Source organism: Gavia stellata, chromosome Z (genome assembly GCF_030936135.1).
Source record: "Gavia stellata isolate bGavSte3 chromosome Z, bGavSte3.hap2, whole genome shotgun sequence".
NCBI classification, from domain to species: domain Eukaryota; kingdom Metazoa; phylum Chordata; class Aves; order Gaviiformes; family Gaviidae; genus Gavia; species Gavia stellata.
Window position 1 is genome coordinate 86196880 of NC_082637.1, and position 144179 is coordinate 86341058.

Genomic DNA, 144179 nt, shown 5'->3' on the forward strand with positions numbered 1-144179 from the left:
AGAAAAGTTATGTGGTATTATTTAATTTTGAATAAGTGGTCCTCAGTGTCAAGAATTTTGTCATCATTACTTAGCAAGCGTGGTTAAAGATTTTGAATATGCATGGCTTGGCCGATAAAGTCTTAAGCCAAATATGGTTTAAAAGTTTTATTAAAGATACATAAAACCAATTTCTATGATTGAAAATGCAAAGCATTAATAAAATATTTAAAGGTAAACATCTTTATTACCTTTCTCTTCTAGCTACAGGGTATTTTTTTTTGGTTGTTTTTTTTCAGTGGTTTCTTTTGGAGGAGAAACCTCCCATTTGACAGCCTTTTGGATGATATTAAGAGATGGCAATAGCTATCCTTAATAAGTAAAAAGTAGTTGAGATTGGCTGGGGTTGCTGATACTTTTATTGATCTCTGACTATTTCTCCAAGGGAAAAATATGGTATGCACGTAAAAATGAAAAGAACTGCAAAACCGGAAGATACAGCTTTGGTTTTGCATGTTGATTTTTGTTTCCAACCATGTTCCTTTAGAAAGGCAAAGGAAGTATATATGTTTTTTATTATGTGTTTAAAAGATAGGACATATTTGGACAGGTTCTAGGCTTTTAGCCACCTTTTCAGTTTCAGGATCACCATAAGTGTTGCAGAAGAACAGCTCAAGTGGATTTTAATTACAAAGCAAAAAAAGAAAAGAAGTGATGTGGGGAAGGGGAGAGGTAGATAATGTGACAGCAGAAACACAAGTCTCACTGTCCAGGTGAATTTCAGGACTTAGTCATGGCCCATGGAGTTAACAGGTCACCTGGGTCTTCTTTCTGACTTATCACAGGTAAGTTTTCAGGATCTCAGTGCTAAAGGAAAAGAGATGCTGTGGTGGTTCCCATGTGATAGCTGTTATTTCAGTGTGGGTCCTCTTTTTAGTTTCCTGTCTTCTTAGTTCTAGTAAGGGATAACTAGTTCCCATATTAGATTATCTTTAATTTTTGGCAAATGTGTATTGGTCTTTTTCTTTGCATCTTCTTCAGCTCATCAGCCATGAGTTCTGGATGTTTGTGGGTAGGTGGGGGTTATTTTTAAGTTTTATAATTTTGTTGACTTTCTTACAAAACGTTAATGTTTGGGGGTTTTTTAGGTTTTGTGTATTCTTTTTTCACTTCTGTAGGACAGGGTGGATTGGACTACCATTTTTGTTGTATCTAGGAAAGGTTAAGATAATGGTACACAGTGGTGCTCTGATGGGATCCCGTACTGTGGAATTGCTCCTGATGTGTGGCTGGATCAAAAGCTTACCTGTACTCTGCTGCAAACACAATAGGTCTGATGCTTCTGCAGACAAAGTCACTCAAAGCTAAGTGGGAATCCGGCTGCAGGCTCAGAGGAATTGCACTGATAGTTCACATCCCATTGCTATTTACTTCAGTGCTCTGCAGTGTCTATACCGTGATATAATTAGGTGAAAACCTACCAAATGAAGCAAAAAGAGGCCCTTAAAAAGGGTGAAAACACAAGTAAGCAGGTCATGTTGGAGCAGTCCATTCAGCCTGTTTATTGTCGTTCAGTGTCAACTGAACTACAGGGGACTAACAAGGGCAAGAAGATGACTAGATGAACTGTGTGAGGGAGGAAAGCTTGACTTCCAGCACCCTATGCATAAAGCATAGACCTGCTTGTACAACAGGCCCTGAAGAAATGAGAGGAGGCAATGAGATATGATAAGGGTACTGATGATTTAATTTGTGTTTCCTCAGTTGAGCAGGAAGAACCAAATTTCAACTATTGGAATGATGATTTTCTTCAGGAAAATACGGCAAAGAGGCATTTCAGTGTTATTTACCCCTTGATTAGCTCTACAGTCTTATTCACTCTGTGCTTTCATGTCTAATGACTAGTTTGCATTAATGTGAAAAGAGTTGAATCCCCCCTTTCCAGAGTAACTGAGCCGAAGAAATAGTTCATATCCAGACATGGTGGAACACATCTGGGTAGAAGTCTCTTATTATCACAAAGGAAACTAAATGTGTAGTACAGCATCAATACTTTATTCATCAAAGGAAACTGATTTCAGTCGGAACTGGTGACCTGAGTATTGTGTGACAGAATGGTATTTTACTGCTAGTGTATTTCAGTGTCATTACACCACTGATTGCTGTATACTGCATTTTGCCTCCTTTTCTTAATAGTTGCTACCTCTTAGTTGCTCTAACTACAATTGGGAAGCTATCTCTGTGGTAGTGGCTCAACATTGGCTGTGCATCTGTACGTTGACACTTCATTTATAAGAAACAATGCAAGATAATAGATTATTTGAATTCAGGGATTTAGGGATTGTGTTCTGCTCAACACACTCAATACATAAGTTAGGAATTGAAGTTATTTTCAAATCACTAACTGCTTGCTTGTTTTTTCTTCTTTAGCTGCATAAATAAAAATCTGTCACAAGAATTTGATAACATGATCTCTGTAACACAAACTATCACAGAGGAATATCTATTTTTCCTGCACAACTAAAACCAAATAATCTTCATGTTAAACATTTCTGTGATTAATATGATAATATTTGTTGGCAGAAAGGAGAAAGAGGATGTTCTGGAGCATAAAGTAATGAAATTATCTTCGAGAGTGTTATTAAGGGAGACAATTCATGAGATGTTCCTTAGGCCTTTCAATCTACCTACCTAATAATGTCTAGGACAGCATAGGAAAAGTATAATGTTGGAACAGTTATTGTTTACTTGGAAGGTTAAAGTTCAGGAGTGGGAGTCAAGGAGAGAAAAGGAGGCACACAGGAGCAGCAAACAGAATAGAAGGTGAGCCTGGTCTTCTGACACTTCTGGCTGCTGCAGGAAGAATCTAATTGCAGTATTGCCACAAAACCAATTGAAAATAAATGTGGAAATGTAACTGGCCTTTGAAATAAACCTGACAGTTCCCTGATGGGAAAGCTAAGCAGAAGATCGTCTTGAAGAACTGCAAAAGACTGCCCTGGCCTTAACTCTAAAGCCTTTAGGAAGAGAAGAACAGACAGTGAAAAAAGATGGGACAAAATTGTATCAGAAAGGCTAGACCTAGTAGATGTAAAAACACTGCTTGTATTTTATCTGAGGGTGGAGAGAATGTCCTCTTTATACCTGTTCCCTTATTAATTTTGTTCAGACATCTAGCTCAATCTCAGCTACCATTGTGCATGTAATGTAGGTTTCCAAGGCAGGAATTCTTTCTGTAGTCATTAGCTATTTCAGACCTTAGTCTGAAATCTCTGGGTGTCTGTCTTCTGCTTCTTGATAACTGCCTAAAAGTAGTCCATATGTGAGACTGGACTTACATATACAAATATATACACACACATATATATATACATAAATGGCTGCACTGAGCAGCTCTGAGAAGTAGCTGGTTTAAGATCAGGTACAGGGATAAGAACGCCCATTTCTGATCTATGGCAGCAGGTAGAACAATCCTGGGGTTTTTTTAGTGCACTTTCATCTGAAATGGGATGAACCTGTCTTAGAAAATAAAGTTAGTACTTGACGAGTCAATGGTAACTTGACCATCTTTACTATGCTGACTGGTATTTCTCTGACACAGTAGGGATCCAGTCCACACTTTATATACTGTCACTCATCCTATCCCAAATAGAGAACTTCAAGTTTCTCTGCCTTTTTTTTCCTTACATATATATGTAGAGTCAGAGAGAGAGAAATGGTATGAGACTGTCACTGTAGAGAAAAACACAGTAACTTTGTCAGTGGCCAGAGAAATGTCATTGTCAAGTGACAAAGGCATACATCAAAATAAAAAATGTAGCGTTTTGCTCATTACCTGGTGGGTAGCATGCATGCTTCTTTGTTAAGTTCCTCATGCTATAGTGTACTGGGCAATTTCTCAGCACCCTGTTGAGCACAAACAATCCTGCTTAAAACAATAAGCCTGGTCAGCACCTGTTATCCTCCACCCTGTCCCAGCTGCTTTATGATTTATGTGAAACAAAGAAAGAAGGAAAATAGGTTGAATCAGTGACTTGGGAAACCAAAGACAAGTCCAGTCTAAATATGAATAAAAGCATCAGGCTAAGTCTAATTCCCAGAAGTGAAAGATACTCACTTGTTTCAATTATAGCCTATTAATAGCATGTGCAAGGTGATAAAAACCACAATTGTTTCTAACTTTATTTTCTTCTCTTCCTGACTGGTTATTCCAAGCTTTCCATTAAATTGGTAATGCTCAGTCTCAAGGATTGATGATTTTCTTACTTAACATAATCTGAAATACTTCAACAGCATTTTTTTTTAATTATGCCTATTTGTTGTCCTCTTTCAGCGATTAGGTAGTTGACATACAGCATCAGATTTTCTGTGAGCTGGATGATATGTGATATCAGAGGAATCCCATGTTTGCTCAGTTTATCAGCAACGACCAGCAACACAAATGGATAAATAATTCATAGATCTCCTTCTTAGTCAAAGAAATAATATGAAAATTTGATTGCAATACAAAATAGATATAGCAGATAGGTTCTACCAGATACAATTGTAAATACCTCATTCAAATATTAACAAATTAATATTTGCTTATTAGCTGTCTTCATCTCAGGCTCCATCTCTATTTCCTCTAAGACTGAAATCTACCTGGACACACAATCTGATAAAATTTGCACTTTCAGGCCCTCTTAGAAGTCAAAATGCTTTTCTCACTGATGAACAGGAGAGGCCTTGAAAGGTCACAGACAAGATCCTTGTTAACAAACCTAACCTTTAGCCCCCTAGAAAGAGAATTACGGCTTTCAACTTTTTTGTTGTTTGTTTCTTCTCTTTTAAACTGAGCAAGGTTAACTCTTTTTTTAACTTCCTTTCATTGTGCAGTTAGCCATGAAAAGATAAATTATTATGAAAGAAACAGGCATCAGGGCGCCAGACCTGCCAAGGACCTGTGGTAGAAGACTGCAAAGAATATCCTGTTACCTTCCATAACACGACTTGGCTAGGGCAGTGAAGTAGTATAAACACTTTCCGTGTTCACGAGAATTCGCATCCAACCGTAAGTGTACGTGAATTCAAATGCTGCGCCCAGGTCTGGCACTGGCACTGGCACAGGAGGAATTGCAGTGGAGTGGCCTTTCATTCCTTACCAGACTATACTCACAGCTCATCTTTGTACCACGTTTCTGGACTGAAACTGTCTCTGCGGACAAGAGGAATAAACATTTTTAGATCATCCTGGGGATGATTCCCTTGCTGCAGGTGGTCGTACTGACTGACATTGTCCCTACACTTCTCCAGCCTCAGAGATATAGTGGCAAGGACCTTTGGTCTCCTTCATCAGAGGGAAATCAATGTCCTGTAATGATCACTGCGCAATTGCTCTTATATGCAGCTACCAAATAGGGATGACCTTCAAGCGATGCAGAAGGCCTCCTGTGCCCCTGGAAGCCTATGAGCACCCTTCCCCAGTGAGGTCCAAGACCTTTGCTGAGGAAGGCTGGTGTCGGAGATATGTGTTAGGAGACTCATGAGCAGACCCTGAAGGCAGAGAGATGTAAAAACTCGGAAAAAAGACTATTTCACATCCAGACAGTTCTTCTTTCTTTAGTACTGCCTTCTTTTACATTGCCAGCTGAGGTAGAAAATATTGAAGAGTGTGTGATCCTTTCTCCTTATCTCTAGCCATCATTGCTTGTTTATGCTTTGTTACTCAACCTCTGCAACATTGCAAGCACTCTCTAGTGTATGTTCTCACTCTCAGTCTTTCTTTTTTCTTTCTTCTTCAGAACAGTAACACTTTCAGAGCATGGGCAGATGTTAAGTTGCAGCAGATGTCGCAGTAAGAAAAGTCCTCAGAAGCATAGTCATTGAAAACGTAGGTATTATATTCTTCTTCCATACCAACAAATGTGGCTGGAGAGCTACATGGCTCCAAGAGCTAGGAACAGGCCTCTTCCACTAAGTCTGCTGTCTTGAACTCACAGGTGGACTGAATGGGCTGGTAGGGTAGGAAGAGCTGGTCTCTTTAAACTGCACATAAGCTTTTTACAAACTACTTCTGTCCACTTTCTTTCCTTATTTAGAGGAAACATTCAATAATTTTTTTTCAAATTTCTTTTGGTTTTTTGGAGGCAAAGTTATGTTGAATAGCATAGAGCTAGGAAAGCTATATTTAATATTTGAATTTTGGACGCTCTGCAGCATTTGGATATAGGCCAACTTCCTGCAAATAATGGGATCTGGGGCTTTTGCGGAAGGGGGAATAGCCAACATCCTTATGGATTAATATGGTGCCCAATGGATTTCTTTGCTCATTGTATGATGAAGTCTATGGATTTCAAAAATAAAATGAATCCTAAGAAAAATCCAAGCAAGGTTACTATGAATTATTCTCAACACTGCACATAACCAAATGACTATTGTACAGAGCTGGAAGTGTGTGGCTGAGTATTCTTTCTAGTCTTAATACTGAGGCCTGTTGCTTAAATCAGTCTGAATTATCTGTTTATCTGTTTGGGTATCCCAATAAAATCCTTTTAGCCTGATTTGTCTACTAAAAAAAAAATTATCTGAGAAAGGCAACTAAAAACCCTAAATTGCCTGTAAACAGTATTTTCTCATCAGTCTGAATTTCTGCGCATATAGTTTTCCTACTTATCTATATAGAAGAAACTTCCAACTAACTCTGTGATTCAGCAGCAATGTGGTTTATACATGTGGGCAAGCCAGAGCCTTTGTCCCTTAATGACCCTATCATGTTGTTGCCTCCTTTTGCTCACACCTCTTTTTTCTTTTCTTTTTTTTTTTATTTTAAGAAACATGGAATTTTCAAAACCATAGAGAGGACATGGATTATCTGAGATGGGAGTAATAGTAGATTGACTCATTTTTGAGAAAATTTTCAGGAGTACAGTTTACCTGTGGTGTAGATTTTTACACATAAAAGTATATGTATATTTTCTTCCTCCATTTATTTTTTGTCTTCTGTTGTGCTTAGTTTCCACTTTATGTTCTTTCCCATTTACAACCCACTAATATAGCTGCTACCCAGGCTGAAGGGCTATGAGGACTCCAGTGACCTTCCTTCGTGCTCTTATCAGCAGCATTTAAAAGACCCAAATGCTATTTTTGCGGATTTGGTCCTCATATAACTGTACTCCTGGCTCTGTTATATCTGTTCGTAGGGAAAAATTTATTGTAAAATTGTATACTGTATAACTTGTATAATATGAAATAAACTTCCCATTATCCAAGAGCAGTGAAACAAGTGTGCTATTGTCTATAGGTGTTTATAAAAGCTGAAGTATTATGTGATTTACTATTTTTTTTAAATGTATAGTTGAGAACACAAGGAGCTGATGAAAAACTTGTACTTCAGTAACTTATAAGATGCTGGTCAGGAAATACCTGCGATCATATGTTGTAAGAGATAGCTACAGCAGGCACAAGGAGATTTGAATCATTTGAGCTATAAACCGTGTACATAAAATTCATCCTCTTCATGTTTTTATGTTTTTCTGTATTCATTGTAGAATAAAACCAAATTATATTGCTTTTACAAGTCAGATGAAGATATTCTACTTTGTAGACATTTTGGCCTATTTCTGCCTGGTGATGTTTGCCTTTATATCTCATTCCTATTGCTCCGGTAGTTAATCCCATAAAATCAATAGCTTCTTGTGCGTAAAATATAAACACCATCAAGATGTTCCGAGGTATTTCTTATAAAAAAAAGAACTATACTTGTGGAGTTGGGAAAGGATTAAGGACAAAGATTGTATGCGGTGAATAGGAAAAGCCCCCGCCCCCCACCTCATTCATGGTTAGTCCTTGTTCCTGCCCTATAATATAAATAAAACTCTCCTTAAAACTTTAAAGTATGTGATTGTGAGAATTGACCTGTAACTATTTTGACAATTAACAGCTATCCACTGGAATATTCATGATGGAAAACTTGCACAGTCATTTTATGATTTTTGAGCCATGCTCTTTGGCTGGTATCTTGAAATGAGCCAAATACATGGTATTTCATGTTATGATCTTCATCATTGCTATGTTTGCGTTACTAAAAATCTTTGCACAGATGGGCAGAGGCAGTGCTGTCAGAAAATTTTCAGTTGCAAATTCTCTGCTAAATCCAAGCTTTTTCTCCCTCCAATTGTTTAAAAATAAAACAAAACAAAATGCATAATATGCCTAGTTCTGGTTATCTTTTATGCTAACTTACAGCAAAAATATATTGCCTAACTTTCTATTTCTCTTTATTCCTCCAGAAGAAAGACTATTATGAAGAATGGGGATTACTTGGTTTATTTCATATTAATGCTTTCCTGGTTTTAGCCATTATTTTTCCTTCCCATTTTTTTTCCCCCCACTGTTAGCTGTTTTCTAGTATGATTTTACATTACCAGGAATAGAGGAACTGAATGATATCAAATAAGATCAAAGTCCTTTATCCTTCACCTCATCTAAAAGGCAATCTGAATCTACCTTGAATTTTTGAAGACTTTAACTAACTCTTTTCTATCCCTCACGTTCGTCAGGAAAATCTGATGCTTCTCATATTGGCAAATAAAGAAATGGGAAATTCGCAGTCTGCTACATTGGAAAAGAGCGGTCGTAGTTTATCTCTTAATAGTGTATGCACATGGAGCAAGTTTCCCTCCTTTTTCACTTCTTGTCCATTTGTATTAAGGCTGTAATAGTGTAAATCATATCATGTATGCAAATACATACGCAGAATTTGTTCTGTTGTGCAATCATTTTCACTCTATGAAAATGTTCAGATCCACTTTTTTGTGAATTTGGAATAACTGTGTAACTAGAATTATGTAGTATGAAATATGGTACGCCTGGCCATTATTCACGATATACTACGGGCTAATCCCCCGTTTAAACAGATTCATTCATCCAGTATGGGAGGAGAAGTAATAGCATATGACCCTGGTGACTTCTGATGGTCTATGAATTCAAAATAATTAGCTCATATGCATCCTAGAATATGAAATACATTTGAAGAAATAATATCTTCAGTTTTCCTGCATGAGAAATATATTTGTAGAAATGGCTCTTCTCCCTTTTCATTCAGGTTGTTGAGTCGTAGTCTCTACTTGACCTCTATCTGCTCCTGAAACAAAGCCCTCAACTTCTGTTCCCTGAATAGTTCAAAAACACCTCGGTGTTATTGTGTAGATCAATCAGTAGATTTAACTAAGAAGATCTTGTAGGAACAATACTATTTAAAATAAAGCCATGATGCAAGATTATCACTGCAGTGAAAGAGTAGACCCATTGCCTGCTCAGGGATTTTCCTCTGCAAAAGACAGCATGTGAATGAGGTATCAGGGAACGTACCTGGAATCAACTGAAAGGTGCCAGGGCTTTTTCTGTCCCTGGGGTGGATCAGAGTCCAGAGATGACAGGCAAATTACATCAACTTTTACTTTCTTGCTCTCTGGGAATGAAATCTCTGGACATATTTTTCTGATAGAAATCTCTTCGTAATATTTTGAGATGTTTATTTAATTCACTCGTTACTAGTCAGGCTACTAATTTTGTCTGCAGCTTTATCTGTAGCAAACTGTATGTTATATATACATATATATATATATGCAAACACACACCTGCATACACATATGCACACATATATTTATAGGCATATATATACACATATTTATATGTCTATTGTGCAAACACATTATGTATAGTTAGGTATAAATATAGCTACAAACAACATTAGTATATATAAATATGTGTAAGCTGTCATTAAATCTGATTAAGAGTTCTTACTTGCAGAAAGAGTATGTATGAAATGGTTTTTATGTTGCTTTTTTGAAGGCTTGCTGCTAATGCATTGGTATTTGGTGCTCACATATTTTAATATGCGGCATGCCTGAATGACAGATGATTATCTGACAAAGGAAATCTGGTGTTAAACAAAATGAGCTAGTACTACATTTAAAAACCCTAACTCTAACAGAACAACAGTTAAGTATATGTATTGTGTTTTAAAAATTTAATAGCTGCCTATTGCCAGTATTGTCTTTGTCCATGTTGACAACAAAAGGATAAATACAGTGCATACAGTAGGTCCCTCTGGTTATACCATGAACATGACACATGTCATCCTATGATAAATTGGCTCTGTGTCTGTTCAATTTCAAATCCAAAGCTCTGGAGGCAGAGGTGTTAGGAAGCAGGCATAATTCTGGCGAGCAGAGGCCTCAGATGCACAAAATTAGTGTGCATGGAACAGATAAGAGCAAGCGAGAGGGAGACTGAGAGGAAGTTTGCACAGGTTTGTCAACTTCCTGCGGTTTAGGTAGTATTGGCAGATGTTAGGTGTAAAAAAAACATCTGTAAGCATGATAATGAATGTTACCAGAATTTGAAGTGACAACTGTATCGAGCACAAATGCTGTCTTGTTTCTTCATTTGCATACCAATTAAATAAAAGACCCAAATATTAGGTTCCAGAATTTGTTTGACAAATAATCTGTGGGGCTTACTCAGTACATCTGGGTCAGACATGTTGGCTGTGTGACAGATGCAGTGTCAAAAGAAGATTTTAACATGGAAAAAATGTATTCAGATTGTTACTAAGTACTGTACTTAAAGCAGAGATTAGAAAAGGGTCTAGTTCAGAAATTGCTTTAAACATAGTGGTATCTACCCCTCTCTAGGCATTTTATTGTGCATTACTGTCAAGTCTGGTATGTAAGACATCTTCCTCACCAACCACTAAAGAAAGGAGTGGGCAAAAATAGTGCTGTTCTGTACCATTACATTGTGCAGCTATCTTATTCCCTGGGTAAATACATATGTTTTGTGGGACTACTCAAAGAGTAAGAGGGACTACTTGATGTGAGTAAGGATGGCAGAATCAAGCATTACATGCTTAAGCATTTATGCAAAATTTTACATTTTTCATGCTGCTCTGAAATATTTACTAAGTAGTTCATGTCTGGTGAAGGTTCAGGTCAGTTCCTGTTTTAGTAAAACAAGTTGTCTTGACCCTGATTTTAAACCAAACTTGAGTGAAAGCAGGATAGCTGTTCTCCTGGCCAAATGTTACTCTGATAAACTGAACCTATATGCCTTGCTAATATATAAGTCTTTTCAACAACTTCCGGGATATGCCGCCCACTTGGCATTTCAGTTTGCACTCTTCCATAGAATCATGGAATCATAGAATCATTTAGGCTGGAAAAGACCTTTAAGATCATCAAGTCCAACCCTTAACCTACCACTGCTAAGTCCACCACTAAACCATGTCCCTGAGCGCCTCATCCACATGTCTTTTAAGTACCTCCAGGGATGGGGACTCCACGACCTCCCTGGGCAGCCTGTTCCAGGGTCTGACAACCCTTTCAGTGAAGAAATGCTTCCTAATACCCAATCTAAACCTCCCCTGGCACAAATTGAGGCCATTTCCTCTTGTTCTGCCGCTAGTCACTTGGGAAAAGAGACCAACACCCACCTCCCCACAACCCCCTTTCAGGTAGTTGTAGAGAGCGATGAGGTCTCCCCTCAGCCTCCTCTTCTCCAGACTGAACACCCCCAGCTCCCTCAGCCGCTCCTCACAAGACTTGTGCTCCAGACCCCTCACCAGCTCCGTCGCCCTTCTCTGGACACGCTCCAGCACCTCAGTGTCCTTCTTGGAGTGAGGGGCCCAACACTGAACACAGCATTCGAGGTGTGGCCTCACCAGAGCCGAGTACAGGGGCACGATCCCCTCCCTGCTCCCGCTGGCCACACCATTTCTGATACGGGCCAGGATGCCGTTGGCCTTCTTGGCCACCTGGGCACACTGCTGGCTCACATTCAGCCGGCTGTCGACCAACACCCCCAGGTCCTTTTCTGCGGGGCAGCTTTCCAGCCACTCCTCCCCAAGCCTGGAGCGCTGCATGGGGTTGTTGTGACCCAAGTGCAGGACCCGGCACTCGGCCTTGTTGAACCTCATACAGTTGGCCTCAGCCCATCGATCCAGCCTGTCCAGATCCCTCTGCAGAGCCTTCCTGCCCTCCAGCAGATCAACACTCCCACCCAACTTGGTGTCGTCTGCAAACTTCCTGAAGGAGCACTTGGTCCCCTTAGTCAGATGATTGATAAAGATATTAGACAGAACCCCAGTACTGAGCCCTGGGGGACTCCGCTTGTGACTGGCCACCAACTGGATTTAACTCCACTCACCACAACCCTTTGGGCCCGGCCATCCAGTCAGTTTTTTACCCAGTGAAAAGTGTACCCGTCCAAGCCACGAGCAGCCAGTTTCTCCAGCAGAATGCTGTGGGAAATGGTGTCAAAGGCTTTACTAAAGTCTAAGTAAACAATATCCACAGCCTTTTCCTCATCCACTAAGCGGATCACTTTGTCATAGAAGGAGATCAGGTTAGTCAGGCAGGACCTGCCTTTCATGAACCCGTGCTGACTGGGTCTGATCACCTGGTTGTCCTGTACATGCCACGTGATGGCACTCAGGATGATCTGCTCCATAATCTTCCCCAGCACCGAGGTCAGCCTGACAGACCTGTAGTTCCCCAGATCTTCCCTCTTGCCCTTCTTGAAGATGGGTGTCACATTCACTAACCTCCAGCCCACTGGGACCTCCCCAGTTAGCCAGGACTGCTGGTAGATGATTAAAAGTGGCTTGGTGAGCACTTCCGCCAGTTGCCTCAGTACCTTTGGGTGGATCCCGTCTGGCCCTATAGACCTGTGTGTGTCTCAGTGGTGTAGCAGGTTGCTAACCGTTTCCCCTTGGATTGTGGGGGCTTCATTCTGCTCCCTGTCCCTGTCTTCCAGCTCAGGGGTCTGGATACCCAGAGAACAACGGGTCTTACTATTAAAGGCTGAGGCAAAGAAGGCCTTTCCTCATCTTTTGTCACGATGTTTGTCTTCTTTGTCCAAGAAGCCTTTTCCTCATCCTTTGTCATGGTGTTTCCCACCCTGCATCCAATAAAGGATGGAGAGTCTCCTTAGCCCTCCTTTTGTTGCTAATGTATTTATAGAAACACTTTTAATTGTCCTTTATGGCTGTCGCCAGGTTAATTTCTAGTTGGGCTTTGGCCGTTCTAATTTTCTCCCTGCATAACCTCACAACATCCTTTTAGTCCTCCTGTGTTGCCTGCCCCTTTTTCCAAAGGTCATAAACTTTCCTTTTTCTCCTGCGTTCCGTCCAAAATTCTCTCTTCAGCCAGGCCGGCCTTCTCCCCCAACAGCTCGTCTTCCAGCACATGGGGATGGCCTGCTCCTGCACCTTTAAGACTTCCTTCTTGAAAAGCGTCCAGCCTTCCTCCACTCCTTTGCCCTTCAGGACTGCCTCCCAAGGGACTCTGTCCACCAGGCTCCTAAACAGGTCAAAGTCTGCCCTCCAGAATTCCAAGGTGGCAGTTCTGCTGACCACCCTCCTTATTTCTCCAGGAATCGAAAACTCTATCATTTCACGATCGTTGTGCCCAAGACAGCCTCCAACCATCACATCACCCACAAGTCCTTCTTTGTTTGCAAACAATAAGTCCAGCCTTCCCTAGTTGGCTTGCTCACCAGCTGTGTCAGGAAGTTTTCTTCCACACACTCCAGGAACCTCCGGGACTGTTTCTTCTCTGCTGTGTTGTGTTTCCAGCCGACATCTGGTAAGTTGAAGTCCCCCATGACAAGGGCTAGTGATGGTGAGACTTCTCCCAGTTGCTTGTAGAATATTTCAACTGCCTCTTCATCCTGGTTTGGTGGTCTATAACAGACTCCCACCATGATATCTGCCTTGTTGGCTTTCGCCCTGATTCTTACGCATAAATACTCAACCGTATCATCACCATCGTCAAGCTCTAGACAGTCAAAGCACTCCCTAACATACAGGGCTCCCCCACCACCTCTCTTTCCTTGCCTATGCCTTCTGAAGAGTGTATAGCCATTCAGTGGAGCAGTGCAGTCATGTGAATTGTCCCAACACGTTTCCATGATGGCAACTATATCATAGTTTTCCAGCTGCACAATGGCTTCCAGCTCCTGCTGTTTGTTGCCCGTGCTGTGTGCATTGCTGTAGATGCACTTCAGTTTGGCTATTGATCCCACCACCTTTTTGAGGGAGGAAACCTTAATTCCTACATGACCACTCCCAGGCACTTCCGTGGTTTCTACAGAAAAGGTGCCCAGCTGGCAACTAAGCACCACACAGCCGCGCGCTCGCTCACTCCCCAGAGCTGGGATGGAGGAGAGAATCGGAAGAGTGAGACTGAGAAAACTCGTGGGTTGATATAAAGACAGTTTAATAGGTAAAGCAAAAGCCGTGCACGCAAGCAAAGTAAAATAAGGAATTCATTCAGTACTCCCCATGGGCAGGCAGGTGTTCAGCCATCTCCAGGAGAGCAGGGCTCCTCATGCATAACGGTTACTTGGGAAGACAAACGCCATCACTCCGAATGTCCCCCCCTTCCTTCTTCTTCCCCCTAGTTTATATACTGAGCATGACACCCTATGCTATGGGATATCCCTTTGGTCAGTCGGGGTCAGCTGTCCCAGCTGTGTCCCCTCCCAACTTCCCGTGCACCCCCAGCCCACTCACTGGTGGGGTGGCGTGAGAAGCAGAAAAGGCCTTGCCTCTGTGTGAGCCCTGCTCAGCAGTAACCAAAACATCCCTGCTTTATCACCACTGTTTTCAGCACAAATCCAAAACACAGCCCCATACTAGCTACTATGAAGAAAATTAACTCTACCCCAGCCAAAACCAGGACTTCTTGTTGCAACTTCATCACTGCCTATCTGAAAAATCAGTGATGGACAGTAAACTGAGGGCTGTACCAGGGCAGGAAGCTTTTGCTTCACATCTTTAACTCAGGCCCCAGGGAGGTAGCAGACTTCCCTAAGTAAAGGGTGTGGTCGATTAGGCCCTCTGTTCCCCCCAGAGGAGAGTCGCCTATGACAATGACCTGTCTTTTCTTCTTTATGGAAGCAGTTTTGATGCAGGGCATAGACCGACTTAACCTCAGCGACACCTCCAACCTAGATGAACCATTGTCCTCGCCATTGTTCAGTTCCACTTGCAGAGCCTTGTACCTATTAATGCAAGGGCACCTGGGAAGGTGGGGTAGTCACAGAGGAGACACGCCTCCTGCGCCGGGCAGGGACTTGTCACCATTGCCCCCTATCCCTTAAGTCTCTGTGTTCATCCAGGCAGAGAGAGAATAGGAATACAGTGCTACAGCACCCTTCCTGCGTGCCATGCCACGCGAACTGCCATGCCACGCCCTTGCTGATGCCCCACGCCCTGTTTGCCCACCCAAATCACAGTGGTCCTGGTCGCTAGTGCTCCCTAAAGGCTTCTTTTATACGTGGCGGGGGGCTTGGCCATCGTGGCTCTTGGCCCAGGCCTTGCCAACTGCTGTCACGCAACCTGTGGGTCCTGGCGGCTCTCTCGGCTACCCCTGAGGTGACCCCAGTTCAGGAAACCCACACTGCATTTCTCAGCAGTGGACACTGGATTTCACTTTCCACTGAGCTAAAGTAATTTCCTGTAATTTTTTATGAAATTCATCTCTTCTTACCAATCTTCCCAAGTTTCTAAATATTTGAGGGCCCTAAGATGCTTTTCATAATATTAAACCACTAAACAGTGAGCATCTATGTCAGTGTTTGGAGATGCATATGATTAAGACTTGTATAGGCATGGACCCTAGCAAAGTACCTTGAAAAATTCCCATTGAAACACCAGCTGTGTGTACACTGTTGTACAGAAAGGCTCTCAAACCAGGAAAAATTATCTGTCTTTCTATTGCCTGCTTGCATAAGAACCATTGGGTTGATGTAGTACAATCCTGCTGATATTCTGAGGAACAGGATCATGGTATGTGTGGCACTTCAGGGGTTAGCATGCAATAACACAGACTTAAAATCAATAAAAAAATTTGAGAGATAAAATTTTGTTAAATAAAATTTTGTTAAATAAAATTTTGTTAAATATAAGTTATGTATGAATAAATTTAGTATAGCTCTTTTTTTCCCCATTTGTTCCTTGTTTTTTATCAAGGAAATGAATTTACACAGGGTAAATGTAGTATTTAAACATTTAAAATTTAAATGAAGAAAATCCTCTTGAATGCACCTGTACATACTAGATATGTCTGAGTACATTTGGTGTAAGAAAGTAGGCCATGAAATTATGTGTTTAAAGAAGTTAAACTACTCACTCACATAGAACTAAAGTTTTCTAACCTCTTCTGTAAATGGTGAACTGCTTGTGAAAATCCACACAAACAGAACCCAAACCATTAACAATGCATAAAAGCGCAGTGTTCTAAATTTTAGAGTTTGGGAATTGTGGGAAGTGGAATTCTGACTTACGAAAAAGTAAGAATGGAAAAAAAAGTGCTTTATACACCAAAATGGTGAATTTTATAGCATAAAAAATCTTGAAAAATAAAGTGAATAAAACCAGAGCACTGTAGGTTATGCTGCTATGTGGAAGCAAAAAGACACATAGTTAGTTTTGAACCAGCAAGTGTTTCATACTGCAACCAAGGGATGCATTTTATAAGATGAAATTGAGCAAAGGAAAATTTAGTCTTATTACCAGAAAAATGTATCTAATAGTAAGATCTATTAGAATTGTGGAATACTCTCTAGAGAAAAGTGATGGAAGCCCCATAGTTTGAGTCTTTGAAAACCAGCCCAGGGAAAGGTTTTCTTGCTGGGAAATAACTTTTTATTGGCTGTAGAAGGCATGATGTCACTTAACGGAAAATTTCTGCCTCTGACATCTTGTACTCTGATTTATTATTAGCACACTTGTATAGTGTTTCATAGAGATCTGAAAAAAAAGAAAGGATGTTGATGTCCCTATACTTTTCATGACACAACAAAAGTAAACAAATTCTGAAATGCTCTGTTGTGTCTCAGTATCATTGCAAAGTGGTTTTGCATGTCCATGCAGTTTCAATAGACCGAGATTACTTTATGCCTTCATTATCTTTAATTTTTTTGTTTTTTTTTTAATTCTTCTTGGGTTTTTGTTTATATGGTTGTTGATTTTCAACATCATGAAGTCAAATATGAGCTGAGAGGAATACTTGCATAGGAGGCAGTAGAAGAACTCTATTAATATTTATTCAAGCTTTAAAAGAAAGTTTCTCATACAGTAAGTTGTGTTTCTTATTCACCTTTTAGGTAAATGCACATAACATAATTATTCATTTAAACACCAAATGTGTCATTGGTTATTAGCAAAAACCGATAAATGTTAAGTTTGCATGCTTTGGTATTCACAGTAAAGAGCATACATTTCTCCAATAGAATTTCAAAATACACCTGGATCAATAATAATAAAGTACAACTTCTCATTAGTTTTTCAAGTGATTCCTGTGAAATAACTTGCTGGATATTCATCCATTTCTGCTGTAAGCATGTCCTTAATCTCTACTGAGAGTCATAGAATGTTTCTATGGAGCAGCAGATCTGAACTACCAAGGAAACCACAGGTTCCTCACAGGGAGATAACATGAAACACAAATATGAATACGATTTGTTATTCCTCAACTTTTCCTGGTGAAAGTATTTTCTTTATTCTCTACAGTTGTTACATAAACTCTTTTATGAGGTTAAGTTCAGTTCCATCTTACCTATACTGTCAAGAACAAAGCTAATAATTACCATGTTCCAATCATCAACAATGATCTGACAACTATTAAGTTGCAATATGAAATGTTAAATACAAGGCACTAATACTTACTAAGACATTTCTAGGCCCCAATTAACTCAGAATTTATCTTAAACAGATGTATGAGAGTGAATAAATACCACTGACGGTGGTGCATAAAGGAACAGAGGACTGGCTGATAAGAAGTCTGCATTTATCTAGTTTCATTATCAGTATGAAGATAAAGTTGCTTTTCATGACTAAAATCTGTTTATTTAAAGTGAGTCAAAGATTTGCCTTTCAGTCATAAACAATGCCCAGGTTTCAGCTGTTATTTTTGTGAAAATGAGTTTGAAAAATTTCCCTTTGGTGGAAAAGATTTTTACATTTATTTTTATATTTAACTTACTGTTCATTATTCCAGTGTTAAAATTTAGAGTTTGTCCAAGAAAATATAGTATGTCAATAGCTTTGTTCTCATGCGTGTTTCATGATTGATCCTCTATTGAAACCTTCTCACTTGAAGATCTTATGAGATCTTGTATGACTGGAAGCATGGTGGTGGCAGTCATCAGCTGTGTTTCAGTTCATCTTCAGATTTGCTGGATAACTGTACGAAGGTCATTCAGATGTCTACATAGCATGGATTCCCTGGAGTCTGAAAAGATTTTAAATTTATGTTTTAGCAAAACTTTATCTCTTTTCTGCATTTCCTTTGTTTCTTGTTTTCCCTTTCGTCTTCAAAATGAATTGCGCAATTAATGTCAACACAGAGCAGAGTTTAGAGATTCATTTTACCGTTAAGAAATACAAATTTCTTAATCCTGGTTTGAAGGTGAATCACGCAATTAGTATGTTGTAGAAAATCATCTATGCACTAAAAACACTCCACAATTATGAAAGGATTTTATTTCTTTTTTGAGCTTAGTCTGAATTTATTTTTGTGGATAATACCAAATATAAAATTATTTTCTTCTCATATACAATTTGTTTATATTACATGGATACTGTCCCTGATTGATTGACCATTGCAATGCAAATGTGTCTGGGTTGACTCCGTAAATGTTGACCTTCCTGTCAATGGAGCTGGCCAGTCTCCCTCCTGTCTGATGGAGGGAAGGAGAAAGACGGGAAAAGGTGAATCTGTGCAGCATAGAAAAAGGTGAATGGAGAAAGAAACAACACATTTCATCTCTGGAGTTGGAAATTTGCTAAAGCCTACAATATGATTATGTTTAGTCAGATTTTTTTTTAAAATGCCTGCTATGTCAGTGTACTTAGCAATTTTTGGAATAAAATTTCTGGGTACTTTTTAAACTACTTCGAGGAATTACAGAATATGAAGATGCCTGGTCTGTTTGAAAACAATTTGAGAAAAGTCCACTGCTAGCAAAAGGCTTTGAGGTCCAGAGGAGGCTGCTCTCAAGAAATTGCTAGAAACTGCACCACTTTTGGTGAAATGACGGCTCTCAAAGTGGAGCTGCATTTCACGACGTAGGTAGGAATTTACTGCACAGACAATTTGGAGGAGTATGAAGCCGTGGCTTGATTTTATCCTGTCTCAGCTATCTAGACAATATAAGAAAATTGTAATTTCTATATGGTATCAGATAGCTCCTGCTGTGCTGAGTCAGAAGACTCTGCTATGCAACCATATGTGTGGGATTCTGTCTTCAATCTGTTCACTTTTTGCGCTGGATTACACCATGATAATCCGAAAGCTGCTATACAGTTTATAACAGAAAAATCAGTAGCCAGTATCGCTAACGGGGATGACAAAATTGAGACTGAAGAAAATGAAGATGTGACTCAGGTGCTGAAAGGAAAAGCTTACGAGGAAACTCTGTGCATGGAGAGCTGCTGGCAAAAGATCTTACACGATACTCAGGCCCTGTGAAGTGTGAACAATATAGAGCCTGATTTGGCAACGTGCTTCACATAGTCTGGTCTTCCATAGGCAAGAGCCTTCCTGGCATGGCTGAGTTATAATGCTGTTAGACTTGCACATCTTGTGGATATCTGTGCAATGTACCATCAAATTTTCAGCGTAGCTGCATTGAGGTTATGGTGTAGAATATATTACTTTCTGTAACAGGAAGAAACTTGTCCACTTGAAATATTTTCAGTAGCTCAGTTTGCTTTGCAGTTCCAAGTACTTCTTGCAGTGTGTGTTCATATTTTAGGCATTTAGTTTTTCATTCTTTAATGAAGATCTCATAGGTAACCTGATGAAACATCCTGTGCCATCACTGAAAAGATTCCTTTTGGCATCAGGTAGTGTAAATCTCGGCTCAAAAACACTTTAGGCTTTACCCTCGTATACATCAATACAATTTAACACCTTTCTAATTAATAGTTCCGTGATCACAGTAGGATGCATGGTTGTATCTCTTTTCACTTTGAAAGGTCCTGTCATATTGCTAAAGCATCAGGAATTAACCTTACTGAAAATAAGGACCATTCTCCAATCTCTAAAATACTGAGGCATTTACCTATCCTATATATTCTAGTAAAATGTTCATAGTTTATCACTTTATGAATAATGAGTGTTTGTAAATTGCAGTCTGGCTTTGATTTTTTTTTTTAAGTCTTCCAATAGCTTTATTTTGACCTTTGTGCATGTATCTTCCTGGCATGTATTGAAATTTATGCACTATGATAATACTTACTGTTAAATGCATTTATGAATCTCTTCTTGATCATTGTCTTAAGTTTTCAGACACCAGTCTTGATCTTTTAAGATGCTGAACATCCCACTAAAAGCCACTGTATTACCAGACTCCGAAATCTGTGAACTTCTAAATCTTTATTTAAAAGACTAACAATAGGTACTCAGCTTTGGAAAACTTGGTCCAACTCAAATACTAAGAAGAAAGTTGTTAAAAGAGTGTTGAGATGAACTCTGCTCATGAACACGCTGGACAATTTTTCTCTCTTGACTCTCAAATTCTTGAAGTCATTTTGTAATATTGCAAATAAACAATACATATAGAAATTGCAAAAAATATATTCTCCAAATATTCTCTATCCAGTATCAGACTTTTTTCACCTAAATATTTTAGAATCTCATAATCCCAATATAAAAGGATTAGCCATAATCCAACTGTGCGCATTATACTTGAAAACAGAGATAATAAAGTCAGGTTTTGTTATTGTGCAGTGTTTAAAATAAAGCTCACCTTATCACCTCCAATGCTATATCTTAGTAAACATTTAGGATTGTTGCAACGGAGATCTGAGAAGTGAGGAAAAAACAGAAAGTTAGCTGTTTGTGGCTGGTTTGAGATCGGACTGGATACATAACCTTGAAAAACATTTTAGAAAAAGCAAATACTCTATCATATCATCAGTGCAACATGAAGTAGACAAAATTTAGTTAATAGATCAGTATGATAATGAACAAATGTTTCTCTAACGTTTTTTGTGTTTTCAGAACAAAAAATGTGTCCTTCAGTAGCACAACATCTTTGAACTGGTTTCATGACTGAAGGAAACTTGTAGCAGGGTTAAAGAAGAGTATATGGCAACTGAGTTTATATTTTAGTTAAATAGTTAAGTCACTAACTAATTCTCTTTCCATTTGCTATTTTCATGATTATAAAAATTGGATCTAGCTGATCGTGTCTTCTTAGTGGTCCTGTAATAACCCGTGATCTATTACAAGATGCTTTATTTTGGTGCCAGTTTTAGAAATCTTCTCTTTCATAATATTTGACTGAATTGAAAAAGGCTTTTTTAACATCTTTCTAAAAACACTTAGAAGCATAAGGAGGAGAGTTAGATAAAAGGTGATAGCAATGTTAACTGATTAAGGGTAGCCTTAGTGAAGCTGAAAGCTCATCAGCATACACTGAAATGTTTATTTATTAGGTACTGTTTCTGTAGACATTGACAGAGAATGAACTACCATTAGTACTAGATTCTGAGAAACAAATACCCTTTCCCAGCCAGTTTATGATGTCAGGCTGTATGTATGTATTTTATTTTATTTTATTTTATTTTATTTTATTTTATTTTATTTTATTTTATTTTATTTTATTTTGTTTTGTTTTATTTTATTTTATTTTATTTTATTTTATTTTATTTTATTTTATTTTATTTTATTTTATTTTATTTTATTTTTACGTATTTATTTTTGCTAAGACTATTGGACCCCACATGCCTCCCTTGGACATACTTTCTTAAGGGATGGAAAAGAGCCATTTATCACACTTGTTTTGTTTTTCTTTTTATGGGAAAGTATTCACATCACTGAACAATACTTCCAAAAGTAAAATGGGTAAGAAAGTGTTGTCTGTCTTCTAAGCTGACAGGTGGTGGGAATGCAGGAGTGAAGGCTTGCAGGTCTTGAGATACCATGGCCATCCATGATACGTGCAAGATACCATGACCAACCACGTTGATCTAGGATTTTTGCCCAGCCGTCATTTGTTTTGACCTTTGCCACAGAGAGACAGAGCAGGACAAGGTAATTAGTGCAAGCATATATGCACTGGATTTGAATTCAGATGCTTCTATTCCCTGTAGTACTGTGGAGATGGATCATGACACAGATAGCTTCAGTCCTGTTGGTGCTTTCCCCTCCCACCAGGACAAGAAGTTTTCATGCAGATCGATGGATTATGATGTCTGTAGGGATGATATAATGAAAACACTCTTTTCCTCTTCTCTGTTCACTGATTTTTTTCACTATCTTTCTCTGCTTTTCTCTATTCAACAAATCGTGATAAGAGCAGCAGGAACAACAGAAAAAGCCCCGGGTTTCTTGGTTGTTCCCGTGTATAACACATTTTCTATTTGCCATCAAAGAAGTTTGCAATCAACTCATAAACAAAACAACCCCAATACTATTGCACAGATTTAACTGAGTTCTTTAATAATAGATGGAACTTAAGCTAACTGAGCAATGTCCTTTTACTCTGAAATCATTCTTAGTTAATTATCCCCTTGACTTCTCTTATTTCTCTTAGCAGTAATTTCTAATTTTACTGTGATCTTTTATTCACCCATAACCTTTGAACAATATTTCCAGGGTACTTTTTTATTCAGATAATTTCAGCTGATTTCTCTTCAGTGACCTCAAAAAGTACAATGAGCAGCAGCCAGAATCTCTTCTCATGCTCTCTCTTTTAATAAAGCTCTTCTCTTCTTTAGCCTCTTTAATCTTCTTTTAAATATCATTTATTTATATGTTCAAAAACACCTGTATGAAAAAGAAGTGTACTCTTTCACAGCTTGGCAAGGGGAAAAGCACAGAATTGAAAACAAAATTTGCTCTAGGATCCAGAATGAGAAAGAGATGGGAACAGATCACAGAAATCCTCATAACCACCCCTCTTCAGCTGCGGGACAACTGTGAAACATGCAGAATTGGAAGCCAGTACTGAGCTGCCATTCTCCATAACCTTCTTTGGTAGGTCTGGAAGATAACATGAAATCCATATGTTTTGGGTTTGCTGGTTGATTTAGTTTTGGGTTTTTTTACGGATGGGGTGAATCTAGAACATAGTAATATAAATGTATAAATATCCACACTCTTTCTCAGAATCAAGAGAATGATACATTGCAAAGAAATTAAATAAGTATAGATAGGTATGATAAAAGATAAGGGGAATGTCACTGCTGTTGACATTGTCTGAATTCTGTGCAGCTATATGTTTGTGGATATGCCAGAACTGGATCAAGTAGCACCTTTTTTCCTTTAAAAGTTCATCTGCTGGCAGGATACAAGTTCTGAGAAATGCAGTCTTTAAGTCTGCTGGGTTGAACTCTACCATTTACAAAAAACAATGCTACCCTTCATACCAGTTAAAGCCATTTAGAATATTCTTCAGCTATAACCTACAAAGAAAACAGCAAAGCATATTGTTAAGGATTTTTCAGTGATATTATTCTTTTAAAATTTGATATTTGCCTTTAACACTCAGCGACCCTAACAAACAGCTGTGATCCTAATATCTAACTTTAGTACCATTTTATATTGAGGACTGTGATATTGTAACCCAGGGGAGAAGGATGAAAGGACTGTACCACGTGGTAATTTCTGAAGTGAGAATCCTTTTCCAACCCTTAGCTAAAGATACTTAAAAAAAAATACAGGAACTTGAATGTGAAGGAGTTAATGTGAGTTTAGGATGACTGGTGAAACTTCTGAAGAGATGTAGATTTATTGGATTTATGTATGTGTATCTGTGTGTGTGTGGATGTGCATGCAAATGACTCTTCCACTGTATATGCACCACATGAATATGTGACTTGTGAATATCTGCCTTCAAATACCCTTCTCTAATGTAGTCTACTGTAACTCAAGCAAAGAAATTTACATGAGTAAATTGTGGAAAGCCCATGTAACTCTATGAATAAAGCTGATTAATTATGTTTAAATTTCTATAATCTGTTAAAAGGGTCAGCCCCCAAATTAGAAGAGTTTTCTATATTCCTATTATAAAACATAGACACCATGCCTGAGCTAAATTAAATTTTTAAGCAGCCTCAGGAAAGAAAAAAAGATTTAAATTGCTGCCACAGGGAAATTTAAACCTGCCACATAAAATAGAAAAGTGATCATCAACAGCCTGTGAAACAGAGCTTCTGATTCTATTTCCAATTTGCCACTTTTTTCCCCATAATTTTCTTTAATCTTTGTTTTGAACATAAAATTCTACTGAGAGTGATAATACTATTTAGCAAATGCTCCTGTGGTACAAATGCAGTAGTGTAATCATGTAATTTTTTTTTAACAGTGCTTTAAACTTGGGAATATATTTTTTACTGTATTTCACCACTTTCAAGTGGTCTGCTACCAGTATGTAATCAAATAAAAATAATACCACATTTACTTTATTTTTAGTTAAAATTGGGATATGTGAATACCCATGTTATGTTTTTAAATATTAAAACCTAAAATTATATTGGTAAAGAAAAATAACAGTAGAACAATACAGCAATTAAAAATCCATATGTCCATAAGCATTTTTCGCTTAATAGCTGATGTATCTAACCTGGAGATTATTTCTTGCCATTGACAGAGTCTAACAAAGTAAACACTACGTCCATTCAGTAATCTACCCTTGGTTTACTCTCAAATATAGTCTATATTATGAGGTCTGAGAATTTCACTACAACCAATTCTTTTTTCAATGTGTAGGCAAAAAGACCATGTAAGCGTAGCTGAAGAAAGTGTAGGTCTTATAGACTGCAACAACCATTGTACAATATCTTTTAAATACCTTTTTCCAGCAGAGGTCTTAAATCACAGTTCTACCTTGAATACGAGAAATAGGTAAATTTAATCCTATTTGTTCTCCTTATGAAACTATAACTGTATTATCACAATTACTTAATAAATGTTATGAATGCACTGACATTTTTTAGTTTTTAAAGAGAGCTAGGATCTTCTGTTTTCAGACTGACATTTCAATTATAATTTTTGTTTTAAATGGAGCAAAAGATGACAGATTGTACAAATAATAACAAATAAAAAGAATAACTAAAAAGCATGGTTTCTAAATTAATCTTCTGCAATGGTTTTGGTATTTTCTTCCATGAAAATGTTCACAGAATTAAACCTTTTACAAGATATTCTAGGAAAAGACTCCAGGAAAATATTCATTGAAAAAAATACATAGAATTTTTTTTTTTTTTTTTTTTTTTGCCAGTTTTGTTCAAATACATAGGTTTTGGAAGGTTTGGGAGCGCTAACTTGTAAGGTGTTCTTTATGACATAGAATAGTTATTTTGGTTAGATAACTAAAAGTTTTGACAAAGTATCTTCGATAGATAATGGGAAAAAAATTTAATGGATAGTAACAAATGACCAATATTTGTTAACCAGTATATCAGGTAAACTGTTAACCTGAATTTCCAGTGAATTTCCAATTGCCTGAATGATAATTTATTTTAAGATTAATGAAATTGTTCAGATTTAATATTTTCCAAAATTTATCATATGTCTAAATACGCACAAATGGGATGCAGATGCAGTGGCTTCACAGTAGAGTGAAATAGCCATTTTATTTATTATGTTTTCAAATCAGTTTCTTAATTATTTAGAAAGGTCTACTCAATATAAAATTAGGGTATTGTGTTAAATGTTACAGTGCACGATGGCATATTTACAACATCAAAACTCAAGAAATCATAGTTTGAAATATGTCTTTGGGTCCCTAAAGTCATTTAAATGCTTTGAGAAGGAGTGATAGAGTTCGTGACTGACCTTTTGTGTTAAGTAATCCATTGATTGTATGTAAAAAAGAGGCAGGAAGAATCTTCTCTAAGAATTTAATGTAAGAATATTAAGTAGCTTTTGCAAGACTTTTATACTATAGTCTATATGCTTTCTCATTTTGGGGAAGACCATGGACTCTGCTCGGCCTTTTCTTGCTCTTTCTATTATTATGCTTTTAAAACTAAAATATTAGAACTAGGACTGCTGGAAATTATTAAAGTCTCAAAACATATGGTTTTCTATAATGTAACAGTTTTGCACCACATTGAACCTGTGAAGATTTCATTTATCTTACTCTTTCCATACAAGTTACAGAATGGCTCAAAACCTTTTAACGATGCTGTAGAGATTTAAGTGTAAATGCTAAACAGAATCCTAAATGTTATAGGATTGGCCTATAGTTTAATTCAGATTTTCCTGTGATGCTAGTCTGAATATACTCTAATTGAAAAATTCCTAACATCTGAAGGATGGATTCTTGAGATAAAATAATTGTCAGATTTCATTCTTTTTTTCATAATGATGCAAATCTGCTAGGATGGACTATATTATACCTTCCTAAGGTATATGTAATATTGTGGGTGTCATATAACTGGTAATTCTATTTATATGATATTCACTCATTAAACATAAAAAGCTGTACACATATTCTCAAATCCAGAAAATTTGCAATGATACATATAAAGCAGAAAATCTAGTAACTGAGTCTCTCATATATTAACTGCTTAGGACTACTATGTTTTCTTTTTGCCCTTTGATAAGACTATTTTACCAACTTCTTTGCTTTTTTCACACCTATTAAGAAGTTGTGACCAACCCTATCTAAATGTGCTAAAAACATGTTTGTTTGACGTTGTGTGGAGGGGACCTGTATGCAAGTTTTCTAAAAATTAACAAAATTTTTATTTTAGCTGTCTTGCTTATGAAGTTTTCCCCTGTTTTGATAAAATAAAGGGATTCTTCTCATCCTGAGGTTTTATATTTGAGAAATTTAGATGTCTGTTACACCTGTTGTCTTTCAGCCTTTTTTTCCAGTTTTGAGATTAACCTATAATCTTTGTATTTGAGATCAGTCAAGTTTGTTTAATAAGGAAAAAATGTTTAATTGCTGATTCTAAAGCACTTCAAATTTTCCTCAGCAATTATTATAAATATCTTTTGACTGAATAATGACTGAAACTCTAGTAACATCAATGCATAATGTGGGATGGAAACCTTCTGAATCCATCTTCTGCTTTGATACACTCTTGTGGAGTCCTCTGATGTGTAAATGTAATATTTAATATTTTTATTAAATATTAAAAAGCGTAGATTTGGATGGCATTTCATTAGGCATTTTAAACCTGCATTAAAAGGATTATTTGTAACCCAAAGCACTTACATTTTTTCAGGATGTAATTTAGCCAAAGCCAACTTCATACTCAACCTAAGCTGTAGGACAGTGTTGAACAAGGTTGGTCACAAGCAAGAAGTCGGAGTTTTCTGGAGAAAAGTGGGAGCACAGTCAGCTCTGAGTGTTTGGGAAATCTGGACACACTGGGGATGGGCACGTGCTAATGGTGCTGTGGCAGTGTCCATCTGGAGATGGTTTGTGATCTAACCACGGTTGATGTTCTGCACCTGAGCAGAACAGGTTATCATCCTTGTTAATCCCACAGAGAACACTCAGGTCATGGGGGTTGTAAGGCTTCATGGTACTTTTTACCTATCACTTTTGACATTCTTAGAAGATTATGGGAAAATGGGTCTTTGAGACTGATGGTTGTTGGGGAAGATTTCAATTTTCGTAAGACTTTTTAGTTGTAGACCTAGTATACTTCAGTAACAAAGTCCCTCATTAAAGAGATCTGTGTGCTTGTGCACCAGAGACTATAGGGTGTTTGTTCCATATACTTTTTCTTGTTCTTTTGCAATTATATTTTCATTTCAAAATATTTACATCAGAATGGTTCTCTTTTATACGACCTCTTCATCAACTGTCTCTGGACAAACAGGGATCCTTTCCAATCTAGAACAATGGAAAAGGTATTATGGTTTTAATCAGTCTGAAATAATGATCTCTGGGGATTATGGAAGTATTTTTATGACAGTGCTGCATGTTTAAAAACCTTATTTCCCACTATAAATGGTTATATCAGTTTCTGTGGACTCAGCATGGTATGAGCTTTTATTTTACCTTTCCTATCCCTGTATTTAGCTGCAAGAATTGGTGATTCTGACATCAGTTTCTAATTAGGCTGGCATTCACTTCCCTCTCTTCCCTTTTTTGCCAAAATGTCAGCAGATGGTGACCCATGTTTCGCTGATGTGTTCCTGGAATTTCATAATACTAATTATAGGCTGAAGTTTGAGTTTGTATCCTTATATAGGCCGTTTTCAACTCAGCCATTGGTTTATGGTTTCCATGGGATCGTGGAAAGTAACATGATGTAACTTGCACTTTACTGCAGACTGCTTAATGCAGTACATTATTAGATAAACCTTGATTAAGAAAAGTTTGATGTGATCATTAGCTATAGAATCTTCTAGTGAAACTGCCACATGAAAGTTAAAGCAATAATCAATCACTTTCCTTTTTTTTTTTAACATGTCTTGTAAGTGGGTCATAAGGCTGGGGAGAACCCTCTGAAATCATCCAGGCAACTCAGGTCTCCAGAGAGAGCCAGTTGCCCTTGTAATTTCTGGTACAGGCTTGTCTAAACTTTCTGCAAGATCTTTGTAACCTCCTAATTTATTCTGATGTTTACCATGGTTAATGTACCCTGCCTGCAGTGCAAGCCTGTGACTTCTTATCCTATTTACTTGGAGAACAGTGTTTCTTTTCCCTCCCTAGAAATGGTTCATGAATTTGAAAACAGTTGTCATGTGGCCTTTCACTTTCACCCTCTTTAAATGAACCAGTTCCTATTCATTATATATTTCTTGATAGGCTATATTTTCTACACCCCTGCTATTTTTCATTCATGTTTTCTGGACTTCATGTAAGTAGTTAATTTCTTCTAGAAATACTCTGTAATCGACCCAAAGCCTTGCCTGGCAGAACAGAAAAAAGAAAATTTTTTCAGATACCCTATGTGTTTTTCTACTGTTCATAAACTCCAGGTCAGCACCACGCTTTTTGCAAATGGAAAACATTTTTTTAAGATTTATTATGATTCACAAAAAGGCTCTAATCCTTTCTTGCTGAATATTTTGTCTACCAACTGCTTCCCAGGTTATATAGCTGTTTTTTTTTTTTCTGCCTGGCTGTAACATCTTGCACTTGCTCTTATTGAAAATGAACATACTTTTTCAGACTGTCTCCAGTTTGTGAAGATAATTTTGAACTATAAAATCATCTTGAAAGAAGCTACTAACCCTTGCCAGTCTAGTGTAATCTGCAGATTTATTATATAAACCTTTTATTTCATTACATAAGTATTCTTAATATTACATAGTGCATTTGTATCATCCTTCCTTTGTGACAGTTAACTAGCAAAAATTCTCTAAGCACAGTTCTTGGTTTATGTTCACACTGTGGTATTTGGATCTAGACCTTTATGAAAGTTCATTTCCTATTAAAAATTAGCTCTGATAATATAATGTTTATTGTCTACTTCATGACAAGTTCATTCTTCCTGCATTTCAAAGACAGTCTCTCTTTCTTCACTTGGTCAATGTTTGAGTGTATGTGCCAAGCATGAGCACATTCCTGTCTCAGATCTTTAAATTTTAGATCTGTAAAGTAAATATCTTTTGTATATGTTTTCAAATTTTTTTCTTTCAACACTTTAAGGATGATCTTTGTCCTTCATTCCTCAGCAAGAATCTTTTAGTTGCTTTAAAACAAAAACCCTGTATAATACCAAGAATTCTCAAAACAAGTAAAAAATATACTGTCTTAGCAATTGTCTACTGATAGCTTTAATTATTTTCTACAAGGCTTCATCACTAGTAGCGTGTTTGGCAATCACAGTTCACATTTTTCTGAAACTGATCAATTTTAAAAAACTAATTTTAACATGTACAGCTGTTAAACAGATTATCTGGATATTAACCACGCTTTTGGTAAATATTCTGCAGTGTATATACAAATATCATATGTCTCTCAGATTTGTATCCCATTTTCAACTGAAAGATTTAAAGATGAAAGAAACCCCGGTGTTTCTGTGCGAACTATTTGTTAGGGTTCTTTCAGCGATCATAACCTATAATTTGTGATCATTTTAAGCTAACATAGGCATGCCATAACTAATGGTGCAAAACATGTTACTCCTTTGGGCTATGGCTCCAGCCTACTTTATTTTAAAATGGGTTAACATATAACTTTTATTACATTTTGTCACATACAGAATGACAGCCTCATATTCTTGTGAGATAATTGCACGCTATACCTTCCTTGTGAGTCATCTGTGGAAATCTGGTTAAACGTGTATTATCAGTGTACCTAACACTCAGACGTCTTTAATGCCTTCCATTTCCCCTCATCATTAAGATTTGCATCTCACGGCTTTTGGATGTGACAGTGTGCTCATACTCCCAGGGTCGTTACCAGTCCAAGCGGCTGGAATCAGCACTTAGACATAATCTTGACATAAATTATTATCCTAAGGAAATGTTGTACTTTGTATTTACTAAGGCAAACATATTAAGGATGGCCACAAACTTATTGAGATCTATTTGTATACTCAGTGGTAAATTCCCCTCAGCTTTGTTTTTTTTTTCTCTTGCATAGTATTTACATTACTGCTTGTTTAGCTCTGGGATAGAAACTTCGCTTCTTTCCACACTGCTCAAAAATTCTTGTCGTATTCTTACACTGTTTTTTTCCATAGCAGAATCTCATCTAGACATTTGTGTTCCTTACACTATTCAAAACTCATTGTATTTACTTGTGAAATATCTTGAGTGTTGAACAGAAACCAGACAATCATCTCCAGAATGACTTTCAAGAAGAGTACAGGTTGAACATAAATGCGTATTCAGATTTTTGTAAGACCTGTGAGAACTGTGCCATCATATCAAATATAGAAAACGTGCCAATATCTCTCACATCAAAATTCTGCACTTTTCAGGTAGAGTTAAGTGTTTCTTTTACACAATAAAAAAGACCCTGCCTCTGTTAGTCCTTCTGCTTTTAATAGGATAACCAGGCTAGGATATCTATTACCTTCTGGATACTAGTAATAGGAATTATTCTAAAGGCAAGAATTAGTGGGAAATTTATATCTTTTGGCTATATCTTGTGCTCAGATGAGAATTTCTCTACCCTTTGCAAATATTTTCAAATTTTGCCTCTTTTGTTCAGGCTCTTTGGTGCTCTAAAAAATATTTTCTTTGAGATCTGGGATTTGAGATTAGTCCGATATTCACAGAATCACAGAATAGCTGAGTCTGGAAGGAACCTTGGGAGCTCATCTACTCCAAGCCCCCAGGTCTGAGAGGGTCAGCTAGAGCAGGTTGCTCAGGGCTGTGTGTATTTGGGTTTTGAATATCTCCAAAGATGGAGACTTCGCAGCCTCTCCGAGCAACCTGTTCCAGTATTTGATCAAGCTTATGGTAATATTTTTTTTTCTTTTGTTTAAATGAAGTTTTCTCTATTGTGCCCATTGCCTCTTATCCTTTTGCTGGGCACCACTGGGAAGAGTCCGGGCCTGTCTTTTTTATTCCACTATCAGGTTTTTATACACATAGGTAACATACCCCTGAGCCTCTTCTTCTCCAAGCTGAACAGTCCCAGCTCTCTCAGCCTCTCCTTCTATGTCAGATGCTCCAATGACCTAATCATCTTTGCTGGACTCTCTCCAACACACCCATGTCTCTCTTGTACTAAGGAGTCCAGAACTGAACACAGTACTCCAGCTGTGCATCTCCGTGCTGAGTAGAAGGCAAGCATCTCCTCCCTCCCCTTGCTGGTGATGGTTTTCCTCATTTCCTAGTTCAACCACAGGATGCTGTTGGCCGCCTTTGCCGTGAGGGCACAACGCTGGCTCCTGTTCAACTTCGTGTCCACCAGAAACCCCAGATCCTTTTCCGCAAAGCTGCTTTCTAGCTGGTCAGTTGCCAGCATGTATTGCTGCATGGGGTTGTTCCTCCCCAGCTGGCGACTTGGCATTTGCCTTTGTTGAACTTTATGAAATTCCTGTCAGCCAATTTCTCCAGATTGTTGAAACTTTCCTCTAAACTAGCGCACTGTTGCCAGCCTCTTTATTCACATTATGTGGTCCGTAACAAAACTTAGTAAAAAAAGTGAAAAGTCATAATGCATTTTATTGGAGTTCTTGCAGTTTTTTCCAGTGCCATGTATTGCCTTTATGATGTTTTCTGTTATAGAAAGTGCAGGTCCGTGATGTTGGAGGGGAACAAATTTAAGGCTCTCTGGTTCTTATCATAGGAAATTCTTGCATAAGGACTATGTGTACCGTATATAGTATAATTCTTTTAGTTATTTGAATTTCACTTCTTAACAGTCTTACATTGGTTAGCTTTACTTTGTAACCACGTGAGAGTCTTAGTTACTTTCAAAGATGTGTTTATTATTCTGAGCTATCTGTTCTTTTCTGAGGCTAGGATGTTCCCTGGGCCCTTTCTAAGTCTTGAAATTCAATTCTCAAGAAAATATTTTTCTGTATTACTAACACTTTATGCAGGCCTGTTACCTTTACTGTGCCCCTCTTCAGCATCATAATAGACTGAAAAACACCTAAGCAGGATATGAAGAAACATACATTTACTGAAATAGTCTTAATATATAATTTGGAAAGTAAACAAATGAAAGCCAGAGGAGTTTTAGACTGGATATTAGGAAAGATTTCTTTCCTGAGAGAGTGGTGAAGCACTGGAAGAGGCTGCCCAGGGAGGTGGTGGAGTCACCATCCCTGGAGGTGTTCAAGGAACGTGTGGACGTGGCACTGTGGGACATGGTTTAGTGGGCATGGTGGGGTTGGGTTGATGGTTGGACTTGATTATCTTACAGGTCTTTTCCAACTTTAGTGATTCTGTGATTCTATGATGGGAATAAAAACAATATTATATTTTCCCTGCAAAACCTGCAGAGAATGTTGCTGTCTTAAGAAGAGAACTGCAAGATATTTTAGTTCATTTCAGTGAACGCTGTGATCAGTATTATTAGTAAGAAAGAAGCAAAGATAGTTGGTAAGTGAAATTATATGCTTTTTAGATTTCAGTCACTAAACTCAGAGAACTAGCCATTAGATATGTAATCAGGGGCCAAAGGGACAAATCATGCTCTTAACCATCTCACACCAAAAAAACCCCCAACCCATTTAAAAAATACTGTAATTTCTGAGGAATAATTAAGCTAAACTAAATTTGTGCACAAACATGAAAGTCAGGGATTTAAAAAAATCCAAATCCTTTGTTCTGTAATGTAACTTAACAAAACTATTTGGGGACAGCACCTGTTTCAGAACTGAGCTCCTAATATCCTCTGAACTTTTCGCCAAGAAGAAGGTGAATATTCCCTTGGGATTAGAACCACAATGAATAAGAATACAAGCACCCATCAGCATGCCCATTAAATATACAATTACACTGGGGTAGTAGACCATTGTAGCCTTTCAAGGATGATGATGTCTTTGACTTTCCTGAGTCTTTGCTATACTTTTGCAATTTACTTTCTAGAATTTCATCCTTTTTTCCTTTATTTTTATTTTTAAATATCCTACTAACTCTCTCTCTCTCACTTCCAACTTCCACCTTTTTTTGTTCTGTTATTTGATAGGGTTTTTATAAAATGGGGTGAATATGTGCAGATTTTCTCCTTTGCCTTATTAGTTGGGGAGAATGTATCAGAAGAATTCATGAAGTCCTGTGTTGTTTCATAAGAACCTATTCTCTTAGTTGAGATGATTTCTTAGGTGTATTGCCTGACACTTAATGTTAAGGATGTGTATGGCCTCACCCATTCAAGAATATGCTACAAAATTGTCCTCAAAACACACCTATGACAATACCTCTCTGCTCAGGAAGGAATTTCATTAGGGAATGAGGCTAAATTTTGACAATGAGGTTGTGATGGGTGCTTCTCGCATCCTTTTAATTGTCTTCAACATGATGTCTAGCAGGGGCAGCCTCAGGGCTGCCACCATTGCACTGGGATTGCAGCCAGCCCTTCTTTCCCTGCTGCACGCAACTGCTTTGTGTTGCCTGAACTCTTCTCCTTCCCTGTTTTTAACAATTCCTCAAGAATGCCAGACATACTTTGCCCACAGCAACTGAAAACTATCCTGTGAGACCTCCTATCTTCTTCAATTGCTGATTTGTACTGGTTACAACAGGACAGTTATAACAATGTGCATTTTTGAAATTGCCTCCGAAATAGTGACAGTAGAGAGATGGTTTTGGCAACGTTTATACTAGCACAAGTAAAACCTAGCTTAAAAACTAGGCTTGTAGCACTATGACAGATTTCTACTTATTTTGCTAAGTATAAAAACTGAGAAAAATAAATCAACTTCCCAACAGGTTTGGTAAAATATTTATTTCAGAAGCCTTTTATGTTTAAATATATATAATTCCTATAGAGATCTTTGAGATGTAGCACAGTGACGAATTTTTCAACTCTTCTATCATTAATTCCACCAGGCTGTATATTATTATTTTAAAAATATATACAGAATCAAAGCTGTCTGTTAAACCATGTGAAATGATATGGTGGTTTGACCCCTTAACTGAAGCAATTGGTTTATTTCACAATACCACGTGCTACAGTAACCACCGATTTTAATTTTTATTGGTGGTTTCTGCACAGATATCAAAAAAATCTTATAGTCCCATGGGAGATAGTACATTTTTTTTCTGCAGGAGATCCCTTCAAATCCATGTGTGAAAGAGAGAAGCACTACTGGCTTTATTCTCCCTTTTTTTTGGATAAACATCAGAATTATGTGGTCTTCAGCAGTGCCAATTCTCAGTGTTTTCTAAGAGCTAAATAGATTCAAAAATCAAAGAAACTTTCAAATATAGCTTTTGGAAATTGATAAATGTTTTAGCATTATAAATTTCACAGAAAAGAGAGAAAAAACAGAACTAAATATGTATTAATGGATTTTCTCAGTTCTGGGAATACCCTCTTAAGATTTCTGTTGTAAAGTATTAAATACAATGGAAGTCTCTTTAAAGACATTGATCTTTGAACTTGTGCATCAGAATTAATTTATTTCATCTGATTTTCCCCTTTAAACAGAATTGGCTTGGAAAACTCTGGTGCTTGAGGTTTGGTTGCAGTTGCTTTCATAGAAAATACAATTGATACATCAAATTCAACCTTCACTTCTGTAATTTTTTCTGTTGGCTTTTGATTTTTGGTGTTATGGGAAGTGACTGGTTTAGTTGGTTAAGGCTTCTCACAGGTTACTTAAAATGTTTTCAGATATGTACACTAATTTTTTTTTATTTATTTTTTTTAATTTATTTTTTATTTATTTTATTTTATTTATTTATTTGACTTAGGCACGTAAAATACATTAACCAATTCATTTAGCTTTTAAAAATACGAGGAAATATTGTTTTGGTGACAAGGTGTAGTATAATTATGTGGGATTTTTGTTTCATCTGCTGGATCCCACACGGTTTTCCTGGGTTACGCTTTGTTTACCTTTGTCAGCCAGAGCTGTCCTCTTTATTTTCCATTTGGGCAGAGTGAAGTATCATCATTTATGCTTCTGGTAACCTATGGCTATGTAAGATCTCATAACACAGAACAATGCAAGATGCAAGACCAGATAGGTTTTAAAGGGGATTGTCTATAAACCCTTGTACTTCACCAGATCTGTGCTGTCATCTCTTGGTATCCGTGACTGGTCTCATTTTGCAGCCTGTCAATGTTCCTGCTCAGTCATCCTGAGCCATGCATTAGCTCAGAGGTATCTAAATCCCCAACGACCACAGATGGATGTCTGGACAATACGACGAGGCACCTGAGCTGTTCCCTTCTGTAGACTCTTCTCTGTGCCTTCTGATATTTTCCCAAGCAAATGCAGATCAACCTTACCACTAATGAGGAGAAGTGCTATTTTCTTCCATCAATGCCTACAACACTGTAAGTGATCTTTTGTAGAGTTTTTATGCAATGATAAGTATTACTGTAAGACCTATGGAAAAAAATGTCCTTTATCAAATATTTATTTATTAGCTATAAATGTTCAGAGAGAATAAAGACATCTTTGCTTCTTTATTTCTGCAGATCTAATTTTGCAGAGTGCTAAAAATGACCATTCCATTGGAAAATAATGAATTCACTTATATTTGCAGAATTTTAATATATATAGCATGCATTATCGGTAATACATAGTTTGACCCATTCTGACCTATTTTTGTGCCCTGTATTCACCTGGGAAGCTTTGTCTTGAATATGGCTATTATAATAAAGATTTACACTTAGCATATCTGCACTAGAAGTTGATACTGTATTAACCATCTTGTGTGGAAGTGAATACTGCTTGAGTGAACAGGTATAAATAGGAACATGTGTCAACTCAAAGCTTCATGACAGATGCATTTAGATATAACACATGCTACATCATAAAGTAACATCTTAGCCAGAAAACTTGAAAAGACATGGTTTTCTAAAGAATGCAAAGATGAAAGACAATGTTTTCCAGGGAGAGATGCCTTTATATTTTCTTCTGAAAGCTCCAGGCCTTCAGAAAGTGTTTTAATAGGTATTTGTTATTTGAATCTATGTGGATAATTGCCAGGTCAAACTTCTTTCTAATTTTCTTCTCTTTATTCAGTCTGTGCTTCAGGGCCAGCATGATGCTGACTTTTTCTTCCTTGGATGCTCTGAGTGATGAGACAGACCATGCTGGAGGAGGGAGAGGACCCATAATCCGTTGCTCAGGTTGGAAATGCAGTTTATTCTTGGATACACCTTTCAGAAGTAAACACCATACTGAACTGATCTCACTTTCCCAGCTCACACGACCACTTATGCTGTCTTCTTCCTCACAATAGAGCAGCACTCAGCACAAGCCATGAAAACAATGGAAACTTTCTTCTTTAGTTTTGGAAAGAAAAAATTATTTTTGTTTGTTTTCTATTAAGTATTCAGGAAGCACTATTCCCTTGAGGAGCGAAACTTTATGAACAGGAATGGAACATTGAGGCTAGGTCAGCAATTACAAAATCTCAACCTAAACCCCATATTTTTTCATTTTGATACAAGCTGTGTTTCCCACAACTCAGTTTAGGGAATTGAAATTGACTGAGTTGTGTTGTTCTCAGTCTGCTAAACTGGGACATTAACGTACAGCTACAGCTAGGGGAAAGGGTTAGATTACTTAACACGTTAACTAACGTCAGTTTGATCTTGATTTCCTCTTACACAGATAAAGTGTGAACAAATAAAGTTATTCAACGTATTTCATTTTATAAGTAAATTGAAGTATATTGATGACATATAATCTTAATCACTCTTACTTAGGAACATTAAAACCAATTCATTGATGTCTTTTATTCTGAATTTGACTCTTGCATAGAGAATATTCTCATTGACCTCAGAATCAGAAACACACTTGTGTAACAAATGCAAAACAATGTCTTTTTCCACCAGAATTAATCTTCATGAATCTTATGTATCTACAATAAGAATGTTACTGAAGCCCTGACAGCCATTAAAAAATAGATCAGTGACAATACTGGAAACAAAAGACTCATCTCAAGAAGACAATTCATGCAAACCCCAACCAAGACTTTGGAAGGCTGGAAACTGCAAATCATCCAAATGCAACCCAAGGAGCAACTGTGGCCAGCAAAGACACTGAGCTGTAGAGGAGGGCTGGGGGACCGAGAAGTCACTCTGATCCCTGGGGTCAGGGATGGTGAGGCAGGCTTGCTGGGTGAGATTTAAGCTCTCTCAGACTAAGCTGGTCCTTCACCTCCTGTGGGACTGATTGCTGGCTGCAAGCGGTACACAGCTTTTTTTGGTCATTCTTAGAATTTTGGTCTGAAACCGAGCAATAATGATGGAAGAGCAACGAAGTGCTGTTAGTGGAAACTGCAGAGTTACCAGAAAGCGGTTTAAGAAAATGTTACACTTAAATATAAAGACAAAGGTCAAACAAAAGAGATGCCTTACCCTGTATAATGTACATCATGTTGCTCAGATCCCTAAGCTGGGTATGGCGTAAGTCCGTGGGGAGTCAGTAAGTGTGTGTATGTGACTTATTACTCTGACATGACACTATTATGTCTTAGTTTTTAGCATTTTTAAAGAGTAGGTAATAGTTATGAGAAATGAGGAACTTGGAATTAAGTACTGCAGTTATACACAGAAGGATAATTTGGTTTTGATAAATTGTCCCGAGCCTGTTAACTAATAATACAATTTTTTTAAGTAGCATCTTACCAGTACAAAAAAGAGGTAGTATCATTATTAATGTCTAAACTATAGTGTGTTTCACACAGGATTATAGTAAAGGTCAGACCATGTTTCGTTGAATTAAAAGCTATTCTGAGCTATAGCATTCCTAATCAACTCAGACCTAAAGGTGCATAGCTCAATTATAATGAGGCACAATGAATTTAAATAAACTGTGCAACACTGTGTAGTGATTTATAAATGTACTGTGATATCCTTTTAACTCATTAGCAATGAATGATACCACTATATGTATTCTCCAGTATTTTCTGCTGTGTAATTATTTTTTGCTCACAATGCTTCTTAGAGAAGACACCTTTTGTTGTTCCTTTATAATATGTAGGCCGCTAAATGCAACAGGAGCTATCTTGATAAACACAGCAAAAGAAAAACAAAACAAACCGCAACCCTGCAGTGGTTAGTAGAGCAAAGTATTAACTGGTTTTAATTTGGAAATCTGTGATTACAAGTCTATACTATTTGGCATACAGCTACTGCCAGACCCTGGCAGGATGGTTCCCAGGCTTTCTCATAGGAGTGCAAACGCTTTTACCTGGGAAGAGTATATAGGCAATAGTTAATGGAAACGGAATTTCCTGCATCTGGGACACAGCCACTAGAAAAATGGGTTGCAAAAATCTTTTGGTGGGAAAAGACAGCATGAAAAGACCATAATAAATGTAGTTTGCAATATATTGTGCCATATGTGGCATAAAAGAACATGGCCATTACAGTTTGGGAATTTTAGTTTGTAGGAAGGGCAAAATAATTTGTGAAATAGTGTTCTAAAAACCATCTAAATGTTATACAGCTGTTTGAGAAAGTTGATAAAATGGTGTTAAATAATAATTTATTGACTAATAATTAATTGATAATTTATATAATTTGGTTCTTATTTGCCAGTATGGAGAACATTAAGAAAGGAACTTCTGTAGGTTCTGGGTTCTTAGGCTCAAATTTTCAAAAGTGTTGTGCCCCTCAAATCCACACCAGAGCACCTAGACTGTGGCCAGTATTCTGAAATACTAAACCTGTGTTAACTCCCAGGTTTGGATGTTTTATTAGCATTAGATGTGTATGTAAGATGAAGAATAGTGGCACACAACTATCTGAAAACACAACTAAGTGATTGATTTTCCTCCATTATTCCCAGCAATTTAAAAAATAGTTTTGCCTCTCTGTGCAACGATGTACAAGCTTTGTGAGCCATCCCTTGAGTGGATGCTTGTAGAATTTTATTTATGCAGTTGGTAGAATCATAATTTACACATTTAGTCTATTAATGATGTTTGTTCTTGGAAATCTTGCCCTTGACATGCTTAGTTTATAGAAAAGTGTGTGTATATATATATGTGCGTGTGTCAGTGACGTTTGGATTGGAGTCAGTTGTCAGTCCAGCCACACGCGCACACACACACGCTTTTCTGGACTCTTGATGCATCTCAACCAAGATTTGTCAAGCACACACTATAGTTTTAACAATCAGAGATGTAACTTTAGGTGCATAGTTAATTTCAGTTGTATTCAGTAAATGAAGTCTCATAGTGAGGTGAGATCAGATGGCTGGGCTTTCATGCTTCCTCCCCCTTTTAAAAATAGAACAGGAAAAAAAAAACCCAAAAAATTGCTTTTATTTTCTTTTTTTCTGTCATTGAAAATGTTGCTTAACAGATACAGAAATACTACACATTAGCGAGTTTGGCAACAGCCTGATTATCTCTAATGGAAATAACCTTACTTACAAAAAACTAAGGATCCCAAATCCTCCCACTTAACTTGTGTACTTTTCTTCTAAAAGCTGAGAGGCAAAGGTGCTGCTGGTTCAAACTCAAGTCAGCAGGGCTAGAAACAACCAGAAACACTACCCAACACTGCATGAAAATGTAGAAAATTAGACTTCCTAATGAATTACTTCAACTTTCTAAGACCCAAGGAAGGTTGTTACCTATCAGGCACTTTTCTCCCTTGGCCATGACTCCATCCACATGCATAAATATCTGTAAATGACCTTTCCAAAAGACCTTCTATTTGTTGATTAAAAAAGTGTATTGGCACACTGATCTCATCTTACTTACAAAGGTGACTAGCAGTACTTACAATGTAAAGCTTTTTGCAGTGAGAATCAAAAATTGTCATTCTTATATATGAATCGAAGCTACTCACATTTCTTGTATATCCTTGATCTTATGGTTTTTCTGTTTGCCTGCTCTACTTTTCAGCTGATGCCTGATGTGGGATTAGCACCCTTAACAACACACCATCATCACTTTTGAACTGTGGGGACAGTAAAGCCAAAGCTTCACTTGTTCATTTTTTTTTTTCCTCTTTTTATTTTTTTTTTTTTCTAAAGGAAGGGAGGAGGGATAAATCTGGCTTGACTGCATGGTAATAATTCCATCTACCCACTCTTGCATTAAGTGATTATCCCACTGGAAGTCAGTGATCTGCTTTGAAGTCCTCAGCTTCAAAAGAGTCACCACATGAAGCCTATTCATATAAGCAGGGGTTCCTCTAAATAGGAAAACATCCTCTGCATCTCACTCTTAATTTTTGCAGTTGATGAAATGCCTTTCAGCATCAATAGGATTTTAAGATTACCATAATTTCTTCTCAGATGCACAACTAGAAGGGCAAGGGCTTGGAGGCCTGACTTTGGAGGTTGGATTCCCTTTAATAATCAGGATGAAACAATTGGAGGATGATTTTGATTACCTGCTGTCAAAGTATTCCCCAGATTTCTTCAGTGCAGGAGTACTCCTGCTATCAAGTCAATACATTTTCCAGACAACGAAATATCAAAGAATATTTTTGCACATTTAAGAGATGATACATTATAAACCTGGAGAGAGAAGGCAAAATGGGAAGAATGCTGATTTCATAGGTATAGATATCTTAGCAACCCCTACCAAAGGGCCTGCTCTGCACTCTTGAAGATCCCGTGTTTAAGTCAGAAAGAAAATTGCACAAAGCTTTTATAAATATAGTTAAGCATTCTGCAGCATGTCCTATAAAAAGATACTTGAGGTTACTCATTCAAAAATGCACTCACAGTAATGTCTGTGACTAACACAAATAAAGGCTAATTACACTTATTTTAAGGTAATGTCCCAGATGCATACTTAAAGCTGCAGCCCTGTCCTTATGTTCATGGTTGTCCATGAATTATATAACATATTTCTGCGAATAAGCAAGCAAACAGATATGTGAAAGCATTTCTTCACTGTGTTTAATTTTATCCAAAACATCAAATCGTAGCCACGCAGAGGAACACAGTGCTACAAAGATCATTTTAGGTCATCATTTCCATTACTCCGATTCTGCAGGTATAAAACTCTCACTTTAATCAAACTCCAACAGATGTGTATTAATTTTTGCGTACTCTAATTTGACTCATGGTCTTGTAAAATACCTGGGAGGAAGATCTGCAGGGAATGATGTTCTTCCTCAGATTTACATGAAGGTGTTAGAAATGATCAAGTTGCTAGTGATGCTGTCTTTGCTTACAGAGAGGTACGAGCTCATGGAGACCAGATAACATCTTCCTGTGGGGCTCTGGGGAAAAAAAAAAAAAAAAAAATACATTTTTCCCTGAATCACAGAATCACAGAATCACTAAGGTTGGAAAAGACCTGTAAGATCATCAAGTCCAACCATAAAAAAAAAAAACAAAAACAAAAAACCAAAACAAACAAAAAAAAACCAACCCCAAAAAAACCCAAACCACCCACAAACCACAAAACACACCACAACCCACACCAAAACAACCCACCCACACCACACAGCACCATGCCCATCAAGCCACATCCCACAATGCCATATCTACACGCTCCTTGAATACCTCCAGAGAGGGTGACTCCACTACCTCCCTGGGCAGCCTCTTCCAGTGCTTCAATACTCTCTCAGGAAAGAAATGTTTCCTAATATTCAGCCTAAACCTCCCCTGGCGCAACTTGAGGCCATTTCCTCTAGTCCTGCAGATAGTCACTTGGGAGAAGAGACCAACACCCTCCTCACCACAACCCCCTTTCAGGTAGTTGCAGAGAGCGATGAGGTCTCCCCTCAGCCTCCTCTTCTCCAGACTGAACACCCCCAGCTCCCTCAGCCGCTCCTCATCAGACCTGTGCTCCAGACCCCTCACCAGCTCCGTCGCCCTTCTCTGGACACGCTCCAGCACCTCAATGTCCTTCTTGGAGTGAGGGGCCCAAAACTGAACACAGTATTCGAGGTGCGGCCTCACCAGTGCCGAGTACAGAGGCATGATCCCCTCCCTACTCCCGCTGGCCACACTAATTCTGATACAAGCCAGGATGGCGTTGGCCTTCTTGGCCACCTGGGCACACTGCCGGCTCATCTTCAGCCGGCTGTCGACCAGCACCCCCAGGTCCTTTTCTGCGGGGCAGCTTTCCAGCCACTCGTCCCCAAGCCTGTAGCGTTGCCTGGGGTTGTTGTGGCCGAAGTGTAGAACCCGGCACTTGGCCTTATTGAACTTCATCCGGTTGGCCTCAGCCCATGGATCCAGCCTGTCCAGATCCCTCTGCAGAGCCTTCCGACCCTCCAGCAGATCAACACTCCCGCCCAACTTGGTGTCGTCTGCAAACTTGCTGAGGGTGCACTCGATCCCCTCGTCCAGATCATCAATAAAGACATTAAACAAGACCGGTCCCAAAACTGAGCCCTGGGGGACTCCGCTTGTGACCGGCCGCCAACTGGATTTCACCCCATTCACCACAACTCTCTGGGCTCGGCCATCCAGCCAGTTTTTTACCCAGCGAAGAGTGCACCTGTCTAAACCACGGGCCACCAGCTTCTCCAGGAGAATACTGTGGGGAACAGTGTCAAAGGATTTGCTGAAGTCCAGGTAGACAACATCCACAGCCTTCCCCTCATCCACCAGGCGGGTCACCTGGTCATAGAAGGAGATCAGGTTGGTCAAGCAGGACCTGCCCTTCATGAACCCGTGCTGGCTGGGCACGGGTGCTGCTTTCTGTTTACCTTTTCTCCATTTCATTTCCTTTCCTTTTCTCTTAGTCTTTCCTCCACAAATCTAATTTCTCAGGATTGTGTTCTGTATTATAGATATTTGTTCTCACATAAATCTCTAATGTTTGATCTAGGCCATATCTGCATAATGTAGCATTCAATGGCTTACTTTTCTACTTTCCTGAGTGGAAAAGTGGAATAACATCTCCTCCTGTGAGGTGACTTGTTGGCCTCTCGTCCTAGTGGACAGGGGGGTGTGTGGGAGGGTATAAACAAGGTAATTACTGGTTCCTGCTAATAAATAGTATATTTAATGCATAAAGTTCCAATTTCATGCTAAATCAGCGTTGCAAAGAGAGTTAGGAAAAGGTGTCATTGACTGAGGATAAAGAGAAGGATCTGGAGGTCCTGCTGCCTGGTGTGAATGAGGAGACAAGCCCCTTCCCCTATTTAATCATCACCACAGGAGGGATGACGTGAGTTATGAAGTTATGAAGAGGTGGGGAACCTGAGGCAGTACATTACATGGGAATGAATACAAAAAAAGTTATGTAGTAGTTACTGTTACATTGTTCCCAGAAGACCTGAATTAATAAAATTGTGGTTTGATTAAGCCACATAGATTATATCCTGTCCTTTTTTCCTCTTGCATCCAGAATGAAAGATTGACTGCATGGGGAAACCCTGACACTGCTGCTTCCATCCACAGACATGAGTACAACTTCCCCTAAACAAATAATCTTTTTTTCCTTCTCACATGCAGCAATTTTTCAGCCATAGCTGTTCTGCCCCTTTTCTTTACATAGAAGGAGAAGGCTTCTTTGACACACTCTTCTTTCTCTCTCATCATTTGCATCAATGAGCAGGATTTCAGCTTCATATATATGTAAACATTTCCTCCCTTGGTGCTGGAAAATGAAAAATTAGATGTGGTGAGAAATAAAGAGTCTATGTCTGCATTAAAAATAGTACACTACTTCCTCCCCCCATACATGTACAAAACTGTACATCCAGTTGCAGGTGCAACCACAAAAGGAAACTTTGGGAGAAGTGTAAATTGTGTGTGCACTTTTGGTTGATATGCAGATTTGCATATTCTATGTTTGCAGCTTAGACACGAATTTTTAAAAGTGATCCTAGAAAGATTACGAGACAAGAAAGAATTTTGACAAGCGTGGCATCTGTGTACAAGTGTGTGTGTACGCATCTATCTATGCATCTATCTATTCCCTATGTAATGCATACTGAATATTTTAAAAATGTTATGAAAAAGAAACCTGAATTCCTTGAACGATAGTTGTTTACAAGAGTACCTCGACATCCTACTTTCTTTGTTGCTTTCTAGGTTGCATCATATATCATTTGGTTCTACATGCTTCTTTCTCTTGGTATTTCTTTTTATGCTGTCAGATCCTGCCATGTCCATTCAAATCTAAAATTGTCTGAAACTATCTAAGTAACAACAAATCTGCTGTGTGAATAAAATCTTTATGGCGAGCTGCTAGGTTTCCAAGGCACATGCATAATAGAAATTCAGTATCACTTCATTTGAGTACAGGCACTGCTAGCTGCATATCATGGAGTCCCACAAATTGTCCTATGAAAAGAAAGATTATGACAGAAAGACAGCCTTATGTATAAGAGTCTACTAAATGTATTCCACAGCCAGCTGTGTGAATCACCTTGGGGAAAAATGCATATGAATGCACATGTATATTAGAGAGGCTTCTAACAATGATCTCATTCTGTACCAACTCTGAAATACTTTTAAAAAATATGACAGTTTAGCTGAATTATCTGGAGAAGACATTTGGAAAGGCTGCCTGAACATGACTTGTGTTAATTCCAGAGCTCACTGAAACATAGCAGTTTTGGTTAACAGGGGTTCCTGAGAACATAATTTTTGTGCCTCAGTTAAAGTGCGCTTGCAGACCCTAATTTTTCTTTGGAATCTGAGTTTGTAAAGTATCTTTGAATGGACCTGAAAATGCTGAAGCATATTAAATCTTTGGAGAATGTGAGTATAATTTGGGAAATGACATGAAATCCAAAATCAAATGAATTAAATTAAGTTCAATATTTTATTATAAAGATTCCATAATGTATTTCTTCCTATTCTAACTTTATTGTTATTTTTAACAGAATACAGAAAATATGCTAAACTCCATTAGTCCTCCATAATAATAGTATCAACTGCTCCTACTCCCTCAATTGTCTCTTCATGCGCACCCATAAAGTCAAATAAAAGCAGGATTGCATTGCAAGCAGACTCAACCATGTTCTGTTAATATAGTTAATATATTAACTAGTAGCAGGGGAAAATGTGGCAGCACATACTTTACCATGGGCCACATGAGCCTACTGCAGACCTTAGACATGTTCTTGCATTGCTGATCCATTCTGAAATCCGTGTTACCCCATCCTCACTGTTATTGACTACCTATGTACAGCTAGTATGAGTGTGGAGTCTTTTTTTTGGAGCACTGGTACAAGTCAAGTCCACTTATTTCTATATAATAGTAAATTATATTACATACAGTTATATGTTCTGCACATATCATATTCATATACTGGTGTATGTATATTTACTTAGCTGTGTCTAAACATCAGGCAGAAAACTTCAATGTAAAATTCCCCAAAGGTGAAGCATAGCTCTATAACCTAAATCTTAAATGTAAATGAAAATAATAAATTGAGATTTTATACCTTCATTACTACTGAAATGCTTTTGGTTTAAGTCCTTGGGACTTTCTTTGTACTTTCTCCCATAATTGAAAACTTGTCAAAAATTAATATACTCAATATGATTATTACTCCAGAAGTTCGGTATTGACAAACAAACAATAAATATGTACTGTAAGTAAAAACATTTGAAATAGAGGCCACCCGTCTAATGAACTGCATAATTGTAACCCTACTTCTCCCCAGGAGATTAAATTACATTCAAAGATTGTAATGACAGTAAGGAAAAGACAAACAACTTAAAAAAACTCAAGTAGAAGGAGCATCTTAATAAAGTATCACAATGTCCTTCAATGGCTGACTGAGGACTGATCTGATCTGACATTCCTGAAGAATGTCTCTTCTGAGCCAGGTGGACTCAAGCAGAAATCACAAGGAAAAAGTAAACAATGTTGTTGACTTTGTCAAGCAATGGCTGAGGCGGTAGAGTGGGCACTTTCATCTAGGAGAACTCTTTCTGTTCTTTAACATTCAGTTTCAAAAACTTTAAAATCTTGAAATGCAGGATTATAAAGACAGGTGTTCAACAAAAAAGTAGTGTCCCTAAATAATGTTTCCAGTGGGGATCAACATGAAATATCAGCATGGATGAAAGCCAGAAAAAGTGTCTCTTCTTGCCTGCATGAAGCCTCTAACATAATTTAATCTGTGAACATTATGGATTATGTTTTTTAAATTCATTCAGGAAGGCAACACTGCAGTACTGGAAAACAATTTAGTGAAGCTGGGTTATTTTTGGTGGGTTTTTTATTCTAATACCACTGGACCTTTGTTAAGGTTTAAATCTTAGTACACTTTGGGAGTCTAAATGGTTGTTGGGTTAATATCCCCTGTGCAGCAGGCAGGAAAACACCCAACATTTTGCACAAAAGCAAAATATCTGCAAACAGAGTCTTTAGGCCAGGTAATTATCTGGGCCTGGTTGAACTTCTGTGGAATTCAAAACAATGAGAGCACCTTACAAAAGCAGTGCACTTGCTTAAGTGCACAAATACAGATTTAATAACCTTCTTTTAACTATCCATTTAAAGATGAGCCAGTGATCTTACAATCTAATAAAATATAATCACATTTTGTTCAAAATTCAAAATTCTAAGTGATTTTTTTTTTCTTTAAGCAAGATTTCAATGCCTTGAGAAGAATATTACTGGTCTAACAGAATTTATTAACAGTAGAAACCTTACACCTTCAAGTGCCCTTTAAAGGTGAAGAGTAGTACTTCTAAGCTTTTTTTTTCTTTTTTCTTATGTGTTTCCAGTTTTATCCCCATCCTTCATGGGTCTTGAGCTAAAAAAATCATGAGGAGCTTTGTGAAGCTGGGGATCCAGCTTCACCTTCCAGTTCCCTTTCATGCAGACTGAATTCTACCCTTGCATTGAGGTTCACTTGCCTCCGTTTTGAAGACTAAAGAGGAGCATATTTGGTGCTTAGACTTTGCACAGTAAAAAGAATTTCATCCATAAGTAGTTCTATTGTCAGTGGGAGAACTCACTTCAGCAAAACAAACAGGATTTGGCTCTTTTATTTCTGTGAAGTCTTATTTCTTAAGCACTGCTTAAAATTCCCTTCGTTTCTCCCCTACCTACAATAGAGAAAAACCTTATCCAATAGACTATACTCTTTGTATTAGCTTTATTTATTTATTTTAAACCAAGAAGCTGGGCAAAAATAACTTTGGTAAAATGGTTGTCTTTCTGCATTCCGTACTGCTACTCTTTTGGCAGAATTGTTGTATGAAAGTCAGATAAAGGATCACTCTCCCAGAGCAGGGCAAATGACAGTAGCCAGCCTCAGGTCAGTCCTGCCTCTTGAGGTATGGAGTTCAGTATATACTTTTAGAAAGCACTACTGTCTGTGTCTTGAGGACCTTGGAATTCAGTATTCTCTTTAACTCTCTGAAAACAACTATTGTATTGTGACAGCCCTGTCCTTCATATTTGTTTAATTTCCTACCTGAATCATGAGACTACATTGTGTTTTAGCTTGTAGTATCCAAAAGGTATGATACTTCATCCTGCTGCTTAACAGACATTCTTGACAGTACCCAGCTTACATCTGTGCGCCCCATGGTTCATAAGGCGTCACTCACCTGCCAGTCTGCACTGGCAGATCTTCTGCGAAGATGTCTTCTGAATTGCCTGCCCAGGCACTGCCACCATCTCCCTCTCTCATGATGCCCCACTGGCGAGAACATTGCCTGGAGTTGTGGAGAACATTCAGTTTCTCCAAGGTACTTTACCCAGGACTATAGAGAAGCACTTCCTTGAAGAGGACCTACAGCCCTGGGAAGACAGACAGGTGGTTGTACTTGTTTTTCAGAAGAATTCCTGTCTTTGTCACAACAATCCTCTCAACACTTTTACATAATAGCCTTTTATATAGGGTACCTATGAGTTTGTCCTTATGTTGATGGATATCATATAAAGCAAGTGGAAACATGAAGTTTTGCTATTAAAACACAAAATAATGGTGCTTACGGCACAACTGTAGAGGTGATATAAGGACTCTGAGAAGCTGGTTCCACATACCATTTGATTGCATTAGGTGAAAAATGTCTGCAGCACTTATGCTTGAGAAATTATTAATCCAGAGATAGATGAATACTGCTAGAAATTAAAACAGGAGGAATTTATGAAAGAATTCACTTTTGAATAAAGTTCTAAGGCAACAAAACTACTAAAAATAAAAATCACAGGCATTGAACATTTCACACAGGTATTGGAAAGTATAAGCTTGTCTTTCTCGTTACTTACATTTTTAGGAAAAATTGGAAATAACTCAGTTACTGAAGTAGTATAGGATTGATCCAAAAGGAGAACTGTGAGGCGTGCTTGTAAAACATTTCACAATATTTATCAACTAATTTTTATTTTAGATAGCATTGATTTTTTAGAAACAAAAGTTGTACAAAAAGAAAATACAAAATATTGTGTGACTAATTGACATATATCTTAAATTTTAGTTCCTATATTTTGGGAATAAGCTTTTTAAGAATAAACTATGGAGTAAAAATTATTTCAACTACAATCTGAAGTAACTTTTTTGAAATGGTTGTTTGTGAAAAATTATGAAGTACATTCGCTTATAAGTTTCTGAAGCAAGTAAATTTCTGTCAAAATTCTTTTGCTTATTGCAGTCTTGAGGACTTTTTAGAAAGATCTGGCAATATTATTTCTCTGGACATCTTTGGAATTTACTGGTATGTAAAAGTGGGGGAGGTGACTTTCTGTTAATTGAGTCATTCAAATGATGACAAAACTCAAAAGTATGTTCATTAAAAAATACTCAACTGACAAGAGATTTAATGCTCAGTGGGGACAAATGGTTTAATGTATTTAAAGAATTTTAGAGACTGATCTTATGAAGGCTTACCATTGTGAGTAGCTCTGCTGAAGTAAATTGTTCCATATATTTTTACGTTTAAAGACCTATGTAACAGTATAGTGGAATTACTGAAGTTCTTTAAATTAATCTAAAGCTTAAGTACGTAGCAAGATCTGGAGCTGGGACTATATTTTAGTTTGAAAATCACTGCCTGTGCATATTATTATGAATAGAATTTCATAATGTTTGACTGTACACTGTATCTGAGCTCAGTAATGTGCATATCTGAACTACCGTAGACTGAACGTAACTGCTGCTGTGGTTATCCTTATGCCAGTGTAATCAAAAAATACCTGCAATATATTTATTATAAGCTTACTGTGGTATCTTAAGTTCATTTGAATCTCATTGTAAAAAGAAGAAATAAAAATCCGATGAACTGTTAAACAAATATACTTAAGCATTTTTGAAAATGGAATATTCAGAAATTTAAAATCTTAATCTCTGTTGATTTGAGTGCAAATTCTTAATGGCTTTAGTAAGTAATATTTTATTACAGTATTTTCAGTAGTGGAATTTGAATTTTTTGTGTGTGGAATTCAGTTTCTTATCTCAGAAGTTCAACAGAGGTTCAAAACCAGTATTGGTATAAATAGCTATAACGTTAAAGTCTAGAGACTTGTATTTATAGCATGAGATTGGCTTATTTTTATGCGCTTGCATACCATAGCATCGCCAGTTATCTACCTTGAATTTTTAGTTTGGAAGCTCTTGAAATCTCAAAGCTAATTCAGTAAAAACGGGAGAATTTTTTGCTCAGTTTCCATACACAGACAGGTCTGCTCAGAGCAGTGGCTGGTTATGCTGAAAAGGGTTCTTTGAACCTGCTGAACTCTTTGATAAGCCCATCTGACTTCAGAGTTTCTAATCCACCACATACATGGTTGGGTGACTCCCAGTTTTGTTGCATGAATTTCTCAGACTCTCCATCTTTGATTTTCTCATTAAATTTTTATTAGAAATTTTTGGGTAAACAAAAAATACTTATGAATTAGGCATGGCCTAAATTCTTAACTTCTTTTATGTTTATACTTCTCACAATTTTGACATATAGTGAATATACTCACAAGAGGATTTGGACTAAGAAGATTTATACCGCAGTAACTTAAGAAAGAAAGAGAAGGTTTTTATAAAAATAATTTTAACATTCATATATTTCTTGTCTTGCAAGTTTTGAATGCTTACCTTGTAATGGCATATCAAGTGTAACTTAAAATAGACAATTAAATGGTCACTTAGGATTAGTTATTATGATTGTGCATACACATATAGTAACTTTTGAAGTCGGTAATACATTTTACAACAATATCATGTATATTGTGTATTGCTCTTCTGCTCTTCTATGAAGCACAGAGCGGGGAAATAATTTCACACTGCATATAATGCATTGGATATGAAGGAAACTTGAAAATTATTTAGTTACAGATTTCTCTGACCAGGCTTGCAAAATGGCATATATTATGTTAATGGGCAAGAATTTGAAAATGAACTTGAATATTAAACACAGTAAGTTTGGGTTCTGACATGAATGCAGGCATGGTTGGTGTACGGCATAGAAAATAGATTCTGTTTTAACCCTTTCAGGTCTCTTAAGGAGCAAGAAATTGTCTATGTCAAAATACACATAATTATAAGTGAAATACCAGACGACCATCTGTATTGCTATTAAAGTCTAGTCCCTGTCATATCAAATCCTGCAGTTCATCCTGTGTTCCTCCACATCAGTGCATTTCTAAGTCAGTTGTGTTGTGGTCTGTTGGCTAAAATAAGCTCAAGCGCAGCAGACTTTGCTGCTAATAATCCTAGGAGATGAGCTGCTTCTGCCTTTGCAGCAGCCCTGCACATCCTTCAGGAAGCGTGCAGAAGTGGTGAGCGCCGCTCTCTGGAAATTGGCCATACGAGTCGCGTATGGTTCACTGGTGATTGCTCAGTTTGTGGTGGAGGCATCTATCACAGCTTTAATCATGACGGAGATGTGAAAGACTAACAAGCACATTATGTACTCTCATCTTCAGTATGTCAGATGTGTCATCAGCTTTTGGCCAGTTTTTGAGCAGTTTCTGAACTGTGTAATAGGGATAGACACATGCTTAGCCATTTTATTTGGCTTCAGCCAAAAGCGATTAGAATTACATGAAAAAAATAGGACTCTAGTCTTCCTCAGGGGCCGACTGGTCACTCTGAGAAGTCACACTGCACATTGCACTGAGCAAGGACTATGGTTCCCATCCTTGGAGGTACCCAAAGCTAGACTGCGTGGGGTCCTGAGCAACACCATGTGCCTTTGGAGTTGGCCTTGGTTTGAACAGGGCAGTAGACCAGTTGACATCCAGAGACCCCTTGCAAATGAAACTACTGCATGCTTCCATGAGTGTGAGCACCACTGGATATGCCCATACTTGTGCCTTTAGAAACAACAGTGTGCAGAGTGCAGAAGTGACAGGGACAATATTATCGTAACATGGTGCTTTGTTTCCCGTTTTGTCTTGGGGAGTGCTAGTGAAATCGCCAAACCTTTCATGTAGAGCACACAGAAAGTCACACGCTTCGTTGTCCTTCCCCAGCCCCACATGCAGTGGAATTGAGTTGAATGGGAGTGGATTATCGGAGGCAAACACCAGAATTAAGATGAACCCACCCTGTGGCTGTCTGAGACCACAATACGTGTGTACTTATCCCTCTAGTCCTCTAAACAGCTGTATTGCTGCTCCCCCTCCTCAGTTTTCTGGGCTGTGAGACACTGTTTCATAGACCACATGTAACTTCTGTGCTCCTCTGCAGAGATTTGTTTCTTTTCCTTACAATACAGGTGCATGCCTGCATCCCTTGCCTCTAGCTCTTACCATATGAAACAGAAGCGTTCTGTTTAAAATTAAAATTTTTTCCATAGCCTTATGCATGAATGGCAGGCATGGGGAAAGCAGATGTGCTTGGGAGTGTCTACAAATGCTGCTACTGACAAGTGTGCAGGTTTGCGTGCTTGAGATAAAAAAAATCAGAGATAAGATGTTAAATTCTGCTTATTTGGGCTAGTAAAGGACATGCATGGCACAGGGTTTGTTGCTGGGGAGAGTAATGGCAGTCTTCTTGCTGGTGTCACAGCCTCTGCAGTCTGTTTAACTACAGGAATGGAAAACTGAGAATGGTTAAATGTCCAAAGCAGGTTCACCTGGTGGTGTGTACCATATTGGCCAAGGGTAAACATTTTCACCTCTTGCCAACACCATGGTCCGACTTGACTCTCCACTTGAGGTTGATTCTGATCAGAGGTGGTGAGGAGAGGAGGGCAGAAAGGAACCATGAATCCCGTGACAGGCAGAGAGAAGGTGCTTTTGAACCTGTGTTTGCTAGCTTACAGAAGGTGTGTTCGTGTATTTCTGAGCTTTCCCACTGAAAAGTGCATGTTTGTGCATGCTAGCTCCTTCCACCTTTGTGTGGCAATTTTGCTTTCCTGCTCAGCAGAGTTGGTGGCCGTCTGAGCAGGCATCATGGTAGACCAAAAAGTGTACAGAAATACATTTTTATGAATATATTTAAGAGTTCACTAACTGCTGTTTCAGTTGGAGTGGTAAAGGTTTGGGAAGGGCAGGCAAGAGCGTCCGGCTCCCAAAATGCACTTTGGGTCATTTTGCAAAACATGCTGTTTTACGTGATACTGCTAAAAACTCTAACTTAGCTAAGAATTTACTAAAATGAGATCTCTGACATGGCCTCAGAAATGTTTATTAACAGCTACTCCAGCTCTGAGGTTTTTTCATTTGCTTTTGTGGGGCATCAAAACTGTTCTTGCAACTGGTTGTCAGAGGAAGGAACTAAACTGGCTGTTGATAACCTTGGGCTAGCCAAAAATGTTAATTTTGGCCCAGATCCTAACTAGACATATGGAAGAAGAGAGAACATGTGATAAATGTAATGGATTCAATTTTTCCTGAAATCAATGGTCAGCCTGGCTAAGGGTCTTCACAGGGTCTCAGAAGGAGTTAAATGATGAGCACAACTGTTGGGGGGAAAAGAGCATTTCTGAAACCTACTGCTGATAAGTAGTTAAAGCTGTTCAAAAGCAGCTGCTGCTCTGAATGTGGAAGTGCACCTGTGAGTTGTTAGACTCACAGCTAATTTGCCACTGAAATACCTGCACTGGATTATAGGTACTTACAGATACATTAGCAATGCTGTGCTGTATGAACGCCATCCTTTTACTTCTCTGTTTGACTTGTGGCTGGAGCCATGTTCTTTCATAACAACCTGGAGAATGTGGAATAACCAATTATTCTAAAAATGGTTGATTATTTCTTAAGAGGTTTCATGTAAGTTATGGGTTTTATGAAAGGAGGCGTTAATTCCTCATGTTGTTTTATCTCGAATCCTTTAGATCAAAAAAAAAAGCTCAAAGAGTAAAAATCAGAAAAAAATGATTTGTACATAATTTGGTTGGTCTGTTACTCAGCCATCAATACACATTCAACTGAAATGTCACATTTCCCATTCAGACAAAACATTGTCTATCCTGAAGAGCTGTCTCTGCAGCCTCAACATGCAGCAGGCTAATAGTTAACAGTAAACATTTTTTTTTTCCCAGAGCATATTTCCACCGAAAGACCGAAGCATTACAGTAGACCGGATGTTTTAGGTCATTTATTTTGTTTTTGCTTTGGGTCATTTTACAGAAGCACTTCTGCTCTCTAGCGTTAAAATGAGAGCCACTCTACTCCCCAGATATTACCCAGCAGCACTTGGGGGCTCTTAATGATTAATACCATCACAGTCCAGCCACAAACCTTTCTGGCGCAGATAATGCCAGGCAGCAAGCACGCTTGACACTTTTAATGTATAATTAAGTAGAAAAAGTCAGCACTCAGTATGCAAATTTTTCAAAATGATAAATGATGCCATACAGCAGTAGGGATTGATTTGGTGTAAATGAAACTAATTAAGGAAATGTCAAACATAATTAATAAAACAGGTTTAAGCTGCAAAACATTGTCAATTGAATGAATGAGGAGGCATTGGCTCCCATTGTTTCTGCTTTATTTAGGGCTTGTGTTTAGCTTGTACTCTGTTCCTAAATGCACTTTCTCTACCTCACACCCTCCACTACCAATTCCCAGAGAGGGGGAAAATAAATTTGCTTGTCTCTCCACTGACTGCAGAAATTAATTGCAGAAATCTTGTCCCATCCAAGTGTTACATTCACTCACAGGACATTAACATAACTAATTTGAAAGAGCCCAAATGACTGCATAATAGAGCACTGTCAGTATGCCTGACAGTCTTTGGTCATACCAAATTAGCTTGGTTTTCTAATTGAAATTTTTTTCCTAGGACTCTCTTTATAATTTTTTTTCTCAGCTATTCATTTTTGATAAGAACAAAGGTTTTATAATTTACAAAAGAGTGCTTGACCTATAATTACTAGGAGGAAATTAGGGGAGGTAGAAAAGTCAGATTTAGTCCTGGTAATGATGCTGGAGACCTTGCTCCCTCTAGGGAGCCTGAAGAATAATGGAATCTTCTATTTTTACGGGCGACCTGTGCACTGGTGCTGACTCTAACTGTGAATCCACTTTACCTTGCAGATCACTTGCTTAACACTAAAAGTGCCAACAGAATCACAGGCCATTATTCCAAATGTCATTCTGTGCCAGTGCCATTTCCAAATGCCCTTCCCTTCAAATGAATGAATCAAAGAACATCTGCCAGTCCTCTTATCTTGTCCTTGTAAATCTCCTGTTTTAAGAGTTTCACAAAATGAAAGTGGTACTTAATTTAGGTAAATGGGGTCACTGCTAAGATTTTTGTTTTAAAAAAGTAGCACTAAGATGCTTCTTTTTTTAAAAAAAGTTACATAGCCTGGCACTTCACACATATTTGGTTTTAGAGCAGAGGCTCTTTTCCAACACTTGAGTCGTTCTTTCTGATAATTTACTGTCTCCTTTTGCATATCAGGCTATGTGCTTGCAGCAGACCATTTGAAAAAATCAAATCATAGAATATCTTCCTGATATTATCTCCCTAAGTTCAGGTTAGTGGTTTCCACCCTTTATACAGGTTTCAAGTTAGAAGTAAGTGTATGTGTATTGGTGTGTACACACATTTGCGTATGTAAATACATGTGTATGTATGTGTATATACATAACATATGTATATAAAATGTATATATAAAACATATAAAGAGAGTTTTGAATCCATATTACAATTGTATGCATGTGTTACCTATCTGTATATGTGCATTTTTACATAAATATATACCTATTTTACATATTCTTCTAATGGATGTTACACATCTGACATAACCCAGGTGTTTTAAAGTTGGTCTTTCTGTATTTTTCCTACAGATCAGAAGGGTCAGGGCACAGTTTGTGGTTGAAATATTTTAAAAAGTCATAACCCTTTTTATGTTACCTTTGATGATTTTTTAAGAGATTTCTTATTATTGGTACGAAATTTTCCATTTAAGCAGTAATTTGTATGCTGCTAAGTTTGTTAGCGTAGTTTAATTATTAGAACTGCTAGAAAGAACAGTGCAGAAAACACCCACATTTAGTTCTTCTCGATGCAGAAAAATAAATTATATGGAAATAAAATTAGGTGTAAAAATTTTTCAAATTCTCTGTTATAGAAAGCAGTTGCATTAATTTATTAAATCAGTAACAGGTTTTTTAAAGACACATACTTTCACTTAGGGACAAAGTGATATGACTATAGTAATGATGTTGATCAGCTCTGAAATAACTCTGTGTAGAAAGCTTGTGGTAGAGATTAAACTTAGTAAGCCCAGATGGCTTTTGGGAGCCACCACAACCTGGTCACATTTTCCCTTTCCACAGAAGAAGCTGTAGAGATCCCGTCCAGTGTGGTTGCCCACAAGAGGTAGATGCTGTAGCCTGAGCAGCAGTCCTCAGCCGGTTGTGCATGTTCCCCTGTGCTTCAGAAGGTGCCTTCCAGCTCTGCCTGGGGTGTGCTGGCTGCGGTGCCTCGCAGGGTCAGCCGAGGGCTGCGAGCCGCTCGTGGATGGAGTGAGAGATGTCAGATACATCCCAATTTACAAACTGAACAACAACCAAGAAATTATAGAATCATAGAATGGTTTGGGTTGGAAGGGACCTTAAAGATCACCTAGTTCCAATCCCCCTGCCATGGACAAGGACACCTTCCACTAGACCAGGTTGGTCAAAGCCCCGTCCAATCTGGCCTTGAACACTTCCAGGGTTGGGGCATCCACAGCTTCTCTGGGCAACCTGTGCCAGTGCCTCACCACCCTCATGGGGAAGAATTTGTTCCTTATATCTAATCTAAATCTACCCTCATTCAGCTTAAAGCCATTACCCCTTGTTCTATCAGTACACGCCCTTGTAAAAAGTCCCTCTCCAGCTTTCTTGTAGGTCCCTCCAGGTACTGGAAGGCTGCTGTAAGGTCTCCCTGGAGCCTTCACTTCTCCAGGTTGAACAACCCCAACTCTCTCAGTCTGTCCTCATAGGATTAAATCTGCTTTTCTAGTTGGTGCAGTAGATAAGATACTCCTGAAACTTCTATCTCCAAATTCCCTCATATTAATTATTTGCAATAAAATAAGATATTTACTCTTTATTGAAAATATATGTTTGAAATGAAGAAGAAAACTAACTTAATTTTAATTCTTTAAACCTGGGAGTGCATGCCACCTTAAATCCTAGTTCCCAATTTCCAGTACCTACCTCAAAATTTGCGATACTGTTTCCCCAACTGAGGGATTGACATTTACCATATTTCTCAGAAGTCTTCTAAAAAATACTTCAGTAACTACCATTTTCTAGAAGTTTCCTACATTTTCTGGAGTTGCCATCAGCTCACCCAGGCTGACTCAAAAGTTACAGCGCTTTCCCAGTAGCTGCCAGGTGAAGTTGCACGTTCTCTTTAATGCCAGAGTAACACGTTAAATAATGAGAATATCTACCTCTGACATTAAAGTCTGGTTCCTTACATCCAAATATTGTAAGTGGAGTTTTGGCTATATGTTTAATGCATGTAGCATTTCAAGAAAATTGTTGTGTGTCCTGCATCTGAATCTTGTACCGTTTTCTTTCTTAAGTAGTGTCTGTCCTATCTCTTCCAGCTTATGTGTATGAGAACGCCCATTTTCTAAAAGTAGAAGAAAAATAGTTCTCTAACATGTTCTTTTTTTTCTTCCACTATGGTGTGCATGTAAGTGTTAAAATGGAAACCATGGAGAATCTTGAATTTTAGGATTGCCGGCGTGTCTGAGGCGCGTACTTGGGACAAGTGTTTGCTTAACTGCAGGAGTAACTATAGACCTTTCCAAACTCTTTCATTGCCTACTGGTATTATCCCTGTTTTTTTAACATTTTGCTTACACTGCTTGGTTTCTTTCCAACAGCTTATGACAGTTTGCACAAGAACACCAAACAAATTAAAGATTCTTGCATGGATCAATGGTTTTCTTAATATGTTGGCATCAGAGGAGAAATGCAGACTTCTGCATCTGAACTGGTTCTCTATCCTTACTTCATGGTTCATAGATGCATTTTTAGAGTTTGATTATTCTAATACATTCTAATGCCAGGTTAGATATAGAAAATAGTTCAGATGACTTGCACCCTAGAAGTGTTTACTTACTTCCTTGACTGTAATTGGAGCTTAGTATGACAACAGCAGGTTAAATCTGCCTGTATATTATTTGAGCAACAGTTGCTGAGAGGCCACCCTATCCAGACACTTATCATTTTTGATTATATTCAACAATGTTTGAACCTGTTTTAACTGGAATGTAAAATTTAAAGGGGATGGATTACCTTCCCAAATGTTTCATATTTACAGTTCCTGCCTTGACAATAGGAGAACGACAATCCTGTGAGATCTTCACATAAAAAGCCTTTGGGGAAGAACTTTCTGTAGCTGCCTAGAAAAGTGGATCATTGAACTGTCATTAGTGATCTGCGTGTAAATTGAACACATGAAAAATAAAATTGTCCACTGACTTTTTTTATAAAACTTGCTCTTGTATATCCATACCTCCTTCCTGTCTCTGAGGACACATGTATATACATATATACCATATATATCTTATAGAGAATATATAATTTGTTATACATATATAAGTATGTAAGAGCATATGTATATATGCATAATATTATCCTCAGATACCAGTCCTGGTTGAAGGACTCCTTAAGACCCAGACTGCTAGAGGCTGGGGCAGTGTTTTGGAGAAACCTCACCTCATGCTTATCGGGCTCTGAGGCTCTTCATAGGATCCACTGCTGGGTACTGTTGTGGTCAGTGAGGTGTTTCAGCCAGGTGACACTGGGGAAGTTTCTGGAAGATTTTCAAAAATTGGAGTATGTGCCAAAATATAAGCAAGCTGTCTGGATGCCCACAAATCCATTTTAAGTTTCAGCAGCATATAGCACACCCTGCCAACGCCCTGTTGTTATTTTAACAAATGGCAGGTAGTGCTATGGAAGCCTAAATTGAGGTGCATGGTGTGGCAGTAAAGGACATGCATTTCACTCACATTTCAGGATTAGTAACTGCATATATATAGTTTAAGCCAGTGGATTTAAAGTGGATTCGTCATAATATAATACATATTGTATGAGGTTCAACAAGGCCAAGTGCCGGGTCCTGCACTTGGGTCACAACAACCCCATGCAACGCTCCAGGCTTGGGGACGAGTGGCTGGAAAGCTGCCCCGCAGAAAAGGACCTGGGGGTGTTGGTCGACAGCCGGCTGAAGATGAGCCAGCATTGTGCCCAGGTGGCCAAGAAGGCCAACAGCATCCTGGCCTGTATCAGAAAGAGTGTGGCCAGCAGGAGTAGGGAGGGGATCGTGCCTCTGTACTCGGTGCTGGTGAGGCCGCACCTCGAATGCTGTGTTCAGTTTTGGGCCCCTCACTCCAAGAAGGACATTACGGTGCTGGAGCGTGTCCAGAGAAGGGCGACGGAGCTGGTGAGGGGTCTGGAGCACAAGTCTGATGAGGAGCGGCTGAGGGAGCTGGGGGTGTTCAGTCTGGAGAAGAGGAGGCTGAGGGGAGACCTCATTGATCTCTGTAACTACCTGAAAGGGGGTTGTGGTGAGGTGGGTGTTGGTCTCTTCTCCCAAGTGACTATCTGCAGGACTAGAGGAAATGGCCTCAAGTTGCGCCAGGGGAGGTTTAGGCTGAATATTAGGAAACATTTCTTTCCTGAGAGAGTGGTGAAGCACTGGAAGAGGCTGCCCAGGGAGGTGGTGGCATCACCATCACTGGAGGTGTTCAATGAACATGTGGACGTGGCACGGCAGGACATGGTTTAGTGGGCATGGTGGGGTTGGGTTGGTGGTTGGACTTGATGATCTTACAGGTCTTTTCCAAACTTAATGATTTTGTGATTCTGTGCTATTTTCAATTATACTTACTTTAATGTAAGTATAAATGATTGAATAAAGGCACTTTACACTTTATCACAAAAATGATTAACAGCAACAACAACAACAACAACAAAACATAATAATAATACAATACTAATGCTAATAATAATACAATACTACTACTAATAAAATAACCTCCAAATTACTCTGTTCCTCAAAATAACACAAGTATGTCATGAAAACAAATAACTTTCAACCTGGAAAAGGTTTTTCTATAATCATTAAATAAATAATAATAAAAAAGCTCACATATACATTACCTTATTGCCTCTTTTTCCCCCTAGGTTCCAATTTAATGAAACAGACCATTTTTCTACTCTACTAACTTTCTTATTCTGAGAACACCACAGAAATAGAGTCCTATATAAGTATTCTTGAATATATTGCTTCATTTACAGTTTTCAGAAATACTTTCCACAAGAAATCTGATGACAAAGACAGTCAAAACAGGAAAAACAATAGGAAAGTTTATGACGTATAAAATGAATTCTTCAAAAGAATTTTGTTTCAAAATGCCAAGGGTTATAAGTCAACTATATGCAGCACATATTACTATTTATTACCTTGCATTTGGCTGAAATTCATCTCTTTTGACAACCTTGGGTAAATCATGTTACATATTTCATAAAATATGAGTGCTGGACCTTTTTCTGAAGACACTACTTGGTGAGTGAACTCATTGCTATTGGCTACATCCCAGTTGTCATAAGCTCCCTTAAGACTGGAGCTTTTGCAAGGTCCTGTGGCACCTGACTCAAAGAAAAGGTATTTATAGAAAACATGCAAAAAGTTGATGTCCAGTTTTCAGAGCTCAGAAGGAAAGCTAAATACAAATCGAGATATGCAAGTTTCACTTTTGAGCAAATTTACTGGGTGAAAGCTTCATTTTCTTTTTATTTCATTTGAATACGTTCAGAGCCCCTCAGAATATACAACTTTATAGCTAACATATTTTTTATTCTTGAAGGCTCATTATTTTACAGTGAGGTTACTGAACCTAGACCACGTAGTGCAGATTACCCAGCATAGTATTAATCAAAATATACATGGCAAATGGGATTCAAAACAGTGCCAAATAGGCATCTGCTTTTAGCAGGGAACAAAAATGCATTTAGCTCCTTTATTAAAAGGTATTATGGGCAATTTATTTTTAAACCATCTCTCTAACACCATTAACTAGCATATAATTTAATGTACTCCCAAGCAACTTGACTTTTACATTTCCTTCAAAACATTAATTTGCTTTTGCAAATTGATGTAAAAGATGCCTTTGACCCCTGAAATGATTCAAACCATTAACAATAAATTAGATTATCCTTTAAAACAAGATCACAATTTTTATTTTTATTTTTGGATGGAAAAATAAAAGACTGACATTTCTGGGAGTGCGATAATACTGCTTACAAGGAAATAAAACTTGGAACAGTTACAATTATTTATTTTTTCCATCCTTATCCATGGCAGTGTTAAAAGACTTGCTTCAGAAAATTTTCAGGCTACTCAAACTTTTTTAGCAGATTTAATTAAGAAAATTTTGTTTGGTTGTTTGGGATGATTTAACTTCAGGAAATGGTCATTAAGCTAATGCACTCTCTTACTGAAGTCCCACCCTTAAGCGTGACAGGGCACTCTGTTTCCAGAGATGACAGAAAAATATAACTCTCCAAGGACGTGCTTATTTTTTAAAAATAATGCAAATGTCAATTTTCTTATTCAAGGCTGCGTGACTGAGAAGGAGAATCTTACCATTTACTAAGGCATATAGTACTGTGATGCATTTGAAGATGCTCAATAATTAGTAGGCTTAGCTATCACAAATGGCTTTATTTATATGGTGGTTGCCACTTTAACCCATATGGGCTGAGCAGGAGAAATATCAGAAAAGAACACCCGAGCATATATGACTTGAATTTGACAGGGCTGATTGCTGAAAGCTGTAACTGACTCATATCCTTAGCGTGGATATGTCCCAGGAGGAGAAGAGAAACCTCCCCTGTGGGTTGTGTTACATTCACTTTCCCCCTCAGGTCCCAAAGATCCACTTACTAAAATCTAAGATCCTGATACAAAGCCTATGGAAATCAGCGGCAAGACTCTTATTAACTTTGATGGAGGCCCTAAGGGTTAGCTTCAACCCCCTTATTTGCATTGTATAGCGGCATAAACGTCTCAGCAAAACATCTAAATACATGCTTAATTTAAGCACATGAGCAACAGAATGGTTTATTATGCAACTGGTCTTGCCGATTGCGGTCGGAAAGGTGCAGTGAGGTGGAAAAGTCTGGCTGCATGCTATTTTGGCATTTTCTTTCTGGAAAAAAAAAAAAAAGACAATGATTTATAACACATGAAGGTTGTAACTTTCATCTTAGGAAGTGCAGCGGTACTTGTAGTTTCTATTACAGTCCTGTGTAGGGAAAGGTCTAAAAAACTTGATCTCATTATCAGCCCGATTAATTATAGTTGGGCTATTTCTAAAGGATTTATGTAATATTTATAGGCTTTCTTAAAAGTGTGGAGTGTGGGGTTTTCAATTTATCCCACGGAGAATCTCTACGCCGATACTTATCTAGATGTTCAAAATACATCTTACTACACAGATATTGCAAGTCATTAGTATGAACAGCAAGTGACTTCAACTACCCACTTAATGTGGTTCTCAATTTGCAAGAATCACTTATATTGTAGGACAAAAACATCTGCAAATTAAAGAATTACTACACAAGCTTGTACCGCACATTCATCTCAACTGGCAGCTGCCAGTTCCAGATATTAGTAAAATATGACCAGGGCAATTATTTGAGTAGTTATTACAAGAAGGTTTTTTTCTCTTAATAGAAACCCAATATTAAAATGCAAATGTTTTCATATTTTAAGAATTTCAAATGTTTAAAATATTTCAAATTAAATATAGTTCAATTGTTATGCCATTTTATTATCCTTTCATCACTTAGAGCATTCATATTTAAGCGAGTACCAATCTGTTATAAGATGTGGAAAATGGGACGTTTCATAAGTTGAAAAGTTTTTCTTTGCCTGCTTTTGCTGCAAAATGCTGTTCTCTGACCCTCAGTTGCTCCCTGTATTCACAAGGCTGCTTTTTTTTTTTTTTTTAAATCCTATTCTGATTTTTAGACACTTTTATGTTGTGAAACTTTAGTATTCCTGACTATGCAATTTTGCTAAACTACAATATATGCATCTGCTTTTGAAAGTAAGAAATTCAGATTTCAATGGGCATAGAGATTATCACTCAAAGCAGCTGAGACCATTCTGCAGGGAGGAACATTTCTGACAGCTGGATGCTGCTGAAATGCTGGTTCTGTGAGGCTCTCTCCTTCCTCCAGAAAACAAACTATGTCTAGGTTACAGCTAATCTTGTTTTATGGCAGAACAGAACAAAGGTCTGAGAGAAAGTCTGGGAGCCTTATTTAGTAAATCAGAGTGTGTGGGTCATTTGTTTTATATGCCAGAAAAGGGATATATTAATTTTTATTACAGTTACTTATTCAAAATTTTCCTCTTTTCCCTGTGTTTTCACAACTTCTTCTCTGGAAAGTCCAAATGTTAGTGGCTTGGAGAGTCAGAGGAGAACACATATGGAGATATATTTACAAAAATTTCATTATCTGTCAATTATATTTGTCCATGCTGAACAGGTTATAGACCTGATTAAGTACAAAAAGAACACGACTTATCTTTCTACTTATTTTTCAATTTAAATGCAGGAGGAGAACGTGTAACCTTTTTTTCATGCACTTCACCTGGTAAAGAGTGAGACATCAAACCATGTTCTGGCCTGTTTTATTGAGCTGGGAAAATGGATCTTTACAGTGCTTACATGTCTCTTTTTCCCCAAGCCATCCAGCCTTGACCTCACCAGAGATTATACCCTTAAGGTATGTCCAACCTCCCTAACACCCTGTAATCCTCATTGTTTCACTCATAAGCAGATCAGCATTGAAAGCTTCTTCATATTAACTTTTAAGCAGCCAAATTCAGATGAAAAGCAAATCTATTCAAAGCAGTTGCTCCTTGAAACAGGCCACACAGTTTACTGTTGTACTGAAATGGGAAGTGACTAATAAGATGAACTTTTGCTTGGGAAAGTTGTTCTGATGTTATTCCATTGCTCTTGTGAGCTGCTCAGTGGAGCAAGTTATCAGCTATCCTTTCTTTTCTACATTTATTCAGCAGCCCAGTATTCAAGCTTAGACCAACACATATACAGAAACCTGCTTTCTTATGAATAAGTGGGCAACCTCTTAGGTTTTTAATATATATTAAAAATATATATTTAAATATATAACAAACAATGCTGCACTTTAGTTGTAGGAGATATATATAAATTTCTAGTTCTTTTAATATAATGTAGACACCATTCTTGCACAAGAACATATTTCTGATTTTTTTTTTAATCAAATGACCATTTCCGTAGCTCGACACAGCAATTAAAAATGTATCCAGTTTCAAAAATATATCATCAAATACATGTATGTGCTGGGGTTATTTTGCCAGTTAACCAGTTTTATTATACTTCTGGGTGTGACAATTATATATTTAAGCCTTGTCTTGTACTTTCTGTGTCCTGCAAAGGACGTGTAGCAAAACATAACGATAGTTTTTTCATGCTATCTTCGAACCTCAAGCTAAATATTTCATTTTGTTTTCATTTAAAAACAGCGGGAGAAATTCCTTTAAATGTTGACACTGTAATTTGAATATGAACTTTACAATAGATGTAGAATTTTCTCAAGTGCTGTTGAATTTATAGCAGAAATCAATAGCAAATTGATAGTTAAAAGCATAAAAAATATATATAAAATTATAAATATAACATATAAATAAATTATAAATATAACATCTATTAAAATCATAAACAAATAAATAAAACAATGTAAACTGTTTCTGAAGATGATTGTGAGTGCACTAACTTTCCAGAACTCAAGCACAAGTCAGTTAAATGGATGAAACTAATCAAGAAAAGAGAGAGAAAATCCTGATTAAAGGGCCTTTCTGTTCTCTTGAAAACAGAATATTCACATCACAGTTAAAGAATCATAAGCTTCTGCATGTATTTTATGGACTGGAGGAGCCATGGGGGCTGCTTTTAGAATGTTTTCATGTTTGTGGCCCATGTCTCCTGCTTAAATGGGCTAGGAATTTAGCCCTGAGGTGGTGATGTACCAGGTTAGACTTTAAACCCTGGTTTGCTGTTATCAGGGTAACCTCCTGCATGAATTCAATATTTTTGCAAAAGTACAGACACTGAAGCAAAGGTTCCCCTGCAAGGGCAAAAGCAGATTTACTACTAATGGAAATGGACTACTAATTCTATGTTCACCCTCATAAAACTCCAGCAGTGCAGCAGGGAACAGAAATTAAAGAAACATTTGGAAGGTCAGCAGCACGGAAATATTATGTAAAGAACAAAGACTGTGGATTTCAAAGGGTGAACTGCAGAAATGTAAAGTGCATATCTAGTCTCAGCTCATCTAATATAACTTTCGATGTGCAGTGTTGTTGCATATGGAGGAAAAGGTCCCCTGCCAAGCAGAGCAAAAATAATCCATTAGAGTGTATGAAAATATCCCTACTGGCAAAAGATGCCAGGGTTTTTAGTGATTAAATTTAGTTTTTTAGACTTGCAGAGAAAGAAAAGAGGAGAAAAATTATGAACTTCCCTGACCTGAAATCTCCTTTGCTTGGCTGCATTGAAAGAGCAATATGCAACTTTGGAATAATTCTGTGTCCAGAGATGGTGACAGGCACAGACCTGACAACTGTATTTTAACCATCATAGACCACACTTGGAAAAAAACCCTGAAAGATCCAACAGTAAATTAACCAACTCCAAGTATTGGTCCACATCATTGACTAAAATATTACATACTAAAAATTTCCTCATTCTACACTGATGGGTCCAAAATGGTGCAAGAACAAATCCTTTTCAAAATATTTTACCCCAGTGAGGGTTATGCCCATGTTGTAGTCACCGTGAATGCACCCTCTTCAGCAGATTGAAATTAGCATGCACTAAAATAGGACAAGTATGCTGGTTTTGGTACCGAACTAAGCCAGTCTAAAGAGATTTCAGGTTGTTATCTATACCAATATAATCACTTTGGTTATTGCAGTGCAGACATGCGCCATGACTTTAAGTAATTCATATTTCTATTTTAAGTTCATATCCTCCCATGAAATAACTTCTTTTCATTTTTCTTAGCATAGTTTCAGTTAGAGCTGGGAAATAACTTTTCCCTATAAACGTCTTTATTCAATTAAGTAGTTGGGTTTTGTTTTCTTTGTCAACAGGGAAAGACATGATTGAACCACCACAAACTGAAATAATGTTGCTTTGAAAAAAGGAAAACAAAATTAGAGAGCAACAGATGTTTTGAAGTAATGGTTCAGGGAAATTTTAATCAAAACACCACTTTCCTTCCAACCAACCGAAGTTGGAACAAGGTTTTCAATTTTTAATGCATTATTACTTAGTTACTATCCAAATCATATTAACAGTTATTGTAGTCAGAAGAGCTGTAATAAGAAACCTAAACAAGTAATCAGACATTGAGGGACTGTGTTTTGAACGACATTTAATACTTATTGCAAACAAAAATGAAAATATCTTGAAACACCCAGAAGTGTGTGCCCTGTTTGATACTCACATGGCCAACAGTAACTCCTGCAAGCAGAAGTGAGTGGTTAAGCTTCAGGCTCATCCTCTTGGAACACACTTCATTACCTAATAGGTAGGGACTAATTTGGAAAATCAATCATATAAAGAATAATAAGAAGTAGATTATTAGAGAAAAAGACCAATAACGTCAACCCCTGCACTCCATAAGCAGCAGATGTGGCGGGTACTTAGGTGCAACATGGCTGGGAAACCAATGCGATCCTTGGTGGTGTATTTGGAGGAGTGTTAACATCATAAGGCAGAGTAATTATATTTCCCCTCAATATAACCATGATAATAGCTCACACAGATATTACCACTTGTTTGTAAACACTTCATCACCAAAGACAATGGAAAATTTGTAGTTCAGAGAAGAGCCCTAAACATGATTAAGAGATTGGAGGACTTAATATATGAAAAAATATAGAGCACTGAATATACATTTATAGCTTCGCTAAAGACAACTGTAGGGTTCATAATAACTATCTGTGAATATTTGAAGGGAATATTTAATTGACCATACAGAGGGGATCGAGTAGAAGAACTATAATGAAACTGAGAAAAGTTTAGCATAGAAAATCAGGAGAAAAGCTCTGGGCAGTGACAATTGCCAGAACCAGAATAATGTTTCAATTTTTACATGCTCTGCTGTATACCTTAGTAATATCCCTTTCACTAATGCCAACCATTTGTCTGTCAGAAAAGGAGATAGCTCACAAATGTTAAAGAAAAAATACTACTAAAAGCATTACACATGTTACATGACAAATCATTGAAAAACTTCCTCCTGCTCTTTTTTCCCTTGGCAAGCAGAGAAATGGTGGAATTTCCTTTAAAAATGGGGAATGCCTCCCACTTACATCTACCTATCATGGGTTCTTAACTACACAAAAATATTTTACTGACTATTGTATGCAAAAACTTATTTTGGGAACCTCTTCTAGAAATAATACACTGTCACAGATGTGTGACACACAGCAGGATTGATTTTGTATGGCAACAAGACTTCTGGCAGTATGACCATCCAGTTCAGGAAGGCTCTACAAAACACCCCCTGGACTATTGGGAGGGATAAATGATGCTGGGTGAATATCTCATCTTTTTCACTTTTTGCATATGAAAGAGTTGGAAACGACTGCAGATGGAACAGCAGTGCGATGGTAGAAGGCGTGATAGACACAGTGACACAGTAGCAGTATTTGAGAAGCTATGTCAGACAAATTTCTTCTTAGACTTTCAAAATTTATATAAAAGGAAAAAAAAAATCTTTGAAAAACCATGAGCACTGACTTGTGATGTTCCTCATCCACAAACTGTTGAAGATTGGGACAGTGTTTGAGGATATTCACTCTATTTTTAGACTACTTTTTAGGGATATAATCTGGGAACTGTCAGACACAAAGTAATGCGTTGGGTCGATCCGTTATCTGATACAGCATTGCTGTTCTTATGGAACATTGGAGCTCTGTTACTTATATGATACAGCATTAATTTTGACATGGGGAATAAAACAGGACCACTATATGTAAGCTGCCAGCGCTCACTCTCACAAGCCCTCATCTTCGTGTACATCCTAGCAGGGCTGTTCCACATGTTTTACAGCTATCACTCCTCTACAGGCATTGTCTGCAGTATCCTTCCTCAGTGACAGCCACTTGGAGAAATTCCAACAAAGCCCATTTCCATCAGGATCTATTAAGATAAAACTTTTAATAGGAAAATTGTTGGATATCAATGAACTTCTCAAAGTTCTTTTGGAATGAACTTCTAGGAGTTTTCTTTCAAATCTTCCAGTTACCATCCAGTTCCTTGTCCCGTTTGTTATAAAGGAAATCCTGAATGGTAAGTAAAACTAGGATGCCAGTTCCTCGGAAAAAAACATAATTTTGTTATCATTCTGCGGGAGTGCATTTCTGAAATGTCACAGGTTTTCTCAGGAGCAGAAAACCATTTCCTACTTCATGATGATACTGGTATAACCTTGTTTAAAGAAAATGGACATTGCGGTTTAGTAATTTGTGTGCAGTTGCAGAGGAATTATGCATTGTAACGCAATGAACAATGCATATGATAAAGTGACCTCAGCTTAGTTACTGTCTTCTTGACTGAATTTCCATTGATTTGCTCACTATGCAACAATCACAGGGAGCCCCATTTGTTTTGCAGTTTTAGGTGCTACAGGGAACACATTTCACAACACGATGCTTACGCTCCAGCTGCGGGTCAAGGCATACCCAGCCCACTCTAGAGATCTGTGCATCAGGGACTTCACTTACTGTCCTGCTTGGGAAAGGAAAATAAAGACAAAGAAATAAGTAGCAAAAGTATCAGGAATTCTCTGGATCCTCAACATTGTCACAGAAATATCTCTGTGCAGAAGAAAGTAGATTTTATGCATAATTTGGTATGGACCTAATGATAAAATCTACAAATGATAAACAACACCTCGACACAAAGCAAGATAAGTTTTAGTACGTAAATTTTGTCTCTTTCTTTTCAGAGTATTTCTATAGAGCACCTGTGTCAAAAGTCTCCTCTTAGTTGAGATCCAGATTATTAAATAAATTAGTAATATTCTTATTTCATTCTACTTTTCACATGTTATCGCCTTCAGCAGAACAACTTTTCGATTTTACCTCCTATCTTTCGTAATTGATGACACTGTAGACAGGATAGATTTAGAGAAGGTATGAGATAACTGTAGATGTGGCGATTTTGAGGAATGAAGTAATAGCTCTCTTGGCATGAAGATACTAATACAAAGAATTTTGTTGCTTTCTTTTTTCTAACACTCAAAAAAAAAAATTCTTGATGACAGAAGAACCTTTTGTTTTCTCTTTTGTACATTGGCTGTTTCATCATTATTCATCCTTATATTTTAACTTCAGACCTAAGAGCTTTTTCCTGCCTCTGTAATACCAAGAAAAGAAAGAAAAATGCCTTTTTACTTGAGGTTTGTGGATATGTGACTGGATTTCACTGGAACATCATAAACTGACTCAAAGCTTCCAAAAAGTCGTAAAGAATACAGGTTTAGCACTTAACCAGTCTTACAGGAAAATTTTATGTTCTTTCCTTTAATCTGTTGAAATTATTTTTGGAAGTTAAACAATACAGATTTAATAAAAAGAAGCTCCTGAAGACACGCTGCCTGCAGTCTAGAAGGAAATAGGGGGGTCAAGTGAGGAAGATAGCATAGGCAAAGGAGATGTGTTCTTCAGGCAGAAATGAGGAGGACCTTACAGTAGTTCCTTCTTTGTTGTTATAGAAAATATGTATAGTTGTCTAAGCTAAATTTATTTACTTGCTATAATATTCACTCTGATTTCGAGCATTAACAAAATACTACTGTACAGTAAACCACCTTCACAAACAGCAGGAATTTTATTTTAAAATAAACATGAGAACCACACTGCATGCAGAAAAAACATCCACAGTATGTGTGACATAGGACATTCATATATCCTTTGTAACTTTTGAGACAAGCTGAACTACAAATAAGACATACCATAAAAAATTATTTCCTTCAAATTTAAAGTTAACGTTGATTGTATCCAAACTCTCTTGGTCTTGACCTCTAACAATAAAAACCTCTTTTAAGTGGAGACCAGTACCTACACCTCTTGTCTTCACCAAAGTTAATTCCTGCCTTTCCCCATGTCCCTTGCAGCTTCCTAGCACTTGGAGAAGGACATTTCATCCAGGGAACCTCAGTCTACTCCAGAACTGTGTGGGTTTCCCATAAAGCCTGACTTTCATCTGCCAGCCTGTGCCCTACATCCAGGATATCTTAGAGCAGCTACCTGCACTTAAGCACCTGATTTATCCTACAAGAAATATTCAGAAACTTCATAAAATGCAGTCAGTGTTCAGATGAGGCAGCTCTAGGTGATGGGGGGGGAGTGGTGGTGGTTTTTTTGAACTTAAGCATCTAAATTCCATCTTAAGTCCTAATTTAATTTTTGGGTACTTACTCTTAATCTCTTCTTATGGCATGTCAGAAGCATTTCTTCTATATGTTAGTGGGAAGAATTGACTGTATTGAATCCAGTACTCTCACAGTTTTAATTCACCTCTTCCTCCTCTAAAGGAGAACCATGTGAAATTGAGGAAAAAATATTTTCTCTACATTGAAAGGATTTAATAAAAAAAAAAAATTAAAGAATTTATTAATGCTCTGATGCTTACCAAAGCAGTTTGTAGTCAAAACCAGGAATAACGTTTTTTAATTTTAAGATAATATGGAGAAGCAGGGTGTGTATTTGCACATATGCATCAAGCATCAACACATATATGTGCATCAACACTTGTATGTTTCAATTAAATGTGATACTTCTAGTATGTCCTATCTTTTGCTAACATTGCCAAGAGCAAACTCTACTTATCAATTTTTAGAGGTATTCTTCTAGACCCAAAACTAAGTAACTGGCAAATGTTGTGATGAAATCACTATAAACTCCCAAGGAAAGTGTGGATTTTTTTGAAGGAGCCTCCAGCACAAGACATCTTCTCAGTTCTGAAGAAGTATTTATTTCTTAGCCAGTAAATTAGTAAAATATTGGTGATGATAAGAAAAAATGAGAGTGGTTACAAATGTAAAAAGTTGGGGAAAAACCCCATAATTTTGCCTGCCTTGTTAATTCTCTTAATGATTTTTTGTATGTCAGAAACACAAACTCTTTTTCTTTTGCCTCATAACTGTAAGCAACAGGTTCTCCTGCTAAACATTTACTGTCTCAGCCCACTACTGCTTTTCATGTATTGTTAATGTAGGTTATATATCTTCTGTTAGCAAGGATTTTTCTTTATATTTTCAGAGAATTATGTCAAAATTTAGACTTGCGATATCCATTGTTACTATCAATCAACTAACTAAATCCCCATGCAGAAATTTGAAATTCACCTATGTCCAGGGTTTTTTTTGTTTGTATAACCTCATAATCTAGCTTGCTTTTCTCAATAAGGACTTCCCAATTTTTTAACCTCTTTCTTAATCTGTATTTGCTTGAAAAACTTTTGAGAACATAGTTATAGGAGCATTTAATTGATAAAAAATAAACTTGGATAGGTTTTAACTTGCTCTATGATTGCTCCCCGAATCGGAGACTTCTCACTTGAGTCCCTCCAGAGATAGGTGAATGGTTACCAATTAAAAATGTTTTCTGTGTCTTTCAGTTTAGATGTCTCAATCACCTCTAACACTGGAGAAAATGGCAGACATTTCATGTGGTGTAATGGCCAGCACTGAACTAGTTTGAAATGTAATTATCTTAGTCAGCATATAGAACACACTATATGGGGTAAGCAGATTATCAGAAATTTTTAATTTAAAATGTATACCCCTAGAGTTTTCTACACATATTTTATATGCTTCTGTTTGGCAGGACCATGAACAGGTGTGGATTTGATTACCATATCTTTGCTGACATTACTAAGATTTATCTACCAGCTCTTACATTTCAAAACAAAGTGATTATTAACATATATTGCCCTATTGGAGCCTGCTAAGTGATCGCTACAAGCACAGAACTTCTACGGGCAGAATGACTTGCCTTAGAGCTCATCTGTGTCCTTTACTTAGATTTTTCCTGGTCAAAGATTGTGAGGATGATTTCTATTTGGTCCAGATACTGAAATAATAATGATTTTTGTTGCTGCAGTTGTGGGATATCCGTGTGCTAGAGAACCTTTTTTTGGATGGAGAGACTTTGATCTTCAAGAAATTTGAACTTGGCACCTCAATTTTAGCAATGGGTGTATCATTGCCATAGCTGTCTAGGTCAACATTGAAATTTCATCAAGCAGCCAAATCCGTTCTCAGTGCTATTCCCTTTAAATCATCAGTAGAATCAAAAATGGCTCCAAGTAACTTGGATTCTGGGCAAGGGGCCTGAAAATTCTCTTGTGATTAGAGTTAGAGAAATTCACATCTTTCTGTGAAGCTTGTGCAAATGGTTACCTAGCCACTGAGAATTAGTATATGATCACATTTAATTTATGTTATCTGCTTTTTGCATGTAGTTTGGAAGTCAAGTCAAACCTGAATCCTGGCTGCTCCCTCCTATTCTGACAGCTTCTCAAAAGTTCTCGGAAGTGGGGTAGTTCAAACTTTTGACCAAATCTAAACTGCACTGCTTGGGTTCATTTCTAATAAGAGCAAAATTAAAGGATATGTGGATATTTTAGAGTATCCTCAATTATATCTATGCTGAAATCAGTGACAGTCCAAGTAAGATAATTTTCCCTTTTACATTTGCAATATAACATTCAAATATATTTGTGGGAATACATGATTAATCCACCCAGCATGTAAACTTCAGATTTGGAGTTGTATCTTTTTATTAAAATTCAGAATTGATAAAGAGTTTACTAGAAGTATCTTCAAATTGTTTAAAATAGTTTAATCTTCTTCCAGTTAATTTTCAGATGCCATTTATTCCCAAATCTAGTTACTTAAAAGTTAATACATATGAACTGTGAGGCAGTTAATATGACAACTGCAGGATCAAAGTAAATCATGTTAAAGAGAGGTGGTCATGATCAAGAGGAAGCTGCTCCATCTATTGCTGCTTGCTGGCATCACTGTGAGCCATACAAATCTAAACTCAAGCAATCTGATAATTACATGGAACCTATAAAACAGAGTAGGAGTTTTGTGATCCTAGGTATTACTTCATGAATCACTGCAACTATTTCAAATTACAGGCAGAATAAAACAGACATAATGCTAAGAAATGCTGTTCCTGCAGTCTCCCCATGAATGATTTCTGTAGCCAGTCAATTTTTTGTTTTCCTATGCTAATCCTTCTCATTTCTGCTTAATTTCCCCAGCATCAGTGTGGCTGCAACTCTCTCTCTTCTCACTTTGGTCCCTGCCATTTTTTAACCTGACTTCTCTGTGGAGTCACTGGGTCTTGGGGTGTGAAAGCTGCTGCCAGCATTTCATTAAAAAAAAAGAATGCAGTGTGTTTTGTATTTTTTTTAAATTGCTGTGTAGCTACATTGTCACTCATAAACCTTGTTATATAGAGTTCTTTCAACATAGCCACATGTTGTAAAGCTTTGATTGACAAGAAAGTTTATTTTAAATGGTTCTAATGTGTCATCAGTGTAAAACAAGCCTTTTGAATGACATCTTAACGGAGGAAGTATTACACCAATCACACCGAGCAAGAGGAATAGTACTTGTTACTACCTCAAGACTACATTCGGTCAGCTACCCAAAGAATCGGTGCCTTTGAAATGCGCGTGTGATCCAGCACCGGCTTCACCCCAGCCGCACGGGTGTCTCTCCATCTCCCTCTGGTTGGACACCGAATAGTGTAAATGCGTTTCCACGGATTCTGTTATTTTTCAGGTAGTTTTGTCACAAGCAATAGGCAAGGGTTTTAACACAGGAGGGCTGTTTGAGTGAGGCACATTTCTAGTTTAGTTTATATCTATTGCAAAAGAAAACCTTCGAATATTCTCTTTAATAACTTGAAATTTTAATAAGGACCTAAGGAACAGTTGAAGAGTGAGTGAACTTATATTTAAATTAGGGCTTTGAGTGCTTGGAGATTCTAACTTGGTGAACTCTAATTAAATCCCATAAGGCCATCAGGTCTGCCTCCCTAGCTCTTGATGGTGAAAGTGAGGTCTTCAAAAGCATCCCCTGACAGTATACAAGTGGGAGGAAAAAAAATCCTTCAACCCTTCACAATAGCATTTTATGAAGCAGGAATTCCTGAAGGAGTACCAGAAAAGAGGAACAATAGTTAGAGCATGAAACCGTGAAAAACTGAGAAATATGTTTTGAGTATTAGTGTAGCAGTCCTGCTGAAATCCAGCTTTGTAATGTTTTTAAGAGACCACTGTTCATACAAATTGTGGTGGACCTGAGGCTTTAGAAGGTGTCATAGTACACATTTTCATTCTTGTTGCTGCTGCATTATTTTTGGCTGAAATATGAAGTAATCTTGGCTAAACATTTGACATTCTGCTGCATTTGGTAAAATACATTCGGCTCATTAGGCAATTACTATTATTTAAGTAAGTGTGTAGCATGCATGTTTCAAACCATGAAATAAAGAGCGGTGCCTAGATGACTTCTTGATGTTCCTCCTAGCCCAGATTTCAAGTTAACTAGAGGTTTTCTGGAAGCTGTGAAGATCTAAATATTTTAATTTTTATATGTATTCTGTACTTAAAAAGTTTTGTAAATGGAGATTTAAATAACAGCTGCAAAAATTGGTAGCTTCCTTCCTCAGCAAAAAATAACAATAGCAACAGAAGATTTAAATGTATTTCAGATTTGTTCTTCATTTTTCATTCTTGTTCTAGAGTTGACACAATAATGTCAGATTTATTTTTATCTTGCCAGCCATAAAAACCCTTTCCCTTCAAATATAAAACAAAACATCAGCATTTATAAAAAAAAAAACAAATGAAACAAACACACAAACACCCAACTCTCTATTTGGAGAATTTACCATTTTTTCTGGAGAATATAACTTTTTCGTGAAATATAACAGAGATTTCTATTTACATAACAGCCATACATGTCCATTCCACTAACATAGCTCTAATTATGATCAAATCAGTTCTTCATGCAGATGAAACGTGTTCTTGTTCTTAAGGAAACACCCACCCCCACCCCACCCCCAAGAAATCCGTGATATGATTTTAATGAAAATCATCATTTTCTTACAGTTAGCTATCTGTAAAGGTCTGGACATTATTTATCTTTTTTTTTCCAAGAGACCCTTCAGCATTTTTTGCCTTCCTCATTACGCTCACAAAAGTCTTGTGTTGTAACAGCCTTATGAAGGGTCAGTGGTGACTTTCTTTTGAACTCAACAATTCCCATTTTTTCTCTGAGCCTTTGCCTCTCAAAGCACTAAATAAATTCACAATTTGATTATTATTTCTATTCTGAGATGTATGGACCCAGATCCTGAAGCTGAATATGTGCATCTTTTCCTATGGAAGGTTTCAGAGTAGTTTTTTATGGAATTGATCTAAGCAAAAGACACATACAGCTGATGTCACTGAAGTTCATTTTATGTACTTGTACAGCATGAGGCATTACAGACATATCAACCTTATCCTGGAATTAATTCCTTTTGATAAGATGATACAAATTGGTTTATAGTGACTTCACTGCAATTCTATGTGCTCATAACTAATCTCCCACAAGTCAAGGCAGTCCTGTGATTTCTTGGATAACAAATACTGTTGACAAGAGGAAAAAAAAAAAAGCATTCTTACTTTGAAGATGACTGTTATGGCCTGCTACCAGTCAAAAAAAACAGGCTTGGGACATCTCTGACATGATTTCTGTGAAATCATGAAAAATGATTACTGCAAAAAATACAGGATGTTTTTTTGTTGCTATATAAAGACATTGTGATAAGTCCAACTCTGTGTAAATGAATGTAATTTATGAATTGCTTTCTTGTTTACTTGAGCCTGTATAGCTTTCTAAGGAGCTTTTCATTAACTGCCTGAAATACCAGAATACAGCAAAGTAAATAACCCAGCCAATACAAAAAAAAAAATTCGTATAAACCAAAATACATCAGAATATGGTGTTTGTTTAAACAGCATAATTCTAGAGCATCTAATTGAATTTATGGAGTTACATCAGGAGAAACGAGAGTTAAGTTAGAACCAGCCCCACTGAGAAAGGATTTCATTTTGCTATTGTTAGTGTACAAGGCTAATTGATTTTCTTCCTATAAGCTGTACATCCTCTTTGTGTTTCAGCTCTGGTACCTTTTAGGGAACTTACTCATTTGTATAGCTTCACATACATAATGCACAAATATAAGTATTTATATTTTATGGAAGAAGATGTGTTCCTCCATCTTGTACAAAATATATGGGGAAATACTCAAAAGCTTTATATTGTACCTTTGTAGATGCTGTCAACTGTATGCATCAAAAGAAGATTAAAGTGCAGTATGTGTCATTTAGCTTACTTATAAATCTCGACAGAATCATCCTTGATGTTTTTCTTAATACACCTCTGACCTGAAAGAGATATTGAACTATTATATACCACCTTTGTTGTTGAGTATGAGATGCAAAAGTATTGTTTTTTCCTCCTTTGAACTCTTTTTTTTTTTTTTAATGAAAGCGTTGCAAAGGCTTTCATGGCTTCGTTCTGAAGTGGCAGTACCCATTCCTTGGATAGAAAAGTAACAGGTATGAAATATGAAGGTACCTTTAAGTTGTTCTCTGATCAAAGCTCTGCACATTGATCAAGTGCATTAGGAGAAAAGATCCATTTTTAGGAATGTTAATATGTTTAGCTTGAACTAACTCTGATCTAAGGCTTGTGAATTACAAACTGGGTAAACTGTTTTTATAGAACTCTTAGTTCCTTTGGTTCTTCTGTGTTGGTGAAAAACATAATGAATAGCTGGAAACTAGAGACCACTTGTCACACTTCAGTGCAGGAAATATATATGTTTTCTATTGAGGTTACAAACTCTATCTTCTATGTTGTAAATTAATTTATTTTTTGCAAACACTGATTAAAAAAGCTAATAAAAAAATCCCCGTATAGCTTATTCACAAAAAAAAAAAGGAAAAACTGTAAAAAATGTGCAAAAAGTATTAGCACTAAGTTTTATTTCTATTTTATTTGTTTCAACAGAGAGTACTTATTAACTGGCATTTCCTCAGTGAGATGGTTCCATATAGGCTTTTTTCTGCCCAGGATGCCTGTTGGTATCAATTTAAGAATGCACAAATAGCTCAAGTCCTTTCTGTCTAAGAGAGCATCTCTAACTTTATAACGTTTTCACAGCTGTGGTCGGGAGCCATGCTTAACCCAGAGTCCCTGTCTTTTAAAGGAAGAAGAGCTGTGTGGCAGGGCATTCCCAATGAGGGGCCACATTTGGAAACTGTTCAGTATGTTTGATCTGAAGCAATATGGTGCATGGCTCTCTTTTAGGGTGCATGGCATGGGGTATCTATGGAGGAAACAAAGAGGAGGTTTGATTATGGTGATTTGCTGGATCTCTTTTTGCACTGAGGTTTCCTGGCAGGGTTTGCCTCTAGTTTGATCTCATTTGTTTTGGTAATTTGATTATTTGTTTTTGTAATTCATGTAAAAGTCACTAGGTGTATACTGCTGTAGAACATATTTATAGATTTTAAAAATAACAGTGAGTCTTTAATAGATACCACTAAATACTGCTGAAATCAATAGATTTTTTTTTTTCTAGTGGGTGATTTCAAACATCTGTAGCAAGTGTTTTACAATATTTGATGACATAATTTCACAATCATTATTGCCTTGTGTTCTCTTTTGGCTTGCAATTTTATGTCTTTGAAATAAAGACACTAACATATTGACTTCTCTTCCCATCTTGATAGATGGAAGTTCCTTCACAAGGTGCGACTGTCTGACTGGAGATGTCACAGAGAGCCAGTCTTCTCGAAATGCTGTGCCCAGCTTTATGAATTATTTTTTTTATTACATGGCTGCTTGTTGGGAACTGGTGATTCTGTCTCAACTGTCATTTTAACTAAATTTTAATTGTCCCTAGCAAGACTTTCCAGTAAAAATAAGAATTGGGTAGGCTAACATCATTTAGCCCAGCATCTTTGTTCCAGAAGATCTCCCAATGGCTTGCAATGCAAGACACTGCTCCTTAATGGTCAGGTTTAAATATTAGTGTTGTATAGTGTGGGAGCATGTGTGCAAAATGTTGAAAAGACTACAGAAAATCTTTTATTTTCAATTCTGCTCCTATAATATCCTTCTCAAGGTATGACTGCCACCATCCTATAGCTGTTGCTTAGGAAGTGGATTAGGTAGTCACACTCAATTTTACAAAAAGAAAGAATTTGCGTACCAAGGAAAGCCTTTCAGCAGAAAATGTTCATTCAGTTAAGTCCGCCTGCAGGTTTTGGATATCTGACTATGTATAGAGCTCTGTATTTGTGGCTTGGGAGTCAGTGTGACCACTTTCACTCTAACTCACTTTAATGCTGTCCTTTGGCTGTGCAGGGGAAAGAGCTGATGTCTTTGGAGAAGAGTTGAAACACCTGTTCCAACAAAAAAGCAGTCCAGATGCGTTGGATTTACTTAGATTTGAACATAATTGTAATATTTTCTCCTGACCCCCAGAAGTATTGGATCACCTTGATGAAATTCATCATAGTCAGATTTACAGACTATTTCCTGCATGTTCGGTTATTAGCCACAGCTATTTTCTTCAGCTTGGCAGAATATATGTTAATTTAGCCCACTCATAATGAGACATGCATAAGAACTTGTCACTCAAAGTGTAGGTCTGCAGAGGATTCTCCCTTCAGAGAACTTTGGTTGCAAGAGAAAATTCCCTTTGAGGCTGATAATAGTGATTCTTTTTAGCAGTAATGGATTGGAAAGGGGTAAAACCATGGTATTCAGGATATCCCAATACACTACAGTACAAATTAAATGTATCAAAAATGTATGAGTTCAGGATGTATTTAAATAGGTAGTACCAAGGACATGAACACACCAGTGTGTCTTAAAGCTGAAAGCAGCATAAGAGTGGAATAATCCTAAATAATTTTCATAGAAAAATTTTGCTCCTGCATGCACCACATCATGACTTTCATTTCCCACTAATTCATCCACACATTTGGTTAAGTAACTAAAAATGTATTCTGAATATTTTTATAACAATATTTTTCTGTTTAAAAGAAAAGACACTGCCAGACACCACCATCTGTTGTGTAGACCTACAGAATATGCATCTGATGTCTGTGAGTTGATGTCTTTTATATCCTCTTATATAATTAGAGATTTCAGCCCTCAGTGATGCCTCCCTCTCCACCTAAAGAAGACCAAGTGTAAGTTTACCCAAAGTGTATTAATCATTTTCCTGCTACTCACTGATAAGAGCAGTGCTCTGTACGGTTAAAAGCTATTAAATGTGTCTATTCAGAAGATGTTTAAAATCCTCTGCTGAGCATTTGGCTAAAATCCAAAATTATTACCATAATACCTTCTGAAATGAGACAGAAAACATAATGTATTACAATTGATAAGTGCATCATTTCTACTGTAGATTTACTTTATTTTGGAAATATATTTAAATGTTTTATTTATCTTTTACACACCACAGATTAAATTTTTAGTATATTTTTGGCTAACAATATTATATATATCAAAAGAAATATGCATAATGCAAAGATATGTTATATTTAGATCAACAAAGCATTACATTTGAAAATGTTTAGAAGCTGCTCTATGGATTCAGTCTAATTATGGTTCTGTAACTGGACTACAATAATTGGACACAGCCTAATGGAAAAGTGTTTCTACGTTTTCAGAAATGACTATGGATTTCAGTCATTCCAGCTTTCTTCTTGCTGGTGCTCCCCCTTCACCACTTCCCATCGTGGTTTCTTGAGTCAGAATAAAATTCTGAAATTGTAGGAAAATGTGTATCCAAACTGGCTAATCTGAAAATTATGTTGCCTTTTAAAATTCTTGGAATTTTTCTTCCGTATAAAATAATTTTTCTTAAGAAAAAGACATTTTGTTCTCACAAGTGTGACCTATCTTTTAAACAAACACACTTGACTTTTTAAATTTGAAACTTATTTCAATATGCTTGTCATTAATAATCAAAATGCCTTTAGTGGGAATCACAAGAATTTTTTAATCCCCGTATAAAAATGTCCAATTATTTCTATTAAAATTATTTGTATTCCTGTACATGGGACAAGATAACCAAAGACCCCAGTAAGGCTGGGATCTGTGTGGCTGAGGAGCAACCTTGCTGAGAAGGACCTGGGGGTCCTGGTGGACAACAAGTTGAACCTGAGTCAGCAGCACGCTGCTGCAGCGGCGAAGGCCGATCAGATCCTGGGCTGCATCTGCAGGAGCATTGCTAGCAGAGATAGAGATGTGATCATCCCATTCTAGGAGTTAGGTCTTTTCACCCTGGAGAAGACACAGAATTCCAGTATGTAAAGGGTGGCTACAAATTAGACAGAGGGTCTCTCTTCACAATGAGCCGCATGGAGAAGACAAGGGGCCATGGGTACAAGTTGCACCGCAGAGGTTTCATCTCGATATAAGAAAGAAATTTTTTATGGTGGGAACAATCAGCCACTGGAACAACCTCCCCAGCAACATGGTAGAGTCCCTGTCACTGGAGGTTTTCAAGATGCAAGTGGACAGGTGCTGGATAATCTCATCTAGGCTCCCCTTCCATGAAAGGTTGGACAAGATGATCTTTCAAGGTCCCTTCCAACCTGGACCGTTCTATGATTCTACGTTCTATGAAACAGTAATTGTCTACTTTCAAATACATAAGACAGACCAAAGCATGATATAAAGTCTACTAAGTCTGCCCTATCCAGCTGGGTGCCTTAATTGTTGTGCAAGAATTATAGGCTCTTCTCCTTTGAGCTCATGACTGCTGGTCTCTGTATGCAGAGTAGCACAGATTCAGTAGGAAGTACCTACAAAGATTTTACTCAAAAAACCTCAAACTAGGATTGCTAGAACTACTCCATGACACAGGATGTGATTTCAAGGTGCATTGTACTATAAACGCTGCAGGATGTAGCTCCCCTGGTTCTGAGGAGGTATCATATCTAGGTTCAATGCTCTGCTTGCCAGAAAATGTTGGTAAATCCTGTCTAGAAGTGTAGCATTTCTGTTCCTACACCCGTTATCAGTTCCACATCTAGAGCTGGATGACAACAAGCATCTGGATGCTTATTGTTGGAAAGGCTAACTCCTGCTGTTGCTTACAGGTTTAGGTGCCTGCATCTCCAACCAGGTTGCTTCTGTCTATGTGTAGTATTTTAAGCACAAATAGTGTGACTTTTTTTGGTCCAGAATGGAAGTACAAATTGCTTGCAGACAACTTCTGGTCTCGTTTTCATTTGAGAGATTATGTTCCTAACTCCTGGTAAATTGGGATTTTCTGTATAGGTGATCTGAATCTCACCAAAACTTATTAAGTGGCTCTCTCTCCCGGAAGACAACAAAAAATGAGATCTGTTTTAACCACAGTTCTTCATTTTGCCTACTTACCATCATAATAGTTACTGCTATTAGCACACCTGTTTTGGAATACAAACAATTCAGGAGAATGCTTATTTGTTCAGAGAGAAATTGCTCTGTTAATGAAAATGCCTCATGAAAGTGTTGGTGATTTTAAGATTTTTAAAGCTTTTTTTTATTAAAATAATATTTTGGTGCCAAGTATGATCAGACAGTATCCTTTAAAATAATCTTACGTCTCTCATGGAAATTTCTGGAATCAAACTGAAATAATCTGCTTGGATAAGGAAGATCTGTTCAGTGCTTAATTGCCCTTGAGATTATACTTTCTGAACTTCAAAGGTTTGAACTAATGATGATCCTTAAAGCATTCTTTCTTTTGCCCAGGTCTAAAATTCTTACTGAAATTAGGATCGAAAGGCCTAAATGTAGTTGGCAAAAGAAGATATTTGTAAAATACACGATTGGTATTGATTCTAGCTAAAAAGTCATATTTTATTTCCCTCTTGGTTATATTTTGACCTTTGTTAAGCTGTCATATAAATTACATTTGTCTTTATAATACCACTGTTAACCACAGTGCAGGTTTTGTGGTTGGATAATTGTGTTATATATTGGTCTAAATCTGAATTAACTCTCACCTTGGGAAAGATAAAACTTGCAATATCCAAGTTTGGTTAAATTCTGATTCTTCATTTCAAAGTTCTAACTGCATAATAGCAAATCAGCTGTTTCTGAATGAGCATGGAACATCCTACTGGTATTTTAAGTAGCTTTCTTTGGTCTGCCTTCAGACTTATGTGTAATAGATCTTTTGATTAAGATTGACACCTATAGTAAAAAAGACTTGAGTTGAAAGCTTGAATGGTGATTATTGCTAACTTATCTTCTAGGAAGATCTTCTACTCAAGGGTTACAGAAATAAAAAAATGCACAATGGCCAGATGTCACATTAGCATATGCAAATCCATCCTACTCATGCAAAGCTATTCACCGTGAGTGTGACTAGCTGCAGCAGACTTGCTAAGACTGTCAAAAACAACCACTGTTGATGGTGTTGGAACAGTAGTAAACGGTTAAAAGGAAAACAGAGCCACAAGAAATCCCAGGTCTATAATGATAAAGTACACCACTCGAGAAAATAAATCGATCTGTAGCTTCAGGGTGCCAATCCATGAACTAAGTGATGTTTACAAGGACCAGTGTAGTAGATGACACAGATAGGCAAGGTGGCAGGTTGGTTTGACTGTGACCTGGATTTAGCTGGCAGTCCCTTACAGCTGCTACATCGCTTTCTTCTGTGTAGCACTTCAAGTCATCATCTTTTATGCTCCCTGCATAACTCGATGTGGCTTCCTGATGATGATGGTAACATTAGCCTTGCATCACTGCCCTGTATCTCTGATTTTTCACAGCTTACAGTATGGTGGAAGGGAGATGCAATTCAGTCCCATCTCCTGCCCGTCTTTCTGCTTGGCCACTCCGCTGAAGCTGGTCAAGCTATGTAAGCTCCCCATGACCTCTCCCTGCAACTTTCTTCTTCAGAAAAGAAAACCTCTCTCCTTTTCTTGCCTGCCTATCATTTTCCAGCTTCTCCTATGAGAAGGGTGGCAGGCAGTCGCTGCAATCTGTATTTTGGGTGTTTACAATTAGATGGGGAAACTAAGATTTCACAGCCAAATAATTAAATACCATGTTAATGAATTCTGTTAGTCATATTACACTGAATCATATTAAAGTGCTTAACCATGTGCTTGAAGGAAAGAAATATTTAAAATGAGTTCTGAAAATATTCTGAATACTAATTAAGTTGTTCAGAAATCCTACTTTAGTGTTAGCTTGATGATATTAAGAAGCAATGCTAATGTTAAATCCTACCCTATTTGTCAATTAAGGGGAAATTTCGAAAGTGGGAGCTCCAAAGATGTATCCACAAGGCTCTGCTGAACTCAGTGTATAATAGCAGTGAATCTCTTGTGCACCCGTGGGTCTTCAGGCAAACTAGTGTCCAGTTCATCTATTCAAATACCCAAAAGGAATCTACCCTGCACCTTTCGCTGCAGGTGTTGGCCAGGTTTCTGCAGCTGCCCTCTCTTTGACACTGGAACATTCTTGTAATTGGAGGAACCCCATCTTTAACGACAACATCTGTGGAGAAGGACAAACCACCTGTTTTGAAAGAAGTAAGAATATTCATGTGCAATCCCTCAGATGCTTTTAGGATGGCATTTCCTGGGGGGTTTGGGGTTTGAGGTTTTTTCAAATTTTTTTTTATTTCTGTCAGAATTGCACAGTTGAAGTGATTAGAGAATGATACCTCCTTTTTGTGGAAAACCTTTTATTTCAATGGCAACCTTTTATTTCAATGGCAGACTAACACCTTAATACCCTTCTTCCCTCTCCCTGTCAGTGGTGCAATAAAAGTGGTACAATAACATACAGTACAATTAAAAAACAGGTCCTTGATTTTTTTTTTTCTTCCATCTCTCTTTTCATCACTCATGATGCAAACAGGACAAGGAGCTTATGTACAGCAGTCCTGAGCTTGTAAAGAGGTGCACATGGCAAATGAATGCGAACAGAGTCCCATAGACAGAACACGAGTGGTCATGAAATTCTGTATTGGTACACATGAATCAAGATGTTCCGTGTAAGAAATAGGTGTCATACTGGGTTAAAGGAGGTAGTATTTAACCAGAAGCTGAAACAAAAGTAATACGTACTTACTATTGTCAGACTATTATACCTGATCTTTTTAAAATGTCAGTAGTGATATTTTCTTGTGATAAAGTGCTGTACTGACCTGAAGAGTCTTTGGATCTTTGCCTCTTATACCTTAGGGTAACTTTTCACACATCAGAGGTTTCCAATAAGGAAAAAAAAAAGTAGAAAAATTGCTGAAAGGATTAATTTTATTTGTCCAACAGAAAGGGCACTCTCCTGTCCTCTGTTGTGTTTATCCAAAGTTTTTCCAAAATACTTGTGCTTTTATTTTTTATTTTGTAACAAGAAAAATAGACATGATACAGCTCTTTTTGAAGAATCCCAGACAGATAAAAAAGCAAAGATTATCACAAATGGTCCAGTCTATGAAACAGGGAATGTCTAAAGGAAAAGTGAGAACTGAATCAGCCTGAGTACCAAATCTTTTCAGCTCCACCAAGCCATTTTTTAGTATGGACTAAAGTAGTACGGCTTTGTCACAGGGATTTGCTTTCAATCTCAGCGACTGGTTATTTTTATTTGATAGTGTTTTGGATAAGTATATTATGACTTCTTGAAAATTAAGTCTTATCAGTTATGTAATTTGTTCTGATGGCTGATCAGGTGTCGAGATGAGGATTTTTAGGGTAAGGCGAGTGATCATATAGCTGTGAAATAGAAACCCAGTAATTTGTATTATGTGGCTGCAATGCAAGAAGAATAGTATCTCACAACAGCTATTTGTCTATGTGACTGTATAGCTTTTATAGCTTAGTCCACATACTTTAGATGTAGTTGGAGTTAAGATAGTTGGAAAACCAGATATTTTTCAGCAAATAATGCCCTTTTAGCTTTTTGGATTTTTTTTTAATATTAGGTCCCATTAGGAGCTTTAAACAATACTTTCTAATAACTGTGATTGAACCTTCTCTGACATTACCACCACCATCAGACAAAAACATTTGTCTTTTTTGTAAGTGGTTGCTAGAATATTTAGAAAAGGATAAACTACTTCTTCCTCTTAAACAAAGGATAAAAAATCCACAGTAGAAAGAGTACCTGTAAATTTTATGTCTGTCTGGTAGCTGTAGAATGTCCACTTTTTTACAATACAAATATTACTTCAAAGATTTCATTACTAATATACTATTAGAGTCCATGGAACCAGAGTATTTCATGCAGAGGAAACTTCTGTGAAATAGAGAGTGCTTGAGGGCTGATAGCTAGAGGAAGTTATGTGGTTGTGCTTTACATAAGGCTTTTTATAAGGGTGTACCAAATCAGCAAGGGACTGTCAGAGAAACTGGATTGACAAGGTGTTGTGATGGTCTATATCCATGATATGCCATGAGAGAGGTGGTGGAAGAGAAGGACTGAAAATTAATTACATCTCATGTTTGTTTAGGAGAAATGCTCTGTGCTGAAATAGAGGTCTTCTCCTCCCCTTCCTCTTCCTGCTTCGGGTGTGTGTAAGGATGCTGGTAAAGATATGTTTGGTGGATGCCGAACTGTGCTCCACTTGCTCCAAATCTGTGGTGTAGTTGCAAAAAAAAAAAAAACTGGTTGCCATTCTGAATCAAATCTGGGATTGCTTTACTCCAGTAATTTATCTCTAGATGTATATCCAGGAATCCCAAATTACAAAGATACAAGAAAAGTTTTAACCCATTAGATAATATTTTATAACAGTTAGAATGGTTTATACTCAGAAGTGTGATTTTAATAACCCTTTAAAATTCTGGTTAACACTAGCCATAGTGTCTCTGGATAGGCTTGTTTCCCGTGTAAATGTGTAATTACTTTTTGAGTCATGCTGCGAGCCTACTAACACAACAGTGAACTGTGCTGTAATGCTGCACCTCATTTATTTTTTTTTTTGTCTTGCACAGAGGTTTCTCATCAGCACCTCAGCTACTGTGTACATTGTCCACTTAACAGGGTGTGTACTTGGACTGTCTGGAAGGACCTTCATTTGGTCCCTTGTATATATAGAAGTTTTTGTTTCCAGAAGAGACCTAAACTATTACTCCAAAAAGTAAAATTGACAACATATTTCAAACATTTGTTCTCAAAAACCTGATGTTTGTTGAAATATATTTTCCATTTTGCAAAACTGGTCATAGTGTTGTGTCTGAAATCAAGGTAAGAAAATATAAAATTAAAATTTGAACGGTTAATTTTCTGCAACTATTTTATCTTCCTTACAGATACAAGTATTTTGCAAAAGTTTTATGTGTTCCCCAAATGATCCTTCTTTTTATGAAGCATATCTACATTTTTCATTCATGCCACTCCTCTTTTTTCAAAATCTTTTGACACCTGTCCTCCATAAGAAGGAGGACTTGACTGATGAAATAAGAGCATGCATTTTTGTTCCTAAAGGTGTAGTGTTGTATGGTAAAAATATTCAAGCCTATCTGACCAACCTATCTGAATTTTTAAAATCTTATCTTATGATAATTTCCCTAGAGATCAAGTAAGAATTAAGAAAGTGTTGCTACACAGACACACACGCACACATGCACACACATAGAGAAAGCGAGAAAGAGAAGGAGGGGAGAGAAGTGGGAAGAGAGAGAGAAAGGAAGAAAAGAAGGAAGGAAAGCAAACATCTTGCCAATTTTTAGTTGCTCTTGCCTGAGGGAATACTTTGTACTAATACAGATGTATTTATACAGAAGTTGTAAAGAAATTTATAAACAGTACTTAATACTAAGCATTCCGGATGAAGTGGGAAAATTACTTCTATTCACTGTGCGAAAACGAAGCATGCAAACTGCACCTTGTTTTTAATGAAACAGCTGCTGATTCAGCAGAATTTTATTTTCAAAGATGTGTATTTGCAAATGACATTTACTTCTGTTCAAATTTGTGTTTAAGATTTTTGAAAATTAGTCTCCAAAGTCTTTGTTTGTTAGAATTGGTTGATACTTATTTTTTTCCAGGCTCCTTCACTGTAATTCTAGCACTAAATTTTGAAATTTTCTTTATTTGTAAATATTCACCATTGATGAAAAGCAGTATTTTGACAGTTCCAAAACAAAGAAATATTTTTTCAAATTCTTTCCTTGTTTAAATAAGTTCTTAAAATTTGTGCCAATTATAGTATAAATGTTCAAGACTATAGTAAAAATGAAGAATAGCAATCCAAGTTGTTCACAATTATCAATACCAGTATTCATATTTGGCAGAACTAATCTTTCTCCTATTTTTTTAAATTCAGATTATGAATTTTTAAAATCTTAAATATTTTCCTGTCCAGTTGCATGCTTCGGCTTACTTCATAACTCCTGTTCCTGACTTTTTTCAGCTGCCATATAAAGTTACTGACAGGACCATATCCCTGAAAATATATCCAAAGACAGATAAAAAACTGGAAATTTATTTTTTTTAATATTCAACATATGATTTGAAAATGTGATTGATTTGGTGTACCAGCTCATTGCCGACATCTCTTACTATTTTACACACAACTAGAAAACCAGTTTTTGTTTATTTTTGTATTACATTGAGATTAATGAGAAATACTAAATTTTTTTCGTTTCTTTGTTTTCATTTTGAGGAGTTCTATAGTTTTGAGGTTTTTAGCAGTATATTTAAATTAAGACACACATATTCTACCATATCATAGATAACACATTTCTACACCAGGTAAGTTTGGTTGGCATGATACTTTTTCATCAACCAGCTGAAACAATAAGATCATTTAAGTTTTTCAAAGACTGTCTTAGGGCTTATGAATAAGCATCTGAAGGACATTTGCATGGAAACTTTTCCAATTGTCTTTTCAATATTATTTATGAATTAGTTATTTGTTTCCTCTTATGGTTTGACTGAAATTTGTCACTTTCATTTAAAATTTCTGTTGGCATCCCTTAGAAAATTGTGAGCTTAATCCACAGGAAGGGACAAGTAGTGAACTAGGCTCTAAATGTGGCTTTGAATGCTTTTGTCCCTAATTTACATTGTCTTTACCTTTCCTCACCAATCACCTTACCATGAAAGGAATGGAGTTTTGTCCCAGCAAATTCCCAGGGAGCCTAAGCAGAGACTCTTGTGCACCCATATGCAGGAATAGACAGGCACTAGGCTCCCTTCTTACACTTACAGGGATGAACTCCTCTAACTACATCATTCTCAGGGTGTTAATTTGAGAGGTGTTTAAAGAATATGCCTTCTATATTATACTATTATGACACAAAAATGGAGTAATTTTTCCTTCTTCATTTTTACCGACAAGCTCCAAGATGCTCCTGCGTGAGGGAATTTGAGTCACAGCATAAAAGAGAACTGTTTGGAAAGAAAGGATTCCTGTTTGCAGAGCCCTTCCATATGCCCTACAGGTGACAAGTCAGGGAGTTTTCTAGGAGTAGAATGGGAGAGAAAGTGCCTTTACACAAGAGTTTGGGTATAGGTCTCCTGTGCACCAGGTACTCTCTGATCATTAAGATAGAGCTGATATAGGGCAAAGCAGTCTTCCTATAATTTAGGGGGAAGAGTTATCTCCAGTGCTGAGTTATAGATATGTAGATATGTAGTGGAATATCTACAAGATTTCAAGACCCTTCATGCCAGGACTCTGCTCCTGGATGGGGCTTACCTGCATTGCTCAACATTTCCACCCCTCTCTACTTGAGGGGCAGCTCCATGTACATGATTCTTGGAATTACTTTTAACTCTCAATTTCATTCCTACCTGCGTGCCATTGCTTTAACACCCATTCAGTTTTGCCCATGCAGCTGTTTTCAGGTCACAGCGTAGTGTTAAACCCCCAGTCATGCTAGTAGGTAGCTTACAACGTCTGTGTATGGTTTCACTGCCATCCTAGACAGTTAGTTCAATGCTCGCTGAAGTAGCTGTTTGCCCACACTGGAAAATTTTTATGTAGCAAACTCATGCTCCTAAATGGATGTTCTTAAAAAGCAGCTTACTGTGTGGTGAGTATTTTTCTGGTAGTAGTTGTTAAGAAAGTTCTGTGTTTAAACTGCTAAGAAATTTCAAAGGTGAATGGTATTTTCTTGCTTTCCTGCAAAGAACTTGACTTAAGACGGGCAGCTTTAAAATTTCTCAGTGGTTCAAACCTGAAGGTGGTAATAGCAGAGAATTCAGTTTAATGAAAGGGAACAGTTATGGTCTGGAGAGTTACATGGACATTCCTTTAAGCTACAGGTTGGATTTGACTGTCTTAATTAGGCTTTTTTCTAAAATAACCAAAACAACAAGCCTTTTATGTATTTTTAGTTATGTTCTAAGTATTTTCAAGCAAAACACCTATTATAGATAGCTGAACAATGTTGACAGTTCCTGCCAGTAAGTGTCAGGGACAGTTTCTGCAGTAAAGTACTGTACTTGGTAACTCAAAGCAGGTTATGTTTTCTTACAGCACTGGTTAAACTAAACACAGTGCTTCAATGGGAGTTGTGTTTGCTCAAAACAGGTGTGTGATACCTATAGCAAATCCTTTTCAGGCATATTTGGCCTTTTTTTCCTTTTTCCATGTCTCCTCCCCAGTCCACCATACGCCAGCTCCCCTGCACACATTTATTCCATGTTAATCTGTATACCAAAACAGCTTCCCATAGGTGGTATGGTTGTTCTCCTATTCAGATTGTTTTTGCCTTTTCCCTTGTACCTGGTTGTCTGCTTAGGGTGAATCAGTTGCTTACTACAGTGAAGTTGATATTTCTGTGGCTGCAGAAAGTCAAACCTGCTATTCATTGTGTATAGAAAAACCCCAAACTCATCGAATGGCATTGCTTTCTGTGGAAACCTTATGATTCTTGGGAATTATAGGGGCAGCAGTGCCCTGTCCCTTCCTCCATATGCATGCTTGTTTTCTGGTGGTCAGGCAGGTCTGACAGAGTGTGTTTCTCCAGCATGACAGAAAACCAACACTTGCTTTTGCAGTCATATAGTCAGGGACTATGGTAGTACTGTGAACTCTTATTCATGCAATTTAATGAAGAATCTGGAATACGCTTGTTTTGACAGCTGAATAGATTTTTGGGCAGTTTCAAAAGCTAGCTATCTCTAATGTTAGTGCCAATAGCAAGGACAATTGTAGTTTCATTTCAATTAAAGAGAAATTAAGATGTATCCTCGGTTTGTGCTTTAAGTTCATTTTGAGAATGAGGCTTGAAAAATTCAAAGGGAAGGTGATGTCTTTGCATAAAATCCAGCACAAAATGCAAGGGTTCAGTTAACATATCCAACAAAGCACTCACAGCAATGGTGGTTTCCATGAAAGGACTTCTTCTTAATGCTTGTTGTTCCATCATGTATCTCTCTCTAGTGCTTCAGAAAAATGTGTGAAAATGCATTCAGTATTGCAAAAAAACATTACTGCAACATTAACTCTGATATTCATAAGCTCTCACAGAAATCTCCCTTGCTTTTTGTGTATTGATTTAGTCTTTCATTAGAGGAGACTTTGTTCTGTTGAACAAAGGTGCTTTGCTGTGTGAAATGAAGTGATTAAGGAACATTCTTTAATCAACTGAGGTGCACAAAAAAGATCATCATTATCAATAAGGAGGACGTTACCTTACAACATTTATGGCACGTTTTCTGATGTCCGGTAGGAAACATACCTTAGATCTGTGCTGCTGCTATAGTGGTATTTAGTGGATTATGCTTTTTTGTAAAGTAAGCAAGTTTTTAATTCACTGCATATGTCATTTAAGAGTACATTTCCTACAAGCAGTAAAATGCTTAAAATGATACAAATTGGTAGAATCTGCTTAGGTTCAGCAACATTTTTAGGTGAATAAATAAGTGAAATCAGTTATATAGAGATAAAACAAGCAAACGACTTTTTCTTCTGAACTATTCAAATCAGCCAGCAAGATGGGAGTAGCACAAATTATTCATGTGCAATTTCTATTTACCTACATTGCTACCTTGTAGTAGCAATTCTCTTTGACTTTAGAAGCTTTCAAAGATTATATGTTAAAAAAGACTCTACATGTGGAACCTAGGGAATGCCCGATGAACAAATGCCTCGTAAGCGTATGTATCTCTTCCAAATGGTGTATGGAGCTGCTAGAAAAAGATGAGGAGCATTCTTGTACTCAAAAATAAGACGGGTCTGGATGTGCAGCCAAATTCCATTGCAATACTATTATCTGCAACGGGCATGGTGCTTGACTTTTCATGAATTGTTTACAAAGATACACCAGGTAACTGCACACGCAGAATTGAAGTTACTTGTACAGTTGCTTTTAATACTCATATGCTGCTGTTTTGTTGGTACTGCATGCACATATGTGCTCTTTATATTTGATACCTAAGGGGCCAGACTCCAACACCTTGTGCAAGTTGAAAGACAAGAACTATTTGCAGTGTGAGGTGCTAATTGCTTATTTTGTTAACTTCGCTGGAAATATGAGTGACAGAATCTGAAAGAAGGTTCTGATTCAGGAAAAAATTTGCATATATTTCATTTTAAGCATGTGTTAAATCCTATTCGCTTTAATTAGAATATCTACACACTAAAAATAAAGTGTATGTTTAAGTTGGTTGTTAAATCAGGTCCTACGTAACTGTTTCTCCATTTATTTTGCAAGTCACATCAATTCTTATTGTTCAGTACCAGTTCTTTGACACTCTACTAGCTATTCTATAATTCAAAAACTTATCTTGTTTGGAATACAATGTAACACATTTTAGAGATTATTTTGTTTATAAAACTACTGTACGTTGTAATTTAAAAAGTAGATACATTAAATTTCTCTCATCCCACAATCTGCTGGAGGAATCTCTAGGTGATAGCCATGTGGCAATATCCGCATTCTAAAAATTGCTTCTTTTAATTTTTCTTCCAAAAGAATTTTATTGAAAAGAGTTTGTTTGCTATTGTGCTCAGGGGTGTGGCTGACTTTTTTTGGCTCTACTTCTCATAAGCTACTCTGCCCATAACAAACAGTCTAGTGAGAGCAATGGCAAGACATCGTCTGCATTTTCCGTGCACTTGGCAGAGGTTTTTTCATTTTGTACATTATTGGCTGTGCTGTGAGATAGCACAACAGAGCCCTTTGTTAGGCTCTCAGCTGAGCTGTTTATACATAGTGACTCTGCTGAGTACTGCTTCCTCCGCTGGTGTTACTCCACAAAGTAGTCTGCCCCAAAAATAAGGGAAATATTGATGCTATTCAACCCTGGGTGTGTTGCAGCTGAAGGTATAACAAAGCTCGCATTACATGCTATATTCAGCCACAATAAAAGACACAGCCCACAGTTTCCTAAATAATGGAGACATAATTTTATTTTCCTATCGGTGGAAACCAGCACCTCCCAAGGAATTCTTGAGGAAGCTTGACGGCTTTGCAAGAGCTGCTGAAAGAAAAAGGATGAAGTGTGTGCTTGAACCATGGTTTACGAAAGCCTGCTGTTAAACCTGACCACCACCAGCCAACCTGGACTTTCTTGAACCATCCATGTTTCCTATGCCGCTAAGCAGCGTGTGGAGTTCATGTGCCGCTCTTCATTTGTGCCCTGCAAATCTCTGCTCCAACTCATCCTGCTGCAGCGTGAGGGATCCTTTTCCGCCTTCAGATGTTTCCATATGCTTTATGATACTGCTGTATTTTAGCAGCTTACCAAGAAGTATGCTTGAGAATCAATACCAAAAAAAGAAAAAAAAAAAAGAAGCTGAAATGAGAAAGTTAACGATTGCAGCCAATTCTTCTTCTTCCACTCATTTAAGGACACATGCTGATTATAATTTTCTTTTGCATTGTTGCTATTTACAGCATTCTACATCTGACACAAATCTTTCAATGAAGCATCATGCAGCTATGCTGCCGGGGACAGGCCTTATTTTCTTTAATAGTTTTAGATATCCACAATATCCTGGTTTCTTCAGGCTGTCTCACAATTACGGAAACAAACATCTGTTTGGCGATGAGGCTGAATTCAGCTTCTTACTGAATTACCATCTCATACTTTCCGCACATCTTTATTAGAAATATATTTAAACTGAGTGATGAAACTTGTGAAAATAGTGTTTCAAATGACTGGCTGGTCTCCCTTTTCCTCAAACGCCTCCTTACGATGAGTGTTGCTTCTTCAAGAGGTCTAAAGCATGTCCCAAAGCCAGGCATGGGGAAGGAGAGTTGGGAGTTTGAATGCACAGGACAGGATTAGGATAATTTGGACCCATGCACGTGTGATGCATATGATGTGCTGACGTTTGAGAGAGTTAGTTGTGTGAATTGCTTTAGCTAGAGCTATCTGAAGATCCTATCTCAGTCAGTACACAGAATGCTTCCTAGGTGTTTGGGGAAGTTATTTTCGAACAAAGTCAGAATATTCTACACTTGATATAACAGAAGGGCATTTGAGGTAATTGTTTAAAAAAAAAAGGGATGAAAAAGTTTCTTGACAAACTGAAAGTACATTTAACTTTATATTCAACAACATGTGGTTTTCTAGTACATTCTCCTTTTAGATTGACCTTTTCCCTTCTGTTAATTTCCTGCTGCCAAGCATATACATTTTAATAACGTATTTCCATTCCTTGACTATGAGGCACTAAATAAGTACAAAAGAGTTAATATATCTGTAGACTAATTAAGCTTTTCCTAGCTCTGCATGCTTAGATGATAATTTTCTTAAAATAACCTTGCTTGCTGTTTGAGCTTATCCAAAGTCCCTGTCCTTGGCATTTAGAAATGAACCTTACACTGTCATAGAACTAGGATAAAAATCTATTGCTGCAGCTGAAGAGGTGATAACAGTGCACATCCTAGGTAGCAGAAAAGACGATGGTGGATATTTTACATAGTGAGACAGTGTGCAACAGGTGATCGTATTCATTCATCAAAAGTTTACTGTAAGCATTAACCAGTGGAACACAAGAACCTGTGGAGCGGACAAAGATTAATTATACCTGTGCTCATACAGTAATGTTTGTGTTCCAAACAAATTATATTTGCTTCTGTTTAAACGATGCATAAATCTGATACGTGCAGATGAACGTGTGTTCAGGATGAGTGAGCACACTTGTTTGAATGTCATATTTATCCCTGTATTTTGTCAGAAAATTAACTTCTTTGGAGTTTGCGCTTGAGCTGAGCATATGGTTGTTGATCTCTGGAGATGACAGCCTATCTGAGCAATAGCTCCTTATGGCTCGAGCTCTCCTCTGCTGGCAGATGCTTTGGGCTTTTCTACAATTAAGTGGAGATCATCACTGTTTTCTTTGAGCACTGCTGTGCCTTGTACTCTGAAGTGTTTTGTTAATCACTGTCTGCCTTCGACAGAAGCTGCCAAAGCTCTCATTAAGTTTGAATTTTGAGATGTCATGCTCGAATGATGGAATTTCATCCCTTTTCTGCATGAATGGAATTGGCTATGGAAAGGTGCCAACAAAAAATCATGACACTGAAGTATATTTGCTTTGCGTTTCATTGCTGAAACAAAAGAGAGGGAGGAGGGGCAGAGAAAACTTTCTTGCTCTTTGCCTCAGATACAGAGCAAAGACTGGCTTGTGTGGTTTCCTGGAAGATAATAATCATAAGGTCTTCACCTTATCGTCTGTAGGGCTTATGTTGTTACTTTCTATGAATAATCTGTCACTGTCTTGTTCACACTGTGAACTTTAAACCACCTTCCCAAAAATCTTTGATGAATGCCACTTACTGTGGTGCTGGCAAGTGTAGTTAAAGATGCTCAGTGAGAATAAAAAAATAAATATATTAATTTTAAAAATCAACATTTAATTTGAGGCAGGAGTTCCAGTGATAACATTATGATGAACTATATAATAGGAGCACAAACTAATGCTACTTTTGCCCTTCAAGAAGAATTGCTTGCACATGTGCAAGCAGAAAACAAAATGCATCTCTTGGCTGCTTAATGATTTGCAGCAGGAAACTAAGCGTTGTGGGAAATATGGTATGAAAAGACATTGCCCATTTCTTTTGGTGGATTTAGATGTTTTAGCTGTATTAGTAAAATTAAGCTTGGAAGAAAAAGTTGGACTAATTAGCTGCAGTGCCTAACAATTTCTGTCATATTCTGTGTAGCAGCTTATGAAGGCAAAATGCATAGGCTCCACACAAAGAAAAATGCTCTCTGCTGTTGAACTGATGTTTTCTGTCCTGCTGACAATAAAATTTATAAATATGTTGTTCAGCCCATTAATGTAATGTCACTTGTATGTTCTTCCTTTGTCCCTGTTGTTGTTTTCTATTAAATTGTGAATGTATGAATACCTGTCAACTGTGGAGAACGAAAGGATTCCCAGTGGGCAACATCTCAAAAACCTGAACCCAAACCAAGTAGGAACAAAAGCCAAAGTTAGCCATGCTCTTCTGAAGAGCCAGATCATAACAGAGTGGAGTGTATGTTTATTTCTGCTGTTATAAAGCACAAAGCTCCAATCATAGATTCCTATGGGATGGTAATTACTTTTTTTAAAAAAAATAATTGTACAAAATAATTGATCTTGTACAAAAAAGCCTAATCCACCTGTGTACATAACCTGGACAGGTAACAACATATTTTGTATTTCATGTCAGACTTTGAGTGCAAAAAGCAACATCTTCCCACTTAAACTTGATGTTTTTGAAGTTTTCATGCTTTTGTAGAATATGCTCAGAGAGCACATTTATGGATACATCATTTCTATTCTGTAAGGTTTTGCCTGAATACGTACCTTCATCTTAAGTCTACTAATTTAGCAAAAGTATCTGGTACCTAACATATGAATCACAGAATGGCTAAGGCTGGCAGGGACACCTGGAGACTTTGGAGTCCAACCCTCCTGCTCAAAGTAGGGTCAACTACAGCAGGTTGCCCAGGACTATGTCCCGTCAGGTTTTGATTATCTCCAAGGCTGGAGATTCCACAACCCCTCTGGGCAACTTGGCTCAATGTTTGACCACCCTTACAGTAGAAAAAGATTTTTCTTATGTTCTGATGGAATTCACTGTGTTTCAGCTTATGCCTGTTGCCTCTTATCCTGTCACTGGGCATCACTGAGGAGACTCTGGCTCTGCCTGCTGTACTCCATCAGGTATTTGTGAACACCGATAAGATCCCCCTGAGCCTTCTTTTCCCTAGGCTGAACCATTCCAGCTCTCTCAGTCTCTCCTGGTATGAAAGATGCTTCAGTGCCTTAATCATGTTTGTGGTCCTTTTCTGAATTTTCTCCAGTATGTCCATGTCTTTCTTGTACTGGAAAGCCCAGAACTGGAGAGAACAATCCAGGTGTGTCTCACCAGGTCGAAGCAGAGAGGAAGGATCACCTTCCTCAACCTGTTGGTAACTTTAACACAGCACAGGAGGTTGTTGCGCTTTTCTGTGAGGGATTATTGCTGGCTCATGGTCAATTTGTTGTCCATACTGACCCTCAGCTCCTTCTCTGCCAAGTTGCTTTCCAGCTGGCCAGCACCTCGCTTGTACCAGTGCCTCATGTAATTCGTCCCACGTGCAGGATGTTACGTTTTTCTTTGTAAAATTCACAATCTACACTCTGTGCTGCTGATTACACCACTTTAAGCACGTCAGTTTAACCAGCTTTCAGTCCACCTCACTGTCCATTTATCTAGTCTATATTTGCTTCTTCAGTTTGTCTATGAAGATGCTATAACAGACAAGTCAAGAGCCTTGCTAAAGTCAAGATAGACAACATTCTTCACTCTCTATGCATCCACCAAGCCAGTTATTTACTTGCAGAAGCCTATCAGGTAAGTCAAACATGATTTTTCCCTTTATAAATCTGTGTCCACTACTCCCAATCACCTTCACATCCTTAATGTTTTTGGAAACAACCCTCACCTTCTCAGGAATCAAGATGGGGCTGGCCGGTTTTTAGTTCCCGTGATCCTCTTTCTTACCCAATTTGAAGATATGGTTAACTTCTACTTCCTTTCTTAGGAAGGAATAAACCTTCCCCAATCACCTTGACCCTTCAGAGGTGATTAAGAGTGGCCTGACAATGACATTGTCCAGCTTCCTCAGTGCTTGTGGGGGCAAAGAATGAAAGTAACCGCTTTCTGCAATATACAAGGAAAATGGAGAAAAATTTCAATACATTTGACTTCACATGGCTGCCCATATTGATTTACAGTGTATAATTAAGAAGCTAGATATGACTGGATTGCTTTTGGATAAAGAAGGCTTTCTAAAACTGCAAAGTTTTCAATGAAGATAGTCAGTTTTTTAAATTAATGAGTTTGAGATTCTGACCTTAAGCACTTGGTGCTGCAGAAATCCTGAAAAAATAGCCTTGTTGATATGAAATTGGTTGTAGTGCATTGAGGTACATGAAGGTCACCTTTGACAATCTCTTCAGATATATTTTGTGGTTATGAGGAAAAGACATTTATACAAGCAAAAGCTGTTCACTTGAAATGGTCCTGTTTAATTGTGTAAGCTTATTAATGTATCCTTGTAACCTCAAAAATACCTTGGCTTAGTAAGTCTATGATTATTCTATGTAGCATTTTTTTAAAATGAAGTATATTATTTGTTTCTCAATGTTGGGCAGATACAGAGTTTGAGATTTTCAGCCTTTTTTATGGAAATCTAAGAGGTACCAAAAATTCAGAGAGTCACAACTGATAGTTTGAGATGTGGGAAGATCAGCCTTTTTCTTGTTGTTGTTTCTTGTTTGTGTCCTAGAAAATCTTGAGAGAAAATATGTGAGGTTACTGGGAGCTTCCCCAACATTTTGTTTCTCCCTGGAGAAAGCTGATCTGATTTCTGCCTCACAGGAATGATAAGTTGATTGCAGCTAAGAAGCTCTCTAGGAAAAAATTTATATAAGTAAGTCGTGTCTGATTCCATGCCTGAATTTTAGCCTTTGTATGAGTGATGGCAGGATGAGATTATGTTTGGATTCTCTATGCTCATATATTTCTAACTTTGTGTTTTCTTGCTCTCTGGAGAGTTCCTGGCTTGCTCACTTGCCTTGATGTTACTGTGTTTCTATAAGTAATTTCTACATCAATATATTCTATAAGTATATGGTGACAACTCTTCAATCCAGTTTACCAATGTTTCTGACTCATATGTTGTATGTGTTAGTGAAAAAGGGAAGTTGACCGACTTTTGGTCTTCTCAGTTTTAAACTGTTTTAGAATTAGTATGGCTTAAGTGTGTACTTTTTGCAAAATTGAGTCATTTTGACTCTTATAACAACAGTAATAAACTTGATGTAATACTATTTATGAGAGAATATTTTTATTGTGTAAGACTAGAACTACAAATTTAGGATTAAGAATTATTTCTATTATTTGAGAGCCAAATGAAATCATGTTACATACAGGGCTGCATCTTCCCTTGCAAGAGAGTTCATCTCAATTTTAATTGGAGACAACAAAGAAACAAGTCCCTTCAAGAAAGGATGCTGTTAGGCAGAGAAAAATGGACAAACAATTACAAAGGCAACAACAGAAGTTTCACGTAAGGCAGGAATCTTGCGAGACCTATTGCTGAATTAACAATACTAGAAGGAATATAACTTAATGAGAGATCTGGAGCCATAAGAATGCAGTTTTTCGGTTAATTGATGTTATTAAAGCTGTATATGTAAAAATAACTAGCCTAAAGCCATTGAAATTTGCCAGCTTGTAGAAACTGAACTCCATAAATATCAACAGCATAATGACTCCTATTGAGTTCAGTGAGAGTCTGTTTATTGATGTCTGTGAAAGTTGGATTTGGCCCATGCAAAATAAAACAAATCCTTAAAAGATGTAGGTAGCTGGAGCTCCCAGGAGCTTCTGTTGTAGAAGAAAAGTATGTAATGACACACACAGACAGGAATTATATCACCTATCATTTGAAGTGTTCTGGGTTTCTGGTTGATCGGCATCCTCTGCATAAGAAACCAAGAATCTAGTTTATGGTAAATGGATAGAGTAGTTCAACCCCTGTCTCAGTATTGACTAGATCTCTTCACTCTTGACCAACTTGTCAGTTGGGTAAGAAAATGGTACTAATACCATGCAGAAGTGGAGTTGTTTCATTCTTTCACTCTTAGGTGAGGACTCATGTATGACGTAAGGTATGTTGCAAGTACTGCCCAATTAACACCGCATAGGAAAAAGGCACTGTGGAAAACAATCTTTTGAAATAAAACACATTGTTAGAAATTTTTAGACATTCTATTAAAAAAATTGTGAAATTAAAAAAAAAAATGGATAGGAAAAAGTCCAAATGGTGCTGATTTCAGAAACTGTTTTATTAAGGTACTATAAGAATACAAGTAAGTGTGCAAGAGTACGGAACAGTTTAGTACTGTAGTGCAGCAGCTGAACCACAACACTTGCTTATAAACCTACATGGTACAAGAAATGGTATCTATGATGGAGTAAAAAATTTGCATCCAGGCAGTTATCTTGGTATAATTCCAGCCTGAGTTTACCCCACAGCAACTAGTCTGTGTGACCATTTACATCATCTCGTTTCTCTGCACAACCCTGCTTCTCTTTTTCAAAGGATTATATTTTTGAAACCTGGAAAGGTTTGTTTCCCAGGAAGTCGTCCTTGTGAATGCCATTCCATGAGATACACATTGTCCAGGAAAGTTGTCAGAGCCAGCATTTGAAGTGCTATGTGACTGTCTTTCTTTATGCAGTGGGTGGAGAGCATCTCAAAGGAGCATCCTCTTGGGAAATATATAATTTCTCAGATTCAAAGAGATTCCAGTGTTGATGGTAAGCTACGATGTTCTTAGACATTATTCAGAAATTTGACTGATAAAATTGATAATAAGAAGAAATATTAACATTTACAAATGTATACAATGTCATTTAGAATACAGTCCCATTTTACATTCATTTGTATCATCTCAGACAAGTGGCACTCAAGCTGTTTCCTAAAATATTAACTTAACATGCTTGAGTATCTTTCATGATGAAAATATTGTCCATAGGAAGATCTTATATTTTCATCTCAGATGCAAAAATATCCATGAGGAGGTTTTTCTTTCAGAAATAAGATACTTTAGACATGAAAGTCCAGACCGTCCTGTAAATGCAGATTGATTAAAGGTTTGCAGTAAATGCACTATGCAAAGGAACATGTGAGATACTCAACTCATGTAAAACAATTTTGCTTTATTGCCTTTAGTGCAGCGTCACTAATTTTACGGGTAGGAGGCTTGCTCCATTGCCTTGCAGATTTTGGATAAACCCCGCAATGTATTTTCACATAAGAAAAATCTGTATCTCAGCCCATGATGCACAATCCTGCATGCGTATGTTCAATACTACTTAAAGAAAGTGTTTTCTCAAAAGTGCCAGCTCAGCACTATGAAATGCAAAAGCCAGGCTCAGTGTGAATAGTCAAAAACACATATACATGCAAGGTGACAGGTCTGACACTATCTTTTGAAATCTGGTACTTTCAGGGTGTGTAAAATGGAAACGATTTTCCTCCATTTATTAGCACCATGTGAGAGAAGGAATAAAAACCCCAAATATAAAATGCTCATCCAAAACATGAGAAAGGGCTTGCAGCAGTTTTTGCCACGTGGCATACGTGTCTTTGAAGTGAGAGGCAGGCATGTCACACACCTTTCTTTGAACTGAGGTGTTGCAGAAGGTAGCGGTGACATGGCACAGCTTGGTGGCTTTCCACAGCTGAAGCTGCAGGTATGTGACATGCCTGTTCCTCCACTGAGGTGTCGCACAGTTCTCCGCCTTCCCACTGTCTTTGTTTTTGGAGCACAGCCTCTGACAACAAACACAATTGATGAGCAGAGCCAGCACAGAGATAATATATGTAATATGTGTCCAAATTCATGTCGCAGGCTTTCATATTATGAGATAGCATGCTTTACCTCGAGCAGAGGAATGCATTTTATTTATTTGTTCCAGGTGTTTCTGTGCCATCTGTCGTTATCATATATGTCAAGAGATACGTCCTTTGCAAAATATGGTCCCTGCCTGAGGCAAGGGACATAACTTCAGGTAACCAAATAACCAGGAAGCTTATTTTTGTAAATTGCCTTAATCAAACATTTTCCAGTTGAATACATGTTCATATATAGGTACCAATATACTCAGTCTTAATTGTTATTATTTATTAAAGCCCTATTGCATGTGTTTGCTACCTCTTTCCATAGATTTCCTTGTAGGAGAAAAAAATGATAAAGGTGGTTTGGTCCTCAACAAAGGGAGGAGAATCCTTTGCCTTTGGAAGTGGTAGAGGATTTCTAGGGATGAAAATAAGCTTTAAGGGAACAAAAGACTCTTAAGATTTTAATTAATTTTGTAATACTTTTTTGGGTATTGTTTGAAACTGTTACCTTAGAGTAATTGCATTTATCTGATCTAATAGACAGTGATTAATACAGAGATAAGTATCAGCCTGGCATAATGTATGGTTTACAGGAAAACATTGCATTAATAATGGTTAGAGCCAGCTATTTCAATGTTTCACGTATTAACCTCAGTAATTTTTTCCATTAAAATTTAGACCATAATAAATAGTTGTACATGTGGCTTAGGACAAAATGAAGACACAGTGCTCTTAAAATATATATATATATATAAAAATAAAAATATATAAAATCTTATCCTAAATAAACTATCCCTGCTGAGGTAAAAGTGTTACTTTCTTTCAAATTATTTATCTGTGAAGAATTTTTACCTTCTTTTGTGCTTAGTTTGTATTGCAAATCCTAAATACTGTCTTCTAATAATTTATCTGTCACCTCTCCAATTATTTCTGTTTACTTTAACTGAAGTCACAAAGGATATTAATATGCTTTTGAAACCGGTAAAATATGCACATTGATGAAAAGCAGGTGTTTTTTTAAAGCACCTGTAAGTCTTTGAACTCTATTTGGGGGTTGAGGAGGTTGGAAATAAAAGATGCAACATTCTTTTGATTCTAGAGGGTGGAACGAGAGCAAAGTGCGTTGTTTGTTGTTTGTGTTATGAAGTCTATATTCTAATCATCTATGTGTGGCAGTGCATAGTGGATCCTGTGTGCTGGTGGAGACCTTCATCCTCTGTTGGAAAGAGAAGTGCTTTGCCTGGCTGAGAACAGACGCCTCCAACCAACGAGGCTCCAAGTTAGGGAGAAATATACTCCAAAGAAAATCTTCCAGCATGCTGGCACTATGACACAGCTGTTCTTTACCATGTGCTGATCAACACGACTTGCTGTACACATGGGCTGTTGTTTAGAGGGTGTCCTGCCCCCTTCCCACCTAACCATCAGGTCCTTTTGCTGCATTTGTGTTGGTGCTGACATTTATCTGGTTATGTGGTTATGCGGACCAGGGACCGTGCATCTGCAAATTAGTAATTTTCCATTTATTTTTATTTACTCATTTTCTGGGTTCATTTTCATCTGGATCAGTTTCCTATTGGTAGGCTCAGAATTCATAAATCAGACAAGGCTGGGCCGTACAGAAGATGTGCACCCACTGCGAACAGGTTTAAAGTGGAAAAGAGATGGTCAAGGAATGACAGAACCTTGAATGTCACAGTAAATAGAAACTTATCATCTATCGCATTTTGTATAAATGTACAAGCTAGGAGTACGTGAATGAAATTAGCAGCTAACACTTAAAAAAACAAAACCAAAGATGGAATACATTTTCAGCACAGCATATAGTGAGATTTTTTTTTTCCCCAAAGCGCAATGTGGAAATGAAAATTTGTTAAAAAGCAATTACACAAATTCATGAAAGAAATTTTCATTGAGGGCTGTTAAACACAATGACAAGTCTGTCTCAGATATTCCCTCTGCTGAAACTGCCACAAGAGTTTGCAGAAGGAAATATTGTTGTCTGCTTTCCCTCCTTCCTCAGGCACCCGCTTTTGGCCACTGTGAGAGGCTGGATGATGGACCTCTTCAGTCTCACCCATTCTCATGTACTTAACAAACGTAGAGGTTTTTTTCATGCTGCTTTGCCAATATATTGCAACCTTTGAGCTAGAAAGGCCAGAAGGTTGTTTTGTCCCACTGACAGCTCAGTGCTTGTCTTCTGTGCTGGGAATTGCTGATATGGGTGTCAATTCAGGCCACTTGTGATGGTAATTTTATACTGTGAACTTCTTCCTTTGGGAACTAAGTTGAGACTATAATCTCAGCATATTTTAAAGACCACTGGATAGGTAATCTCAGAAAAAAACAATCAAATATAACAGTTGTATTCAGACTGGTAAAACCCAAAAATAATAAGGAAAGCGGGTGAAATGAGGAAAATACTTTGAGATATATATACACACATCCCCTTTCTTTCAAAATGTATCCAAAGGTTCCTCTGGTATTGTCTTCTATAGCAGCATGCTCCATGGAATAATTATGCAAATGATCACTAAGGAAACAAACATTTAGTATTTTAATATATCAAAAATTTAAGGCCAAGTTTGGATTTTAGGTGGAACATCTTGTTTTCAGCTATTTTTTTTTTTTTTTAGATCAATCTAAAAGCAGCTACAGTTTAGAGAACTACTATTTCCTAAATTAAGAGTAATTCCTCCACCTCTCCCTCCCTCTAGTTTATGAGCAACGTGGTAAGCTGTTGTCTAAACTCATAGACTAAAAATCTTATCCCTCGTATTAAAATCTATGTAATTATTGCTGCATTCATTTGGTGTGACTGCTCAGGAAGAAACAGCTGAAGTCAAAACTTGACTCGAACACTTTCATCTTTTATCTCTGTGGAAGAAATGTTGTCTAGAAATTCTGAAAATATAAAACCCTACTAGGCAGTTCCTTATTTCTTAGGTCTGAAATCGGACTGCATATATTTCTCCTGACAATAAAATATTCTGTAATTTGAGCCAATTTTATAACTTGTAAGTGATTTAATACTTGGGTTCAAAACCTGAATAGAGTTCTTACATGGTGTCACTTTTATCCTTCTACCTAGTTTATAGTAGAGTACAGTACAGTATAGTATATAAAAACTGCGGTAATCCAGTAGAAAACCAATATCTATATAAGTTGTAGAAGGTTTATAAACAATTAGTGCCACATTACTTTGCCCTGAAGGGTATATATATAAAGAATTTAAAATGGATCAGCTCAGGACTTGATGACCTTAAAAGTTTTTTCCAACCTAAATGATTCTATGATTCTATGTAGTTTATGTTACAATATTACTGGAAGAATTGCTTTCATATGTGCAATTTCTCAATGCCAGTGATGGCTTTGGAAGCCACATAAACTGAGGGAGTCTTCCTCTGTCTCCACATAGATTATGTTCATAGTCTCAAAGGGATAGTTCTCCAGTCCAGGGTTTTGAACAACATTCTCTGTTTATGGATTAGTATATATAGATAGATATATTATTTATTTGTACATGCTACAGAAAGAAAAAGATATATTTTTCCTTGGCACACATGAAAATGAGTGGATTTTGGATAATATTGCCTACAAAGGGCTCTTGTAAGTACAGCTAGTAAAGTCGGGAGGTGTTACTCTGATACTGTATGGGCAGGTTGCTCTACATGTGAGTTATCTGCTACATTAAGTGCCTGAAGATTGAATGGACATTTACTAAACTTAGGTAGAATGTTATGTACCATTTAATTTAGCCTGTTCTTAACTGTGTAAAATAAGTACTTATGATGTCTATGTACTTAGTGCATGTAAGTTCTCATAGTGTTTTACCTCCCTCTCTCCTCTGCCTCCACTTGTCCTTCCCTCCCCAGCACCTCCTACCCAAGGCTTTCAACCAGAACAACATTTAAGCATATGCTTTACTTGTTTTCTTTTTTTTTAATAAGCACACCCATTTCAGTGGGACTTGAGCAGGCTTTTGAAACTGAGTATATGATAAAGACCTTCCTTGGACTAAGATGCTTTTCTAGTTCGTCATTCTTAGGGCCATTATATCTTTTGAGATTTAAGCATATGCTACTGTTTACTGTCGAGTAAATTGTTAAAATTGGGGTGTAAGTGCATAATCCTACTAAATGCTGCGATTTTCTTAATTTCCCCTGGCTTCCTAGGATTGGTATTCTACATGCATTACTCTACATACTCCTGGCTTCCTGGCATAGGTATTATTCTGCATACTCTGGACAATTGCTTAAACTCTGACACAGACAAAAAGACTGACAATTTTAGGGTAATCTTCACTTAAAGGATGTGTAATGGTATGATAAAATATAGCCAAAAAGAAATCTAATACAGAAAAAGTAGAAATGTGTGGTGCATACTGCATGCTTACATAAAAGTTAATTGATATTTGAAGTAAAATCATTCCAATATGCAGGATTTATTTTCTCTGGAAGTTTCCACTGGAAATATTAATATTATTTCAAATGTTTTCTGCTCGTACAAAAGGTAAATGATTTCTATCAATGGTTAGTTATGTTTAATTTCTAGTTTTCCCATTATGTGCAGGCTCCACACTTTCACCCTCTGTATCCTCAATAGTGTGCATGCTTCTCATTGCACATATCAGCACAGCCTATTTTTAAAAGCTTTTTTTTTGGCTCATTTAGATTTTTTTTTAGGGAGATTATACATGTATACATGGGTAGTGTAGCATCAAGCAATGGAGATCTGCAATAGAAGTCCATGCATACATTATTAGTCAGATTGCAGGAAGATTTGAAGCAGAAAAGATGTTAGCTCAGCATAATGAATGTCTGCCAGCCATTTTTTATAATGACTAGCTGCAGTTCTTATTGTATGTCAAACCTTATGCTGTGCTGTACTGTTAGCTTTCTTGTTTGGCACAATCAAATGATGTAATGTATCCCTAGAAGTCTAGCTGGATCAAAGACATATACAACAGGGTGGTTTTTTTCTGCCAGTAGTATTGTTGCATATTTTGCTAAAATTATAATGCAGGTGATAACAAATACATGATCACTTATCATTTATAATGCATTGTTCCTGCTATGCGGTAAAGACATTACAAGTATGGACAGCTTTGCTTGCCGCAAAAGGAATGTTTAGATATTAAGTAGACCAGCGGGTGTTCAAAAATCCCTTTATAATTGTAATATTGACCTATGCTCATTGATGCAAAGAATCGTAGCTAAAAAGAAAGTGCTTTCCTTTTTGTCTGTTAATGAAATATGCATTTTTTTTCTTTTTTTTTCCCCCCTGAACTGCTCATTAAAGAGCAAAGATTTCAAGGTAAGCCAGCAATCTAAAACAGTAGTTGAAATGCAGTACATTTATACAGTTCAAGAACTCACCAGTTTTGCCTATTTCGGGGACTAAGTAAGGCATGGGAAGCTCGCTTATGTTTACTCCCGATGTAAAATCTACAGCAGTGCGGAAGGACAATGGAACTGTATGGTATGTGTATTCACTTTGGTGATAAATGCCTCATTCCTTCTTCAGAGGATTATTAAAAGAGTTCTCTGGAGGAATAAAACGGTGGAAGTCACACATTTAATAGCTCAGGTACAAAGAGTCAGATTGTGCCAGTTGGCAAAAGTTAGCAGGAAGCTGTCACAATAAATGGCAGCAGCTGCTCATAGTTCTAAAGAGTATGTCCCAGTCAGAACTGAAAACTGATGGCATCTACATTAATACTACCTTAATGGTCCATCTGCTGCTCCATAGGGTCCCTAGCTACTGTATGGAGTCATAGGCATTTGACAGGCAGTCTCTGTATGCCAGACACACATTGTGCCAAATGTTTTAGGCTGCTTCGTACCGTTCTGATCTGTCAAACTTTCCCTATCATTTATCAGGCAAGGAGTTATGAGGGATTTTTTTTTTTTTTTTTTTTTTTTTCATTCCTACACATCATTGGCTTTTAGCATTTGGGGCAGCCAGGAATTTGGAAGGAAAGTTATTTTGATTACTTTTTTTTTAATTTAAAGAATGGAGAATCACCTCAGCTGCTTGATAGACTGTATGTTATGCTAACAAAGCAGTGTGATAAGCCCTGTAGAGAAATCACTACCTATTTGCCATATAATTTAAATCTTTTTATTGTAGCAGGTAGAAAATTAAATACAAGTAACCATAAAAGAACTAACAGTGTTTTGACAGGCTCACTAACACTCATTTGCTAAAAAGCAGTTCATTTCTAAATACACTGTTGCATAAATATTTTAAAAGCAGCACCCATACATATATGCATAGGTCCTTAGAAATTTTAACAGTAATGTTAAGGAAAGGTTTATTTAACTGATGATGAAGTTATTCTATAAACACGTCATAGCTATTGCTGATATACTAAGATATAGGAGAATACAACCTATTTCACCTCTGGAATGTTAAAACCATGTACTTTCTTAGCATGGTTTATGCTATAGCGTAGGTATAATTTTAATCTATATAATATGTATATTATAATGGTTAAAGTCTCAATAGTGTTAAAACTGTTTGTAAAAACTCTGCCACAGTATTGTCTAAACGTGAAAACAAGCAGAGCTGTACAGTATCTCTTACATTAAACTATCCACTGCCTTCGGTCATTCTATAGCTCACAAAAAAGCAGGTATCATTCTTTGACTGTATCTTGTTCCCAGAAGGCAGCATATTCCCAGTAAAATTGGAAACTCTCACAATTTGCTTTTTGTGGTTGTATAGCTCCAGTGAAAATGCATTGTCTATTTAAATTTGCCATTTGTGTGAAAATGTTGAAGTTAGCACAGAAAATCATCCAGGCTATCAGTAATGATCAAGGTATAAATGCTTAGAGAGAGAGATCAGGATGTCAGCAAAAATGTCACCACTACTTTTCGCAGTACATGTTTTGATTTTCTTAGCTGGATTCATTCAAATCAGCCAGGTGCTTGAAATTGCATGATACTGGTTTTTTTTTTTTCTTTCTTTTTTGGACTGACTGAGCCATGAACCATGGAAAATCAGTGAAAGACTCTGACTCAGTTTCTGAGGAGAGCCTTTACTTTTTTCCCCTTTTTACTTTCCTTTCCGTTGGTCATGGAAAAACTGGTCAACCACCAGAAGCACTGGACACTCATTATATTGTGCATGGTATCCTAAATATTTTGCATTATTCCATACTTCTGAATATAATTGCCTAAAGATATTTTCTAAATGGGAAGCCGGCTTGTGCCGCCCTGCCCTGCCCTGCCACCATCGACTGTATTTTCTTCCTGTATCTTCACTTGAAGAGACCACCCTATTCCGTTTCTTGTCTTTACTGCCCTGATATAAATCATAGGTTAAGTAACTTCTTACACAGTGGTTATAAAAGAGTGTTTAATGGCTGGTAAGCCATTCTGCAACAGAGAGTATGTGCTCTGGCATTCAGAGTTGCATTCTAGCTCTTCAGAAAGTGAGAAAGGGCAGCTGCAGGCACAAATGCATAGGTTGCAAACCAAAGGGAGTAATTTCTACAAATAACCCACAGCTTTATTACAATACATTTACATCTCTAGAAAACTGCCATCAAAAGACATCACCTCTAATTTCCAAAAATTTATAAAGCTGACTTGATTCAGTGCCAGGTGACTTAGATATGGGTAATGAATTTTGAGTCTAGGAATCCTTCGCTGCTTTTAATTCAACAAAATGAGTAATTTTGGTAGTGAGTGGAGTACCAGGCTACGGCTGAGGGCCTTGGTACCTCTTTGGCTGCCAACCGGCAGTGCCTGGCTGGAACCAGAGAGCCAACAGAAGGTCTTTGGTGTCACATCCCCAGCGCCTTGGACATCAGGTCTGCACAGCCTGGTACCTGTGCTGTCTGGTTGTCCTGCACAGGACCTCTTGGGCAGAAATGCAGGACCCTGACACTATGCAAATTGGGAAAAATCAGTGTAATTTTTAACAGCAGCATAGAGTGGACTCAAGCAAGATTATCTTCTATGTCCTTATTGAACAAAGCATTAGAAATACCCATGATTTTGAGCACAACTGGGAATGTAAGTGACCATTCAATAGGTTATGGTGGACCCTCTCTAGAAAGCTCTGGTCTGCACCTGCTCTGCAGGGTGTGTAAGGGAGGGTGCTCCCTGCCTTATGAGCTCCTTCCTCTGATAACTGTGAGTTATCTGCTATTAGATCAGAACTTCATAAAATCTCAGATTAAATCTCTATTTAATTCTCTACATCTAAAAAAATATTTGAAGATGAACCAGGGAGGCTGTTTGTGCTTACATTTACACACACACACTCAAGCACCTTTTTGGGATGGAATCCCTGATTTCCTTGACCCCACTTTTGAGATTGGTTTTGTGTTCTTGTGTGGGTACACCAGTGGACATGAGAGTGTTCAGAAGGGGGTTCCCGTTACCTCTTCCACCTGTAACCCAACAAGATGTTTTAGCAACAGCGGCCATAAAAAAACTTGCAGCCCTGGCAAGAGAAGTATGGTGAAAGCTGTCCTGGAGAAGGTCCAGGGAGGTGAAATAAGGAGCAAACCAACGAGAGGGACTGGAGCAAGAAAAGGAAAGCAACAAGGAAGAAAGCGGTTTCCAAGATGGAAAGCATTAGTGATGGCCACTAAAAGAGAAGATGAGACTGGATTTACAGTCCTTTGTCTTTGGGATGTACGTTCAAGCTTTGCTATCTAAGAAGCAATTCCACCCCAGGCTAAACCCAAGAAAACCAAACCCAGACTTGCCTAGTTTTGTCACCCATGACTCTTTCTGCATAAGCATATCTGTAAACATCCTCTGAGAGCATGTTGCAAGGCATATCTAGGATACTGTCACAGAACGGTAAATTCTGGGCGACGTGTGAGTTGGCCGTGGGGTAAGAGGGCTCATTCACACGCATGCAGAGAAGCAGAAAGGCCTAGGAAGTTGTATGTATTTGCTGTGGCAGGTGTCATGCTAAACAGCTGTCCCATGTCAGATGTCTCAGCTAACACCTTCAAAGATGTCCTGTGTGCTACAGGAATTTAGCATTGTGGTGTTAGGCTTTCTTGTTAAAAAAACCCCCACAACCCTGCTATTCGCCTGAGTTATGTTATTCATTGTGGGGGAAAGACTATTTGTCTTCACAGTTGTAGATTTTCACCTCATTTTCTACTGTTGTCTTGTTCCACTGCTGGGTGTCTACTTATTGCCTTGTTTTATTTCTTTTACTCTTTTCCCCCATGGTGCCAAACTTAGGGCCTTTTTCCTAAATGTGCAGCTATCCAAAAAGTGTGCAAAGACTTGCTTGTGTGTGCAGCACAAATCACAACCGATGGATGCTCTACACTTCACATGAGCAAGTCCATGCATTGGGGCAGCTTCTGTTATGTAATAAGGGAACAATGAAATCTTTATGCAATCAGTTGTGCTTTATACTTTTATTTATTATTTTTCTGAACTCAGCCTGCATTTAATGCAATCAGTTGAGGAAGGTTGGAAAGCATTTTTCCTTGTTTGTCTGGACTAAAGCTCAAGTGATGGGATCAGATGTCCTGCATACTGACAGAACAGGTAAGTTTCCCCTCCTAAAACAGTAGGTAACAGCATTTTTTCCAGGACCTTAAGCAGCAGAGCTGCTATGGATGGAAATTATATATTCAAGAAGCATAAAAAAACTTGGTTTATATTTTGATATTGAGGGGACAGAATATGCTTTTTTTCAAAAAGGAAAAATTTGTCAGCATTTTCTCCTGTCTCTAGTTGTTGCTCTATGGAAATAACCTTTCTGCTTCAAAAAAACCCAGAAGTCCTCACATTTCCACACATTTTGTTATAGTGATTTTAAGAATGAGACATTTAACCTGTAAGCTCATTGATAATGACACTTGTAACCTAAACATCATGTTAAGTGCAATCAATTTTAAGGGACTGTGTCCAAGTGAATGCCTTAAACAGGCTCTGGTTTATGAACGTATAACCCCTAGGGACATTGGTGGGTGTGACATTCACAGCAAAGACTTTGTGCAGGGTATCCTACTGTTGAACTATCACATCAGTATTGGCTTTGCATTCAGAGGGGAAAAACCTCAACAGGTAAGGATTAGTGGTTTTTTGGTATGTTATTGAACTAAACAGTCAAAAGTTCCCAAAAGAGAAGCTAAAAGAACAAGATCAGAAAATCTTAACTATCCAAGACATCACGTCTTTAGAGGTAGATCAATAAAAGGAATAAGAACATGTACACTAGAAAAAAGCTATTAAAAGGCACGAGTAAAAAAATCTTTAATGGTGAAATTTTGACTTAGACTGATGTGTCTTTAATTTGCATAATTCTGCATGCATAGTGTGCAAGATAGTGTGTGAGATCTTATGTCTTCATTATAGCTGAACTACAACAGCTAACAAATTGTCAAAATGAATTTTGAATTACTCCACACTTTCAGAGATGATCACAAAGTAATATCTTTACAATTTTTCTGTTAGCTGAAGACTTGGAAAAAACAAAACAAAACACCAGTTTGCAAGGAAAAAACAAGCCAATCTTACTGCAAGAATTTATATGTGTTCTCTCTCCCTATGTGCTCAGCCCTCCTTTTCCCAGGTGCTTAACTGATGTTAACTGTGTAAGAACTGATGGCAGAGCAGTTTGAGATGTAGCGGGGTTTATCAGCTCAAGTCCTGTGATTGCTTTTTCTCTTGAACTTCAACTTCTCACTGAAAACAAACAAAAAGATACTGTTTTGGGGGGTTTCCTTCCATACATCAGTATTAGCATTTGGGGTTGTTTTCTTTTGCTGCTGTCCGTATATTCAGAGTCTAAAAACAGCATTTCTATTCACTTGCATATATTAATCCAAGGTCATCTTTCTTATTTGTACACAACATGCAAAATCTGAAAGGACGCTTTTGATTCATATTTGGGACTCATCAGCTAATCATCCTGGCTGTTAAAATGATAACTTTAAGCATGGAGTCCAAGTGATAAACATATGAATAAGAAGGGACCTTTCTGTGTGTATCTTCAGGTCTGGTTATGTCCTTCATCAGGGACTGGCTAAATGTACTGATAAACTGGCTGATGAAGCCTGGTCTTTGAAGTAGCTTTTTCATCAAGTTCATTTGAAGATTTGTATTCTTGCTGTTATAATCTGAAGGTTGTTCCTAAACATGCTGCTGTGACGTCTGGGAAGCTTCCTTTCAGCCTGAATTTATTTATGGCCAATTAATCCCATTTGTTCTTCTTCCTGTATTCTTGTGCAGGATAAATAATTCTTCCTTGTTTTCTCTCCCTCTACTCTTCTCTTCTGATATATGTACAAACCTTTTCCCACTCTCCCCCTCACTCAACAGTTTTTGTTTGTTTTTAATTAAGCTTAACAAACCACATAATTGCAGCCTCTTGTAAAATAGGTTCTCCCTTTTTCTGATCATCCTAGTAGTTGTTCTTTGCATATGTTCCACTTTGGATTAATCTCTCTTGAAATGCATGACCAGAATTGCATACAATACTCCAGATGAAAGCCACCAGTATTTGGAGACGTGATATTAATATCCCCTAGGGTCTAACAGCCATACATTTTAGGATTATGTTTGGCTTTTTTCATGGCTGCATTACATTGGTGCCTTAGTCAGCCTGTGACCAACTAGTGCAAAGGAGGAACAGAAGGAGATCTGGTTGTTTCCAGCTGATGAGTTGGTGTATGCTTGGTTTATGCAATTACATAGCCAGCTGCTTGGGATATGTCATTTGCAGGAAAATTTGAGAGGCAGCAAAGAATATGCACAGAAGACTGAAATTTGGGCTCAAGTGCAAAATGTGAATGCGAGCACCTAAAGCATCCAACAGCCAGGCCTGTTGCATGACTGTAACATAGAGAGGGAACATCTGTAAAGTGTGGAAATGAATGTATGTCTGGATTTCAAACACTCAGTGAATTTTAAAGTATTTAGCTTAGATCTGGGCATGTTTCTCCTGCTTTAAAAAAAAAAAAAGTTTGTGAAAATGAAATGTATGCACAGTCTGAATAGTACTAATGTAAGGGCTATGAGATGTTTTGAATTTGTGTACATCCCACGCTGTCTGTTTTTGACCCAGGCTTGTGAAGCATCTGCATGGTGCCTTTTGAATGATGTTTAACTTCACAGATGAACTGCAGCTAGCCAGCTGAGAGTACGCTTAGTGAAGAAAAATCTGTTGTGTCCATCTCTTTCTTGCCCCTTCTAAGTATGGAGTATTGGTGTAGAGTGCTAGTAATTATCTACCAATATATGGTTTTATAGAGATTAAGCCCAACTTTGGTAAACTAAGCTGCTTTAATTTATCAGTGTTAGGGCTGTGGCAGGTAAATTAATTTAATCAATTAGGAATCAATCTCCTAATTTCCTTTATTACAATTGTGTTATGTTTTGAGACAGGAATGAATCAAGTCCGTATGGCTAAATCTATCCCAGTAAATTAAATCTTCCGGAACGGACGCCAGAGAGAAGCGGACAACTCTGCTGGGAAACTGCTCAAAGAGCATGGCCTGTTTTGGTCCTCTGCATCGGCATCACCTCGGGGAGCTGCAGCTGCCAGGGGCCAAAGCGGTTCTGACTATTTAGAAATACAGGTAGTCAAGTTGCAATGCTCAAGAGTGGACAACTGGGTATGGAAAGGGGATGAGAACAGTGGGAAGAGGAAGCTGGTCCAGACAGCTCAGATTCCAGAAATAAAGCAGAAGAAATTTTTCGTTAGCAAACATAGATCTTCAAAAAAATATTTTTATTCGACTGCATTTAATTTTCTGGACTTTCAGAGAGACTTTTCTCACATTCTACATGCAGATGCATGCCAAATGAATGAGTGCAGGGAATAGTCCAGTACTTATCTCTGAAGATTATTGAAGTTCCTCCCAAACGCGGCAGGGCAGGCGCATGATGTGAAGTTTTTTCTGGGAGGACAGTACCCAACAGGCTGCTGGATATTGTGTACACACTGGTTCTCTGACTCTTTCAACCCCCTCCGAACTAGGAATTTTGGTTTTTTTTATGAGAGGAAAATATTTCAAAACCTTTTCTGCCCATCTCTAATTTCATTTTAAGGGTCTCATTTTTAACAGAAAATATGAACATCTCTTTCACACTCTCGAGGAGTGAACCTTCGTTCTTCACCCTCAGTTCTGCCAGAAAGGGAGAACATGCTGCCAATATCTTCTAGCAACACTTAAGAAAATATGAGAAGAAATTGGCCTTGTTTTCTGCTTAGAAAAATGTACATAACTTTTCCATGAAACCAGGCCTATTTTAGAACGGACAGACCTATAAAAATACTTCTTGTTTTCATGTATAAACTATATATATATATAAATTTATATATAATTTTATATATATATCAGATGTTGCTATTGTGCCCAGCTATTCCAGGTCTGCTTTGTTAAACTGGATAATCTCTGCACAAAGAAGGGGCACCAAAGATCTTACTCAATGCGTTTTTCTCTCTACATATTTAACATGCTATTTTTTACTGATATTATGAAGATCACATTAGTTTCCAAACAGTATATATTTTTTAAAGATTACTCATTGCCTAGTGGTTAACATTTTCACACTGTATAACGTTACAGGCATTTTCTCTGAAAGTGTCAGCATTTTGTCAGCCAAAGCGAGCTTTAATAAAAGTCAGGCTCTGACAATTTTCTGGAATAACCCAGAGCTCAGCTCTAAGTGTCTATGTGAACAGGATGTGAAGGTTGGATCTCCTGATGAAAATTAGCGTGAGCCACTGCTGCACTCGGCTGACACCTACGTTTCAGTTTCCTCTGCGCTGGTGCATGCTACCAGGTCTAGGCACTTAGAAGGAAGCTGTCACTCACTTTAGCTAATCAATCAAAGTTTGTCACATTCTTGTATGTTTTCACTAAAAACCCAAACTGGGACACCAGATGTGGTGAATACATGGACAGTCTATGTTTTTGTATGAAAACATCTGATGTGACAAAAGAGCAATGAAAAGCAAGTTTGGCTTGGAGCACATGCTTTTTGTGTCACATGCACACTCATGAAATGTTTTCATTACCTATATCTCTCTGAGACTGCCGTCACTAATTTAATTTGAGAAAACATTCCCCAGCTATTTTATTGCAAATTGTGTCTAGCAAATTGGTTTTGCTAGTCTTTCATACTAGTTAAAACAAGAAAGCTTGGTTGAGGAATAAATGAAGCATTTGTTAATATAAATTTCTTCTCTTGATCCTCAATTTGCAACACGAATTTTTAGATACAACTGATAAATAAAACTAAGGCACTACTCTAAAAGAACATAAGATATTTTGACTCTGTGCTGCCTCTCCTCACCACCTCTTCCTTTCATTACTCTGATGTGTCAGGCAGCAATAGCTGCTTCCACAGCACCTTATGAACTTCTTGCTGAATACTTACAGACGAAACTCCCAAATACATTGCAGAAAGCTCTCACTGCAGTCATTTATAATAATGCAACGCGTCATGAGACCTGTGCAGAAAATGCATGAGATAGTGGCCAGGAAGAGCAGGTGTTAGAAATGACCCATTCTTTAAAAAAAATAATCCATTGGGTAAATTGGAAAAATCCAACGTGTTGGTACTTCTATTTAGGATAGACTTTTATGTCAGTTCTCCACCAACAAATGTATCTTTAGCATGATTTTTCAACAGTACCTTACAGTCATAATGGCTTGAAAATAACAAGTGATTTAGTTTCTTAAAAGGAACTTTAACTGGCAGTTCTACTTTTCATTTGAAAGAGAGATTGAAGAGCAGTGACAGATACTAAAGGGGAGAAAAATCGCTGTATTGATCTATTAGGGAAAGCTTACATTGGCAGAGATGACACTCATGTTGATTTTTACTGGGATACCATTCCCTAGATCCACAAGGATGAGTTGTACTGTACAGAGCTGTTGACCCCTGCTGGGATTAGGGCTTAGCACCTGATACTAATAATTTCCCTTCCTTATGTTTTAAATTAGGATTAACCATAGGCCCAAATGGGCCTACTGAAAACATAACATTTTTGAAGGACTAGGCTATGTGTTCTGGATGTGTTAGTTTTTGTATTGTTCTCTCAAGATTAGAAGTGTTTTCTGCAAAACATTTGGCTATGTTGTGCTCCAAAATACCTGTTTATTAAGACATCAACAGAAGGGGAACAGTAACTACAGAACAAAACGCATCATGACTCCAAGACAAAAAAGAGAGGACAGATCAAGCATCCCTCATCAGGAAAGTGGCAGATTTAGGCTTAGCTCCTTAGAAGAGAAGCACTTGTCTTTATCCAGTTTCCAGCAATGGTATCTTTCTCAATGCCATGAAAATTCAGCATCAGGCCAATACATTGTCTGCTTTTCTGATTTGCTGTAAATGCTGCTGTGTGGTTGCAGATGTGTGCAATACGTCTCTGTGCTCACTGAACTGCAGTACTTGATGCAGAGTGATGGCCAGGTCCCCAGATGCCTGCAAGCAAGCCTGGCTTTTCTTGGAGGAAGGGAAAGCCGAGCATGCCGAAACATCAAGCAAAGTCCCAGACCTTATGCTGTTCTAGAAAAAGCATGGAAGTGTCCTGGCACAGCTGTACCCTCAGACCGTTAAAACCCTTGAGGCTAGAAAACAGTAGCACCTGGAGCCATCCTTAGTCCACCTTGCATAGGATGGAGAAACACTGATAAAGCAGAGGACAGAATTTCCGAAGCATTCAAGTACATTCCTGCTGCGTCTGCCGATGTTGGCAATAGGCAAGTTCCTGAGTTTCTTTTGCATCTATTACTTCTCTGTAGAGATGATAGTTGCCACTGCTTTTAATGAAGATATGTGGCTAAACCGATCCAATTTTAGAAATATTTACTACCGGTGAATAAACAGCCACACTCTGCTGTTGCAGTCCTCCCCGGCCCATCCCACAGTTATTCTGGTCCATATTTTCAAATTGATCCCTAAACCAGAGCAAACTGTGACCTTTTTGTCCAGCTGCAAGCTACCTGCATCTGACAGCCTGATCTGAATGCACAAGTACCTGATTATGTGCATAAACAGCAAATACATGCGGTTTTGGAGGCTAGTTCAGGAAACTTGACCTGTAAATGCAATAGGTCAATTCAATGCATCCACAATTCTCTTACCTTTTGTGTTTATTCCTGCACTGACTCTCTTTCACAGGCAATATAGTGGTGTTTTGTGGCGTTTTTTTTTTTCATTTGTTTTAATTACTGGGTCCTTATCTTGTTATGCAAACAGGATTGCACTAATATGGCTGTTGATACTGAATAGAAATGAGAAAAGAAAAAGTTCTAATTGATCTCTTCATTCAAACCCAAATAAAATAAACATGGGGAATGATAAGTTATAGTCAGATCTCCTGATAGAAAAACTGAGCTAGAATTTTTATGAGAATGGATCTTTCCTTGACAGATTTCCAGAGCATCATGTTTTTTTCATCCGGATTGAAAATAATTTATCTTCTTATTTTAGCATTGTTTCTTCTGGTCCTGGCCTAAGCAATAAGGAGAAAAGGTGCATAATAACAGCTGGTATGTAAAGCAATAATTTTAAGATTTATTTAATTCCAAATTCTGATGGTCATGCAAGGAAAAATCTTCCTTTTATTGCAGTTCATACAGACAATACATAGGGGTTTTTTAATGTGTAGCTCAGCTGCTGTTTCTTCTATTTGGAGTTCAGACTTTTTTTTTTTTAATAAATGACATATTTTGAGTCAGATACATTCATATATATTCATAAGACCCTTAGAAAAGGTTTTGACATTTAAGGTCCTACCCTTGCAAGTGGGTTTTTATGATGCTGAAATCCTGGTCAGCCTGGACCCACTTAGCAGATGGAGAATTGTTAAGTCTCCACAATGTACCATTAGTAATATACTCAGTTGCACCTTTTGTTTCTTATTTTTTACTTGGTTTAAAGGTTTCTCAGTCAGAAACACAACCTTGAAACACATCTTTTCCCCTGAGAGTTGATAAAGACTGTCCAGGTTATGGGGAGAAAAGAATAAAACCAAACTGATATCTATTCCTTTCATTGAGATACCTGGCTCCTTTTTTCTGTTGCCCTTGGTAGGAAATGAAACATTTAGAGCCAAACTCCAAAAAAGATGGGTATGTTAAACACCTGATGATCAATCATATTTGACAAATTCTACATCAGCATTAAGGAAAAGTCAGTTTTTTAATGTCATGCTTGAATGGCCGAGTCCTGTATTTTCCATTTGATGATAGGCAAATTCAAGTTCACCTTATTGTAGACTCGTAAGACACTTTTTGTTGTTTCTGCTTATTTGGAAACCTATCAGGAATGGCACCATGTGTTTATCAGGAGCTGGGAAATCAATTACTTAATTGATCAACCCTATTCTGATACTGGCTGTGTATTGAAGCAAACGCCATTTTCACTGCAAGGCTTGTTTTCCTGTTTGTTTTCATGTTGCAGTGAGGTTCCAGTAGACTGAGAAAGAAGGAAATATGGATTTTTGTTTATCAATTAATGAACCATTTAGTTGCCAATAAAGTTAATCCCAATGTACCTAAACCTATCCATTAATATATTCAAGTTCAAGTAATTTCAATTCAAAATAAAAAAAAAAGGCCTTTTTAAGGTGTCTCTCAGAATATATCCATCACACTTTTTGTTTTGTGAGTGCCATCTGTAATTCTTTCTCAATTTTACTATTTCCCTGTATTTTAAGGTGATTAAAATATTCCACTTGAAAAAATTTCCCAAGTGGACTGTTATGTTCAACCAACAATCAGTTTTTGTTCTGAAAACAAAGATACACTTTGGTGTGTGAAAGCAAATTCTGAGGTATTATCCAGAACTGGAAAATCTTTTTCCATATGTCTCATTTATACTGATGTTGTCAATTGTAAATGAACATGCGTGCCCTTAAAACGGTATACCCTCAAGTACCCTTTAAATAGTGTGATTCATAAAAAACATTTATATTTCTATCTTTAAGTAGCAGGTTTTATGTTAAATTAGACACACTGAGGATCCGTGTCAATTTACTTAATAATAAGAATCAGTGAATGAATTTGGGTACTTGAAACAGATGTGATTGATCGGTTTAGGTAAAAAAAACCATCAGAGGCTGGCCAGCTACATGAGATGCTTACAAACAGAGTTTATCTCTTCAACTTTTCACTTAACTTTTAAGTATCTTTCATGTGATCTTTTTCCCCCTTTTGTGCAGCAGATTTGACTATCACAAGGCCAGAGCAAGGGCCAGTTCTGATTTTTGAATGAAAAATTGTCAGTCGTATTGGATCCATATCTATAATAGAGCCCTTTGGTGCATTAGAAAAGCTGTACTTGCTGATGTGGCTTAAGGTGCAAAGATAATTCCTTATGGCTTTCACTCTTGCATTAGAAGGTATTATGGTTCTGCAGAGCCAAACTCTTCTCTTATGATGCTACACTATGGTTTTTTTCATTTGAAACTTTAGTGGAAAATATTTCCCACCCTAATGCTTGGGCTGGGAAGGGTTGTAAGAGAGCCTGAGAGAGTACAAGTCTTTGGTCATGCACCAGCATCCTTTGCTCTGACACAAATGAGAAGAGCAACAGGTTCTAATGCACAAGTTTTACTTTTAACAGCCAGGTAACTTCATGCATTTAACTAGAGCTGTGTGAAATTAATCTAAGGTTTCACAGCTTTTGTCACCTTAACTTGTGCTTAGCTCCTTTGTTCTTACAAGCTGTAGTGTATAAGCTGAGCTGCAACTGAAGTATGGGAAAGAAGCATTATTAGGTGAAAACCAGAACCCATTCAAAATGTTCTCATGCTAGTGAATGAGATCCCCGTCTTTCAGAAGTAAAAGAAAGTGGTAGAGGGACGGGAGGAAAGAAATTTCTTCATGAGGTAATTCCTCCACGAATAAAGATGGAAATTCTTCATCCCTGTGAAGAGCAGGAAGCTGAAGAAGAAATGTAGTGGGTCTCCTTGAAAGTAAAAGGTGTCTTTGATTTGTATAAATGGTTTGGCAAATTTTACAGTAAAACTTACTGGATGTTGTTTCAGAAATCACTAGTTTTGGTGGAAAGAGTGTTAGATAGACTTTGTTTTTGACACAGACTGACTGTCCATGTGGGGTATTTTTCCCCCAAAGAAACAAGAATAAATTTAGCATTTTGGATCAGTATCTAGAGCAAGGTGATCATGGAGTAGAGTCAGCGGAACTTAAAAGTGGGCACATTTTAATGCGGACAGGTTGATACGATCATAGTTTAACAATCTGACTTTTGTTTTTTCTTCCCAAATATGTGGTTTTTACCCATTCCTCCATACAATTTATTTTAATGCTAGACGAATATGTGGGCACAGACCATTTTCAGATTTTCTGATGAGGGCAACTGGTAGCATATGTAGAAAAATGTAAAAAAAAAGTTTATCTTTGATAAAATTTGCTTTCGAATAACTGCTTCTACCATTAATTTTCAGTCTATGGAAAATGCTTGCTGGCAAAATAAAAAATTAGGATCTCTGCTTGTGGAAAAGAAGAATGGAGTACAAACAACAAAGTGGAGAAATGAGTGGAAGTAATTTATTTTTCACATAATTATGCAGCAATTTATTTCAGCTAGCATTTTCTTTTCTTTAAATGGCTGTATATAATTCCTTAGTAATTTAGTAATTTATGACTTTATATCGATAGCAATCAACATTTTCAATACAAACATGTTTGGTTTCTTCTCCTCTTGTAGAAAAAGGCATTGCATTTTATTTCTGAATAATAATTCCTTTGTCCTTAGCAAAAAGAAGAACAGAAATTAAGCTACATTTTCAAGACAAAGCAAAGGCCTTATTTTTAAGCTTCAAAAAGAAACATTCAATATTCCTGAGGAAACTGTCACACAATTTGATTTCTTCCTGTCTCACCTCCCACCTCCACCTTCTTTCATTATAATGGCAGGTCACTATGGTACAGAATGTTTTTTTCCCCTTTGCTGGAATAGCTAAAGCTCCAGGGCTTCTATGTTCAAAGCGGAAATAGAGTTTTACAAACTGTTCTCCAAATACAGCTGTAGAAATAAAATTTATTTCTTCAAGTGTTATTTTTTAGATTGTTTATTGATCAAAGAATCTTCTATAGAAGTAACATGCAATATTGTAAGTCCCATTTTAGGTTTCAAAACCTAGTTGTGTTTGTTTGGGGTTTTTTAATCTTAAAACTCATGTCTGAATGTACATCTAACTTGGGTGAGGTTTAATTTTAATAAGCTGAATTTAAATGAGTAATTTTAATAACCTTTTTAATAAGGCTTAATTTTCCCAAACAGATGTTAGTGAAAGAAATATCACCTCTAGAGGGCACTGTTAAATTATTTGAGATGATTGTTTTGCATTTTATCATGCAAACTACTGGAGGTCTGATTAACGGAACCTCATCTGCAATTTTTTAATGGTGATATTAAAGTAATGTTCATATATATAGGCATTAAATAGCCTTAAAAATAAACCCCATTTAAAATCTTTAAGAGAAAATGTACATGTTCCTGTGACCTTTGTATCTGAACATGAAATTGGGATGGCTTCAAGCCACAGTTTCAAGCAGCAGTGAGAAGACCTGACTGATCAAGACGGTGTAGTCAATATTTGGAGTTACTTGCATTGACTGAACAGAGAAAATAAAGGGGAAAAAAATATTTCCAGTAAAAATAACTCTTAACTGTACCCAGGACTTTTCTAACTGACCACCTTATCAAGTCCATGTGACTCCAGAAACAGGAAGGTAATACTTTGCAGAGGTTAGTGAGGATTTCTCATTTTTCTGTTTGTTATATCACAAGATGGAGCTGAATCTTCTTTTTCATGAGGGGTGAGTGTCTCTCTTCTGTTGTCATTTGTAGTGATACTGAAATCCTGAGTTCATAGTGGCATTCCTCTGTTTCTGTGTTGTTAACATTAACCTTTATTGTTTCACCCATTTACTTCATACCAGTGTACATCAGATTCACTGTTTAATTCATACCTTCATTTGATACATGCAAATGAATGGGCCAGCACGTGTCATATACTGAAATCTTTACCAGTCGAGATCTGCAAACTGATGAACATCATAAGCAATGATGACATCCCTTACTCCTTTCCTCTATTTTCCAAAAATAACACGCATCAGAAGAACAGCGTACACCTTAGCGTAAATGGATACTGAAACAATTGTATGAGCTATATAATCACCTTTGTAGGATCTAGCTTATGGAAGTGTTTAGTAGAACTTTTTGAGTATAGGAGTGCCAACAGGATGCAATGAACAAGTTGTCAGACACATTGCTCTCAAAGATGGTTCCTGGTTAACACTTCTGCTTAGTCCTCTGTTCAAGCTATAAGGCGTGTTGACCCTTTCTTTCTGCAGCAGTATATAAATTCAACATCCAAAAAGAAAATATAGCTCCATTTCACTAATGATCTTGGATATTGCAAATTACATACACATCACAAATGACAGATCAATTATAAAATTAGTCTCAGCCCCATGTGCGCATCTTACAGGCATGCAGAGAAATGGATGAATTCTATATCCTGTGCAATCATACCTGATTGAACAAACCAGGATGGAAATCAGTGGACTGTTGTGATACCTAAACACAAAAATGGTACTTTTTTGTCTTCAGTGCTGTTAGTCTTCTCCCTGCAGTCCAAGGTGCATTGAGAACAATGTATTGAGTTTCTGCAGTGCTTCAGTGGGAAGTCAGTGAACTCTTTGTGGTACCTTCCCTTTGCTGGATGGAGAAAGGAATAGGTCAGATTTTTATTTTGGAACAGCAATGGATAACACGGTGCATCTCCAGCATATGCACTTACTCTGTTACCTTGGGGGGGGGCACATTTTTCAAATTTTATGTGGTCTAGTGGTATGGCCAAGGAGGTACTGTCCCAGGCCTGTATTTCACTTCAGGACTCATGGAACTCAACCCGAGTCGTGCAGGAAATGTGAACCTTAATTTTCATACTTTAATGTGAAGACATTAATAACAACCTTCATGGGCTTTTTTCAGCTGGATGTCTTTTCTGCTTTTTCCTAGAAGTTGCATCATGAAACTCACAGAAAGTTCTGATAAACATGCATATGCACAGCAGGTTTTGTATAACAGCTGGATTGGCCAAAGGATCTTCTTGGAAGACAGAAACTAACTTTTAACTGAAAAGGTGTTGATTGTTCAAACGGTTGGTTGAAAAGTCTTTTAAGAAATTGAGAATAGCTGTTACAGGAAATTCTCAATAAGCAAGCCTTTTCTTTTAGACATGCATTTTAATATAACTTTAGTAGTCCAGACTTTATGTTCACAGAAATTTTAATTGGTTGGTAGAGTAAGCACTGTGTGTGTACGCGTGTGCACACATGTGCAAGCTTTTTTCCCGCTCCAGTTAAAATGATCAGTCTTGTGAGAGTACGAAAACTCTTCCTGCAGTAATTCATGGCTTCTCATGACAGAGATCTGAGCCAGACTAATAAGGGATGGATCAGGGAAACATGGTTTCACTAAGCCACTGCAAACATATAAACTGATCTTGAAGTGCATGAAAATTCAGTGTGGGATGCGATGCAATTCTAGTTCTAATCACAAGCTTTTGTTAGCTTGTTAAGGTACAGCAAGAATGCTGGGATTCCTGAGGCGGTCGTTTTGCTGAGTTAGCTTGTTTTATGGTGACATTCATATTAAATTTGTGTCTCAAATGAACTCATAAAATGAGAGGGAAAATCACTTTTCTAAATTTATTTTGTGCCAGGGCTTTGCTGGTAGTTTAGTTATTCCGTCTTACCAGAAATTAAATGTGTGCTCAATACGTTTTGAAGGAATGTTCAAGCAGTTAGAACTAGATGCGTTTTATATGCCTTTCAGGGTGGCTCCTGAATTTGAATTTAATTTGGATAACCCATGTTCATTTAGCAACAAAGCAAAGGTGTGGACAGAAGTGTTTGTGAGGCACTCTGACAGCTCAAACCACTATTGCATTTATTTCCTCTTGTCCCCCAACATAAACACATATGTATACACATACACACATGTATAAAATATAAATACATATAAATATATATATAAAATAATGGCAGAGAAATTTCATTCTGAATTATTATAGTAATAAGCTAAATATTGTGTCATCTGTTTCTTTTTATTCTTGAGCATCATTGCCTTTTCATTGACTGCCATTGTATAGAGACATTTTAAGGTATGAGGTAATAAACTGATACTGCTATAAAGATTGTCTGTTGCACCATGACTTCACAGAATCACAGAATCATTAAGGTTGGAAAAGACCTGTAAGATCATCAAGTCCAACCATCAACTAACACCACCATGCCCATTAAACCATGTCCCACAGTGCCACATCCACACGTTCCACACTTCACACAGTTGAAAACGAACATAGGATCATTATTGGTAAAAGTTGCAGCCTTAAAAGAATTTGTTATTGGAGACCTTGATAGCTGCCAAGACCTTCCATTTTTATTACTTTTTCCTAAGACTGTAAATGTTTTGTTTATTTGAAATTCCATCCTACAACAAAATATGGGAATTGTGTATGTGCTATTCTGTGCAAACTGTGAAATCAATATACAGCCTTAAATATTGGAGGGACATCATTGTAAACTAGTTATTGATGTGCTAAAGTCATTTACACCTGACAGAGAAGAGAGATTATGACACTATTAATTTAACTGGCAGTGGGTATAGGAAGATAACCTGCCATGTAAACCCACAGACAGTCATCTGTAAAGTTTTTATGCATATTTTGTTCAGCAAGTTATACAGCTCTGACAGCTACGAATCACTTTTAATCTGTCAGTTTCAAAGGTTGTCATCAGAAAGTTCAGCTGAAGGAGAATGTCTGTTTGACTCATCTTAAATGTAAGATGATTACTGTTTGTCACATTTACAAATTATCCTATTCTTAGAAAAATAAAGCTAAGCTGCTTAGCATGGTTATTGTGTAATTTGGAAGGCAGGATGCGGTAATGCATCTAAAATAGAAATATACAGTTGTGTAGTGAAACTTGTTTGCTAATGGATAGCATGCAGCAATAGCAATAAAAGCAAAGATGTTTTTCTTTGCAATAACTTTTCATATACATAAAAATATGTAAAGAAAAGAAAAATATAAAAACTGCTGAATGTTCACTTTTTCCCTGTGATGTACAGTAGTGATATAAACTTTGCAACAGATGACATAATTTCAAAAGATGACTGTGATTCTCCAGATACAAAACTGTTTTTTTTAACTTTCAAAACACTTGTGTGTAATATCATTGACCTTGCACGTAGACTAACGAGACCTGGAATAGCTCTACAGTACATTGCCTTATTTGAAGCATTTTTAGAGTAGACTTCATTGGAGGTGTTGAGGGTTTATGTTTTCTTAAGCCAAAGTATCATCCTTTTTTGGGGTAACATGGTCAAGTTAACATCCTTTGCCTTATAAGGTTGTTCCCACTCTAGTGGTGTTTTTCATGCTTTCAGCCTGTTCTGCAGTTCTCCAGGTTTCTAGGGCTTGTCCTTGCTCCCCTGGCAGCTCCAGCAGCTGTGGTAAAATAGAGAAATTCAGTTTCTTTCACCATTAGTTCATCCTAGCATGAATGGGACCCTGGGACCATCCGCAGAGGTAGGAGGCACCCATTCCTGCCTTGGAGAAATTGCTCTCTGTTGTTTATAGAAATCACAAAACTGACTTGGCTTCTAGAAGTGCTGCAGCTTTGGGAGGCCGGGAGAAATTGAATCATTTTAATGACTGTGTATGGTAACCATTGGTTCAATAAAAAGTTTCAATGACTCTACCGGGCTTTGAAAATGGCAGTGTGTATTATTCTTCTTCATTTAGCTGGGTACCCTGTATATAATGACAATACACAAAATAATAAACAAAAATGCTAATGCAGTATGGTCATTAAGGAGAAAAATAACTCGATAACTGAATAACAAAGCTTTGCTGCTAGATATAAAAAGTAAAATAATTTTGTTGAGTCAACAGTGTATTTCACAAAGAAGTAGTTCAGCTATAGTTTGTTCTGCCAATCCTGTTCTCCTCATTCAGGAAAACTTCCCATTAGCTTGGAACAGAAATTTTGTCTGAATAGAAGTAAAGGAGCTCAGACCTGGAGGGTTTCAAAGACTTTAAGGAAGCTTATGGAATAATTTAAGGTAATCGTGGCCCTTCCTACAAATTATAGAGCTACCAAAAATAAAAATGTCCATACAATAGAAATAGAAAGAAAGGCAGTGTGTCCTTTTCTAAGTCAAGAGGCACGTTTGCACTGAAACTGTTATGTTCCGCGTTGGTCCCTTAGACGTCGGAAAGGTCCATTAGCTGTGGGTCCTCTCAACAGCTCCTGATGACCTCCTTTTACAGCGAGCCGTGCGGAGGAACAGCAGTGAGTAGTGAAACCTACCACTGCTGTTGGGGATCAGCCATGTGCACCTCAGGTATCCAGTTTTTACCTCTTCCAAATGCTTGGAACCATTTCAAGTGGGATATGAGAATGTGAGCTGCTTTGAATAGTGCAAAGGCTGTATGATTCATTTTACCTCAACAAGGCATTTCTTATGAGGTTTAAGGAAGCAAGTGAGCGTAAATATAAGTTTATAAGTGTCAACATTTATCCTGCGTGCAGGAAATGTATTTTTATTTTTGTTCTCTGCAAGATGCATGCAGTGACCATTCCTTTGTCAGGACCAATCTATGTTTTTAAGCATTGGCTTAGTCCCTCTTCCTGCAAGCGAAACTAAAAATTTGAAGGTATTTTTGTGACAAATTAAGCTCGTTTGCATTGTATCAGACAGGATATAGCTGCTGGACGTTTAGGTCTTTTTTTGAAGAAAACAATGACGGGAAAAAAATCCTTAAATTATTTTTCCTAATTTCCTCCCCCATTTATTTCCTCTGTCCTGCTGTTTGGTAGCTGCGAACCTAGCTTTTACCTCTAGGCAAGTGGGCAGGCAAGCATCTCCTTCTGGAACTAATGTCAATGTATCTCCTTGGATTAATTGGCAAGTAAATGGTGCAGTCTATATGTTGCCTCCTCAGGAGAGAGTTCCTACATCAGCAGCTTTGTGATACTTTGCTCTGAGATTTAGCCCTATATTTAACCCCTTCCTGGCATCAATCAGGAGAACCTAAGTCAGCCTTTCTGCTGTTCCACGTAACGTGTGAGAACATGACTGCAGTTTCCCTGAGAAAAGGATTTTATTTAACATCAACTGATTGACTGTTTTAAGAAGGTTCCTTTTTTGGCTAGCAATATCTCTTGGTAAATGTTGCTAGGGCATACGGAAATAACGTTAGGCAATTCCTTAACTCAAGCTCTTTTGTTGATATACAGATAGCCAAAGGAATAAGAACAGAATAAAAACAGAATCCCTTCTAATTTGGACTGCTGGGCACAACAGGGTTTTGCTGGGGTAGTCATGTTTTCAAAAACTCTCAGAGTAATTTCGTATTGCTCATCAGAAGTTGCTACTGTACATTTGTTACTGGAAAATATTCTTTGTGCAAAACACACCCCTACATAGTCCTGCTTCCAGGAACTACTTACAATCCCCTCTGGAAGTGGAGTGTGCCGTGGGATTTTCAAGACAGTTCAAAATTTTAAAAATTACTTCCCTCGAGCAATATATCAAATTATCCACTAAAGTGAGGAGTTGATTTTTGCAGGCAGTGTGTTTCATATTAATGTGAGTAAAACCAGTTGCTTCACTAGTTAACAACTAAACTGTGTGCCTGCATGTGGTTTTTTTCACCTGACACCCTTCAATGATAACCACTCAATTTCATCTTTTTAATTCAATGGGTCATATTTGTAAAATCCGTCTTCTTTATTTAAGTGAAGAATCTTAGTTTTGTTGCAAGAATATTTTCAAATGACAAAGAGTACTTCAAAAGAAAACATATTTATTTCCCGAAGTGCTACACAGATGAAGAACATCTTTAATAAGGTAGCACCCTCCTGCTGAGTTTCTACCATCAGAACATGTCTATGCTAGGCAAAATTTCATTTCTATTTAGTTTCAATTAAATGCCTGTAATGTAATTACAGAGCACAGGAAGGATCTATTGATGTTGTGAATTTGATTTTTAATAAGATTACAAAAAAACCCTCTAAGGTGCCTCCATAACTTTAGAAATTATTGTCTGTCCATCTAGCTTCTTATGTGCAATGATAACATCTGGCAAATGTCAAATCCTGTAATTCTTTTCTGCTTTGAGAAATACTTTACTTGGCCATTGATTTTGATGGGAGTGCTCAGAATAAAACATCCCCACCTGGGGAAAAGGCAACAGACTCAGGTTTATGGTTTATGCTGGAAACAATATGGTGGCTATTCTGGAAATACAGATACTGACACAATTCCCAGAGATGGTATAACTGTGTCAGCAGAAGTGTGCACTTTTTTGCTTGGGAAACTGAAGTTAAACAAGGAAGAACAATCATATTTTTACCATTTGCAAAAATAGCTAATCATTTTGTGGTTTCACCTCATATTTTTAGCTTTTTCTGTGAGAAGCTGCCTTTCCATCTGTCTGATAGCAAATTTTCACCATTTCATCAATAAAACTGGCATCGTTTCACCTTGAATCTATTCACAGAAGCTTCGTCACTTGAGGTACACAAATCTAGTTTGGATGAAACACTGACATTTAATTAAAATCTTATTTTGTGCATGAAAATCCTCAGCCCAAAATAGAAAATTTCATATGATTACAGTAATCTGTAGTTTATATCATGCTATCTTTCACATAAAAATCATCTTTTTAGTGTGGCCTGTATCCCTCAATGAGTTAGTTTCTTCTGTTCCCACAAGAAAAAGCTGGTTCCTCTGCAAGTATGAGCGACTGACAAATTGAAATTACTGGAAAGCCAAAATGAAAGATTTGATAATGATCCAGAAGCATAATTTTCAACTTTGTTCTAGGCTTATGTCCCCATGTCATCCTAACTGACCTGGCTGTTTTTCATTTAAATTGGAAATTGGTGGGAGTGTAGCACTTGACCATATTTTTCCTCTGTATGAAGTTGGTTGATTTGCCTTGGCTGTTCTACTTTGACGTGTCACATTAGATGGATCTGTGGACACTTTGACCCGAGCTGGCCAAAATGGGAAAAAGCAACCCGAACAACGAATGCTTTTATTTTGATGTTGGTATATAATTAAAGGAAGCAATGAAGAGTTTGTCAGGGTGGTATCTCTTGGTTTGCCTGCTGTTATAGGGAGTTAGTGCTGTACTGACTCAGGCCACAGGCCAGGGAATGGCGAGGGGGCAGGAATCACCAACCTTAGCTGTTCGTGGATCATTAAATGTAGTGACTTTCAGCATAGCCTCAACGCCATTACAAAGATATCTCAAATTCAGGACAGAATGGTCATTGGAGGAGGCTGGGGGGACAGAGTAGAGTAGGTTATCTTTTCCTGTTAAGAGGGTTAATGTGTCTCCAATGTGTATGTACACAAATTACATATATGGCCATATTGCCTTGCATACACGGTTCTAAAATGTAAATTCTTAGAATACAACTTTTAGAAATAGACTCTATACACTAATAATAAGAAATTAGATATCATAATAAAATTATATGTTATTTCCACCATTTACATAACTTGAAAAAACTTTTCCAAGTATTTTTTCTAGTGAATGAAACAGAAAATAACCTGCTTAGTTTTTTTCCCTTTCTGACAATGTTGTTTGCATTAGCACTCTGAATAAGTAAGTTTAATACCTGCTGGACAGCAAGTTTTTCTTTGATAAAAGTGTTATGAACCTCTGTTCTGACCCTCTTTGAAACCCTGTTTCCTGGAAGCAAAGGATGTCATACCTTTCTTTTTTGTCGTGTTAAAGCTCTTCATTTAAACCATGTTTTCGGAGCATTTTAGTGCTTTGAAATCTTTAATAGATGTATCCTGTGACACAAGTCTGAGAGAGTAAATACTATTATTCCTGTTTCACAAGGAGTCTGTCTCAGAAAGTGATTTATAGAGAGTCTGGCACAATTGGAAATTGAACCCCTGACTCTTGACTGGGCACACGCTGAAGTACAAGAAATTCCATTTAAACATAAGAAAACACTTTTGTACTGTGAAAGGTGTCAAAAGCTTGGACAGCTTGCCCAGAAAGATTTAGGAGTCACCATCCTCGGAGATATTAAAAACCTGAATAGACACAGTCCTGGGCAACCTGCTATAGGTGACTCAGCTGTGAGCACAGTGGTTGGACTGGATGATTTCCTGAGGTTCCTTCCACCATCATCTGTTTTGTGATTTTGTAGTGCCTTAATCAATGGGCAAATTTTCCTTTCAAAGTTTTAAAGCAAATAACTGCATAGCGTGGAAAAGGCCTTTCCAGATGTAGGGGTGTGTGCTGCTTGCTTTGTAAGGTGTATACAGTAAAAGGTTTCAGCAGAACTTCCCAGGCAGAAAAATGTCCTGGAACTTCACTGTGAACAACTTTTTTCCTTAAAAAAATCTCAGAAGTATTTGAGGAACAAGTTGAGTCCTCCCCTCCTCTTCCACCGTGCTCCTTCATAGGAGGCTTCTGTTTCTGAATCAAGCTGAGGCACACATGTAAGATGGATGAACTTGCCTTGAAAATGTTCCTTGGTTTCTCACTAGAAAAGTAGGGGTATATGCATTTTTTCTGGCTAGCGGTGTGCTATCTTTCCCATGTCCAAGCTGATAAACTTTCAATAGAGAAAAATGACATCTTTTGACACAGAAATAATGCAGAATGACTGCTAGGAAATGTTGCTTCAGTAGCTGAATGAGTTACTTTTACTAAAGGTATTACAATTACACCCATCATTACCATAAGGAATAAATACCCTCTCCAGCTAAATGCTATGAGCTTTTAATCTGAACGGACAAGATAAAGGAAAAGAGGAAGAGTTGGATAAAGGAAATATTACATCTGAAGTATTAATGCATGTCAACAATAGGTTTGGTTTAGGACCGAGTGTCTTCATTCACAAATGCGCAATTTCTTCAAGGGCAATGGCACAAGATGCAATGAGCTTAGCATGGGAAGCTGTTATCTCTCCAGAGCATTCCTCACCTCAGGCACAGGCTGTGGTCGTGCAGCTATGCTGCTTGCTGACTGGAGCGATTATCTCTGTATAAGGCTGTGCTGTAACACCTGGATGTATCAGGTCAGCTGTGTGCTCGTCAAGAGTATTTGCACTGGAGTTCGCTGCCCACGATAGATGTAGTCTACATTTATCTTTTGTGCTGAGCATGACACTAGTTATTAAATGCTTCCTTGTTATTTGAATAAGATTCAATAACAGGTGCTGTGTCTTCTCTGTAGAGGTCCTGTAAGACAAATGGATTACACGTTCTCCGTCTTCCTTTGTTCTGTCAGCTTTATTGACATACAAAGTAGCATCATAGAGTACATCTGCCTATACGAGGCTTTGCTTTTCAGTGCAGTATGAGATGCGGTGTGTTCAAGGTGGGATGTTAATGGTGATTAAACACAACTGTTAAATTATTTTCAAACCAATAAGGTTAAAAAAGAAAAGCAGTGTCAGAGCACTTGTATTGTTATTTTGTTTTTAATTAAAGCTGGAAATAAATGTGTCATATATGCTTTAACTTTTCTTTGTTGTTATATATGAAGGATAAACAGTAAATTTATCAAAGCATAAGTATTCTTATTAGCCTGCATAAAATCAAAGACCTTAAATAATTTTCCACTTTGCCAATGTTTTAAAGTATATGGCAGAAGATCACACAAAGCTTGGTTATTCTGGGATTGTTCATTGGTGTATTAGTGAGATCAGTTGGATGTTTTTGCTTTGAAAGACTTGACCTGGTCAAAAGAGAACCTTGGATGTTCAGAAATTCAGAAATATTCTTCACCCTAGAACAGCAGAGGTCTGTAATAATTGGAGCCTTTGAGGTGATGGGACTATGTAGATCTTCACCGTCCAGTTTGTGACAATGTGTGTGCTTTTCCTCACTTTTCTGAAAGGAGTAAACTTTGAAAAGACTGTGCGAGAATTAAGGTTTATATTTTTCTGAAGATATATCTATAAGCCACAAAGAAAAGGGATCAAAGTAAGTAAAAAGAGTAAATGTCTTTTATCCTGTAACACTGTTGAGAAAGTTTCTCTCTTACTACAAATGAAGGAAGAGTCCAGAGGCTGATGTGAATAGCCTTCACCTTCTGTCCAATACTGATGAAGACTATTTTATACCATTTAATACCATATTTTATATGTATATAATATAGTTTGTCAATATAAACTGCATTACTAATACCTGCAATTTTACAGGCTGGAGACTGATTATCTGGGGAGGAGCTCTGATGGAAGGGTTCTAGGCACCTTCTTAGACATCGAGCTGATGTCTTGTTACACATCCAGCAGCGTGCCTTGGCTGCAGAGGACACTAACAACACCTTGGGCTGTGTCGAAGGGAGCACAACCAGTAGGCTGAGAGCAGGGATTATGTCCCTTTACTCCACACTTGTTAGACCATGTCTAGACACTGTGACCACTTTGGGGCCTGCCATACGAGCAACATATTGATCAAAGAGCTGCCAGGATGGTCAGGGGCTGGAGCACTTGCTGTGGGAGGAGAGGTTGAGGGAATGGACTTTGTTCAGCCTGGAGAAGAGCTGGCTTTGGGGAGACTTAACTGCAGCCTTTACATTACTGCAAGAAAGTTATAAAAAAGATAATGAGTGAGGTTTTTCACAGTGGTGCATGGCAGTAGGACAGAGAGAAGTTCACCTTAAGGGCAGTCAGGCATCAGAACAGATTGTCCAGAGAGGCTGTATGGTCTCCATCCTTGAATGTTCTCAGGTCCTGACTGGATAAAGCTCTGAATGACCTGTTCTCATCTCATAGGTGGTCCTGCTTTGAGCAAGAAGTTGGTCCTGAGATCCCCTGAAGTTCCCTCCAACCTGAGTTATCCTAAGGTACAATCTTCTGTCCATATCTCCATGGTGAAGGTGGGGGTTAAATGTGAACATAGAAGATGTACCTGCAGAACCATCGGTAGGATTGAGATGGTGGGAGGAAAGAGGGGAATGCCTTTATGTTAAGAATTTTTCCATATCCTAAATATTTGCAGAACAATTACATTTAGGATAAGGCAATCTTTACTGCTGTCAAAGGGTGATAAGTCTTTCCTGAACGTCTTTACCATTGATAACCTTTTATAGACTTTAATGTGTTTGGAAATGCATTTAGATTTGCTTTAAACAGGCAAACTCATGAGGTGTTGTGTGTGTAATAGGGCAGGGTAAGTACGCCCACGAAGGCTAAACAGTTACCAAAAGAGAAGCTGCAATTGCTATGTAACCTGCAAGCTGGCATGACAGTTATGGCAGCCTCTGCACAGTGTAAGTAGACCTATTCTTCTAGTCATGAAATCAATGGAGTCTTGGTTTTGTTGCATTCAATTAAGACTATCTTGCCCTTCCAAGATCTCAAGTATATTAGCTCAGGCAAAGAGCCATACCTGAGTTTCTGTTCCATTTCCAGTCCCTGAGGAAGCTTGCCCAAAACCTTTGTTTTGTGTTGTGTTCACACACCATGACTAAGTTTCTCCGCTACTGGTTACTTCTGGCTAGCACATGTGGGGGCCTTAGTTGGTGGCAGGAGTTACACTTAACACTAAAATTTTTATAAGCTTCTTCATAGGATGAAAAGAGTTTTAGTCCTCTTAAAGAAATACGTAAATTTGTAAATAATTAACCATTGCTAAGCAGAATCGAATTAGAAAGGACGTGATGCCTCTTTTAGTAAGAAAGCCAGAATAAACACTCAGAAAAAAGAGATGAAAATCATTGTAAATTATTTGTGATGCATTTTGTGTATTTTAAAACTTCAGTATATTTTACAGATACATAGTTGGCTTTTTAGCATAAAAAATTATAATAAAAAATATTAATTGTGACTATAAATTAAAAAGCGGTGAGTATTTAATAGTAAGATAATTACTTTGTATTTCCAATCCATTGTTCTGAGAGGGCAGGTTTCCTAAAAAGCATAAAAAAGTCTACATATCCACATGGGAGTGGGTTTAAACCACCTGTTTAGCAGATTATTCTTGCATTCTTACAAATTAGATAATTTTTAGGAAGCTTTGGAGAAGTCCATTTTTCTTAAATACAGGGTTCTAGACCTGGTTATAACATGCGAACATGTGGCTACTTTCTTTTCCTCTGTCCAGATTGTTAAGTCCTGTTAATTTAGCACAGAAAATATTTTTTTTTCCAATGGCATTTTTATTTCTCTCAACAGACCTTCCTCTTTACTTCTACTATCTTTCCCCCCTGTTTTTTTGAGATTATTTCTCTAGAAAGGCATTTTCAACCCAAATGGTGTTTTGGTTGAAGGGAGGTTTAAGCATTATTAAGAAACAACAATTTTTTCTTTGGTTTTCCACTTAAAATCGGCTTAATCTTCTACACTAAGATTTTTCAGTCTCAGTTGCCCAGACTCTGAAAATCTGCTATGACAAAGCACCTCCTGTTGCATCCTACTGCTTTGGAAAAACTGGCCAAATTGGTCAACAACTTAAACTAAGTTGTGGGCTAATTCTAAGCCCTGAATATTCAGACTCATGTAGATGGGAAGTGGAAGTCCAAATTCACCATCCCTGCACTAGCTAATTTGTCACTACAAAGGACCTAAAAGGGAGAATGTATGAGATGAAAATGTATTTCGGGATATTTTAAAATCATAACTGTGAAATCAGATAGCCTAAAATGCTCATGTTTTATATCAACATATTATCACTGTTCTGTATTCTGTATTTTATACCTATTTTTTAAAAATCAGAATTAGTCTTTGGAAAAGATTTTGAATAATAAAATAGCAAGGGAAAACATAAAAGAACAAAAATCTTGTTCTGTAACAGTTTATCCATTAGAACACCCACAGAGTTTTATTTTATGATTTACATCAGTAGAAAGAATAACTCCTATGACTTTTGCAGCTGAGATAAGGGGTTGATATTTTTATTTCTTGACCAGTATTACATGGAATCCAGAGAAAACTGTACAGAGTACAACCAAACTGAAGCAGTTGTTAAGTGAAAGAATTAGCATGGTTAAAAAAAAAAAAAAAAAGATGTGGGAATGGAGCACTGTCCTGTCCCCTTATTAATTTTGGAAGAGCATGTGTATGATGTTATGAGGGATTTTCCTGAGATTTATTCTCAAATTATTCAATGTCTGAAAGAATCAAAATGGTGCTCAGCTGGGGCAGTCAATAAGCAGACTAAACATGTGATAGATGCACAGCCGACTTCAAAGATGCCATTACAAGTGCCTGTGGAGATATTTAAGGAGCCAGATGCTGCTGCTTTATATCTTCCTCAGCTCAGAGTGTGTCCTGTGATCACCTTCCAAAGGGGGTGTGTGGTTCACTATGCTGAAAAAAACAATATTCCATCTAGTCAGTTTTTGTCTGTCTTTTCTGTCTTGAACACTCATTTAGCACGTGAATGTACACAGGATGTATAGGTGAGTATATTTGTGTACATACCTATATATATATATATATACACACAAACACTCACACATGCCCCATGACCCTCTCTGCTCTTATGTGCTTTCACACCTGTCAGGCTATTTGGCAGATGTATTTTAGAGTTTTATCTAGGCATAGATTACTATACAGGTGCATTAAAAAAACTGCAAGACAGAGTGAGAGTTTTCACTAGTTCACATTTGCATGATAGACATTGTTTCTGTTCAAGTTATTTCACAGTAAATGTAAACAGCCAATGTAAACCAATTTTGTTGCTAGCCCTTGCTTTGGCCTGAGCAAGAATGCTATCAGCAGTCTGATTCCTGTGCCTGTCTCTGGCTGGCTTGGCAAGAGGGACTGGGAATGCTTTGTCTTTCCTATAGGTTTACACGGTGTTTCTTTGTTTATATCCCTTATATTGCTATCTTATTTATTATCCAATGGGGAAAAATAATCTAACCCTGTGTCAGGAAAAAAGTCATGTCCTGTTAGGAAAAAGGTCCCAAAAGTGATAATTGTGATAACGTATCCTAAGCTTCTACATAACACAATCCATAGGAACTTCCTGAATTAATTCCTGCTCAGAAAAAAATTGGGGTGAGGAAGGAAGCAAAAAATTAAATTACAATATATTGCTTTTAAATTTTAAACAATAGAAAAAAAATATAAAAATACTTAGTTAAATTGTTCCAGTTGGTCAGTTCCTCTCTGCAGAAAGTTTGCACTCTATTTTTGGCCTGAGTTCATATAGCGTTGAGGTCTGTCCATTGAGCCATTTTGAAACATTATGATTAACGTAAATATCCCTTGATTAGGAAACGTCAGTTTGTCCATGACTCTGCTTACTGAATGTAATCAGGTCACTCTAATTTAAAGCTAGAAAGAAAATCATAATTCTGCTTTATGAAGAAAATTTCAGATTTCAGGGTTTGTTTTCCTTCTGAATCAGGTTGTTAACTATGTATTTATTTAAGAGTGGAAATGAGGTAAGGAATTTGGAATACCCAATAATTCAAGAGGAAATCTCTTACTTGATAGATGATCAGTTTTTCATAAATGGAAATTGAAAATATCTTGACCAAATCTCATTGGCATTACTTGTAATTAGTGACCAAAAACCTTTTTGAGCATGGTATTTTGTCAAGCATATTTTTCAAGCCCTTAATCACCCCCACAGTTCTTCTGCCAACACTACCCACGGTCTTCCACATCTCTTTTGAGTCGTGAGTGCAGGAAATGATCAAGCCATAACATCATATTCAAAACTAATGCAATCTTTCTTCTTACTTCATGTTGCACTTTTTATAAATAGTATAAACAAGGATGGCATCACACTGGGAGCTCTTATTCAGCTGACAAAGATACTGGTAACTCTAACACTTTTTCAGAATTATTACTCCTTTTCAGGATCAAAAAAAGGGAAAAAAAAGCCACACACTGAGAATGGTTTTCTGTCCAAACATTTCCTATCTTGTAATTCTGGTTGATATGCTTTTCTGTAAATACATATATTCACGTACATTCCCCGGATTTTTCAAATTTACAGTCATATGGTATCATTCAATTAATGTTAGTTAAATAAAGTTGGGGTAAGAACTGATTCCAGAAGTATTTCAGCAGAATCATCTAATTTTCTGTTTACAATTACGGTGAGACCTGTCAGTACATTTTTGAATCACTGTGTTTTGACCTTCATCAATGGCATCGCAGTTACTTTGTGTTTTAGTTGGTGAAGACAGGATGCATTTTTTTGCCTGAGGAGATGGGATAGATTCACTTCACCTATGGAATCCTAAAGGCTCCAGTTATCACAGTACTTTTCAGAAATACCTTAATGAAAATACTGCTCTTTGCTGTCTTATTCAGCTCATTGCTGTTATAAAAACTGTGCATGTAATTTTGGGCTATATGCTATTTCAAATCTGGTCCTCAGACTGCGGACATTATGCAAAGATGCACTCAACAATGGGATGGAGGATTTTAACAATCAGTCAGAAGTGGTGGATCCTCTTTGTGCTCAATATTTTTGTGAAATTTCATTTTGAGCCAAATTGTTTGAGTTGGTGGACTACCTCTATATCTGGGCATTGTTACATACATTTTAGAGAGCATAACTACTTCAGTCTAACTCTGATAGTGGTAAACGGCTCTACATTTTTAGGTTGTTTCAACTAGGTCAGTAACTTGGCTATTTTATTTACTAGTTTTTAATTTTTGTTTACTGGTCTTGTTGATGGGAATACAAAAATTTAATTCACAATATGATGACTATGTACTATAAAGTTCATTTGTTAAATGCATTTTTTATGGTTACTCTGGTATTTGTATGACTAAGAGAGCAGGTAATAACTTGTCCTACAGAAATATTTGCAGATGACACCAAGCTGAGTCATGCAGTTGATACGCTTGAGGGAAGGGATGCCAGAGGTCCAGAGGGACCTTGACAGTCTTGAGGAGTGGGTCCATGTGAACCTCATGAGGTTCAACAAGGCCAAGCGCAAGGTCCTGCACCTGGGTCAGGGCAACCCCCAATATCAATACAGGCTGGGGGATGAATTGATTGAAAGCAGTCCTGAGGAGAAGGGCTTGGAGATATTAGTAGATGGAAATCTGGCCATGAGCCTGCAATCTGTGCTTGCAGCCCAGAAAGCCAACCATATCCTTGGCTGCATCAAAAGAAGCATGGCCAGCAGGTCGAGGGAGGTGATTCTGCCTCTCTGCTCTGGTGAGACCCCACCTGCAGTACTGCATCCAGCTCTGGAGTCCCAAGCACAAGAAAGACATGGACCTGTTGGAGCGGGTGCAGAGGAGGCCACAAAAATGGTCAGAGGGCTGGAACACCTCTCCTATGAAGACAGGCTGAGAGAGTTGGGATTGTTCAGCCTGGAGAAGAGAAGGCTCTGGGGAGACCTTACTGCAGCCTTTCAATACTTAAAGGGGGCTTATAAGACAGACAGAGAGAGACTTTTTACCTGTAGTGACAGGACAACGGGCAACAGTTTTAAACTGAAAGAGAGTTGATTTAGGATGGATATAAGGAGGAAATCTTTTATGATGGTAAGACACAGGAACAGGTTGCCCAGAGAAAGTGTGGATGGCCCATCATTGGAAGTAGTCAGCAACAGGTTGGACATGGCTTTGAGCAATGTGAACTAGTGGAAGATGTCACTGCCCATGGCAAAGGGGGTGGACTAGGTGATCTTTAAAGGTCCCTTCCAACCCAAACCATTCTAGGATTCTGTGATTCTGTGATTTGTGAGCAGTGGTTACCAAAATGATGTGCTTGGAATTGCATCCTTGCTTTCTCAAGCATTCATCATAGGAACAGGGTCCCGCAGCCTACTGGTCTGTCTTTGTTTCAAACTACTTTAATAGTTCAGATGATAAGGTAAACCCTTACAAGCTGTTCCTGATAGAGATATTCATCAGAGGTTTCTTTCATAATATTTGAGATTCACAGAATTTACATGTTGGTAGGGGATGGTGGGGAGATGTGTTTGGCCATGTCTTGAAAAAGCTGTTTTCCAGTAGAAGTAAATTAATTGTTTTGGAAAATCTAAATCTATCAGTAAGTATTAGAAATAAATTTAATAGAAAACTGTGTATAGTACACACTTTTCAGTTTTAAGTAAACCATTCAGTTTTAATTACGTGTGCTAGGAATATATATTAGTATCCTTCTAAACAAATTCCAAGGAGACTGTGTATTTTACTAATTCTCAAACCCAAAACTGTTTTTTTTTTTAAAAATAAAACACTTTCATATAATTATCTATGTGAAAGGGGATGGTTATAAGTGGAAAATAAATAGCAAAGGATATTTTTCTTTCTAATGTAAACATCTGGCAGTAATCCTTGCTTACACAATTAATGGGCATTTAATTGGCAATGATCAGTTTATTGCAGCAATATGAAGTGAATGTTTCCCCAGGAACAAACAGCTGTTGCAAGAATTTCGCAGCAATTTAGCAAACACCAGGTGATAGCTGTATCTAGAATGAAGTGTTCTGTCTCCAAGCGAATACAGTAGCAGTGAATCAGAGAAAGATATAAAAAGCAGACTGCTAGATTTATATGATTTTCTTTTTTTCACAACCTCTGTAGTATTGTTTCTAAATCAACTTCGGTAAAATAACTTAATAATTAAATTAAATCCGATGGTATCCTACAGGGGCCTTTGGAGAGGAGTCTCCATTTGAACACGAAAGGCATTCAAGATAAAACTAATTCTGAGACTTGATTTTAAAATTGTATTGTTTTATTAGAAATTCAAGTATTTAAAGAACTTCTGCACTTAGAATAATTGTGTCTTGTTATAGAGCACTATTTGAATCCATCGGACAGGGATTACTCACGCAAACTTGTGTCATTCAGTGTTTGTAAGTTAGACCACACAACAGTAACTTTTCTTTATTTTCTCCATTTCTATCACTTGAATGACAGTTCTAAGACCACAGTTTGATTTGTCTTGAGTGAAAAAAACTCACCACACACAGAAAAAATTGGCTTCATTCACAAATTACTGACAATTAAGTAAAAATATAATTATTTCTACCAGCTGTCTAAAATTAAATGTATTACTTTTTAATTTGTGTTGCTTGTGAGCAGCTTTTCCATTATGGCTTAAATAAAGTTTTTCATCTTTCATTATGTTCTCTCATTACTAATTTAATATAATGATAATAGCTATGCGAACTTTGTGTTACTCTGCTTTTGGCATAGATTAAATTGCACATTTTATATGTAGCATGCAGGGCAGTAGTATGATTTTTTGAAAGCCTGGCTTCATTGGTGAGGAAAGTAATTTTACTTCAGCAAAATGCCTTATTTACTATGCTATTTTGTATTAGTCTATGCCACAGTCTGCAAACAATACACCAAAATAAGCAAAGAATCAAAGGACAGTTTATAGAACAATGCTTTCCCTTTTTTATGTTAGCATTCTGCAATAATTAATCTCCATGACAAAAGCAGACAATCAATCATCTTCTATTATGCTCTTCTCCATTAAAATTATTATTCTTGATATAACAAAAGGAAGCTGCCTAAGTAACAGGAACATTCCTACATGTGTAAATCAATATATTGATCAGGCCCAACAAACAACTCCTTAAATCACTAATATGACAATGCAGTTTTTGGATTCATTCATACATATTAATATCAAATTACACCATAGTTGTTTACAATCTTCTAGAAAATACGCAACAATGCATATTAAAGGGATGTTTTATTATATTCCATTAGCCAAACATTGCATCTGGTTATTTTGCCTCATCAATAACTTGTAATTTTCAATGTGAAAAGTGAATATTCTCCAATGTATTAAACCAAATATTGTGATTCTTTGTAATTATTTAAAACTAGGTGCCTTAACTGCTGGCCAGGTTTTTGTGCACGAGCAAGTCTCCTAGAGAAGTCATTAAGAATGTGCCACACCAGCTTGGTGACAAGTAGTAAGACATTAGAAAGCATTAATTTGATCTCAAGCAACTAAATTCAGCCATAGAAGAGTGAAGTGGATTCACAACTATAATACATATCTATTGGCTTTATGTAGCAATTAATTATCTATGACATAAGCTATTGCTTTGCTTCTTCTATCTTCCTTGGCTAGGGACAAAGGTTGCTGTTTTGTCTACTGATTTCATCTCATAAAAGAGAAGATATGATGGATATTTGGAGTAAATATTAAAGTCAAATTGTTTTGAAGTTAGTCTTAGTGACTGCACTGATTCGACCAGAAGGTGCTATTAATTTTTTCATGATGTAACCATCAAAACAAGAATGTCCTTCTGACTCTGCATCTGAATTTCTCACTGTGAAATTACAGTAAAACACTTGGATTAAAATGTGAATAGTTTATATATAACACAGTAAAGTAACAGGATTAAGTTAAGCTAATAATACCGCATGTCATTAACTAGCACAAAATTCAGATGACTTTAGAACCCCTGAAGATTTCTTTAATTGTATTTTCTTTTTTCTGAATTAATGAGGCCAGGCCATAACATGTTTCAGGAAAATGAAGTCTTTTGTTACAGGAATGCAAATGCAGTGGTAGGGCATCTAAGATACTAGACAATATGGATGGTTGTAAGAATATTTTCATCGCATTATAAATGAACGTCACAATAAGTTAGGCAACCATTATCTAATTAAATTTTCTTAATATCTTCTTCTTGTTAAACACTTCCTAGGCATTAATTGATTGTGAAGATTCAATACCTATTTTCATTCATAATCAACAATGTCAGCATAAAGTGGTTTTGAATGTTGGCAAATGTAGTTCTATTAAAAAAAACCAACCCTTCTTCTTTCCTTAACTCTTGTCTGCTAACTTTGTGTAAGCAAATTAGTAGGTTACATACAAAAACAAACTAAAACTGATAGGTTACTTGTGATCTGGAAAGTTTTCTGTGTATAAGAAGCTCTACATTCAGTTTTCCGGGATTCCCTGTCCCCAGCCCATGGTCCTTGCAATGATAACTTATGTCTCATCTTCTCTTCTTAGTATCTACTCAGTTCCCCTCATTTGATCTTTCAGGAAGCCTCTCTCCTTACAAGAGCTGCCAGAGCCATTTATAATAAAACCACTTAGCTAAGTTAATGGGTGAAGCAGCGATTACAAGAATCAAAACCAAGGAATATGATGCAGCAGTATCCACTGAGTCACTCAGAGTGCTGAAGGTCATGTACAGTTATGTGTTGCTTGTGAGTCAAATCACATACCCAGTAATGAGGGAAGAAAGATGCATCTTATGTTTTATGGCAGTGAATACCAAGATGTCCAATAACTTTTCTATAAACTGCAAAGAAAAACATATATAGCCTCTATGTCATTTTGATGAGTATAATTATTTTGGAAGAATTCTAAGAATAAACCAGTGAACTGTGCATTGTTTGACCAAAGCTATTTGGTGTCCAGTTTCACGTGCTTCACAGTGAGTGAAAGACAGGCAAAGCTGTGCTGTTAGATGCTTGGTTTAGCATCAGCCAACTAACCAGCTTAACTCCAAGCTGGTTTGGAAAGGATGCCCTACAGGATGGACAAATGGTAAAGGGTAACAAGGAGAAAGAGATTTATGGCCATAGGAAACCAGAGTTTCATTTCTTAAAACTCTGTAGAGCACTTAAAAATCCTTCAGTCACTCTTGCAAAATGTGTTCAGTATCTGATTAGGGTCAAAACATTCTTGTTTTTTATTATAGGCCTGTTAATGCTAAGTTTTCCAGAATTATTGCCACCTATGAAGAGAGTTTCAACTATTGTCAGTATTTTGTACTTTCCATTGGAAAAAAAAGGCAATTCCTATTCATCTAAATGAACTCATGTCTTAAAGGCAGATAAATGTCTATTTTTCTAAAATATTTTTAAATTTGTAGGTGGACCCAGTTTCTCCTTGAGACATCACTCTACCAGTAATAAAATTAGCCCTTTGTAAATATGTTGTTACTGGTTTGTTCCTTCTCATTATCTTGGAGAGAGAATTTGCAGGTTAGAGTTGTCCCACATTAAAAAGAAAATTGAAATTTAAAGGTAATATATTGAAAACCCACTACCAGCTTTCTTTTAGCTTTCTTGTGAAGCTGTTACCTGAAGGGCACTTCAGCTGACTATTTAGTTTCATACTAGTATCTGCTATTTAGGATCATACATGGAGTCGATAATTCACAGATAGCAGGGATTCAAGTCATGACTTGCACTTGAGAATTAGCCCCCAGGTCTGGAAAACAGCCTGTAGATTTAATTAGCTTTCTAGTTTCTACAATTCCTGAGGAATGTTTGGTTTGTGTAGAGTAAATCAACTGCTTTGCGGCAAAGAGGCAGTTCAAACTTGCAAGAACTGCATCTGAAATGCATTGTTCAACCAAAAAAATACAAATATGTTCCTTCACTCCTTGCTCTTGACTTTTTGGTGTCAAGAAGCATTTGAGAGATAATTCAAAAAGATTCCTGGTCTATGGAGCAAATCCTCAAGGTGAAGGAGAGAAAGCTTTCAGTGTTTTCTATTGCAGTTGCCATCTTAACTCTGGCTGTGAGCTGCAGTTCACTAATACTGTGCTATGCTGGTTACAAAGTGCCACTTAGTGATCAACACTGGTGAGGTTATTTATTTAAGGAAGGTAATATTATTCTATGTATACTTACTAGTCACCTGAGCTGTAAAAATTTTGTTTCCTTTATCAATTAAGATAAAAAGAAATCCTTATGAAGCTGTATTAATAAAATTTCTTAATCCACTTCAGGTACCTTGTATGGCCAGTTGTCCTATTTTGCTTTGTTTTCACTTTTTGCTGCAGCATAAAATCAAAATTTTGTGGCCAAAACTTTTTTGTGGACTATGAAAACTGACAGTTTTCATGGAAACTATAAAATAAGTTAACCCTGAAAATTTTCTAGTTACTTCTTTGTTCACTTTTAGGAGCAGGAGATTTATTTGAAAGAAACTGTAATCATTGGAATAGAATTAATTTATTTCTAGATTTTCTTCTTAAAGTATAAAAATTGTAATTCACCACTGCAGGTATGTAGTACCCTCCTCCATATGTACGTGCAGTGCTTGAATCTTGCAACTGTAAAAATTCAGCTACAATTAATGGTTTAGAACCTACAAAAGAATTCAGTCAAAGGTTTTCTTTTTAATGTTTCTAATATTGGTCATTATACCCTGGTTCTTACTTTAAGCAGGTGATACAGTATCTAATACAATCAAAATTCCATTTGCAAAATCAATATCCATGACCATAATCCAATAATTATGTAATAAACTAAGGTCATTGTAGAATAAGAAAACGAGTTCAACACTTAAAGGACTTTTAAAAATCTATATATTGGCATATTTAAGCCCTCTAACTGCTATACATTTGAGGTACAGT